Here is a 144,179-nt window from a genome sequence, read left to right on the forward strand (position 1 = left end):
TGGCGCACGCAGGAAGGAGCCACGCCCACCACCTCGGACGTGACGACTCAGAAAAAACGCCATAATTTATGTTCGTCTGTGCTACAGTACACATGCACCTCTGAGCCACGTTGACTTTTCGGTTACGACACACGACCACGTGCACCATAGCAAACTGTTTTACACGCTACATACAGCAATTCGCATCCGCGACAAACATGCGTCTTCTTAGATGGTCCTGCAGGAACACGGAAGATGTTTCCCCGCCCACCAACACTCCTTTTTCCCCGGCCTGCGTCTACCCTCGCTCTCTAGGCATTAACACTGCCTGCTCATGTGCCCAGACGCAAAAACTCACCGACCACCCAGTTAGTCCCTTTCGTCTCTGCTAGGAGTCCACATGCACCTCTGAGCCACGTTGACTTTTCATTATTCTTTTCGGTTATGACACCCGACCACATCCACCATCGAAAACCATGGGAAAGGAACAACGAAGCCCTGCACAGAAACTCTACCCCTCCTCACAGAGTTTTCCAAACTCGGTCCTGGTGAACCCCTGTCGATGCAGGGTTTTGTTCCAACCAGATTCCTAATCGTTAATGCCGGTGAAACTCATGCAGGATAAGTCGGTTTTTCAAACGCAGCCGTGTAGCAAATTATTCTATTCTGTTCTAATGCGCACCCCTACACTGAGTGAAAAGCCAATGTATATTGAGTCTAGAAAACATGATCAGCAAGTCTTTGATAGGCTGCAACAAAATGATGAAAGAACGGGCGCATTTTTTTCACACAAGCTGGATGTGTGGGTGTTAGTTAATTAGTTACTCGAAGGATTTCAAGATTTACATGCACAAGCAGTAACACTGCATAAGCAGCCCAAACCAGAAAAGACGTCTGGCAAAAAGTGGCCGACAAATTAAACACGTGTGCATTGTACTTACTGAAAGCAGTGTTACGGATTTTGCAAATGTTCATTTTTTTCCCTCTGTTTACAATCCATCCATCCATCCATTGTCTCCCGCTTATCCGAGGTCGGGTCGCGGGGGCAGCAGCTTGAGCAGAGATGCCCAGACTTCCCTCTCCCCGGCCACTTCTTCTAGCTCTTCCGGGAGAATCCCAAGCCGTTCCCAGGCCAGTCGAGAGGCATAGTCCCTCCAGCGTGTCCTGGGTCTTCCCCGGGGCCTCCTCCCGGTTGGACGTGCCCGGAACACCTCACCAGGGAGGCGTCCAGGAGGCATCCTGACCAGATGCCCGAGCCACCTCATCTGACTCCTCTCGATGCGGAGGAGCAGCGGCTCTACTCTGAGCCCCTCCCGGATGACTGAGCTTCTCACCCTATCTTTAAGGGAAAGCCCAGACACCCTGCGGAGGAAACTCATTTCATCCGCTTGTATTCGCGATCTCGTTCTTTCGGTCACTACCCATAGCTCATGACCATAGGTGAGGGTAGGAACATAGATCGACTGGTAAATTGAGAGTTTCGCCTTGCGGCTCAGCTCCTTTTTCACCACGACAGACCGATGCAATGCCCGCATTACTGCGGATGCCGCACCGATCCGCCTGTCGATCTCACGCTCCATTCTTCCCTCACTCGTGAACAAGACCCCGAGATACTTGAACTCCTCCACTTGGGGCAGGATCTCGCTACCAACCCTGAGAGGGCACTCCACCCTTTTCCGGCTGAGGACCATGGTCTCGGATTTGGAGGTGCTGATTCTCATCCCAGCCGCTTCACACTCGGCTGCGAACCGATCCAGAGAGAGCTGAAGATCACGGCCTGATGAAGCAAACAGGACAACATCATCTGCAAAAAGCAGTGACCCAATCCTGAGGCCACCAAACCGGACCCCCTCAACACCCTGGCTGCGCCTAGAAATTCTGTCCATAAAAGTTATGAACAGAATCGGTGACAAAGGGCAGCCCTGGCGGAGTCCAACTCTCACTGGAAACGGGTTCGACTTACTGCCGGCAATGCGGACCAAGCTCTGGCACCGATCGTACAGGGACTGAACAGCCCTTATCAGGGGGGCCGGTACCCCATACTCTCGGAGTACCCCCCACAGGATTCCCCGAGGGACACGGTCGAATGCCTTTTCTAAGTCCACAAAACACATGTAGACTGGTTGGGCAAACTCCCATGCACCCTCCAGGACCCTGCTAAGGGTATAGAACTGGTCCACTGTTCCGCGACCAGGACGAAAACCACACTGTTCCTCCTGAATCCGAGGCTCGACTATCCGACGGACCCTCCTCTCCAGGACCCCTGAATAGACTTTTCCAGGGAGGCTGAGGAGTGTGATCCCTCTGTAGTTGGAACACACCCTCCGATCCCCCTTCTTAAAGAGGGGGACCACCACCCCGGTCTGCCAATCCAGAGGCACTGTCCCTGATGTCCATGCGATGTTGCAGAGGCGTGTCAGCCAAGACAGTCCTACAACATCCAGAGCCTTGAGGAACTCCGGGCGTATCTCATCCACCCCCGGGGCCCTGCCACCAAGGAGTTTTTTGACCACCTCGGTGACCTCAGTCCCAGAGATGGGGGAGCCCACCTCTGAGTCCCCAGGCTCTGCTTCCTCATTGGAAGGCATGTTAATGGGATTGAGGAGGTCTTCGAAATATTCCCCCCACCGACCCACACCGTCCCGAGTCGAGGTCAGCAGCGCACCATCCCCACCATATACAGTGTTGACACTGCACTGCTTCCCCTTCCTGAGACGCCGGATGGTGGACCAGAATCTCCTCGAAGCCGTCTGAAAGTCATTCTCCATGGCCACCCCAAACTCCTCCCACGCCCAAGTTTTTGCCTCAGCAACCACCAAAGCCGCATTCCGCTTGGCCTGCCGGCACCTATCAGCTGCCTCCGGGGTCCCACAGGACAAAAGGGTCCTGTAGGACTCCTTCTTTAGCTTGACGGCATCCTTCACCGCCGGTGTCCACCAGCGGGTTCGGGGATTGCCGCCACGACAGGCACCGACCACCATACGGCCACAGCTCCGGTCAGCTGCCTCAACAATAGAGGCACGGAACATGGCCCATTCGGACTCAATGTCCCCCACCTCCCTCGGGATGTGGTCGAAGTTCTGCCGGAGGTGGGAGTTGAAGCTACTTCTGACAGGGGGCTCTGCCAGACGTTCCCAGCAGACCCTCACAACACGCTTGGGCCTACCACGCCTGACCGGCATCCTCCCCCACCATCGAAGCCAACTCACCACCAGGTGGTGATCAGTTGACAGCTCCGCCCCTCTCTTCACCCGAGTGTCCAAGACATGTGGCCGCAAGTCCGACGACACGACCACAAAGTCGATCATTGAACTGAGGCCTAGGGTGTCCTGGTGCCAAGTGCACATATGAACACCCCTATGCTTGAACATGGTGTTCGTTATGGACAATCCGTGACGAGCACAGAAGTCCAATAACAAAACACCGCTCGGGTTCAGATCAGGGGGGCCATTCCTCCCAATCACGCCCTTCCAGGTCTCACTGTCATTGCCCACGTGAGCATTGAAGTCTCCCAGCAGAACGAGGGAGTCCCCAGAAGGTATGCCCTCTAGCACCCCCTCCAGGGACTCCAAAAAGGGTGAGTACTTCGAACTGCTGTTCGGTGCATACGCACAAACAACAGTTAGGACCCGTCCCCCCACCCGAAGGCGAAGGGAGGCTACCCTCTCGTCCACCGGGGTAAACCCCAATGTACAGGCTCCAAGTTGGGGGGCAATAAGTATACCCACACCTGCTCGGCGCCTCTCACCGGGGGCAACTCCAGAGTGGTAGAGAGTCCAGCCCCTCTCAAGGAGATTGGTTCCAGAGTCCAAGCTGTGCGTCGAGGTGAGTCCGACTATATCTAGCCGGAACCTCTCAACTTCGCACACTAGCTCAGGCTCCTTCCCCTTCAGAGAGGTGACATTCCACGTCCCAAGAGCCAGTTTCTGTAGCCGAGGATCGGACCGCCAAGGTCCCCGCCTTCGGCCACCACCCAACTCACACTGCACCCGACCTCCTTGGCCCCTCCCATAGGTGGTGAGCCCATGGGAAGGGGGACCCACGTTGCCTCTTCGGGCTGTGCCCGGCTGAGCCCCATAGGTGCAGGCCCGGCCACCAGGCGCTCGCCATCGAGCCCCACCTCCAGGCCTGGCTCCAGAGTGGGGCCCCGGTGACCCGCGTCCGGGCAAGGGAAAACGCCGTCCAAAATTGTTTTTCTTCATAGGAGGTTTGTTTAACCGCTCTTTGTCTCATCCCTCACCTAGGACCAGTTTGCCTTGGGTGGCCCTACAGTTTGTTTGTCGTGGATAATTTGCCTTTTACTTTAACACGAAGATAATTTCCTGCTAGATTTGCCTTTGCAATGACAATTAATAAGGCACAGGGCCAAACTTTCAAAAAGATATACATGTATCTGCCAAAACCAGTGTTCAGTCGCAGACAGTTGTATGTTGCTATCTCCAGAGTTCCAGCTTTTCATTCACTTACTGGTATGCCTGCAGGAACACGTGCAGAGAGCTCACGACACACACACACATACAGGCACGCGTGACAGAGAGAGCGCTGGACACATAAGAATAATAATACTTCATTACATTGATATACCGGTGTTTTCAGTATTCAAAGCGCTATCCACACAGGGAGGAACCGGGAAATGAACCCAAAATCTTGCACAGTCTCCTTACTGCAAAGCAGTAGCACTACCACTGCGCTACTAGGCAGTTAAAGAATGCACCGGGCTTGATTTTGTTTTCACTTCTATTTGGACAACTGTGTCGTTCAGGAAGTGTTCACCCATCAATACATAATTATGCGGCGTATGCTACACCGCGGGTTGGCTAGTAGGTCATAGGCTCACACTGATTACGTCCGTGCCCTTTGTACACACAACCACCAAACCCCCCCCAACTTGCTAATACCGTGGTCGGGTGATTTGGTGGATTATATATAGAAAAGCAGCCAAAACCGCAAAGAACAATGAAAAGTCTACGTGACTCACAGGTGCATGTGGACTGTGCATAGAGGAAAACGACTCAGGTGACGAGTTGGGGGTGGGCACATGAGCAGGCAGTGCATACTAAACGAGAAATCAGCAGACTAGCATGATGGAGGGGGCGGAATGGGCGTCCTTCCCCTCTCCTCCCGTTCCGCCCTCCGCGCCCGAGCACCTGCCGATTTTTCAAATGTTAATTTTCTCCCTGTGCTTATAAATCATTAAAAAAGCGGCCTGATTATGCGGCGTATGGTATGCCGCAGGTTCGCTAGTATTTTTATAATTGTTTTATAAGTTTCACTTATTGTTTAAAGCACCCTTGACTGATTTTGAAACATTTTTATAATCCTCCGTGCTCTTCCATCTAATAGGGTTGCTGCAGTGAAATATTTTGTACAAACTGAACACACAATACACATGTAGACATTTTTTCTGTATTTCATGAACACAGTACAAGTTGTCTCTTTAGCAGTGAATTCCTTGTAAAAATACTCCACACTTTCAGAGTGATGTCCGCTCAAATGACAAGTGCCTGTGTTTACATATCATCAGCCAGGGCAGGAAGAAGTGGGTTCAGGTTGCTGAGAACTTGACGTGACATTATTCAGGATGCAATGGTCAATCACTGCTTCTGCAGAGGGAGGAAGACAAAAAGCATTAGGCAGCAGCACCAACCCCTGGTTGGGAGTGCAACTACATTTATATGAGCCTTGAAGTTGTCTCCTAAGCACATGTGTGTGAGATGGTCAGGTAGCCAGAACCGTGAGGCCATATCTCAGAGAAAGCACATCAGCATTGACATGGAGGGAACCGTGGTGATCTAGAACTTTGAATGTAAATGACCGAAGGTCCAAGAAACATCGAGTGACATGTTGGTTTGACTATTTGTGCAGCGCCATCCACTATAAAGTTGCATGGTCGATGACTAGAGTGAATTCATGGCCATGCAAGTAGTACCTCAGCTGAAGAATAGCTCACTTAATCACCAATACTTCCCTTTCCATAGCCGTATACCTGGTTTCCAGGTCGAATAGTTTCTGGCTCAGCAACACAATGGAGTGTTCTACACAAACAACACTCTTGCTCAACATGGCACTGACCTGCGACCAAACTGTCAGCTTGGGCAATAAAAGGCAGAGAAAAATCCAACAATACAGGTGCAGGTGTAAGGGCCTGTTTCCATTTTCTCGTCTAAAACCACTATGTTAGGAGCCCTCTTGTTTGTCAGGTCAGGCAAGGGCATAGCCCTCATGGAAAAATGAGGCAGACACCTGTGGTATTACCCCACAAATGCCAGGAATGCTTGTACTTGCTGCCCGGTTTGTGGACAGGGCCAGTTCAGTACAGCATTACGGTACACTGTGGTTGAATTCTACTACCTCCCACCATATAGTGCTATTATTTGGCCTCAATAGATCCAAAATAATCTTAATGCCACTGTTATATAGTGTGAGGAGCTCCCCTCGAACCTGCTGCATGTGTTCAATGTCATTCTGGTAGGCAGCACTATAAGAGTTGTGGGTCATAGCACTCTGTTTACCAGACATTGGAAGGTGGCTGGTGTCCTGTGTAACCAAAATGGGAGGACTCAATACTGCCAGTGACCACTAAGGGTGCTAAATATTTTTTTTTCCTTGACGGATTCCTTTAAGGGAATTTGCCAATACCCTTTTGTCATGTCAAGGGTGGTCAAATATCATGCTTTTTTCAGTTGCTTGAGGAGTCTGTGCACTTGCAACATCAGATATGCAGGAAACCTGCTGACGTAAGTCATTGAAAAACTGCTATCTGCCATCTGCCTTTGGGACAAATACAATAGGACTGGACCAGAGACTAAAACTTTACTCGGTCTCTCCTAGATCATGCATTTGTTTGACCTTAAGTTCCACTTCTGCTCATTTTTCTTTTGGGAGTGTTTATGTGTGTTCTTCAACAACTATTCCTGGATCAGTTATGATGTCATGTTCAAGCAGAGAGGTCCGACCAGGTCTTTGATTAATCACTTCTCGGATGGACAGAATATCTGCTTTGAACTCTCGTCATTGTTTGGGTTGTTTACCCAAATAGTCAACCAACCCCATTCCTTTCCTCAATTTCATAGCACCCTTGCCAATGAACCAATAATTTGGAATAGGAAGTGGAAGAAGCTTCACCTGATCTCCGAGAGCAAACACTAGGAGCATCTTACCATGGTTATAGATTTGGGCTGATTGCACATGTTCCATATAAGCTCTTAGTATTGGTGTGATTTTACCAAATATATTGCATAATTGTGTGATATATTTGAAGATATTTGTGGAATGGGGCACCACACTTTTCCATCCATCTTTTAATATATCCAATAATCCCTTGGGTTGTTGCCCATATAAAATTTCATAAGGTGAAAAAACTATAGAGGTTTGTGGCACTTCCTGGTATGCAGATAGCAAGAGGGGTAGTAACTGATCCTAGTTAGGAGCCCTCTTCTTTGTCAGGTCAGTCAAGGGCACAGCCCTCTCAGAAAAATGAGGTACAAACCCAACGTGAGAAGCATTTGCTTGTATCTTATTAAGCCGTTCGACTAGACCATCAGGCTGAGAATGGTACACTGAAGTCTTAAGGTGCTTGATTTGGAGCAATTTGGCAACCTCCCTGAACGTCTCTGAGGTAAACGGCATCCCTTGGTCCGTTAGGACCTCCTTTGGGATATGCGCGATGACCACTACCAGTGCCCAGGATAGCTGCTGGATACCCTGTAGCATAATCCAATTTATATCCTCGGGCCGAGGGTTCAAAAGGATCTACTATGTTCACCCTAATATGTTCACAAGTTCGTATATCCATCAGAGGAATGGAACAAGAGGAGCATGGCCTTTTCTAGGAATCTGTCGCAGCTGACATGCCAGACACAAAATACAAAAGCGACAGATCTCCTCATTAATTACCTGACAGTAAAATCAAAGTTTTATCCTTTCAAGTGCTTTGTCAGTGACGAGATGAACACCCAAGTGGTGGGTCTGTGGCAACTCATAAACCTGCTGCCGGTAAGATTTTGGTACCAGCAACAATGACCTTGACTCGCCATCATCTTCTGACAAATGACATAATAAATAATTTTAAAATACAAAGTAGTGTTCTGGTGGCATGGATTGAGTGGTACACCTTCAGATAACTAGAACTATTGCATTTTGGCAAATTTCAGTAAATCGCCATTCCACTGTTCTCTTTGAAAAGATGCAGATGTTTGTCGAAATTGACATTGAAGTTCAAAGAGCAAATCAGGCATAACTTCACTGGGTGGAGTTATTGCCAATGTTGGTTTGCTCATGGCCTTGATATCAAGTACATGATATGAAACATAATAAAGTCACATTACAAGGTGTCATGTTTGATGTTTTTTATTTTATACTCTCCTTGTGTGTTGCATCAATAATTCAAAAAAAAAATTACTTATCCGCATTAGTGCATCTTGGCAATAAATAGAATTCTGGGAAGGGAGACACTTTTAACAACTTCATCAGTGTAATGGATTGTGTAACCTGCAGCTCGTCAACCTGTGGTTAGGGGAAAGGAAGAGACGTCAAGGGAATAAATAAAATAAAACTCAGTGCAAAAAGGAGAAACCTGAGACGAGAACTGACACCAGAGAGCAAAGTCAAGGAATTTAACACAAAATGACTTCAGTTGTGTGTATTTATATAATGGCATTTCACCTGAACAGACATCACAATCAGGAAATACGATGAGCTGAATCAAATTTAGGATCTGAGTGGACAGTCACAGCATTGTCTGGGATTTGTGACACGACTTGACACAAAGAACTTTCATGTGTTTGAAATCAACATGCTGAGGTTTATCTAAACACACGGATAGCAAGTGTCAGGTCTTTATTAATGATCACTGAAAAACACTTGTGTTGAAATTCTTACTAATGCATTCATTACAAAGATACACATATCAATACACATGAATGTGCACACAACTCTGTATCGTGTTGTTAGATTTTTAAATGTCTTACCAAGATAACCGAACACTTTCTGAGCCATTGTGCTCTACAACAACCAGCAGCCATTCGACAAATGAAAGAGAGAGAAAGCCTGAACAATTTGTGATGTGACTATCAAAAGGAATAAATGTGGTGACAGGCAGACAATTACTGACATACAAATGCAATTCCTTTATTAAAGGTTTAAGATTCTCTGTTTTTCTAGAATTGAGCACAATGCTGTTCTCTGAAGTATTAATTGTGTTCTGTATGAGGTGAGCAGCTGCAGCTAATGAGACTTCACAAATATTAACAAACGTCAGTCTAAAGGAGCAAATCCTACGTTTAATTGTGGACATCAAACCTCATTTGACCTTCTCAGTCGTCCATTTCAGTCACCTCAGTGTCATTTAGTGAGCCAGCAGTGTGAGGAGTGAAGGCCGACTGCTCCGTCTGCACTCGTCTGTCATCTGCTGCCTTAGTGAGGAGTGTAAGAGCCATTTTCCAAGTTACATAAGATACAGTTTTACAAGAAAAGATAAGTTTAGAGAAGATACATTTTTTCTTTTTTTTTTGCCTTTTATTCTACTTGTGTAACATCTTTTTTCTTTATTCTTTTGTGGATTGTTTGCTTTGAATTTTAACTATATAATATAATACTATAATATATAATATTTTAAAACGAACTGTTGGACTGAGAGATTTCTTTCGTCACGCATTTAACCCGTGCTAGAACTCGCCTTACACTGCGGCTACAAGGAGTGCAGATTAACATTAACTTCAAGATTATAATGAAATGTTTACTATGATACAAAACAAAAACAATAAAGAAAATTTAATAGAATTTGACTCTTAAACAAATCTCCACAGTCTGACCAAAGCTGAACAGAATGTCAGCCGTCGTCTGAGCTGTGCTGTGGAGTTTTTAGTTGTGAAATCTGAAAGTCTGTAAATTGTAACTGCAGATGTTAAAAGATTTTTATATTTCCAGATATTGGGTAAAATTCAGCACATTACTTAATTCATATTGAAGTAAATAATTCTCGCCTAAAATAATGGAAATAGCAATAATCATTATACAATGTTAAAAAAAATAAAAAAGTCACCAAGAAACCCTTTAGTGTTTCTATGAATTGCCAGGAGTCTCTAAAGTTTTCAGTGCTGTTTATTACACATTCAAATAAGGAGAAGATTTGATATGAAAATAACTGTGGTGAAATAAGCAATACTCATAAACAGTGTACACACCACATGAATAAAGTACAATTTTAACATAAAAAGCCTTCACAACAATACAGTGAATATGAAATGATTGTATTGTTAAGAAATACGTCTAGGAATTGCACTGCTAATATGAAAAATGAGTAGAGGCATAATTTACAAATTATTTAAAACATCTAAATTCAGAAAATTACATTTTTATTTTCTTTACCATTTACAGTAAATTGAGCACAGAAGAAGCTGGACTAAATATTTTAAATGTCAGTATTATTTTAAGTGCTTTCCTGAACCAGGAATAAAGAAAAGCGTAAAGAATTGGATTAACACCAAAGTTCACTTCACTGACCAACACAAAGACATTCCTGATGATAGCTGCGATTAGGTTATTAATATTAACAAAAAGATTGCAAAAGTAAACAGGCAGCCAGCAGATAATAAAAGCCCCCACGACTACTCCTAATGTTTTTGCGGCTTTTCTTTCAGACGGTTTTGATATTTTACTGTCACTCACCTCCTCAGTTTGCCTCTTTTCTATCATACAGTTGATGGCTCTTGAATGGCTTCTTGCAACTACAAATATTCTGATATAAAAACCAATCATTAGGAAATAAGGAATAAAAAAAGTTACAAGTAAAATAAAAATGCTCACTTCATAATAAGTGAGTAAAAAACAAGCTCCTTCACATCGCTCTATTACAATATTACTAAGACGTAAAAGTATGAGTGTAATTAAAAGTGCAAACAGCCACACTACAGCAATGCTGATATTTGCGACAGTTAAAGTTATTTTTGAGCTGTAAAAGAAAGGATGGCAGACAGCAATGTAGCGATCAATGGATATTAAAACCACATTATATACAACTACTGTACTAAGAATATTTGCAAGTGCCTGATATAAATAACAATAAAGAACTCCAAAGTACCAGCAAGTTTCAATCAGGGTGCTCAACGAAAAGGGCAACACAAAGAAACCTGTTATGAAATCGGCCGCTGCAAGTGAAAGGATCAGAAGATTAGTCGGCGTGTGCAGCTGAACAAAATGAGAAATAGAAATGATGACAAGAAGATTTCCAAAGACTGTCGATAAAAACAAAACACACGAGAAAATATAATAAACTCCATAAACTTCACTTTCATAAATCAGTTTACGACAAGATGCATTACTGTGAGGATAACAACGGCCAATTTTCAGTTGTTTAAACTCCATGTGTGTCCCCTGACTGAGCCGTCCTGCCTGCACACTGAGATGTTTATACACTGAGGCCCTGCGACTGCCATATTCTCTCTGCTGACGTAATTCACATGAGGCGTCTCTCTGCTGTGTGTGCTTCACAAATTCTCTCAGGATGTTTGTTTGTTCATTTCAGTTCTTACTCACTAATGAGTTCATCAAATCTCAGATGTCTTCATTATATTTGTTTGTCAGGAGCCGCTCAGGGCTGTGGTGGTCTCTCCTCACAGCTCCACAGTGGTCCAGCTGCTGGCTCTCTGCAGTTTCCTTCTTCTCCCTCTGTCTGCTGTTTTTGTTTTTTTGTTCTCAGTCACTTTGACTTTCTTTCCTCATCATAGCCAGCAGCACATTAAATCAGCAGGTTCAGATGAGCTGAGGTTGTGCCCAGTGGTGGTCTGACACTCCGTCCTGTCCTGTGCTGCTCAGAGCCCCTCTGACACCTGTGAGCTGAGCCTGCATGGAGTGTGCAGGACCACCCTGTGCTCATGAGAGGCCCTCACACACACACACAGACACACACACACACACACACACGCACACACACACACACACACACACACACACACACACACACACACACACACACACACACACACACATACAGTGTACAGTAACAGCTGTGTGTTTTTGTCTTTTCCAGACCCTCACATTAAATTCCAAACAGTATTCCCCCCGTTGCTCTCTGTCAGTCTGACGTTGTGCTGATTGTCTTTGTCTAATTTTCTGGACGTCTTTCTTTTCTTAAATCATCAAACACACAACATGCATTTCTCTGTGGCAGTGGCAGGTAAACTCTCAGAATTCAAATACAGCAGCGCTAACTGATGTGCTTTTTTATTTAATGACATTTGCTGTTTAACTGATTTGTAACTTTGTATCAAACTAAACAAAATGACTGCGTCTGTCGGTTTTGAAGCACCGAGGAGCACCGCACTGAATGAGTCTGTTAGCCGTCATCAGTATAAGGACAATTAAAGTTCTTAATAAAGATAGTAATGATGCCACGATCTCTCCAAAACAATATCCTGTGATATTTTAATGCTTAGATTCACTATTTTATATTAATACTAGCAAAATACCCGCGCTTCGCAGCGAAGAAGTAGTGTGTTAAAGAGGTTATGTAAACATATATATATACATAAACATATATACATATATATACATATCTACATATACACATATCTACATATACATATACAGTAATCCCTCGCTATATCGCGCTTCGCCTTTCGCGGCTTCACTCCATCGTGGATTTTATATGTAAGCATATTTAAATATATATCGCAGATTTTTTGCTGGTTCGCGGATTTCTGCGGACAATGGGTCTTTTAATTTCTGGTACATGCTTCCTCAGTTGGTTTGCCCAGTTGATTTCATACAAGGGACGCTATTGGCAGATGGCTGAGAAGCTACCCAACTTACTTTTCTCTCTCTCTTGCGCTGACTTTCTCTGATCCTGACGTAGGGGGATTGAGCAGGGGGGCTGTTCGCACACCTAGACGATACGGACGCTCGTCTAAAAATGCTGAAAGATTATCTTCACGTTGCTACCTTCTGTGCAGCTGCTTCCTGAACCGACATGCTGCACGGTGCTTCGCATACTTAAAAGCTCGAAGGGCACGTATTGATTTTTGATTGAAAAACAAACTCTGTCTCTCTCTCTCTCTCTTTCTCTGTTCCTGACGGAGGGGGTGTGAGCTGCCGCCTTCAACAGCTTTGTGCCGCGGTGCTTCGCATACTTAAAAGCCAAACAGCCCTATTGATTTGTTTGCTTTCCTATCTCTTTCTGACAGGCTTTGCTCCTGACGCGCACTCCTTTGAAGAGGAAGATATGTTTGCATTCTTTTAATTGTGAGACGGAACTGTCATCTCTGTCTTGTCATGGAGCACAGTTTAAACTTTTGAAAAAGAGACAAATGTTTGTGTGCGGTGTTTGAATAACGTTCCTGTCTCTCTACAACCTCCTGTGTTTCTGCGCAAATCTGTGACCCAAGCATGACAATATAAAAATAACCATATAAACATATGGTTTCTACTTCGCGGATTTTCTTATTTCGCGGGTGGCTCTGGAACGCAACCCCCGCGATGGAGGAGGGATTACTGTATATACATATACACATCCACATATACATATATATATATATATATACATATACAAATTTACATATCTACATATATATACATACATATAAATATAGACATACATATATACATACATACATACATTCACATATATATATATATATATATATATATATATATATATATATATATATATATATATATATATATATATCTATATATATATATATATATATATATATATATATATATATATATATATATATATATATATACTGTATATATACATATCTACTTATTGGCTCCTGTATTTAGGATATAGCGGGTTGGATAATGGACGGATGGACATCTGTATGCATAGCCCTATTTGCCCGTTTTCGTTTTTTTTCTTTCTTCAGTAATATTTCAGTAAACCCGGAGCTTGTCAGTTCAAATCCTGGTACTGACACCACTGTGTGACCCTGAGGAAGTCACTTCACCTGCCTGTGCTGCAAAAAACAAAAGTAATGTAACAAATTGTACCTGAGATGTTGCAAGTTGCTGGAATAAAGGCATAAGTCAAATAGATAAATATGTATTATACACATAGGAACTATTCATTTATTTTCAGTCAAGTCATCTGCAGCAAACTTTTATAAATGAGGGTTTCTCCTTTTTAGTTTCTTCTTCATTGAGGTTTTCTCTTGGAGAGCTTTTTTCATTTCATTGAAAATTAAAGCAGCAGCTGCCAAAATATGTAGCTGTCTTATTAATTTTTCAACATTGTGTAAAATAACTTTATAAAGTAACATAAAAGGTTTAAATACTGGTTATCCTTTTACACTAAAATATTCCTAAAGAGATACAAAAAAAGTAAAATACATATGTTCTTTTTCTTTAAGGAGATTTAATATTACTGAAGAAAGAAAAAAAAAACTAAAACAGCCAATTGGGGCTATGCATACAAACTTAAAAGGTTTAAATAAAACAGAAATATACACTTTTATTTTTACTTGCTTAACTTGTGGAGGGTGTATCCTGTAGCAAAGCCCTAACTTTTTTTGTGAAAGCCCGTTTCAGTCAATAAGTCTTAAAAACAGGTGTAAAGATATTGACAATAAGCTACGCAAACCCACCAAGACATGGAATTGTTTAAATCAAGTATCATTGCATCTTCCTTTCTTAAAGAGAAGTAAGGCAGTACTTATAAGCTTACACATATATATATATATAGACATACATACATATAGATATGTATGTATGTCTATATATATATATCTATATATGTATATCTATAGATATCTATATCTCTATATACATCTATATATATATATATATATATATATATATATATATATATATATATTATATATATATATATATATATATATATATATATATATATATATATATATATATATATATATATATATATATATATATATATATATATATATATATAAATCCCCGCGAAGTACTGCTTTTACATTTTTATTAAGAAGAAAAGCTTTTTAAATTGAGGGAAAATATCCCAATAGCAATTTGTTAAGGATCTGTTTTTTGTGAAGCAGCCTTAACACAGCTTTTCCGCTGTTTTATAAACGAACGCCATATAAGGTCTTCCTTTTTCCTTACTTCGCCAAGGAAGGAGCCTTTTTATTAAATCCAAGGGTTCTTCGCTTTTTTTTTTTTGTTTGTTTATTACAATTGTTATAGGTCTGTTTGTATACGATGTTGTCAGTTCAGCACTCAGGTTGTAATATGACCAAGTTGTGCAACCTTACTGTTAAGAATGCAACGTATAGTTGTACAGGAGAAAAGCAATCTTGCCTCAAATCAATGGCAACCTTTTGTAGGTCTATGAACTTAATTTAAAGTTTAGGTTTACACGGTGCTTTCTTTCTGAAGTACCTGCACTCATGAATATGTCTGTATGCGTCAGTCGTTCAAATCCCCGCGCTTCGCACCGGCAAAGTACTGCTTTGAAATTTTTATTAAGAAGAAAAGAAAACCTTTTAACATTGAGGGAAAATATACCAATAACAGTTTGTTAAGGATCTGTTTTTTTGTGAAGCTGCCTTCACTCGAGTGATCACTTCGAGCTGAGTTGCTGGCTAACCATAAGCGTTACCTGGTAGGTAACCACCCATACAATCAGATTGTGAATCAGACTACGAATGCCGTGAATGTAATTACCCCGATCTACATGCTGTCAAATAAACGAACCACACGCCGTGGCGCAATTTTAGGGGCTTCGCCTCTAGCGCTGACGTCCGAGGTTCGATTCCCGTAAGGGAGTGAAGTGAGTGGGTGGTTACCTACCAGGTAACGCTTATGGTTGGCCAGCAAGTCAGGTAACATCAGCCACGGTGCTTTCAGTTGTGAGAAGCAGATCATAGAATGGATGAAAATAGTTTACTGTCAAATAATGCAAAGAGTACGCGACACGTCTTTCACCCTTATTCTTGGCTCATCAGGCGTACACACTCACTGCACTCGCTTACGGTAATCGAACCTCGGACGTCAGCGCTAGAGGGGCTTCGCAGCGGTGAAGTATTGCTTTTAAATTTTAATTAAGAAGAAAAGAAAACCTTTTTAAATTAAGTCTTAAAAAGAGGTGTAAAGATATTGACAATAAGCTACGCAAACCCACCAAGACATGCAATCGTTTAAATCAAGGCGCGAGTCGAAAAATACCATCCCATAATATTAGTTAACGATTAACACATTTCTATATGTATTGTAAGCATACAATACAACTGATGATATGTTGCGCTTATTTATCTGGTGTACTGACATTTTTGCGCGTTTAACGGCTGAAATCTAACGTGGTTTGTGCCCTTCAGAATGAAAAGAGTTTGCAATTACCTTTTTAATAAAAGGCGAGCTTTTAAGCCTGAGAAATCACCCCGTAAATGCACACGTTTAATTGCACATGTGTTAATATGTATGCTTACACAGTATTAAAAGACACTCAACAATTAACGTCATTTACCTTCGTTCCCGCGTTTGACTTGTGCTGTAAATCTCTTCCTCGTTTTCAGTTCACGTGATTACGTAGGAGGCGTAATACGTGATGACGCATTACGTGACTCCGCCTCCTCCATTAGAGTATATGGACAAAAAACAGGTTCCAGTTATGACCATTACGCGTAGAATTTCGAAATGAAACCTGCCTAACTTTTGTAAGTAAGCTGTAAGGAATGAGCCTGCCAAATTTCAGCCTTCTACCTACACGGGAAGTTGGAGAATTAGTGATGAGTCAGTCAGTCAGTCAGTCAGTCAGTCAGTGAGTCAGTGAGGGCTTTGCCTTTTATTAGTATAGATTACACTTTTAGTAAATTCATACTGTATTAGAGTAACAGCAATTGATGTTTTTCAACAGAAGCTATGAACAGTTTAATAGAAAATAGAAAAGGACCACCATCTCCATCATACGAGTTCAGTTTTGATTGAACAATTAGCAGCAGCTGCTCAGTGATGGCAGACGTACGACTTTACAGGAGTTTCTTATGTTACGTGTTGTTGTCATTCCCCTCCTCATCGACACAGACAGTGAAGTGGTCCTCACCACACAAGAGTTCATACGTGACACACTGGTGGTCTGCTAATACAAACTTCATGTGAGGCCCCCTCATCTCTCCTTGTGTCACTGAAGCACCTTGTAGTGTCACATGTCACATATTTATGTCATTTGTCTGCATAGTGCAATGTATTATGGGGGACAGCAGGTCAGCAGGCTTTAGGTCATAAAGTAGCTCTGCACAATGAGCCCACCCAGTGTCGGACACTCACATGTCTTCACAAGAACTAAAAATGTCAGGATTTAATACACAATGAGAAGTCTTAAACTTGAATGCACTGCTTAGGAGAAAGACTTAAATGTTATAATGGACTCATTCAGCAGCCATTAAGACGGTTAAGAGAATGTCAGGTTTATAGCGCCCTGATGTGTACAGCAGATTTCCCAACTGTCAGTCCACAGATCAGCACCGGTCCATACTAAATTTTTTCATGTCCTCAAAACAGCAGGCCAGCCCATTATATCCACCTTAATTAAACTTTCTGTGTGTTCTGTTCTTCCAGTTGCTTTTTCTCTGCCTTTCCAACAGATGGCATTTTTGTGTTAAAATGCTTTGTATTTGTCATTCCAATAGATGGCATATAACAAACATTAACACTGCTTGTACAAATCCTGTACTAAATGACATATCACAGAGACATAGTAATGAGGCAGACACACCTCACTGCAAACATTAACACTGAATACAACCAACAGAGAGTAACTGCCAGACAGACAAAAATCAGCTGTCCGGTTGCTATGTCTCTGTCATTCCAACATATGGTGCTTCACAAGCATTTGTAGTAATACAATTCATCACATTTGTCATTCCAACAGATGGTTGTAGTAAATGACTTATAACAGAGATATATGAAGTGTCCGTCTGTGTTTCTGTGTATCTCTGTGTCTGTCAGGTGTCTCTATCTCTGTTATAAGACAATTGGGATGGGATTCATAAAAGTAGTGCTAATGTTTATGAGGCGCCATTTGTTGAAATGACAAATGCAGTGCACATTCTTGCTAACTGAAATACAAAAGCACATTCCAGTAGATGGTGCACTGCAAATGTTATGGAAAGGGATCAAATGCATAAATGTATGATGAGACAATGTAAAAAAACAAAAGTTAAGGAAGTCTGGGGCAAAAGAAATCAAGATGTGATGCACCAGATCAGGGATGATGAATTTCATGAGGATGTGAATGTGTAAATTATTAAGGACGTCTGTGAACACTCAGCACTCTGGCAGTAGAAACCCCAGAGGAACATGGACAGTGAAGTCATAAGAATACAACAGCCATTGCAGCAGTGTGGGACCAGGAGACACCAAAACTAACCAGAGCCAAACTGCAGAGTGATGTTCAGCATCAGATGGTGTGAAGGCATTGGGACAGGGGAGCCCCAAATCTTACTACAACTCACAAGATTGAATTAAATTATGACGTAGGGATTGTAGGGGACCACTATAGTGTAGTCTGGGCAGTCAGTGCAAAAATTGTGGATAAAGATTTATTGAGGAGGAGCAGAAGAGAGACTTGTCTTACCCCGCTTCTGGTTCCAGACAGGTCAAAGTGCAGATGCTGTGAATTTCATTTAAAAACATCAGGTATCCTAATTGTTCTTTCTGTGAATATTATCCTTCCTCCTCATAGAGGACCCTATTGTTTCCAGATAACTGATGACTGTTACCATAAGGCAGGTGTGTTACAACCAAAAAATGATGAGTAGAGTCCATACGCTCAACTGTATATCCTCAACCCAGACAAGATCACCAACAGGACAATTCAAGGTGCTGTCCTGCACTGATGAATCAGTTAAGGTGACGAATGAGTGAAATTAATCCTTTCACTCCAGCGTGTAGAATGATGTTTGAAATTGAAGAGGAATGCACAGAGCAGCAGGTGCTCGACCAAACACTGTTACAGTGGCAAAGAGTTAAGAGAAGTGGAAGGACAGTGATGAAAGAGTGGCTAGTAAATTTCAACCTGTACCTGAGTCATGTGAAGTACATCTTCAAATATGTATATCCGGGACATGATTGTGTCAGCATTGTCATTAGAATACTCTTGAACGTGATGAAATTAGGAAATTCGTGAACTCTCTGTACATCAGCGCCCTCAAGGCAGTGTGGCGGCTGTTTTGATTTGTTGTCTGTTAGCATTCTCATACAATTCTGCAGTTGTACTTAGAGAGGAAAATGAAGTATGCACATTGGATAGGGGTAGGGGTAGAGATACCACCCTGACAGCTTGGTTTAAGATGAATAAGAACATACTTGGAATGAGGGATTATTTTCATTGGCAATTGCCGGAGCATTACCAGTGTGAAGATACGACATAGGGATGGATAGTGAAAAGACAGATAAAAAAGATACAGATATTGTCTAAGACAACTTTTACTACATATTAAAGGGGCTTGAGGACCTTAGAACAATTGAAGGGGTGGTCTGTGGATCATTCATGAAGGCTGTAAGAGTGAGGGGCCTTATCAATAATAATTACTTATAGAACAGGTCCTTGGATGGGTCTGTACTCTTTGGGATGAGCCGCAGCTATAAAAAAAAATAACAATAAAAATACATAACATTAAAATAAAAAAAAAAGCTAACCTTTACAAGTACCATAAATTTACACCGGCTGGTACAGACTCAAATCAAATTTATATTTCTACTCTATAATAGTAATAATAATAACAGCTCACTACCCTAACCCAATTTCATTTCCTTCAGTAACATTCTTGGATTAAAGCGCAATTGTTTTGTTATACTTGTACCTTTTGTGAAAGTGTTTATTTGATATTTGGACTACGAGTCAGCAGTTCTTACCGCTGCACCACCAAAGTGGTCGTATCAGAGGGGTGTCAATGTCGCACCCTAACGCGAGTTCTTTTTCTGAAGTTATATTCTTCCATAAAAGTGCCCTTGTTTGTTATAATTGTTGTACCTTTTGTGAAAGTCTTTATTTGATATTTGGACTTCAGGCTTCACACATTATACACTTTATATCTACATTTTGCCAATTATTACTAAAACATGTCAAACGTTTCTGTTTTAACGATGTGTTTACAAAGATTGTTGCAGACATGGAACACACATGAAATGCATGTATTCTAAATGATGATGTATTATTTACCCTCTCAGCTATGCAAGCCGGGGTTCAAGGCTAGAGCACCTACATCGGCACAGGCGAGCATCTGGACCCAGAACCGGTTCGTCCCTGTCCGCGTCCCCAGTTTGCCTTCAACCCTGGGTGATGTAATCATGGTAGGTGATTCAATTGTAAGAAATCTCAATATCGCATGCCCTAATCAGATATCTTTTGTTTCTTGTTTTCCCGGTGCTCATGTCCGAGATGTGATGAGACGTGCGGTGACAGTCTACGAGAAGCACAAGAATAGGGCAGTGGGATCCATTGTATTACACGCCGGCATAAACGACGTGAGGCACCGACAGTCAGAGATTTTCAAGGCTGACTTTGCAGCACTAATTAAAGACACAAAAGAGAGGACCCTGTCGGCAAGGATCTTCATCTCAGGTCCACTACCTCTCGTTAGACGATCAAACAAATACTGCAGTCGTGCAGATCGCCAAGGAAAGAGAGGTGGAGGACTAGCAAACATTTACTCGAGCCGGTTAAAGTGTAAAGATGTCAGTTTTGGTAAATTCAAGTCCTTTGAGTATCTCACCGTTGTTATTCATGGAGATTCTCACGTTCTAGTATTATCCGTGTATAGACCTCCTAAATTTAATGCGTCTTTCTTTGAGGAATTCTCTGACTTAATGTCAATTTTAATTACGAACTATGACACACTCTTAATAGTCTGTGACTTTAACTTTCATGTAGATAATCAGTGTGACCAAAAAGTAAAAGAATTCATGAACCTCCTGGACTCTTTTGATTTGAGACAGCTCATTAGTCAGCCTACACATAAAGCAGGTCATACGTTAGACTTAGTGATTACTAAAGGACTAAAAGTTGATATAAAGCAGGTCATTGATACTGGTCTATCAGACCATTTTCTTCTTTGACTCATCAGCAGCTTTAAAACTTACAAACATTCTAAGCAATCAGTCGGTTTATAGTGCCAACTATAATAGCGAGGATAATGTAAATAGTAAGGTGGGAAAATTTAATATTAAGGTGAGAGCTGCTGTTGACTTAGTTGCACTTGAAAAGACAGTTAAAAAATCTTCTAGCATTGTTATACCATGGAAGACCCAAAGAGTGTCTGATTTAAAGAGAACATGCCGTAGAGCTGAGCGTAAATGGAGGAAGACTAAACTAACTATCCACTATGAAATATTAAAAGTTAAAATAACAGAATACAATAACACAGTCCGTCTTGAGAGGCGCTGCTATTTCTCTAAGATTATAAATAACAATGCTAGTAATCCCAGAGTCTTATTCTCGACGATTGATCGTCTGCTAAACCAGGTAACTCAAAGGAATGCCTCCTAAGTACTTCCAGTAAAACCTGTGAGGCTTTTGCTGTATTTTTCAGTCAAAAAATTAATGATATTAGAAATAACATAGTATATCTCCCCAACACTAAGGATCCTCCTAAGCTCCAGTACTCCCTTATAAAAAATTAAATTCTTTCACTAGGATAAATTTACCTAATTACATAAAATAATTTCTCAACTGAAACCCTCCACCTGTGTCCTTGACTCAATCCCAACAAGCTTTTTCAAAGAAGTATCAGGCGTGCTAATTGATAATATTCTTGACATAGTAAACTCATCATTAGATACGGGGGTCTTCCCAGACTGTCTTAAGACTGCTGTAGTTAAACCCCTACTCAAGAAAAATAATCTCGACCCCTCTGCTCTTGAAAATTATAGACCCATCTCTAACCTGCCTTTCTTAAGTAAAATTCTAGAGAAGGCCGTCATTATGCAGTTAAATGAGCACCTCAATAAACCTGCTATTCTTGATAAATTTCAGTCAGGTTTTAGAACAAATCACAGCACAGAAACTGCACTCGTTAAAGTAGTAAATGACTTGCGGGTAAATGCAGACAGAGGCCATTTATCTGTTCTCATCCTCTTAGATCTGAGTGCCGCATTTGACACCATTGATCATAATATTCTTAGAAGTCGCCTTAGTCAATGGGTGGGCCTCTCTGGCAGGGTCTTAAATTGGTTTGAATCCTACCTGGCAGGGAGAAAATTCTTTGTTAGTTGTGGTAATTACAACTCAAAGACACATGATATCCTATATGGTGTTCCACAAGGCTCTATCCTGGGTCCGCTGCTCTTCTCAATCTACATGCTTCTGTTAGGTCAGATTATCTCAGGGCACAACGTGAGCTACCACAGCTATGCTGATGACACACAGCTGTATTTATCAATTGTACCTGATGACCCAGACACTGTTATTTCACTAATACAATGTCTTACATGTGTTTGTAATTGGACGAATTGTAATTTTCTCAAACTAAATAAAGAGAAAACAGGAATTTTAGTGATTGGCAATAATGGATATAATGAGGCTATTAGAAATAAACTGGATACATTAGGATTAAAAGTCAAGACAGAGGTAAAGAACTTAGGGGTAACTGTTGACTGTAATCTGAATTTTAAATCACATATTAATCAGATCACTAGGACAGCATTTTTTCACTTAAGAAACATAGCAAAAGTTAGACCTCTTATATCATCGAAAGATGCTGAGAAATTAGTTCACGCGTTTGTTTTCAGTTGACTAGATTACTGTAACGCACTCCTCTCAGGACTACCCAAAAAGACATCAATCGTTTGCAACTAGTGCAGAATGCAGCTGCTAGAATCCTTACCAGGAAAAGAAAATCCGAGCACATTTCTCCAGTTTTGATGTCACTACACTGGTTACCTGTGTCATTCAGGATTGACTTTAAAATACTGCTTATGGTTTACAAAGCCTTAAATAATCTCGCCCCATCTTATATATCGGAATGTCTGACGTCTTATATTCCAAATCGTAACCTCAGATCCTCAACTGAGTGTCTCCTTAGAATTCCAAGAGCAAAACTTAAAAGAAGTGGTGAGGCGGCCTTCTGCTGTTATGCACCTAAAATCTGGAATAGACTGACAATAGGAATTTGCCAGGCTGATACAGTGGAGCACTTTAAAACACTGCTGAAAACACATTACCTTAACATGGCTTTCTCATAGCTTCATCTTAGTTAAATCCTGATGCTCTGTACATTCAATTAATTATTGTTTCTGTTCCCGGTTTTCTGTGGTGGCAACCTGCGCCACCACCACCTAATCAAAGCACCATGATGTTCCTACATTGATGAGTTAAAAGCCAGACGTCCACATGACCATCATCATCAAGTCCTTCCATGAGAATCCTAAATACATAGAGGACTATTTCATTTATGTTAAGTAGAATGCCCAGAGGGGGCTGGGTGGTCTCGTGGCCTGGAACCCCTGCAGATTTTATTTTTTCTCTCCAGCCGTCTGGAGTTTTTTTGTTTTTTTCTGTGCTCTCTGGCCATCGGACCTTACTCTTATTCTATGTTAATTAGTGTTGTCTTGTTCTAATTCTTACTTTGTCTTTTATTTCTCTTTTCTTCATCATGTAAAGCACTTTGAGCTACATTATTTGTATGAAAATGTGCTATATAAATAAATGTTGTTGTTGTTGTAGTTTCAATAACAGACACCTCACACCCAGAAAAACAGACTTGAGCTGCAACAGCTGGGAGGGATAGGATAGCAGGCTTTGATTCTGATTGCGCTGACTGACACATTTACAAAACAAAGGCGCTGGTGAGGAGGTGAGAGGGAATTTATGGTGGCCTGGCATTACAACTTTTTTCGTAGGTTTCAGGGATTCTACAGTTAAACTCTTTGCCTTCATTCGTGTCTTTGATACACCAATTAACTCAGAAGAATTGTTTGTGAAATACAGGAGAAGGATGTGTGAGATGTTTGCTCGGCACTTTCAAAGGCATGCAGGTTGCTGTGTTTTGTGTGTAAACTGAGTGTTGCTTGAAGCAAAAACTCTAATGCACCATGGAAAACAATGCAGGGATTGCAACCTCCTTATAATACGAGCTGTCACGGGATATACAAATCTTGAGGACTATTTTGATGCAGTTCATGAACTTGACCTAGCGATGGTATTGGTTATGACTGTGAATGCTCTTCAGTGGGATACAGATCACCTTTCCTTTTCTCTCTGATGTCAGGTTCTGCTCTTGGGTTTCTGCAGCTCTCGTTGAACTTCCTCACTTTTCAGTCCTGCTGTTTCTCTCAGCCTTTTATTCTTATTATTTATGCACAGATAAATATTGTATAAGTACACATTTATTCCTTTTGATAGGCAAAACACAAATTGTTCAGTGCTTTCTTTCTCTTTCATTTGTCAAATGGCTCTAGGGTTGCTGTAGAGCACAATGGCTCCTGCTATTTCGTACACAGAAAGTGTTCAGTTATCTTGGTAAGATATTTAAAAATATAACAACATAATTCAGAGGTGTGCACTCATTCATGTGTATTGCTATGTATATCTTTGAAATGAATGTTTTACTAAGAATTTAAACACAACTGTCTTTAAGTGATCAAGACCTGGGGGGTATTTTTCGTACGTGGATTACTCGTTTAGCCAGATGCAATTGTTGACGATTTGGCATGATGATTGCTTTGAGGTTTTTTGCAAGCGGCACTTTTTTATATACTGTAGGCAATGCAGAAAATCTAAAAGTGCAGTTTGCCAGGCAACTCGTAAAGTCTGATTGGCTTAGAAATATTTCCTTCGTGTTTTCATAGTGTTTCCTGGACACCTGCATGTGCAGACAATAAAAGAGGTCTTTCATGCCATTGCAGGTAGGTAATACACAGGCAAAAACACCCACAGTTCCATAAAGAATCTCACAATCAGCCTAATATTCTCATTACCCAGGATTTCCAAATGTGATTGGGGCACATGGGACTGATCACAGTGGAGTTTGATCAAACATTATTTGAAAAATGTACATCTCCTCCTGATGGATAATCAGGCACAGTGTCTTCATCAAATATTTGACCTTCGTCAATATCTCGTTGGTCAGACACAAGTTCTAGGGATATGACATTCCCTGCAACTGACCCAACAAAAAAAAGAGGGCTATATGGAACATACCTACCTATGGTACACATTGAGGACAAATATATGCAATGACCATCCTTTACCTGAAATGAAGTGACCACTGCATCCTGCCACTGGTTCTAGGGAGGAGCTGCCATCTGGAATGCCCTCAGAAACAGGGCGATGGGCATTTTGCTGGAGAGCCAACTCTGCAGGGGTTAGGTCTGGACCGCATGGACCTCCACCTGTGTTTTGCATGTCTGCCTTCTTATTAGCTTTAAAATTAATGTTTTTTTATATTATATATGATTATTTATGTCAACAATTCTTTAAATAGTTATATACCAATATTTACCAGGTTGAAATATATTCATCACACCTGTTCCCATGTTCTCCTTGTGCTCATGTTTGATCTGAATTATGACATATTAAATAATAATTAATCTGACACATAGGGAATGAAACGCTGCATTCAGTAAGTACAATGCACACTACTTACCGTTTAATTTGTCGGCCACTTTTTGCCAGCCGTCTTTTCTGGTTTGGGCTGCTTTTGCAGTGTTACCCGTTGTGCATATTAAATATTGAAGTTCTTCATGTCCTTCGAATAAAAGGTCCTGCTCCGCTTGTGTGGGGAAATATAATGCGCCCGTTCTTTTGTCATTTTGTTACAGCCTATCAAAGACTTGCTGATCATGTTTTCTAGACTAAATATATATGGGCCTTTCACTCAGCGCGGGGGCGCTCATTCATCTCGAATGATTAAATTCTTTGAGCACACGACCAGGTATGTCGTCAGCTTGCATCCTTGCATGTATTGACTCTGGATAGAATCCTCTTCACGTCAGTTATGGAGAGACAAAGTACCTGGTCAGTGGAGGGAGGTGTTGCTTTTCTCGCAGCCTGCAAGAACATCAGAGTGTGGAAGGTTGTTGCTGTTTCAGCTTTCCAAGACTGCTTCAAATTGACAGACTGGGACATTTTCAGGGAGGCTGCTATGGATGTTGATTCCATCAATCTGGAGGAGTACACAGACTCTGTGACTGGCTACATCTCCAAATGCATAGAGGATGTTACTGTTACCAAGGATGTTACCACAAGAGCCAACCAAAAGCCCTGGATGATGAGAGAAGTGCAAAAGCTGCTCAAGATCAGAAATGCAGCCTTCAGATCTGGAGACATGAGCCAAGGTGAGATCAGGGTGACCAGAGCCAACCTGTCTCACGCTATAAGGAGAGCTAAGTGGCCATACGTGCAGAGAATTAACAAACACTTCAGCAGCACCAGAGACACACGTCATATGTGGCAGGGCGTACAGACAAATTACAAACTACAAGGCCAACCGACACAGCAGCTGATGTCTGTTCAAGTGAAATGCCATTATATAAACACACACAGCTGAAGTCATTTTGCTGTTTAATTCCTTGACTTTGCTCTCTGGTGTCAGTTCTCGTCTCAGGTTTCTCCAGTTTGCACTGAGCTTTATTTTATTTATTCCCTTGACGGCTCTCCCTTTCCTCTAACCACAGGCTGACAAGTTGTTGAAGTGTCTCCCTTCCCAGAATTCTCTTTATTGGCCGGGTGCACTAATGTAAACTAGGAATGTGTCTTTGTAGTGTTGTTGCAAAAATCAAGGAGAGAACAAAACATAAAAAGATCAAATATGACAGAGTGTAAAGATGATCTTATTATGTTTTATATCATATTATTTAAATTCATCAGAGTATTATACACAATTTTATTTTTAATGTTATTATTGCTGTATTATTTAACTGTGAGTGTGCTTTTAGGTGTGTCTGAGTTGCATCATCTGTGACAGCTCCACAGATAGCCAGTTTGTATCTCTGATTTGCACATCCAATTACCTTTGTATTTGTTTTCACTTTTTTGGGCACATTTAAGAATGTTAAACTCTATAATGACTGAATAAAGGTTTATTGTCTGCTCCACTTGCTTGCATTACTATTTGCTCAGTCTTGCCATCTGGGGTTACAGAGAACAGAGGAGACGTCTTCTGTTACTTGAAGTGTAGCACAGTAGCAGTCAGTCCAGAGTGAAGTCAGAATCCATAGTCCACGGTCAAGTGAGTGTCTGCCGGCTGTGTCTCCTTCCAGGCCAGGTGAGTGCAAGAATAAGGAAACTAGAGGTGGGGGACATGTGTGAGGGTCTACGTAACAAAGAATCAGGGTGTGGGAATAAGAATATCTCATGCTGTTGGAAAGGGTCACCCCAAACCCTTCTATGATAAAACACACAACATACAAGGGCAAAACACAATATAACCAGTTAGACAATGCATGAGATGTTTCAGCATGGAGTATGTCACATCCTAAATGTGCTGACACCAATAAATTGGATTCTTTGGGAAGCCTGTGTTTCATTTTTTAGAGGAAACATAAAAGCCACACATGATCTTTAAGAAACACAAACTGAACACACAGTATATTGCATGTCTTACACACAGTATATTTACAGATATGTTTGTTACTCTTGTGAAAGACCAGCCTGACTACAGACAGACAGCAGGACACACAGAAGTCCAAACACACTCTTTTATTTTGATTCTTCACTACACAGTCTTTTGCACCTCACACACAGTGCACAACCCACCAGCACTATTGCTCACAGTCTTTTCTTTTCTTCTTCTCTGGTGCCTTCACTCCTTCACTCGCAAGCTCCGTCTTCTGCCTCCTGTCTTCGCCTTCCCAAATGGAGCGAATTGACCTCTTTTATAATCACCCAGATGTGCTCCAGGTGCTCCCTGATGACCTTCCTGCAGCACTTCCTGGTGTGGTGGAAATGCTGCAGTCCAGGTCTTAGCCAATGTCCATGCACCCCCCGGTGGTGGCCACAGGCCCCCACAGGTTTGAGCTTCCAAGCTCTGTTCCCACAGCCCCAGCTCCCACAAGGGCGGATTGCCTTCTCGTATTCCAGAGGAGGTACTGCTCCTATCCCGGTCCTTCCATCCTCCAGGCATCCCGACTGGGCATGAGCCCCAGCCATCCGCCAAACTATGTATTAAGGAAAATGTATGTTCAATCAAATTTCAGACATAATCTTAAAATCATTCTCTACATATGAATCCCATATATTAATCCCAAGGGGAAATTTAAATACATACAGATGCAAAAATATAAAAAAGAAATGATGATACAAACTCACAGAACAGCTAATCAATCATATGATAGATAAATAAATAAATAAATAGTGAGGCTTCTGAACTTTTTTGAGCTGGTTTTTCCTGAAGCCCTGAGACTCAGACTCATCTTTCAGGTGGAAGGCAGTGACTCACGCATCACATGGTACCAGTAGTGGGGTCCTTACACCAATGGGTTCCCAAGAGGCACATCATATCTCACTACCACCGGGGTATTCTTAACTAAAAGGTGTGATGTTTTAAAGTTTTGCTCCTCCCTCTCCATGTAGTAAGAGTCATCAATGACATGGGCTTGTTTGAATGCAAAGGCTAAACTGCTATTGGCTTGCTGCAGGCAGGCAAACTCTGTCTGAGTGGCAGTCTCTGCTTCCCTGGCACCTGATGAGGATTGTGCTCTCCTCCTGGTACTGCTTCATTGGGGTCCGAAGCAGTTATCAAGTTTGGGAAGGTTGACGATACAAGTGACTGGGTGGTAAAGTCAGCCAGCTGTCTTCACTTGAGGATTCGTCTTCCATCTCACTGGACAACTTAGGTTCAAATTCAAACCTGATTCCTTCATTGATAGTGTCAGCGGCGAGCTTCTCTCTATTCATCACAGAAAGAGTCGCTCTGCAGGTGGCCAAGACCTGAGTGAAATCCAGACATTTTGATGGAATTTGTTCTGCAGACTGAGGCAAGTGCTTTCAGATTGGTGTCGGGGCTTTCTCAATGTTTCAATCGGGAGGAACATCCCATCAAGTTTCTCAGAAGGAAACTGCTTCCCAGGGAACGTATTCACTCAATTATTGAGAAGGAATGTCTGCTGATTAAATGGGCAGTCGAGGCCCTCCAGTAGTACTTGTGTGGTTTACCCATGTGACAGACTACGCCCCACTTCAGTGGCTCTACAGACAGAAGGATGTCAATGCCCGGCTCACTCGGTGGTTTATTAGCTTACAGCTGTTTGCTTTTGATGTTTGTCACTGTCCCAAGGCTGCTGATGTCAGCACTGACATTCTTTTGCGCCTGGCTGAGCCTGGCTTGGGTGGTCGCTTTGTCTACACCAGTGTGGGCAAAGTTAAGGGGTATTTGACACTTCTCAGCTCTTTTGAGACCCTTCCCAAAAGGGCTGCACACCAGAACACCATTGACACTTCTGGCGAGAGCTGCATGTCCGTCGCTGAGGCAATTGCTAGGTCACAACCTCCCTGCGTAACACATCTGTCACCCGATGGGTGATGCAAGGAACATTCTAACTTGGCCCCATGCCTGCTCGTTTTCTGTATCTGTGTGTGGGAAGTGGTAGCTCCCAGTTGAATAAAAAACCGTGCTGTTCTTCTTTGTATTGGAATAAAGCTGGTTTTCCTGAAGCCCTGAGGCTCAGACTCATCTTTAGGGTGTAAGAGAGTGAATCACACATCACATGGTACTAGGAATGGGGTCCTTGCACAAATGGATCCCCAAGAAGCACATCATACCCTGTTACCACCGGGGCAAGATGAGTCTATGGCGGCCGCTCCTGCCCTTGCCTGTTTCAGGGATGTACTGGTGTGATTGACTCCTTGGACGACCCCGAGTGCTTACTATTCTGCTTCGAACGCACAGCAACACTGATGACAACACTGATGAGGTCCTAACATTTTGATTTTGATTCATTCTTTGCAGCCCCATTTCTGCTACCATTTGTCAAAGTTTGTATGTAGAGTTGTACAGAAAGTCCTTTCAAATTTCCTTTATTCTTGAACTTGAAAGAGCAATATTAGAGTCTTTTATTAACACTGCAAATGTGTTAAACTTCACTCATTTGAGTGTTGTCATCTCATCTTGGAAATCAAAAGAATACACTGACCTCACCATTTGCACAATTGAGCTCTGTACACAATCCACAAGACAGAATCAGGTTGTCTCACTGGTTGTCTGGTGCGGTGGTTGTGATAGCCCTTGTAGTTGGAGAGTGGCCCCCAACCTACAGTCTGGACATCTATTAGATCACGAGCTGAGCAGGATCAGAGGAGAGAAGAGACACAGACCAAACATGACGGGTGAAAGATGCAAGTTTATTACACAAGTGCTATACAATAAAAACAAGCAGTCAGGTGGGCCTTCAGCACTGACAAGTCAAGTCAAGTCAAGTTGGGGAGCATGCACTGGTACAGTGCGTTGCCGCACCCACTACATGATGAAACAACTCGATATCCTGGTGTGCAACCCCCCATGCAGACACGCGGTCCAGTCCCACCCTCCAGAAATGACCCTCTAACTGCCGCAGCCAGGTGTTACGTAGGCGACCCCTTGGCCTGGTCCAGCCACTCGGGACCCCAACAATGAGGATCTTATGAGCCGGATCACCATCGGGGAAACACACCACATGGCCGTAGTGCCATAACTGACCCTCCCTCACAATGCAGGTAATGTGCCTCATTCAGGACTCCATGAGCAAAACAAAGTCAAACCAATGGTACCCAAGGATTTTCCAGAGAGACACAGTACCAAAGGAGTCCGGTCAGGTCACTGGATAGTGTCCTTGTCTCGCAACCATATAGCAAGACAGAAACACCAGGGGCCTCATGCATAACGCTGTTTGTAGAATTCACACTAAAACATAGCATAAGGAGAAAAGCGGAAATGTGCGTACGCATAAAAAAATCCAGCTGCATAAATCTGTGTGTTCACCAACTTCCACGTTCTTCCGTTCCATAAATCCCGGTCAGCGTGAAAAGTAATGGACGTGTACGCGCCTGCTGCCGCACTCAAACTCCTCCCAGAATTACACCTCTTTGAATATGCAAATCAATATAAATAGCCTTTATGCTCAGCGTTCTGTGAAAAGGCAATGGCAAAAGCATGGGGGTAAATAGAAGAATTTCAGCGAATACCAAGTAGAGGCAAAGAAAAACGTACTATTTGTTGGTTTAAACAGTGATATAAATATCAAAAGGAAGTTGATCAAGTGACATGGAATGTCAGAGAAACTTGAAAGCTCAAATTCACAAAGTCGCACAGTGCCCAAAATAAAAAAGAAGTTGTCAGATATCAAAGTCGCCGTGAAAAGGTGAGTTGTAACCCACCATCTGAGTGTCATATGCTTATTAGCGTAACAGAGAAGTATCCAGTTCTGTAACTTTAAACATTTTGGATAAATTATAAACATTGATTTCTAGGGGTGAAATTAGGGTTAGGGGTAGGTTTTTTTGTTAAACAACTCACTTTCCTGAGAGCAGGGCTGGAAAGATGATTACAATTTTTAGGACTGGTGAGGGAAGAATTGTTAGGTTTAGGGATGGAAAAGAAAGGATATTAGGTTTAGGGTTGGGGAAGGGGAAATCCCCTGAGCGCCATCTACATCGATGCAATTTAAGCTGTTTGCTTAGGTTCTCATGGGTGCCAGAGATGGACAGACCATCACCTCTAGTTTTTTTTTTTTAAGATTTTTATGTCGAGGTCCCGTCAAATTTAAACCTTTTGTCAAATATTAAAAAAAAAACATGTTGTACCCTGGTTTTCTCTGCCTAACTCCTGTCCTGTCCTCACTTTGCTGGGTTCCTATTGTAGGTCTGATTGGTCTATGGGATCCCAAATAATTTTAGAGTTTTATAGTAGTATATTTTAAGAATAGGGTTTGGGAGGGTTTTAGGGTTCTGGAGGTCTGTTATTTGGGGTGTGTTATGGTTTAGGTTACGAGGTTAAGAGTTGTATCTGTTGTTCTAGGGTTTGGGATAACCTTATGGTGAGTTTATCTAGTTTAATGTTAGGACTTGTTTTTTGTGGGGTTGTATTCAAGTTTTGGGGCCTGAATTCTTATTGCTCTTGGTGTGTCCTGGTTAAGTTTAGGGTTTGGGTCAGGGTCATAGTTAGGTTAGGTTAGGGTTTAAAAACTATGAAGAAAGAATTCTCTCTTTTCTCCTCCTAGTCCCTACTCGTACATGCTGAGTGATTGCTCTCTCCACCCCGAGCACAGCTTCACTTAACGATTTACCTTATAAAGGAAAGATACTTTTATGTCCTATAAATCTACTCCTATAGTACTGAAAATAGCTTTCTTTAACATTTTAGTCTCTAGTTAGAATCTTCCTTCCTGCAATGTAAAGCCACAACCCATATGCCACTCTCTCCATAACTGATATATGCCTGGATCCAGCACAATCCATGAAGGTTCAGCTCACAGGTGTCAGAGGGGCTCTGAGCACCACTGGGTGCAGGACAGGATGGAGTGTCAGACCACCACTGGGCACAACCTCAGCTCATTTGAAACCACTGATTTAATGTGCTACTCACTGTTATGATGAGAGAAAGTCAAAGTGACTGAGAACAAAAAAAAAAACCAAAAACACCAGTTACAGGAAGAACAAGTAAACTGCAGAGAGCCAGCAGCTGGACCAGGGTTCAAATCCAAGTGTCTTAAGATGTGAGGAGAAACCATTGAAGGCCCTGAGTGGCTCCTGACAAACAAATATAATGAAGACATCTGTGATTTGATGAACTCATTAGAGAATTAGGAACTGAAATGAACAAATAAATGTAATACTTCAAAGAACAGCATTGTGCACAATTCTATAGAAACAGCAGAACTTAAACCTTTAAAAAGGAATTACATTTGGATGAGAACACTCTTCCTGTCACTACTGTAAGAGCCAATTTTGGAAAGTGAAAGTTTTGAGTTAAACTCATATTAATGTTTGCTTAATTTGAATAGAATATACATTTCTTCCATAGTCATAGACAATGGTATAGTCTTTTTCCCCTATAAGTTAGTAAGAGATAGAACCTTCTTATTATAACGGAGAAACAGTGTGATAATAGGTTCAGTTGTGTTTAGAACAGGTCCTAGTAAAGAGGGACTTGAAAGACCCATACAGCATACAGTTTTCTGACCGTTTTGAAATAGTTCAGAAATGATAAGTAAATAGTAACGATTTGAGATGTAACAAGATTAAGCTTAGAACTGAACTTTTCTTAACATTATTTTTTTCCTTTTTTTGCTATTTTAATTTTTTTTTTTTTGTGTGAAATGTTTTACTTTAAAACTTAACTAAACTTTTAAAAACGAAGATATTTTGTCTGTGGAATCATTTCTGCGCATCAGGCTTTTGTTGAATCCCATTTTTTGAGTTAGAGCTGCTGAACTTTGGTATCTTTGGAAAAACGCAGCTACAACTACCGTTTAAAATATTTTTCATAATTGTTAAAAAGTTTTACTTATTTTTAAAGCACATTTGACTGATTTTGAATCATCTTTATAATCCTCGTGCTATTCCATCTAATAGGGTTGCTGCAGTGAAATATTTTGTACAAACTGAGCACACAATACACATGAAGACATTTTTTCTGTATTTCATTAACACAGTACAAGTTGTCTCTTTAGCAGATTTTAAAAGAATTAAAGTGAATTCCTTGTAAAAATACACACTTTTAGAGGATGTCCCCTCAAATGACAAGTGCCTGTGTTTACATATCATCGGCCAGGGCTGGAAGAAGTGGGTTCAGATTACTGGGAAGTTGACGCGACATTATTCAGGATGCAATGGTCAATCACTGCTTCTGCATAAAGAGGACAAGAAAAAGCATTAGGCAACAGCACCAACCCCTGATTGGGAGTGTAATTACATTTATATGAGCCTTGAAGTTGTCTCCCCCACCCCAGCCCAGACCAATTGGGTCAGTTAGCCTGAACTGTGAGGCCATATCTCCGAGATAGCGCATCAGCATTGACATGGAGGGAACTGTGGCAACCTAGGACTTTGAATTTAAAAGACTGAAGGTGTAAGAAACATCAAGTGACATGTTGGTTTGACTATTTGTGCAGCACCATCCACTATAAAGTTGCATAGTTGATAACTAGAGTGAATTCATGGCCATGCAGGTAGAAGAATAGCTCACTTAATCACCAATACTTCCCTTTCCATAGCCGCATACCTGGTTTCAAGGTCCAATAGTTTCTGGCTCAGCAACAAGATGTGGCGTTCTACACAAACAACAATCTTGCTGAACACTGCACATAGACTTGTGTCCAAAATGTCAGCCTGGGCAATAAAAGACAGAGAAAAATCCAACAATACAGGTGCAGATGTAAGGGGTTGTTTCCATTTTTTAGCCCCCAACACACTATGTTAAGAGCCCTCTTGTTTGTCAGGTCAGTCAAGGGCATAGCCCTCTTGAAAATATGAGGTACACACCTGCAGCAGTACCCCTCAAATGCCAGGAATGCTTATACTTGCTGCCTGGTTTGTGGACAGGGCCAGTTGAGTACAGCATTAACTATGGTGCACAGTGGTTGAATTTTACTACCTCCCACCTCATAGTGCAATTATTTGGCCTCAATTGATTCAAAATAATCTTAATGCCACTGTGATATAGTGTAAGGAGCACACCTCGAACCTGCTGCATTTGTTCTTAACAAGTGCTGGAACAGATGACCATGTCATTCTGGTAGGCAGCACTATAAGAGTTGTGGGCCAAAGCACTCTTGAAGGGAATTTGCCAATACCCTTTTGTCATGTCAAGAGTGGTCAAATATTATGCTTTTTTTTGAGTTGCTTGAGGAGTTTGTGCAGTCAAAACATCAAATATGCATCAAAACAAGAAACTTGCTGACATAAGTCATTGCAAAAGTGCTAACTGCCATCAGTGTTTGGGTCCAATACAATAGGACTGGACCAGGGACTAAAACTTTCCCCAATCACTCCTATATCCAGCATTTGTTTGACCTTAAGTTCCACTTCTGCTCATTCTGCTTCCGGGAGTGCTTACGGGCATTCTTGGACAACTACTCCTGGGTCAGTTATGATGTTGTTCAATCAGAGAGGTCGGACCAGGGGCCTCATGTATATCGCCGTGCGTAGAACTCACACTATAACATGGCGTAAGCACAAAAGTGGGATTGTGCGTACGCAAAGAAAAATCCAGATGCTGGAATCTGTGCGCACGCAAACTTTCACGTTCTTCCACTACATAAATCCCGATCAGCGTGAAAAGTAACGCACGTGCACGCGCCTTCTGTCCCGCCCCAACTCCTCCCAGAATTACGCCTCTTTGAATATGCAAATCAATATAAATAGCCTTCTGTGAAAAGACAATGGGAAAAGCACGGGGGGAAATATAAGAATTTCAGCGAATACCAAGTGGAGGCAAAGGAAAAACGTACTATTTTTTGGTCTAAACAGTGGTATAATCAACAAAAGGAAGTTGATCGAGTGACAGAGTGTTGGAGAAACTCGAAGGCTCAAGTTCACAAAGTCACACAGTGCCCGAAATAAAAAAGAAATCACATATCAAAGTCGCCGTAAAAAGGCGACTCATAGCCCACCGTCTGAGTGTCATATGAAAGCTTATTAGGATACAGACAAGAAAATAGGCACACAGTAGGACAAAAGCACGAAATGTCAACTTTAATCTCGAAATTTCCACTTTAATCACGTAGTTTATTTTGCCATTAAAGTAGAACATCATAAACTTCATCTTAAAATCTTTTACTTTACTAGTTTCTCAAATCCCATTGTAACTAAAGAGGCACATTAAATGCTTTGTTCTGTATTTGATCTTCTATGTGCTCTATGTGTGTGAAGCACTACCTGCTTCTTAAACGGGCTTTCTCTTTCTCTGACAGGACACATAATCCATTACATTTGTGATATTACAGCTCTCTGAATAATTAAAATACTGAGATGTATACGTGATATCTTTTTCATGATGATAGGAATGAAAGCATGTTATTAAACATGGAAACACGGTGGCGCAGTGCTTGTTCATGTCTCACGCAAGAGGCTTGCGGCGCCATATGCGACCTTCGATGAAATAATTTATTACAGAAGTACTGTCTCTTTCAAACGTACTAACCTCCAATTCCTGTCCTTACTTTTCTTTCTCCAAAAACCCAATCGCCACACAATCAGCTATATAGACGTGAAGCAATCTGTAAGCTTAAAACGCCGATTCTTCAAGGAACATTGAAATATCTTTGTAGTACATGTTTAATTATTCTAACCGTCTATCCTTCCAGTGTCGCATCATCACCAGCAAGAATACAACGCAATGCAGGAACAATCCCTGAACTAGCTAGCGCTGCGGCACCGTGTCCTCACAGGTTTAATTATTAACAATAAAGATTATTTAAATGAAGTTAAATTTTTATCTGTATAATATAATCAACATATTTTGCTGCATTTCATCTTAAAAATGATATTATCATATGTAAATATACGCTTCATAAAGTGGCGCAGGTTGTGCAATATTATAACTGTAGTGCAAGTTTACAGTGAGGTAATTGTACTTATAAGTAAACAGTTCTACAAGGAGCACTTGATGGACTGATTGAGTGCGTTTATAGTTCTTGGGATGAAACTTTTTCTAAACCGCGAAGTCCGTACAGGGAAGTCTCTGAAGCGTTTTGCCTTGGCTCAGGCAGCGTCTGCTTCATGCTGTGTACCGATAATTCTCTTTCCGATCAGCTGCTGCTGTGATTCCCCACTCAGATACAGTGATATAAATACTCCGAGTGGTGCAGTGAGAGTAATATGGAAAAAGATGATCTGCTGTGGCAACACCTAATGGGAGCAGCTGAAAGAGGAAGAAGATGCAGTGAGAGTTACAACGCTAAAGCAGTTATGGTATTTGGAATACTATGGCTATTCCCTGGACCATTATATTGCTGCAGGTTAATTACAATCAGATGCATTACACTAATAAACAATATGCAGTTAGTTTCAGTGTATTTATAAAGCCGCGTCAGGAATGTGGATCTAAGAAAGAAAGGGTGACCACACAGGAACAGTAGCACTGCTTTGACGCTGGGTGCCGCCAGTCTGCAAAACCGAGCAGAGAAATTGCGTCCACCAAGGTATGAGTTACCGTGGAAATGTGCGTGGCTTTACGCCAAGTTTAGGTTTTATACATCGCGATTTGAGCGTGGAAAGGTTCGTACGCAACATTTCTGTGCGTACGCACCATTTATACATGAGGCCCCAGGTCTTTTATTTATCACTTCTCAGTTGGACAGGATATCTGCTTTGAACTCTCATCACTGTTTGGGTTGTTTAATCAAATAGTCAACCAGCCCCTTCCTTTCCTTAATTTCATAGCACCCTTCCCAATGAACCAATAATTTGGAATAGGAAGTGGAAGAAGCTTAACCCAGTCTCTGGGAGCAAACTCTAGGAGCATCTTACAATGGGTATAGATTTAGGCTGATTGCGCATGTTCAATATAAGCTCTTAGTATTGGTCTGATTTTACCAAACATATTGCATAACTGTGTGATATATTTGAAGACTAGGGGGCTTCGCCCCCTGCTCGCTTCGCTCGCCAACCCCCGTGTTTGGTTTTCCGGATACACACTTTTAAGATTGTTTTTTCTTTGAATTGTTGCTATTTCATTAGTTTCACTTTTATTTCAGAACTTTTGTAAAAACAATATTTGTAATCTTGCGAGTCCCAATATGCTGAATCTTTTTAATGAGGCCAGGATAGGTTTCTCTGTTTGGAATTTCAACACAGACAAAACGATCTACATCATCAGCAGTTAATATTTTTTTTTTTAACAAAGTAAAAAAGTAAATAGAGTTCTGCATTAGACTCCTGTCTGTAAAGTTGTGCTATTTTCCTCTCACAGTTCCAAAAGTACATGGGTTCACCGAGGTGATACCCCAGCTTTTGTCTAGGGTTTTGTACAAGGGCTAGACAGAACGTTTTTTGACTCCTGGGGTAAATGTAGCTTTTTAAATAAGCAGACAGATAAATATATATACATGAACAAAGTAACCAATAAATGCATGTGCGGTAAACTCCGTTTTTGAAATTCTCAAGATTCTTTATTTGCCACATGCATAGTTATACAGGACAACACGCAGTGAAATGCATCCTGATCCGCTTATCAAAAACTGTGCAAAGTTAGAAGAATATCAGTTAAATTAACAAAAAGTCATAGATCGAAAGATAACAGTATAGTAGAACATAATAAATAAGTAAAATTATGTGAATAAAGTAGAATTAAGTGTTAAGGTGCAATAGTGTAGTAATTATTGTGCAAAACCAAAGTTAGACTGGTGCATTGTTAAATGAGGCAGTTTGTTTGTTTGCGCTACTGCGATCTTTACTTTCTTTTTTTATATTTTCTAATTTTCCTACTTTCATATCCTTTAACTTTCTCCACGTGTATAGCGGCGGGTTTTTTTTTGTTTGTTTTTTTTGAGCCTTTCTAATTTCACTGGTTTCATAGTCTCTAACCTGCTCTGTATGTGTTTAGCGCTAACGTTTGTAAACGTCTTTATGAAGTTCTACTTTGTCATTTTACTTATTGTCTTTTAATTCTGAGCCGTACAGTACAATACATAGAACAGAATAAATCCTCAATACAGTATAAAAATAAAAATTCTAGAAGTACGGAGTAGAATTTCACATTAGGTGATATCACATAATATGATTTGAATTTGTTTTAAGTCCTGGAGACCTCATTCATCAAGCTGCCTCCCCCATTTTGCCATTCCACATCTGAAATAGCGCTAATCCGATGAAAGGACCCCTCATTCCCACGTCCCCATTCATCAGGGATGACTTTACCTTAGGCAGGCAATCTACAATTTAAAGAGATTGTTATTTTCTTGTGAATTTTTACATATGCATTATTTTCACTTTTACTTTAAAACCTTTTGTAAAAACAATACTTGTTTCTTTATTTCCTGCCTCGCGCAAGGTTACATCTCTTTCTTACCAGACGTATAATACTGCTCGTGTTGTGAAGGGTGTTGCAGCTGAACATACACTAAGGATGTGCCTTTGGATCATTTGCTGTCATTTTGCTGCTTGCTAGCTGCCTCTTCTGCCTGTCGCATGTCGTTGTTTTAAGAGCTCTGAGCACACGATGCTTGCCTGTCAAAAGCAATCCAACAACTGCTAGCTTAGAGGTCTGTTGACTTGTTTTAAATGATGGCTCACTGCCTGGTCTCGCATGACGTTGTAAAAGCATACCTGTCTTTTATTTCTGGCCACGGGCGTGGTTGAATTCTTTCTTGCAGGATGTATAACGCTGCTCACGTTCGGTTGGGGTAGCTGCTGTCGCAGCTTTCTCCACATGTGTATAGTGCCGGGTTTTTTTTTTGTTTTTTTTTTTCGAGCCTTTCTACTTTCACTGGTTTCATAGTCTCTAACCTGCTCTGCATGTGTTTAGTGTCAACGTTTGTAAACGTCTTTATGAAGTTGTACTTTCTTTTATTCATTGTCTTTTAATTCTGAGCTGGATTGGACATGCTTTTTTCAATTCCACTTGTTCCGGGCTGATAATTACTTTCCTTATTTTCTGAATTTGCACCTCGATTATTCTTTTTTGCTCTTTTTTCTGTCCAACACATTTGAGTCTCTTTTCTCCGCGCCCGATGGGACGTGCTTTTTTTCCATTCCACTTGTTCCAGGATGATCATTACGTTCCTTATTTTCTAAATTTGCACCTAGATTATTGTTTTTATATTTAGCATTTTTTTCGCTCCATTGCTTTTCGCTCTCTTTTCTTCGCGCTTTCCTTTCTTCTTCATTTAATTGTCGATGTTTCATTTCTACCCTATTCATTTCATTTCTACCCTATTCATTTCCACCGTATTGACCTTATACACTTTATATGCACTGAGAGCCCTGAACTGTGTGTGCTGCATGACTGCCTTTACATTACTGGTTTGTTTTTTTTATTTTGATATTGCTTGTAAGTAGGGTGTGTCTTGCGAGACTCTCGCTTCTATGTTCCAGTGAGACGCACCGTGGCGGGTCTCTTTTGTCTCGCGGGTCTTTAAATTACCTTCCGAGAAGATCACGTATCGTAGACTATCAGGACAGGGGACAGGATTTCTTTTTATAATAGAGAGATATGTTTGGAATATGGCACCTCAATTTTTTATTGATCTTTTAATATATCCAGCAATCCCTGGGATTGTTACCCATATAAAAATTCATAAGGTGAAAAAACTAGAAGCTTGTGGGACTTCTTGGTATGCAGATAGCAAGAGGGGTAGTAACTGACCCTTGTTAGGAGCCTTCTTCTTTGTCAGGTCAGTCAAGGGCACAACCCTCAGAAAAATGAGATACAAACCCACCATGAGAAACATTTGCTTGTGCATCTTATTAAGCCATTTGACTTGACCATCAGGCTGAGAATGGTACACTGAAGTCTTAAGGTGCTTGATTTGGAGCAATTTGGCAACCTCCCTGAACATCTCTGCATCCCTTGGTCCCCCTATGGGATATGCACAATGACCCCTACCAGTTCCCATGTAATGTTTCTGTATTTGGCTTGTTTTAAGGGGATAGCATCTGTATACCATGTAGCATAATCCAATGTCCTCGGGCTGAAGGTTCGAGAGGAGCTACTATGTCCACCCTGATACGTTCAGAAGTTCATATATCTATGAGAGGAATGGAAAAAGAGCAGCATGGTCTTTTCTAGAAATCTGTTGCAGCTGACATGCCAGACACGAAACACAAAAGCGACGGATCTCCTCATTAATTTCCTGACAGTAAAATCAAAGTTTTCTCCTTTTGAGTGTTTTGTCAGTTCCAAGATGGCCACCCAGAGGTGGGTGTTTGCTAACTCGCCCTCATGTTCTGACAAATGACAGAATAGTACAAAGTACAAAGTAGGGTTCTGGTGGCATGGGGCAGTTAACTTAAGTAAATCGTCATTCCACTGTTCTCTTTTAAAATATGTTGATGTTTGCTGAAATTAACAAGTTGTAAGAGCAAATCAGGTATAACCTCCCTGGGTGGAGTTATTGCCAACGGTTCACTCGTGGCCTCGATAGCAAGTACATGATATTAAACATAATAAAATCACATTACAATGTGTCATGTTTGATGTTTTTTATTTTGTGCTCTCCTTGTATGTCACATCAATACAAAAAAATCTGAAAGTTTGTGGAAATTATAACTGCAGATGTTAAAAGATTTTTATATTTCCAGATAATGGGTAAAATTCAGCACACTTAATTCATATTGAAATAAATAATTCTCGCCCAAAATAATGGAAATAGCAATAATCATTATACAATGTTAAAAAAATAAAAAAGTCACCAAGAAATTCTGAAGTGTTTAGATGAATTGCCAGGAGTCTCCAAAATTTTAAATGCTGTTTATTACACATTCAGATAAGGAGCAGGTTTATGAAAATAACTGTGGTGAAATAAGCAATAATCATAAACAGTGTACACTCCACATGAATAAAGTACAATTTTAACAAAAACAGCCTTCACAACAATACAGTGAATGTGAAATGATTGTATTGTTAAGAAATATGTGCAAATATATCACTGCTAATATGAAAAATAAGCAAAGGCATAATGTACAAATAATTTAAAACATCTAAGTTCAGAAAATTACATTTTTATTTTCTTTACCATTTACAGTAAATTGATCACAGAAGAAGCTGGACTAAATATTTTACACGTCAGGATTATTTTCAGTGCTTTTCTGAACCAGGAATAAAGAAAAGCGTAAAGAATTGGATTAACACCAAAGTTCACTTCACTTACCAACACAAGGGCATTCCTGATGATATGTGCAATTAGGTTATTAATATCAATAAAAAGATTGCAAAAGTAAAGAGGCAGCCAGCAGATAATAAAAGCCCCCACGACTACTCCTAATGTTTTTGCGGCTTTTCTTTCAGACGGTTTTGATATTTTTCTGTCACTCACCTCCACAGTTTGCCTCTTTTCTATCATACAGTTGATGGCTCTTGAATGGCTTCTTGCAACTACAAATATTCTTATATAAAAACCAATCATTAGTGAATAAGGAATAAAAAAAGTTACAAGTAAAATAAAAATGGACATTTCATAATAAGTGAATACTACACAAGCTCCTTCACATCGCTCTGTTACAATATCACTCAAACATAAACCTATGACTGTAATTAAAAGAGCAAACAGCCACACTACAGCAATGCTGATATTTGCGACAGTCAAAGTTATTTTTGAGCTGTAAAGGAAAGGATGGCAGACAGCAATGTAGCGATCAATGGATATTAAAACCACATTATATACAACTACAGTATTAAGAATATTGGCAAGTGCCTGATACAAATAACAACAAATAACTCCAAAGTACCAGCAACCATCAATCAGGCCAGCCAAAGTAAAGGGCAACACAAAGAAACCTGCAAAGAAATCGGCCGCTGCAAGTGAAAGGATCAGAAGATTAGTCGGCGTGTGCAGCTGAACAAAATGAGAAATAGAAATGATGACAAGAAGATTTCCACAGACTGTCGAGAAAAGCAAAAGACACGAGAAAGTGTAATAAAGTCCATAAACTTCAGTTTCATAAATCAGTTTACGACAAGATGTATTACTGTTAGGAAAACAACGGCCAAATCTCAGTTGTTTAAACTCCATGTCTGTCCCCTGACTGAGCCGTCCTGCCTGCACACTGAGATGTTTATACACTGAGGCCCTGCGACTGCCATATTCTCTCTGCTGACGTAATTCACATGAGGCAACTCTCTGCTGTGTGTGCTTCACAAATTCTCTCAGGATGTTTGTTTGTTCATTTCAGTTCTTACTCACTAATGAGTTCATCAAATCTCAGATGTCTTCATTATATTTGTTTGTCAGGAGCCGCTCAGGGCTGCGGTGGTCTCTCCTCACAGCTCCACAGTGGTCCAGCTGCTGGCTCTCTGCAGTTTCCTTCTTCTCCTCTGTCTGCTGTTTTTGTTTTTTTGTTCTCAGTCACTTTGACTTTCTTTCCTCATCACAGCGAGCAGCACATTAAATCAGCAGGTTCAGATGAGCTGAGGTTGTGCCCAGTGGTGGTCTGACACTCCATGCTGTCCTGTGCTGCTCAGAGCCCCTCTGACTCCTCCATGGAGTGTGCTGGACCACCCTGTGCTCATGAGAGGCCCTCACACACACACACACACACACACACACACACACACACACACATACAGTGTACAGTAACAGCTGTGTGTTTTTGTCTTTTCCAGACCCTCACATTAAATTCCAAACAGTATTCCCCCCGTTGCTCTCTGTCAGTCTGACGTTGTGCTGATTGTCTTTGTCTGATTTACTGGACGTCTTTCTTTTCTTAAATCCTCAAACACACAACATGCATTTCTCTGTGGCACTGGCAGGTAAACTCTCAGAATTCCAATACAGCAGCGCTAACTGATGTGCTTTTTTATTTTAGAAGACTTTTGCTGTTTGACTGATTTGTAACTTTATATCAAACAAAACTAAACGACTGCGTCTGTCGGTTTTGAAGCACAGAGGAGCACCGCACTGCATAAGTCTGTTAGCTGTCATCACTATAAGGACAATGAAAGTTCTTAATAAAGATAGAAATGATGTCAAGGGGCGGCACGGTGGCGCAGTGGGTAGCACTGCTGCCTCGCAGTTAGGAGACCAGGGTTCGCTTCCCGGGTCCTCCCTGCGTGGCGTTTGCATGTTCTCCCCGTGTCTCTGTGGGTTTCCTCCGGGCGCTCCGGTTTCCTCCCACAGTCCAAAGACATGCAGGTTAGGTGGATTGGTGATTCTAAATTGGCCCTAGTGTGTGCTTGGTGTGTGGGTGTGTGTGTGTGTGTCCCGCGGTGGGTTGGCACCCTGCCTGGGATTGGATCCTGCCTTCCTGTGTTAGCTGGGATTGGCTCCAGCAGACCCCCGTGACCCTGTGTTCAGATTCAGCGGGTTGGATAATGGATGGATGGATGATGTCAAGATCTCTCCAATACAATCTTCTGTGTATATTTTAATCCTTAGATTCACTATTTTATATTTATATTACACTTGTATTAAATTAATACTGTATTAGAGTAACAGCAAGTGATGTTTTTTACAGAAACTCTGAACCATACAATAAAAATACGAGAGGACTGCCATCTCCATCATACGAGTTCAGTTTTGATTGAACAATTAGCAGAAGCTGCTCAGTGATGGCAGACATACGACTTTACAGGAATTTGTGTGCGTCATGTCGTTGTCATTCACCTCCTCATCGACACAGACAGTGAAGTGGTCCTCACCACACAAGAATTCATACGTGACACACTGGTGGTCTGCTAATACAAACTTCATGTGAGGCCCCCTCGTCTCTACTTGAGTCATTGAAGCACCTTGTAGTGTCACTTATCACATATTTACAGTATGTCATTAGTCCACATAGTGCAATACATTTTAGAGGACAAAAGGTCAGCAGGCTTTAGGTCATAAAGTAGCTCTACACAGGGAGCCCACCCATCGTCGGACACTCGCACGTCTTCACAAGAAGTAAAAATGTTAGGTCTGAATAGACAATGGCAAGTCTGAAACTTGAAAGTACTGATTATGAGAAAGTCTTGGGTGTTATAATGGACTCATTCAGAAGCCATTAACAGTTAAGAGAATGTCAGGTTATATTGCGCCCTGATGTATACTGCAGATTTCCCAACTGTCAGTCCACAGATAAGCAGCAGATTATTGGACATTTTTCCTGTCCACAAAAAAGCAGGTCAGCCCATTAAATTAACTTTAATTAAACTTTTTTTATGTTCTGTTCTTCCACTTGCTTTGTCTCTGTCATTCCAACATATGGTGCTTCACAAACATTTTTAGTGTTAAAATGCATTGTATTTGTCATTCCAATAGATGGCGTATAACAAACATTAACACTTCTTGTACAAATCCTGCACTAAATGGTGTATCACAGAGACATAGCAATGGGGCAGACACACAGCACTGCAACATTAACACTGAATACATCCAACAGAGAGTAACTGCCAGACGGACAGAAATCAGCTTATCCACCTTAATAAAATGACAATAGTCTGTGTGTCTGCATATCTGTGTGTCCATCTGGTAGCCATGTCTCTGTCATTCCAACATACGGTGCTTCATGTTTGTCATTCCAACAGATGGTTGTACCTAATGGCATATAACAGAGACATATGAAGTGTCTGTTTCTGTTTGTGAGTATATCTGTGTCTGTCATGTTTCTGTATCTCTGTTATAAGACATTTGGTATGGGATTAGTAAAAGTAGTGTTAATGTTTTGTGATGTACCATCTGTTGAAATGAAAAATGCTGTGCACTTTATTGTTACCTGAATTACAAAAACACATTCCAATAGATGGTGTACTGCAAATATGTCAAACAGAGAGTAAATACCAGATTGACAAAAACAGGCAGCTGTATGCCAAAAGCAATAAGCTTCCATTAGGGAAAGGGATCAAATGCATAAACGTATGATGAGATAGCATGAAAATCCCAAAGCTAAGGAAGTCTGGGGCAAAAGAAATCAAGATGTGATGTACCAGACCAGGGATGATGAATTTCATGAGGATGTGAATGTGTAAATTATTAAGGACGTCTGTGAACACTCAGTACTCAGGCAGTAGAAACCCCAGAGGAACATTGAGAGTGAAATCATAAGAATACCACGGCCAGTGCAGCAGTGCGGGCCCAGGAGACACCAAAAACAACCAGAGCCAAACTACAAAGTGATGTTCAGCGTCAGGGGGTGTGAAGGTATAGGGACAGGGGAGCCCCAAATCTTACTACAACTCACGAGATTGAATTAAATTATGCAGTAGGGATTGTAGAAGACCACTATAGTGTAGCCTGGGCGGTCAGTGCAGATATTGTAGATAAAGATTTATTGAGGAGGAGCAGAAGAGAGACTTGTCTTACCCCGCTTCCGGTTCCAGACAGGTCAAAGTGCAGATTCTGAGAATTTCGTTTAATAACATCAGGTACTCTCATTGTTCTTTCTGTGAATATTATCCCTCCTCCTCATAGAGGACCCTATTGCTTCCACATAAATGATGACTGTTACCATAAGGCAGGCGTGTTACAACCAAAAAATGATGAGTAGAGTCCATAGGCTCAACTGTATATCCTCAACCCAGACAAGGTCACCAACAGGACAATTCAAGGTGCCGTCCTGCACTGATGGATCAGTTAAGGTGACGAATGAGTGAAATTAATCCTTTCACTTCAGCGTGTAGAATGATGTTTGAAATTGAAGAGGAATGCACAGAGCAGCAGGTGCTCGACCAAACACTGTTACAGTGGCAAATGCACTGGATAGGAATCCACAGAGACACAATCCTCTAAGGACAAATGAGGTAGCCATCGTGTTTAAGCACCCAGAAGGAGAACCACCTCTGGAGTGGGACCTCCTGATCTGTTCTAGAGCAGATTCATGGCATGTAAATAGGGACTGCCAGAAGATTAATTTACTTGATCCAAACTTGGATGCAAAATTATATTCACTACTATTTCCTTACAGGTTTTAAAAAAATAGACAGTGTCAAAGAGTTAAGATAAATGGAAGGAGAGTGACAAATGAGTGGCTGAGTCATGTGAAGTACATCTTCAAATACGTATATCAGGGACATGATTGTGTCAGCATTGTCATTAGAATACTCTTGAACGTAATGAAATTAGGCAATTAGTGAACTAATTATTACTAATTATAATTATGCAGTTGTACTTAGAGAGGAAAATGAAGTATGCACATCGGATAGGGGTAGGGGTAGAGATACCACCCTGACAGCTTGGTTTAAGCTGAATAAGGACATACTTGGAGTGAGGGATTATTTTTATTGACAATTAGCATTACCAGTGTGAAGATACGACATAGAGATGGATAGTGAAAAGACAGATAAAAAAGATACCGACTTGAGATGACTTTTACTACATATTAAAGGGGCTTGAGGACCTTAGGACAATCGAAGGGGTGGTCTATAGATCATGAAGGCTGTAATATCGAGGGGCCTTGTCAACAATAATTACTTACAGAACAGGTCCTTGGAAGAGTCTGTACTCTTTGGGATGAGCTGCAGCTGCTTAACACTTACACTAACAATAAAAATACATAAAATTCAAATTTAAAAAAATGCTAACCTTTACAAGTGCCATAAATTTACACCGGCTTGTATAGTCTCAAATCCAATTTATGTTTTTACTCTATAATAGTAATAATAATAGCAGCTCACTACTCAAAAATGTAAATACTGCAAGGACCCAGAATCGAACCCACAGCCTCTTGATTATGACACAGCGTTGTACCCTAACCCAATTTCTTTGTCTTCAGTAACATTTTTGAATAGAAGTGCACTTGTTTTGTTATACTTGTACCTTTTGTGAAAGAGTTTATTTGATATTTGGACTACAAGTCACCAGTTCTTACTGCTACACCACCAAAGCAGTCGTATCAAAGGGGTGTCAATGTCGCACCTTAACGCAAGTTCTTTTTCCCTTGTTTGCTATACTTGTTATACTTGTTGTACCTTTTGTGAAAGTCTTTATTTGATATTTGGACTTCACGCATTGTACACTTCATGTCTACATTTTGCCAATTATTACTAAAACATGACAAAGTTTTCTGTTTTAACGATGTGTTTACATAGATTGTTGTAGACACAGAACACACATGAAATGAATGTATTCCAAATGACGATGTATTATTTACCCTCTACAATAACAAACGCCTCACACCCAGAAAAACAGACTTGAGATGCAACAGGTTGTGTGATGGGATAGCAGGCTGATTGTGCTGATCGACACATTTGCAAAAGAAAAGGCGCTGGTGAGGAGGTGAGAGGGAATTTAAGGTGGCCTGCCATTAGAACTTTTTTCATAGGCTTCAGCGATTCTAGAGTTAAACTGTTTGCCTTCATTTGTGTCTTTGATACACCAATTAACTCAGAAGAATTATTTGTGAAATACAGGAGAAGGTTTTGTGAGATGTTTGCTCAGCACTTTCAAGGGCATACAGACGGCTGTGCTTTGTGTGTACACTGAGTGTTGCTTGAAGCAAAAGCTCTAATGCACCATGGAAAACAATGCAGGGATTGCAACCTTCCTGTAATACGGGCTGTCACAGGATATACAAATCCTGAGGACTATTCTGATGCAATTGATGAGCTTGACTGAGCGATGGTATTGGTGATGATTATGAATACAAATCAGTGGGATGCACATCACCTTTCCTTTTCTCTCTGATGTCAAGTTCTGCTCTTGGTTTTCTGCAGCTGTTGTTGAACTTCCTCACTTTTCAGTCCTGCTGTTTCGCTCAGCCTTTCATTCTTATTATTTATGTGCAGATAAATATTGTATAAGTACAAATTTATTCCTTTTGATAGGCAAAACACAAATTGTTCAGGCTTTCTTTCTCTTTCATTTGTCAAATGGCTGCTGGGTTTGTTGTAGAGCACAATGGATCCTGCAACTGCATACACAGCAAGTGTTCAGTTATCCTGGTAAGACTTTTAAAAATATAACAACATAATTCAGAGGTGTGCGCTCATTCATGTGTATTCATATATATATCTTTGTAATGAATACTTTAGTGAGGATTTGAACACAAGTGTTTTTAAGTGATCATTAACAAAGACCTGATGCTTTATATCTATGTGTTTAGATAACCCTCAGCTTGTTGATTTCAAACACGTGAATGTTCTTTGTGTCAAGTCGTGTCACTAATCCCAGACAATGCTGTGACTGTCCACTCAGATCCTAAATTTGATTCAGCTCATCGTATTTCCTGATTGTGATGTCTGTTCAGATGAAATGCCATTATATAAACACACACAGTCAGTTCTCATCTTAGGTTTCTCCAGTTTGCACTGAGCTTTATTTTATTTATTCCCTTGACGTCTCTTTCTTTTCCCCTAACCAGAGGCTGACGAGTTGCAGGATACACAATCCGTTCCACTGATAAAGTTCCCAGAATTCTCTTTATTGCCGGGTGCACTAATGTGGACTAGGAATTTGTCTTTGTAGTGTTGTTGCAACAATCCAGGAGAGAACAAAACATAAAAAGATCAAATATGACAGAGTGTACAGTGATCTTATTAGGTTTTATATCATATTATTTCAATTGTTCAGAGTTGCATACACAATTTATTTTAGTGTTTATTGCTGTATAATTTAACTGTAAGCACACTTTCCATAGAGCAGCCCGTGTACACATAGAAGGAGGACATCCTGCTACAGACACAGGGCCATTTCACACTGAGGGGATTATTTCTGCAGTCAGAAGATCAGACAGCCACCTACTGCAGACCATTAGGATTTAGAAAGTAAAAATTTAGAAGGTCGTCACAATTCTATTTTTCAAAAGGGTCAAGTGCAAATCGCAATTTTTTGGACTTTCTACTGAGAACCATTGGTTATCTTTGTTCATGCTCACCTCATTGACGTGTACTTGATATGGTCTCTGAAAATGACATTAGACAGAGGGGGGCTAGCGGTGTTCAACTTGGTCCTCACAATTTTTAAAAAGTCATCACATTAATGTGAAAATATTCATTCTATCATCTGCTGAACTGAAGAGAAGGACCAGGAAAGAAGAGAAGCAGAACAAACACAGCCACACAGCCATGAAGAGACTGAAAAGCCTCACATATTCAGATGTGTCGGCCTGCATCATCTGTGTCAGCTCCACAAATAGCCAGCTTGAAAATCTGATTTGCACACAAAATTAACTTTTTATTTACTTTCGATTTTTTGGGCACATTAAGAACATTTAAGAATGTTAAAATTTATAATGACTGAATAAAAGTTCATTGTCTGCTCCCGTTACTTGCATTACTATTTGGTCTCTCTTGCCATCTGGGGTTGCAGAGAACAGAGGAGACATCTTCTAGTAGATGAAGTGTAGCACAGTAGCAGTCAATCCTGGGTGAAGTCAGAATCCGTAGTCCCCAGTCAAGCGTATTGTGTCAGCGGGCTGCGTCTCCTTCCAGGCCAGGTGAGTACAAGAATACAAGAACTAGAGCAGAGGTGGGGGACATTTGTGAGGGTCTATGTAACAAAGAATTTGGGCATGGAAATTAAAATAGCTCATGTTGTTGGAACTGGTCACCCCAAAAACACTCCATGATAAAATACATAGCATACAAGAGTAAAACAAAATATAACCACTTAGAGAATGCATGACATGTTTTAGCATCACATCCTACATGTGATTAGATTAGATTAGACATATTTTATTAATTCTAAGGGGATATTCAGATGCATACAGCTGCAGAAACTTAAAAAAATAAAGGATACAAACTAACAGGACAGATAATAGAGCCAATCAATTAATCATATGATTGATAAATAAATAAATACATTTAAATTGAAAGAGTTCTTCAGGAGGAAACATTTTACTGTATATTGCAAGATATGTCTTCATATTTCTTGGGAATATTGCAATAAATTTAATTTTCATTAAGGACTTATAAGAACAACATCAGAGTCTTTATAGTGAGAAGTTAAGCAAAATGACACCTGCGATTAGAAGTAAATAAAAAGCTCTCAAGATGATCGGTAGGGCACATTTTCTGCTGCATACTTCTAGGACAAATGGGGATAGGGGTCATTTCTTCAACATTTTGCTTTTGATTCATTCTTTGCAGCCCCAGTTCTGCTACCACTTGTTGATTTTTGCATCAGGTTGCACAGAAAGTCCTTTTATATTCCCTTTATTCTTGAACTTGAAAGAACATATTAGAATCTTTTTAAAACACTGCAAATGTGATGAACTTCACTCATTTTCATGTCGTCATCTCTCCCTGGAAGTGAACAGAACATACAGGCCTCTTCATCAGCGCAGTTGAGCTCCGTGCACAATCTACGGGACAGAATTTCGGCTGTCAGTGAGCCCAGTATACAGTAAGCTGCAGAGCTTCATAGGTTTCTGCTGGCGTGAGACACAACATGAGACACGTAGATTTGTGTGCCACCCTGCAGCTACCTTGGAATCTTTGACTTTTTATATGATGGTTTGGAAGAGCCAGTTGGCTATGAGGGCCACATCTGCAAGAGATGCCAGCTGATCCAGCACCTCAAGCTCAGGGTCGCTGAACTGGAGGAGCAGTTGACTGACCTGTGTTGTAATAGAGAATTGGTGGACTTGGCCCAGGTGTCCTTTAGAGAGATAGTATGCACCCTCATGGTGGCGCGGGAGTAGATTCCAGACCAGACAGGTAGAAATAGGTGGGTCACGGTCACAAGACATAAGGTAAAGGGTTCACACTGTCCAGGGGCATCAACCCCAGAATTAGAAGTGTCAAACTGTTATCATGTCTTTGCAGAGCTGGATGGTGTCTCTAATAATTCTGAGGTGGTAGGCAGAGATGAGGAGCCCCAACAGGCTACCTCAAAACCAGTTCCCAAAAAAGAGAGAGGTAGTGATAGTTTGTTGAAGCGCAGGTGTGCTCCAGAGAGAGAGAGTCTCGCACGGTGTGTTGCCTTCTGGGAGCACAGGTTGGGGACCTCCCTGGAAGGGTGGATAGGCTCTTGGCGAGAACGGGGGTGGATCCAGTTGTCATTGTCCATGTTGGAACAAAAGACATACATAAGGGTAGTCTGTCAGTTCTGCAATCCAAATTCAAGGAGTTAGGTGCCAAGCTAAGGAGCAGAACTGACAAGGTAGTCCTCTCACAAGTTCTGCCTGTGCCACGCGCCAGTCCATGTAAGATTGAGGAGTTTAGAAGACTTAACGCGTGGCTCAAATCTTGGTGCAGGGTAGACGGGTATAGGTTTATGGGGCATTGGAACTCCTTTTGGAACAGATGGGACCTGTTGGGGAGGCATATGTTTAGGCTAGTCGAGGATTGTTTAACACTAGAATCACCAAAGCCTACGAAAAAACTCGTATATCCGGCCCACCTTAAATCGCTTCTTAAAACCTTTCTCACCTCTCCGCCAGCGTCTTTTGTCATCTAAATGTACTGATAAAGACAAGCTGCCAGCAGCCGGCTATTCCATCCCCCCAACGACTTAGAACGTAAACAGGCTTTTCCCAGCTCTTGCCTTGATTGATTACCTGGGAGTGAAGTGGAGTTTTAGAGTCGAAATAATAAGATTGTTATTTGAAACACACGCATTTCATATGTGTTGCATTTCTACAGTAATCTGTGTAAACACATTGTTAAAACAGAAACGTGTTATATATTCTAGTAGCAATTGACAAAATGTAGGCATAAACTATATAATGTATGAAGCCTGAAGTCCAAATATCAAAGAAACACTTTCACAAAAGGTACAAAAAAAAGCCACCACCAAAAAAACCCGCCTTAGTGTGAGACATTGATATGATTTAACTATCACTGCTTCCGTGGCGCAACAGTATCAGTCGCTGACTGGGAATCAGAAGGTCATGAGTTCGATCCTGCACAACTCCCATTTGAGAAGTGTTCTTATTTTCACTATTTTAGAATAAAAAGATACATTTGATTTCAGTCTGTAACAGCTGGTGTAATTTATGATATTTGTAAAGGTTAGCTTTATTTTTTTAAAATTCACTTTTCATTGTCTCAGTCGCGTTCAGGATCCATCCCTACCGCCCCCCACCTGACACTGCTGTTTTCACATAAAGACGCTCTTTTTTACTTAGAGTCAGAACAGGAGCTTGTTCAGCTTATTCAGCTTCTGATCTGACTCAAACAGCTCCAGTATAACTTCACACCCAACCTGACACTGTTCGTTTTCAAATAATATTGCATTACTTCGACGATGTTTTCTGATTGGTACTATTCGCGTCATAAAACGATTTCTTCAAAATGTCACATATATTTGTCTCTTTCTTTTTTTAAAATGTGCGTTGTAGCACGCAGCAACTGGCCACCTGCATGTTCTTGCGCTCACTAAACAAGACAGCGCTATATGCAATCATCAGATTCAAATGTTAAGTTATATAGCACAGAATGGAAATCAGCAGTTCTTAGCATTCCACCATGCAAGCTGTCATATCAACCGCCTACTGTAACTTGCTTTCTTTTTTCTTCGGTTATAGTCTTGAATAAAAGTGCACTTGTTTTGTTATACTTTTACATCAACATATGTTCCTGTGTTTGAGCGACATGGGCATGCTCAAAAAATACACGTGTAATGCCACGAAAAGTGCATGCAGACACTTCAGTTCGCAAGCATTGGTACGACAATGCAGTCACAAGTACACTGCAGAGCTTTAGCGCGTCTTTATGTGAAAACAGTAGTATCAGATGGGGAGTGTCTGATGATTGCATATAGCGCTGAAGTTACTGCTCTTTACTGTGCTTTCCTCTGCATGTCCTGGAGTACAAAAGAAACAGCATACAGCAACACGTGGGGACTGGCAATACTGGGGGAAAAAAACACGCGGTCGTATGTATCGTGATACACTGCAGAACTATAGCGCGTCTTTATGTAAAAACAGCAGTGTCAGGTGGGGGGCGGTAGGGATGGATCCTGAACACGACTGAGACAATGAAAAGTGAATTTTAAAAAACTAAAGCTAACCTTTACAAATATCATAAATTACACCAGCTGTTACAGACTGAAATCAAATGTATCTTTTTATTCTAAAATAGTGAAAATAAGAACACTTTTCAAAAGAGAGTTGTGTAGGATCGAACTCATGACCTTCTGATTCCCAGTCAGCGACTGATACTGTTACGCCATGGAAGCAGTGATAGTTAAGTCATGTCAATGTCTCACACTAAGGCGGGTTTTTTTGGCGGTGGCTTTTTTTTTGTACCTTTTGTGAAAGTGTTTCTTTGATATTTGGACTTCAGGCTTCATACATTATATAGTTTATGCCTACATTTTGTCAATTGCTACTAGAATATATAACATGTTTCTGTTTTAACAATGTGTTTACACAGATTACTGTAGAAATGCAACACATATGAAATGCGTGTGTTTCAAATAACAATCTTATTATTTCTACTCTAAACCTCCACTTCACTCCCAGGTAATCAATCAAGGCAAGAGCTGGGAAAAGCCTGTTTACGTTCTAAGTCGTTGGGAGGGATGGAATAGCCGGCTGCTGGCAGCTTGTCTTTATCAGTACATTTAGATGACAAAAGACGCTGGCGGAGAGGTGAGAAAGGTTTTAAGAAGCGATTTAAGGTGGGCCGGATATACGAGTTTTTTCGTAGGCTCTGTTAATTCTAGTGTTAAACTAGAGAATGTGGGGGATCAGGGAGTTTAGGACAGGCCAGGTTTAGATCTATACATGGAAGAACAAACAATGGTGTAGAAATAAAAATGCATAGTAATGTAAATTCTAAGCAAATATTTAAATGTAGAAGGAGTAACACATTAAAAATAGCTTGCCTTAATGCTAGAAGTATCAAAAATAAGGTACAGAAACCTGGCTAAATAACAAAGATGGGGATGAGTGTAACATAGAGCAGGCATGTCAAACTCACTATCATTGGTGGGCCGCTTCGACTGCCATACGTGCGTCAGCGGGCCGCACTATAACAAATACTATTATACTATTATACAAAGCTACTGTAGCTTTCTTTCCAATACTGAAAACTTTAAAACATGTAACACTTAAAATTTAAAGTTTAAAGAAAAGCAATTTCCGTACAGTCTCCATACAACAGTCTAGAATTAGTGTCTTAGTCTCTTAGCTAGGTCCTTATTATATTATATTCATTATATTATATTCATTGCTTATATAAGAGCCTTCCAGTGTGAGATTTATTTCTTTTGTCCCGACACTTGGCATCTCTTGCTTGTAACCAGTTCGTCAATATCAGGCTTGAAATCTCGTGCAGCTGCAACTTTTATGAGGGGTGAAAGGTGCTTGACGGTAAGTCTTGAGCGATGTGGGGTTTTGGTAGCTTTCATTAACAAAAACAATTGCTCACAAAGGTAAGTGCTTCCGAACATTGACAGTACTCTCGATGCCAACTTACGGATCTGCACATATGAGGGTGGCAGGTAAGCATACAAGCCTGGCACACCAACTTCGTTGTATTTTGCCTTCAGAATAGAATCTGACTGCAGTTCGATCAACTATATTTGGATATTCTCAGGGTTGTAAGAGAACAGCGCAATGCCCTGTTTGTGTGAACTGAAATCACGAAAATGCTCACTGAATTCATTGCTCAGTAATTCAAGTTGGAAAAGAAATCCTCCAAAAATCTAATTTTACTTTACTAAGTTTACTTCAAAGTTTATATTGTAAAATAAGCCGATACGCAAAAAGCCGCCTGACCTACAATAATTTTACAAACTCAGAATCACAAAAATATGTTAATAAACAACCCATCAACTTCTCGCGTCCACTTCAGATTTTCAGTTGTAATCTACACTAACTGTTCGTTACAATACTATCACAAAATTACATGAAACTAGAGCAAAAAAACGTGAAAATATGCGAGCTATTACTACTCGTGATGGTCAGTTCTGCCCAGTGGCCAGTCTCAGCAGCCCAGTCAGTAGTGTAGCCTTAGCAGGGGCGGCTCTAGGCTCGTGGCAGCCCTGGGCAGCGAAAGAATCGGTGGCCCCTTCGTCTGGCGGCCCATGATATTCTCATTACAGAAGAACGTTATAATACTACATATAGCTTACTGCTCCACTCTAGCGACATTTGTAAATACAGCATACTAATTAACAAGAAACACAATGTTTTTCGGTCACATTGCCGTCAGCTGTGTCGTTATTTTCTTTTTCTGTTTTATATTCAATATATATTGGCGTGGCGGCCCTGTGCAGGTGCACAGTTTGCACATGCCTAAGGCCGCCCCTGCTGCCCGCTGCTGCAGCCTAGCACTTCAGTTGTGACTCTGCGGCTCATTAACATTGGACAAGGCTCGTGGCTATACTAACAGATGATGTTTCCGGTACCATAATGACATGGGAAAACGCACTTTTGTCAGAAGCCAGAAGTAAAAAAAGTCAACAAGTAACACCGAAGATGCAGAATGATTCAGTCACAAACGATAGTAATCATTTTGTACAAGTTCAGTGCTAACTAGGATCTGTCATGTGGGCCGCACAGATTTCTGTTGCGGGCCGCATGCAGCCCGGGGGCCGCTTGTTTGACATGCCTGACATAGAAGGATACACATTTTTAGGAAGGATAGACAGAACAGAAAAGGAGGTGGGGTTGGTGTTTATACCAAACAGAATTTAAATGTAAGTCCTCTTCAGTTGGATGATGAGCCCCATCTTAGTGAGGACATGTGGCTTTGCCTGGAAAATATTAGGGAGAGAGGTCTTATTTTAGGAGTGTGTTATAGACCACCCAATTCAGACAGTAATATCAACACACTTCTTTTTAGCAATATCAAAAAGGAAAGTTTACAGAGAGATATTATAGTCATGGGGGACTTTAATTATCCAAATATTAACTGGGATAACCTTACAGATGGCGGAGTACAAGAGCAGGAGTTTTTAGAAGTAATCAATGACTGTTTTTAACATAGCATGTTAAAGCACCAACACGGGTGAAGCCTGTCTGGATTTAGTATTTTGTAATAATCAGGATAGAATTGAGGGTGTAGAGGTGATTGGACCACTAGGGTCACGTGACCATAACGTAATACAATTCTCAGTATTTTGTAAGAGTGCAGATGAAAAGACTAAAATTGTTAAGTTGAACTTTGGTAGGATAATTTTGAGCAGATGCGACAAAGTCTAAGTAGGATACACTGGGATAAGCTTTTAAATGTGGAGACATTCGAGGAGCAGTGGAACAGGTTTAAAAATGTTTTTGGTGTAATGCAGGACAGATACATACCTAAATTTGGAATTAATAGGAAACTAAAAAAAAAACCCAAGGTGGATTAATAAAGATTTAAAAAAGAAGTTGCAAAGGAAAAAACTGCTTTATAAGGCATATAAGACTAATGACTGCAAAGTGAATTGTAGAGCGTATGAGAACATGAAGGCAACAATTAAGAAGGATATCAGGGAGGCTAAAAGACAGTTGGAGAAGAATATAGCAGATAAGGTGAAAGACGACCTTAAGAGATTCTTTCAGTATTTTAGTAGTAAAAGAACAGTCAAGGAGGAGGTGAAGTGTATCAGAAATAGTAAAGGGGAATTAAAAGATACAAACAGTGAAATAACGGATGCCCTAAACTTACATTTTTCTGAGGTGTTTACAAGTGAGCAAGTGGATAACCTCCCAGAGGTAACAGGGACTACTAAGGAGGTACTGAGGGATTTGGAAATTGTAGAGGGAGAAGTGCTGCTCATATTAAATAGGCTGAAATCAAACAAATCACCAGGACCAGATCATATTGACCCTCGAGTTCTTAAGGATGCTAGCAAGTACAGATATAAACCCTTGACACATATTTTTAGGAAGTCACTGCACACTGGAGAGATTCTGAAGGACTGGAAAATGGCAAATATCATCCCATTATATAAAAAGGGTGACAGGGCAGATCCAAGCAACTATAGGCCAGTAAGCTTAACATGAATCACAGGAAAATTAATGGAAGGAATTATAAAGGATAAGATTGAGCAACACATGGCAAGGACATGAGTTGTTCTAAGCAGTCAGCGTGGGCTCAGAAGAGGGCGGTCGTGTTTTACTAACATGCTGGAATGAGGAGGCAACAAAAGGATACGATCAAAGTGGAGCAGATGATATTATTTATCTGGACTTTCAGAAAGCATTTGATAAGGTGCCACATGAGAGGTTGGGCATCAAACAAGAAGAAGTGGGAGTTCAGGGTGATGTTTGTAGATGGGTGCAGAATTGGCTCAGACACAGGAAGCAGAGGGTGATGGTGTGAGGAACCTCATCAGAACTGGCCAATGTTAAGAGTGGTGTTCCACAGGGGTCAGTGCTAGGGCCGCTGCTATTTTTAATATATATATAAATGATTTAGATAAGAATATAAGTAACAAGCTGGTTAAGTTTGCAGATGATACCAAGATAGGTGGATTAGCAGATAATTTGGAATCCATTATATCGTTACAGAAGGACTTGGATAGCAAACAGGCTTGGGCAGATTTGTGGCAGATGAAAGTTAATGTCAGCAAATGTAAAGAATTACACAAAGGAAGTAAAAATGTGAGGTTTGAATACACAATGGATGGTCAGAAAATCAAGAGTACACCTTATGAGAAAGATTTAGGAGTCATAGTGGACTCTAAGATATTGACATCCCAACAGTGTTCAGAAGCCATGAAGAAGGCTAACAGAATGTTAGGTTATATAGCGCCTTGATGTGTGGAGTACAAGTCCAAGGAGGTTCTGCTCAACCTTTATAATGCACTGGTGAGGTCTCATCTGGAGTCCTGTGTGCAGTTTTGGGTCTCCAGGCTACAAAAAGGACATAGTAGCACTAGAAAAGGTCCAGAGAAGAGCGACTAGGCAGATTCCAGGGCTACAGGGGTTGAACTATGAGGAAAGATTAAAAGAGCTGAGCCTTTACAGTTTAATCAAAAGAAGATTAAGAGGAGACATGATTGAAGTGTTTAAAATTATGAAGAGAATTAGTTCAGTGGATCGAGACTGTTATTTTAAAATGAGTTGATCAAGAACACGGGGACACAGTTGGAAACTTGTTAAGGGTAAATTTCGCACAAACATTAGGAAGTTTTTCTTTGCACAAAGAATGATAGAAACTTGGAATAAGCTACCAAGTAGTGTGGTAGACAGTAAGACGTTAGGGTCTTTCAAAACTCGACTTGATGTTTTCTTGGAAGAAATAAGTGGATAGTACTGGCGTGCTTTGTTGGCCTGAATGGCCTGTTCTCGTCTAGAGTGTTCTATTGGCGCATTGTCATAAAGTGCTTTACCTACAGTTGATCTAACATGGCTAATTGCTAGTTGTCTTGAAGTGTGGCTTCTCTGTGTTTGAACCTGCCTTAGAGAATGACTCATCACAATATGATGAGAGTGGTGCAAATGATGTAATTTATGTTGATTTTCAGAAAGCATATGATAAGGTGCCACATGTGAGGTTCGTCATCAAATTAAATGAAGTGAACGTTCAGGGTATAATGTGTAGGTGAGTGCAGGATTGGATACGAGAAATTCAGAATTGTTTAGCAGGGGTCAATGTTGGGGCCACTGCTATTTTTAATACATGTAAGTATCTGAATAAAAATATAAATAACAAGCTGGTTAAGTCTGTTATGATACCAATCTAGGTGGACTGGCAGATGAAATTTAATATAAGGAAATGTAAAGTAGTATAATGTATATCTAGTATATAGTGCCTTTTATATCTCTATTTTAATAATACAGCGTCTTTCATATCTATTAATTATGTAATGGCCATCATATCTATTAATTGCTATAGTTTATTGTATCTATTAAGTATATATTACCTTTCATGTATATCTTTTTTCTATGTATTACTACAATATATAGTGCCATCTCTCTATCTTTTGATCGATTATTTAATTATATATATGATACCTTTCATATTTATTTTATAGTGCCTTTGTATCTATGTATCAATCACTATATGGTGCCTAATCTATCTAGGTGTCTCTGTAGTATAGTGCCTTGTCTATCCATCTTTACAGTGCCTTTCATATCTATCAATTATATAATGCCCTTCATAGCTATCAGTCAGTATGTAGTGCCACCTATCTAACTTCCCATCAATTAATTATATGTATAGTACCTTTCATATCTATATATCAATCACTATATAATGTCTCCATCTACCCAGCTGTCAATTTACTGTATAGTGCATTCTCTATCTATCTACTAGTCATATAGTACCTTTCATATCTATCAATTATATAATGCCCTTCTATCAATCAATCACTTTATAATACCTTTTATGCATTCCTTAGTGCATTTTATGTGTGTATCTATTATATAGCGCCTTTCATATATATTTTAATATAATGTCTTTCATATCCATCAATCACTATATAGTGCAGTGGTTCTCAAACTGTGGGGCGGGCACCCCTATGGGGGCGCGAAGTAACAAAAAGGGGGGCACGAAGATGTGAAAAAAAGAAAACAAGAAAATATATGAAAAAATATGAAAAATCCATCTATTGAAACCAAAACAAATTAACTTAAACTACATTCTGATACTAGAAAAATAAATATAGAGTTAGATAAATGTCGATAAAAGTTAAGTAGGTATAATAAAATATGCATCTATGAAATATCATTAATTAAAAAAGAACAAATTGGTATTAGTGGGCTCCTTTCAAAAAAACCTTAGGGGGGTGTAATTAAAACTATTATGAAAACAGGCGACCTGGAGGTGAGCATCACCCAGTCACATCTCCCTGATCCTTGGCTGGTAAAGATTGAAAGGCTTTTGGTTAATCAGATCTCACCATTAAGTTTGAATCTGGAGGTCCCACATGTGAGAACTGGACTGCTCAATTAATGATTCATTTAATGGTTCCTAGTTGCACTGGTATCCCTTAAGACTAAAATCATAGGCAGCTGTGCCAGAAAGCGGCAGTGTGCAGCTTCAGTGATAAGGGCTAAGGTGTGGACAGCCTTGTACAAACAAGCAAAATGCCTGAAAGAAAGAAAAAATACAAGCCTTTAACAATTAATTCTTACATAGCCTAAAGCTAGCTAGTGTAATACATTCTGTTGTAACTTGACTTATTATTATAATGATTCATAAAGAAGCAGACATATAAACTTAAATGCTATCTAAAATATATGTATGCGTGCTAATGTGAAAGCCTGTGATACAAAACTTAAAGTACTTGATAACCACAAAATAAGGTGTATAATTAGACCAAGAGATAAAACCAGACCCTCCACCAGGGGCATCTGTAATAGAAATTTACTTCAAATTAAAACAAAAAATATATCAGCAGTTCAGAAAGAAGCATACAGTTTTAAATGCTGCTTATTGAACATTCGCTCTCTCGGCAGTAAAGCTGTTTTGGTAAATGATATTATATTAAGTACAAAATCTGATCTCTGTCTTCTCACTGAAACCTGGCTTAGTAAATGTGACACTGTACCCCTAGCTGAGGCGTCACCAGATGGCTACTCATCCCTTCATAAACTAGGGATTTTGGTCGAGGAGGAGGCCTTGGAATAATTCAATGTGACAAAATGCAAATCACTAATAGAAATTTAGGTGACTTCACATCCTTTGAGGCACTCATTTTAAATATTAAAACAGATTCCAACACAATTATAGTGCTAGTCTACAGACCACCAGGGCCGTATTCATTGTTCATGACTGAATTTAGCAACCTTCTCTCTGACTTGGCTATAAATTATGATCACGTAGTACTGATGGGAGATTTTAATGTACACATTAATGTGGAAACTGACACTTTTAGCAAATGTTTTACTTATTTGTTAAATTTAGTAGGATTCTGTCAGATTGTCAAAGGTCCAACTCATAATCATAACCATACATTAGACTTAATTATAACTTACAAATTTGAAATTCAAAATTTAATTATTACTCCATTAAATAAAGTTATTTCCGATCACTACTGAATTACATTTGATTTAGTCCTGTCCTTACCAATGCACTCACAGATTAAAACAAAGACAGTGCAACATCTAGATTGTAATTCTGCTTCAAAATTTATAGATACTTTGAGTAAGTCGAGTGTAATTGTGGAAAACCATTTAGATCAGTTAACATCAAATGTAAATGTGGAAAACAATTGAGATCAGCTAACATCACATTATAATTTGACTTTGAGAGAGGCTCTGGACACAGTGGCTCCCCTTAAAACAAAAGTGATCAAAGCACATAGAAACTGTCCCTAGTTTAATGAAAACCTCACGCTCTTAAATTAGAGTGTCAAAAACTGGAATGCAGATGGAGAACAACAAAGCTACATGTCTTTCAAATTGCATGAACAGAGAGTGTTAAAAAATATAAAAAAGCCCTCTTTAAAGCTCGCTCAGAATACTATTCTACATTAATAGATAACAATAATAAAAATCCTTGGGTACTGTTTAGAACAGTGGCTAAACTAACAAATGTGAATTCAGATCAACAGTGTATAATACTAACAGATATTAGCAGCACATACTTTATAAATTTAATTCATAAGAAAATTAAATATATAAGATCCCAGATCTCAGCATCACAGTACAAACCACATACTAGCTTAGCAGACCCTGCCTCATATTGCATTCAGCACTTTAGTAATTTTAATCCTGTAATTGAGCAGGAAGTCTTAACTTTAATTTCTAAAATGATGCCCACTACTTGTTCCCTAGATCCAGTGCCAACAAAACTAGTAAAAAGTGCAATGGATGTTCTTGCAGCGCCTATCCTAAACATTATCAATAGTTCATTATTGCATGGCACAGTACCTGATACACTAAAAGTGTCAGTCATTAAACCATTACTTAAAAAGTCAGACCTTGACCCACACATACTTAATAATTATAGACACATTTCAAATTGACCCTTTTTCTCCAAAACACTATAAAAAAAGTAGTCGCCAGTCAGCTTCAGTCACACCTTATGCATTACAATTTATTTGACAAATTCCAGTCTGTTTTCCGCACTGGTCATAGTACAGAAACGGCACTAGTGTAGGTTGTAAACAACATTCTGATATCCTCTGATGAAGGAAACTCCACTGTAATTATGTTGTTAGACTTAATTGCAGCATTTAACACCATTGACCATTCTATTTTACTGCACAGGCTAGAAAATGATGTTGGGTTCATAGACACTGTGCTCACCTGGTTTAGTTCTTATTTATCAAATCGATTCCAATATGTACAGAAATGTGCTGAAAGGTCTACATCATTATACACAGAAGTTCAATATGGTGTCCTGCAGGGCTCAGTACTGGGACCTTTACTTTTTTTCACTTTACATGCTTCCAATGGGATCTATCATTAGGAAACATTAATGTTAATTTTATGCAGATGACACCCAGCTAGATCAAATGAAGTTTCTCCAGTGTTGTCTTTAATTAGTTCTGTTAGTGAATTAAAGGAGTGGATGGATGAGAACTACTTGTCTTTAAACACCAATAAAACAGAGATGTTAATTTTTGGAAGCAATGACGCTGATCACAACATAAGTTTATCATCATTTAACTCATCTGGAATCCCCATTAATTCTACTGAATCAGCCCACAACCTAGGCGTTATCGTTGACTCTAGCATGTCTTTCAAAGCACATATTACAAAGTTGTCTAAATCATATTTCTTCCATCTTAAAAATGTTAGAAATTAAGGCTCATTCTAAAAAAAGAAAACTCTGAGAAATTAATTTATGCATTTATTTCTATTGGAATTGAAAACTGCAATGTGTTGTTCAGTGGATGACATGTTTGGTTTTAGTTTGATGCGATTCATGCCTCCTTTAAATCGAACCAAAAGATAGGTTTGTGGCTGTTTCGGTTCACCAGCAGGATGAGACTATTTTGGGCTATTTTGTTTTGCACACCCATCACATGCCGTCCTGTTTTAAGCATTAATGTCCGCATTTACTCTAAAGAGTTAGACCCCAGAGCTAAACTACACCATTTCTGCTGTTGAGCAGCACGCCTCCTCTCAATTAAAGGCTTAATTCTAACCGTGAAGTCGATTACAGAAGCCGAGCCTTCCTAGAAGTGTTTAAGGGATAAGTGCTGTGTGACTTGAAACGCGAGTGTCTATTGCTCTTTCGTGGAGTCTAGAATGGCCCACAAAACACTGGGGATGACGTGTTTGGTTTTACTTTGAAGTGAGTCAGGCCTGCTGTAAATGGCCTAGGTCTCCAGGACTCTAAACAAATCATATTATGTGATATCATGCACTGTTAAATTTTGCTCCGTACTTGTAATATTTTTATTTTTATACTGTATTGAGGATTACTTGTGTTCTGTTCTGTGTATTGTGTTGTATTGACCCCCTTCTTTTTGACACCCACTGCATGCCCAACCTACATGGACAGGGGTCTCCCTTTGAACTGCCTTTCCCAAGGTTTCTTGGAACTGGGAATGGGTTTTGAGACAATGGAACTGGAAATTCTCTGATCTGGAGGGATAAAAGCTGACACACAAATGCTGGTGAATCTGCCTTCTTCGTATTTCACCGCCACTTGATTTTTTTTTTATTCAGTTTTATTGAGTGTTCCTGCTCACACTGAATTAGTATGCACCTTATAATCCATGATGTCAAAGGTGCACTGAGAAAAAAACAGAGACATAGGTATATATGATAGTTGGAATTATTCATTTTATGACCTGTTAATTACATTTTGGATAACATTGTGGCACAGATATAACATTATTCATATTACTCATATTCATTCGCATAACATCTTGCGGTTGTAATCAGTGACTGCATGTTTTTTTTCTTCTGATCTTGCCCAGTCTCCACATTTTGGTGCATGGTGGTGCTTCTTTTGTACTCCAGTACACGCAGAGGAAAGAATAGTACAGAGAGGTCACTTCCACACTATATACAATCATCAAATTCAAATGTGAACAGTTCCCACACACCCAAGAACTGTCCTTCCAACCTGTTGCAATGTGCACACATCTCTCTAATCTGTGGTTCCTATTACATTGAAAGGGCACCTGACACAGACTCAGTTTAGTTTCCTGGGGAAAGCAGCTGTCTTAGAACAGAAGCTTGTTGATGTTGCATCATCCTTTTCTTTTTCCATCGCCTTTTCTTGTAAGAAGCGATGGCAAAGTTCCTCTGTAAGGTGAGCCAAGAACACTCTTCTTTTCTCAGTGGACCCGTGCATGCCTTGCACAGTACATGTGGTTGTCTTGATCGGCACATTTACAAGACAAAAGACGCTGACGGAGAGGTGTGAAGGGATTTAAGGTGGGCCGGATAGTGTTAAGCGGACTGATTAATGAAAGACCTGGTCGGACCTCTCTGATTGAGCTTGACATCATAGCTGACCTAGGAGTAGTTGTCTGAGAATGTCCTTATACATCCCTGGAAGTAAAATGAGCAGAAGTTGAACTTGAGGTCAAATGAATTCTGGATCTAGAAGTGATTGAGGTAAGTTTTAGGCCCCAGTCGAGTACTATTGTATTGGTCCCAAAGCCCAACAGCAGTTAATGCTTTTAATATGACTTCTACCAGTTTAATCAAGTTTCCCGTTTCAATGCATATCTGATGCCAAGAGTGGATAAACTCCTTGAGTGACTTGGAAAAGCTTAAAATATGACCACCCTTGAGATAACAAAAGGGCATTGGCAAATTCTCTTAATGAAATCTGCCAAGTAAAAAATTGTGTTTAGCACCCCTTGTGGCCACTGGCAGTATTGTGTCCTTCCATTTGGATAACACTGGGAACTGGCCTCCTTGAAACATCTGGTGGACAGGGTGCTATGGCCCCACAACTCATACTTGTTTGGTTCTACCTTGGGTTTGTATCTCATTTTTTTGAGAAGGCTTCACCCTTGACTGACCTGACAATAAAGGGGGCGTCTAACATGGTGGTTTGGGACAAAAAATGGAAACTTCATCTTGTGACTTGAAACAGGCCCTTACATCTGCACCAGTCTTGTTGGCTCCTGTTTCTCTACCTTTTATTGTCCAGACCAACGCTTTGGACACAGGTCTTGGTGCCGTTTTGAGGCAGAGCATTGATGGTGTGGAACACCCACTCATTTTCCTAAACCAGTAACTCTTGGACGGGGAAACCAGGTATGTGACTGTGGAAAGGGAAGCATTGGTGGTTAAGTGGGCTACCCATCAGCTGAAGTACTACCTGCTTGGTCATGAATGCAATTCAGTCACCGATATGCACCTTTACAGTGGATGGTACTGCACAAAGAGTCAAGCCCATGTGTCACTCAATGGTTCTTGGACCTTTGGCCATTTAATTTGAAAGTCCTACATTGCTGTGGTTCCCTCCGTGCCAACACCGACGCGCTTTCTTGGAGACATGACCTCATGGTTAAGGTTGCCAACTCATTAACTTCAAGGCTACTATAAATGTAATTACACTTCCAGCCAGGGACTGGCACTGTTACATAATCATTTTTGTCTTCCTTACTCTGCAGAAGCAGTGATTGACAGTCGCATCCTGAGTGAACATCACTTTGAGTTCCTGGCCACCTGAACCCGCCTCTTCCTGTCCTCCGAATTGAAAAATGGGTCCCCCTCTACCTTGGAGTCGGTCAAATGGAGACTCGCGTCTGAAAAGACACCAATTGCTATTTCACTGTGGTTTTTTTTTGAACTGACAATTATATGGGATTCATCATGATACCCCAAATCTTTATCTGCTTTTCTTGTATTTATTACAACAGAATACAATGAAATACTAAGTTGCTCCTGCCAATCAATATGCTGCTCCTCTCCATTATCTTAATGTCTTCTTTATGAGAATAATTTAAGAATATTTTTGTCTTAAATGCACACAAATAAATTACAAGTCAATGATGAGGGCTAGAAGGGCTGTTATTGACGCCGTTTGAGATGTTTGACTGACATTAAGTTTCTTGTGAGTTTTGTATCCTGAAGACACAGTTGGAGAAATGAATATCTAATATCACGTCTTTGGTGCTTTAAATGTAGGGGGGCAGTGAGAGGGTCTGCTTCTGAGACCACTTAGTCCATGTCTCACCCTTCAGTGACAAAGATATTTTAGTGAATTCTGCTGAGAAAAGCTGTTTGTCCTGGATGGTGACCTGTGAACACGGTGGGTTTGAAATCTCAGCTGAGGGGACATCAATGAAAATATGGAGACCAAAACTGGGCTCTGAAAGTGGGAGTCACGCCTGCTATAAGACACATCTGATCAGGTCAGTTCAGGGGTCTATGTGTGTGTGTGTGTGTGTGTGTGTTCATGTGATGGAGTGACTGTTCCTGCGTTGTGCCCAATGGTTGCTAGGATTGGCTTCAGCTACAGCGAGACTTGCTTTGAATAAGCAGGTGTGGAAGATGAATGAATGAATGTTATGTGGTGAATCTCAGTATAAAGAACAAAAAACTGTGTGACTAAGAACATTGAAATGAGCAGTGAAAGTGGGGGTCCGCAGCAGCCATCTCTCTCTGACCGCCATCACAAACAAGTGGTGAAGAAGGCCAATTCAATTCTATCACTAAAGTGTCACTTGTGGCCATCAAGCTGCTGATTTAGAGTCCCAAGGGTGAAGACCCCCAGACTGAAGTCCTTTTTTATCTCAGAGCTATCAGACTTCTGAATTCTAGTAGCTACAGGAGTCCTGTGGAGTTCTGAATTATTATTGTGTGCTCTTCATTATTATTGTTCAAATTGTTATTCTGACTTGTAGAAGTCTTATGGTGTGTGTGTTGATTACCACAATGGCTGTCATGTGTGGTCTCTTTTATTATTTCCTTGTCCCTATTTAACAATGTCACACATTCCTGCTGCCATCAAATTTCCCTCTGGGATAATAAAAGTCTTCTGCTGTCCTGAAGAGTAAAAGCCACACTTTCAAAGAGAGAACATGGAGATTCCACACCGGCAGTGACCGGGCGAAGGACTGGAACAAGAACACTAAATCAAAAGGACAGAAGTGCGGACCACCACATCATAATACCTCCTGAATAAACACACAAGGGGGTCTGAAATGAGGGGGCAACTCTTAAAGTGGAACAAGTAAAGCATCAGCTGAGCAGAGCAGAAATAAAGGAGCTGAGAGTCCAACAGGAATTGTCTTATACAGTGCAGACCATAATACCTTCAAACACAATTTATGTGTCAATGTTTAGTGGTGTACTCATACCTCATATGACAATTGAAAGAAACAAAGTCATGTTTTCATAAAATGATTGTTTGATTTTGCATAACATACTGTGTTATTTCAGAAACATTTCAGCTGCTTGCTGCTCACATCACCACAGAGGACCATTTTGTCTCCTCAGGTGCAGCATGATGGGATGAAGCAGACATGGAGTGGACAATCCAGAGCCCCAAACCTCCACCAAAGCACTAGGTGCTCGTTCATCACAGGCCACAGGGAGAACACGAGAACAGCAGACATTAATCAGGCTGCTTTGGAATGGAGAGGCCGCCGTGAAGGCTTTGCATGGACACATTGAATGGGCAGTCGCTCAGCGGCCTTTTGATTCTCAGTGCTGGCTTTATGTCTTCATGGATTATTGATGTGTTTTATTGTGTGGTGTTGATTGTTATATTGTCACAATTGAACTTGAACTTTGGTTTGATGGGCTCCTAGTATGTGATGGAGGTTCACTGTTTAAAGAAACTCAGCTTCATGATTTGCTGGGTCTGTGCTGAGTCTCATATTCTGCCCAGCATATTATGATAAAGGTTTGAATTATTAAGAAAAGGCATTTTAAGTGATAAATAGCAAGAAAAGAAAAAGGCAACACTTGGTATAAGAAGTGAAAGTCATCTTTAAAGTGCCCTGCTTACTCTGTTGTTCTGCTCAGGCTAAGTTTCCTGTTGACAAACCGAAGGAAACATAAAGTCACCCAAAGGACTGAGAACGACATGGATGTGCCTGTCATGTGCGGAGTGAACTTCTAAAAACACCTAAACAGTCACAGACTCCTGAGTTAACAGGACAGTCAATCAGCCGAGTGGGCCGCGTGACCATCTAAGGTCTCGATGTTTGGTGACGTCCTGTTAGCAACTGGAATAACCAATCAGGTTAACATTTATATTTATTTATGTGGCTGATGCTTTTATCCAAAGTGACTTACAACATTTCAGATACGATTGGCTGCTTTTCTTTTCTTTGTCCAGTTGGTGCCCAGGATGGTGAAGTGACTTACTGAGGGGCACACAGCGTCAGTGGGGGGATTTGAACCCACAGCCTCAGGGTGTGAAGTCCAAAGCCTTAAAGGTTTTCTGAATATGTGATGAACTCCTTGGCATTGTGATCTAATGAATGAAGTGTGTGAACAGAGTGAGACAGGCGGCCCTCCTTGGTCACACTTGGAATAAGGTGCTTGTGCTCCTCTGGTCAGACTTCATGATAAAGAAGACTGACTGACGCCTTTCTACTGCTGGTGTTTTAGTACCCAGTATGGGCTGCCAGTCAATTTCTTCCACAATATATCACAATAGTTTTAATTATTTACTGATAATGACAGAGAAATAACAGCAAATCTCACATCCACCATCGTAGAATCACTAAAAACTGCTAAAGAGACAACTTCAACCACGATAATGAAATAAAGAAGAAAATGTCTGCATGAATATTTTATACAAAAATACTTTAGTGCAGCAAACTACTAGATGGGATAGCAGTGAGGATAATAAAGATGAAAAAATCTAAATCATGTAAAGGTGGCTTGAAAAAGAACTTTATAACAATTATTTAAAATATTATTAAACAGTGTGCACAGGCAGCAAGTTATTTCGATCCATATGGAAATTAATAAAGGTTTTGTTGAAGTTTAAGCTAATGGTTTCTTTATCAAACGTTTAAGCTTCTCTGTTTTTATAGAATTGAGCACAATGCTGTTCTCTGAAGTATTAATTGTGTTCTGTATGAGATGAGCAGCTGCGGCTAATGAGACTTTTAAAAGATGCTGATGTTTGCCGAAATTAACATTGAAGTTCTAAGAGCAAATCAGGCCTGACCTTCCTGGGTGGAGTTATTGCCAACGTCGGTTCACTCGTGGCCTTGATACCAAGTACATGATATAAAAGATAATAAAATCACATTAAAATGTGTTATGTTTGATGTTTTTTATTTTGTTCTCTCCTTGTGTGTTGCATCAATACATCCAAAAAAAATTACTTGTCCACATTAGTGCATCTGGACAATAAATAGAATTCTGGGAAGGGAGACACTTCAACAACTTCATCAGTGTAATGGATTGTGTAACCTGCAACTCGTCAGCATGTGGTTAGGGAAAAGAAGAGACGTCAGGGGAATAAATAAAATAAAACTCAGTGCAAAAAGGAGAAACCTGAGACGAGAACTGACACCAGAGAGCAAAGTCAAGGAATTTAACACAAAATGACTTCAGCTGTGTGTGTTTATATAATGGCATTTCACCTGAACAGACATCACAATCAGGAAATACGATGAGCTGAATCAAATTTAGGATCTGAGTGACAGTCACAGCATTGTCTGGGATTAGTGACACGACTTGACACAAAGAACTTTCATGTGTTTGAAATCAACACGCTGAGGTTTATCTAAACACACGGATATCAAGTGTCAGGTCTTTATTAATGATCACTGTTTTAAAGGTTTAAGTTTCTCTGTTTTAATAGAATTGAGCACACAAATATTAACAAATGTCAGTCTAAAGGAACATATCCTACATTTAATTTTGGACATCAAACCTCATTTGACCTTCTCAGTCGTCCATTTCAGTTCCTCACAGTCACATCAGTGTCATTTAGTGAGCCAGCAGTGTGAGGAGTGAAGGCCGACTGCTCCGTCTGCACTCGTCTGTTATCTGCTGTCTTAGTGAGGAGGAGTGCGGATTAAAGTGCAGGAATAGGAAACATTAACTTCACAATAAAATGAAGTGTTTAATTTGATACAAAAGTAAAACAATAAAGGAACATTTCACAGAATTGGACTCTAAAACAAATCTCCACCGTCTGATCAAAGCTGAACAGAATGTCGGCTGTCGTCTGAGCTCTGCTGTGGAGTTTTTAGTTGTGAAATCTGAAAGTCTATGTAAATTGTAACTGCAGATGTTTAAAGATTTTTATGTTTCCAGATATTGGGTAAAATTTAGCACTTTACTTAATTCATATTGAAATAAATAATTCTTGCCTAAAATAATGGAAATAGCAATAATGATTATACAATGTTAAAAAAAATAAAAAAGTCAACAAGAAACCCTGAAGTGTTTCTATGAATTGCCAGGAGTCTCTAAAGTTTTCAGTGCTGTTTATTACACATTCAAATAAGGAGAAGATTTGATATGAAAATAACTGTGGTGAAATAAGTAATAATCATAAACAGTGTACACTCTACATGAATAAAGTACAATTTTAACAGAAACAGCCTTCACAACAATACAGTGAATATGAAATGATTGTATTGTTAAGAAATACGTCCAGGTATTGCACTGCTTATATGAAAAATGAGCAAAGGCATAATTTACAAATAATTTAAAACATCTAAGTTCAGAAAATTACATTTTTATTTTCTTTACCATTTACAGTAAATTGAGCACTGAAGAAGCTGGACTAAATATTTTACACGTCAGGATTATTTTAAGTGCTTTTCTGAACCAGGAATAAAGAAAAGCGTAAAGAATTGGATTAACACCAAAGTTCACTTCACTTACCAACACAAAGACATTCCTGATGATACGTGTGACTAGGGTATTAATATCAGCAAAAAGATTGTACATATAAACAGGCAGCCAGCAGATAATAAAAGCCCCCACGATTACTCCTAATGTTTTTGCGGCTTTTCTTTCAGACGGTTTTGATATTTTTCTGTCACTCAACTCCTCAGTTTGTCTCTTTTCTATCATACAGTTGATGGCTCTTGAATGGCTTCTTGCAACTACAAATATTCTTATATAAAAACCAATCATTAGGAAATAAGGAATAAAAAAAGTTGCAACTAAAATAAAAATGCTCACTTCAGTATACGTGAATACAAAACAAGCTCCATCACATCGCTCTGTTACAATATCACTAAGACATAAAAGTATGAGTGTAATTAAAAGTGCAGACAGCCACACTACAGCAATGCTGATCTTTGCAACAATCAAAGTTATTTTTGAGCTGTAAAAGAAAGGATGGCAGACAGCAATGTAGCGATCAATGGATATTAAAGCAACATTATATACAACTACAGTATTAAGAATATTTGCAAGTACCTGATATAAATAACAACAAATAACTCCAAAGTACCAGCAACCATCAATCAGACCAATCAAAAAAAAGGGCATCACAAAGAAACCTGTAAAGAAATCAGCCGCTGCGAGAGAAAGGATCAGAAGATTAGTTGGCGTGTGCAGCTGAACAAAATGAGAAATAGAAATGATGACAAGAAGATTTCCACAGACTGTCGATAAAAACAAAACACACGAGAAAATATAATAAACTCCATAAACTTCAGTTTCATAAATCAGTTTACGACAAGATGTATTACTGTGAGGAAAGCAACGTCCAACTTTCAGTCCATTCCACTCCATGTGTGTCCCTGACTGAGTCGTCCTGCCTGCTCACTGAGATGTTTATACACTGAGGCCCTGCGACTGCCATATTCTCTCAGCTGACGTAATTCACATGAGGCGTCTCTCTGCTGTGTTTGCTTCACAAATTCTCTCAGGATGTTTGTTTGTTCATTTCAGTTCTTACTCACTAATGAGTTCATCAAATCTCAGATGTCTTCATTATATTTGTTTGTCAGGAGCCGCTCAGGGCTGCGGTGGTCTCTCCTCACAGCTCCACAGTGGTCCAGCTGCTGGCTCTCTGCAGTTTCCTTCTTCTCCTCTGTCTGCTGTTTTTGTTTTTTTGTTCTCAGTCACTTTGACTTTCTTTCCTCATCACAGCGAGCAGCACATTAAATCAGCAGGTTCAGATGAGCTGAGGTTGTGCCCAGTGGTGGTCTGACACTCCATCCTGTGCTGTGCTGCTCAGAGCCCCTCTGACTCCCCCATGGAGTGTGCTGGACCACCCTGTGCTCCTGAGAGGCCCCCCCCCCCCCCACACACACACACACACTCACACACTCACACATACAGTGTACAGTAACAGCTGTGTGTTTTTGTCTTTTCCGGACCCTCACATTAAATTCCAAACAGTATTCCCCCCGTTGTTCTCTGTCAGTCTGACGTTGTGCTGATTGTCTTTGTCTGATTTACTGCACGTCTTTCTTTTCTTAAATCATCAAACACACAACATGCATTTCTCTGTGGCAGTGGCAGGTAAACTCTCAGAATTCAAATGCAGCAGCGCTCACTGATGTGCTTTGTATTTTGAAGACATTTGCTGTTTAACTGATTTGTAACTTTATATCAAACAAAACTAAATGACTGCGTCTGTCGGTTTTGAAGCACCGAGAAGCACCGCGCACTGCATGAGTCTGTTAGCCGATATCACTATAAGAACAATTAAAGTTCTTAATAAAGATAGAAATGATGTCAAGATCTCTCCAGAACAATATCCTGTGATATTTTCACACTTATATTCACTATTTTATGTTAATATTACACTTTTATTAAATTCATAATGTATTAGAGTAACATCAAGTGATGTTTTTCAACAGAAGGTATGAACAGTTCAATAGAAAATACAAAAGGACCGCCATCTCCATCATACAAGTTCAGTTTTGATTGAACAATTGGCAGCAGCTGCTCAGTGATGGCAGACGTACAACTTTACAGGAGTTTGTGCGTTGTATTGTTGTCATTCCCTTCTCATCGACACAAACAGTGAAGTGGTCCTCACCACACAAGAGTTCATACGTGACACACTAGTAGTCTGTTAATACAAACTTCATGTCTGGTCCCCTCATCTCTCCTTCTGTTACTGAAGCACCTTGTAGTGTCACTTGTCATATATTTATGTCATTAGTCCACATAGTGCAGTGCATTTTGGGGGACAGCAGGTCAGCGGGCTTTAGGTCATAAAGCAACTCTGCAAAGGGAACCCACCCATCATCGGACACTTGCAAGTCTTCACAAGAACTAAAAATGTTAGGCTTTAGTACCCAATCCAACCATCCATCCATCCATCCATCCATCCATCCATCCATCCATCCATCCATCCATCCATCCTCTTTCGCTTATCTGAGATTGGGTCGCGGGGGCAGCAGCTTGAGCAGAGATGCACAGACTTCTTTCTCCCTGGCCACTTCTTCTAGCTCTAACGGAGGAATCCCGAGGCGTTCCCAGGCCAGCTGAGAGACATAGTCCCTCCAGCGTGTCCTGAGTCTTCCCCAGGGCCTCCTCCCAGTTAGATTTGCCCAGAACACCTCACCAGGGTGGCGTCCAGGAGGCATCCTGATCAGATACCCAAGCCACCTCATCTGACTCCTCTCGATGCGGAGGAGCTGCGGCTCTACTCTGAGCCCCTTCCGGATGACTGAGCTTGTCACCCTGTCTTTAAGGGAGAACCCAGACACCCTGCGGAGGAAACTCATTTCAGCCGCTTGTATTCGCGATCTCGTTCTTTCGGTCACTACCCATAGCTCATGACCATAGGTGAGGGTAGGAACATAGATCGACGGGTAAATTGAGAGCTTTGCCTTACGGCTCAGCTCCTTTTTCACCATGACAGACCGATACAGAGCCCGCATTACTGCTGATGCCGCACCTGTCGATCTCACGCTCCATTCTTCCCTCACTCGTGAACAAGATCCCGAGATACTTGAACTCCTCCACTTGGGGCAGGATCTCGCTACCAACCCTGAGAGGGCACTCCACCCTTTTCCGGCTGAGGACCATGGTCTCAGATTTGGAGGTGTTGATTCCCATCCCAGCCTTCACACTCGGCTGCGAACCGATCCAGAGAGAGCTGAAGAATCACGGCCTGATGAAGCAAACAGGACAACATCATCTGCAAAAAGCAGTGACCCAATCCTGAGTCCACCAAACCGGACCCCCTCAACGCCCTGGCTGCGCCTAGAAATTCGGTCCATAAAAGTTATGTACAGAATTGGTGACAAAGGGCAGCCCTGGCGGAGTCCAACTCTCACTGGAAACGGGTTTGACTTACTGCTGGCAATGCGGACCAAGCTCTGGCACCGATCGTACAGGGACCGAACAGCCCTTATCAGGGGGTCCGGTACCCCATACTGTCGGAGTACCCCCAACAGGATTCCCAGAGGGACACGGTCGAATGCCTTTTCCAAGTCCACAAAACACATGTAGACTGGTTGGGCAAACTCCCATGCACCCTCCAGGACCCTGCTAAGGGTGTAGATCTGGTCCACTGTTCCGTGACCAGGACGAAAACCACACTGTTCCTCCTGAATCCGAGGCTCGACTCTCCAACGGGACCTCCTCTTCAGAACCCCCGAATAGACTTTTCCAGGGAGGCTGAGGAGTGTGATCCCTCTGTAGTTGGAACACACCCTCCGGTCTTAATACACAATGAGAAGTCTTAAACTTGAATGTACTGCTTAGGAGAAAGACTTAATTATTATAATGGACTCATTCAGAAGCCATTAAGATGTTTAAGAGAATGTCAGGTTATATAGCGCCCTGATGTGTACAGCAGATTTCCCAACTGTCAGTCCAAAGATCATCACCGTTCCGTACAAAAATTTTCCTGTCCACAAAACAGCAGGACAGCCCATTATATCCACCTTAATTACACTTTCTGTGTGTCCTGTTCATCCACTTGCTTTGTCTCTGTCATTCCAAAAGATGGCACTTCGTAAACATTTTTAGTTATAAAATGCATTGTATTTGCCATTCCAATAGATGGCGTATAACAAACATTAACACTGATTGTACAAATCCTGTACTAAATGGCATATCACAGAGACATAGCAATGGGGCAGACACACAGCACTGCACAACCTTAACGCTGAATACATCCAACAGAGAGTAACTGCCAGACGGACAGAAATCAGCTTATCTACCTTAATAAATGGAAAGATTCTGTGTGTCTGCATATCTGTGTGTCTGTCTGATTACCATGTCCCTGTCATTCCAACATATGGTGCATCACAAGCATTTGTCGTAATACAACTCATCACATTTGTTATTCCAACAGATGGTTGTAATAAATGGCATATAACAAGACATTTGAAGTATCTGTCTGTTTTTCTGTGTATCTCTGTGTCGGTCAGGTTGTTCTATCTCTGTTATAAGATATTTGGAATGGAATTAGTAAAAGAACTGTTAATGTTTGTGATGCACCATCTGTTGAAATGACAAATGCAATGCACTTTTTTTGCTACCTAAATTACAAAAACGCATTCCAACAGCTGCGGCAGGCTGGCAGCCTGCCTGGGATTTGTTCCTGCCTTGCACCCTGTGCTGGCTGGGATTGACTCCAGCAGACTCCCGTGACTCTGTGTTAGGATATAGTATGTTGGACAATGACTGACTGACTGAGACAGCACAAAAAACTCAAACCTAAGGAAGTCTGGGGCAAAAGAAATCAAGATGTGTTGCACCAAACCAGGGATGATGAGTTGTCTGAGGAATATGCGTGTGTAAATTATTAAGGACGTCTGTGAACACACAATACTCGGGCAGTACAAACCCCAGAGGAACATGGAGAGTGAAATCATAAGAATACCACGGCCAGTGCAGCAGTGCAGGCCCAGGAGACACCAGAAACAACCAGAGCCAGACTAGAGTGTGATGTTCAGTGTTAGAGGGTGTGAAGACATTGGGACAGGGGAGCCCAAAATCTTACTACAACTCACAAGATTGAATTAAATTATGACGTAGGGATTGTAGGGGTCCACTGTAGTGTAGTCTGGGTGGTCAGTGTAAATATTGTGGTTAAAGATTTATTGAGTGTGTGGAAAAATCATTTTAGGGTAGCATAGCATTCATCTTAAAGAAATAGCATAAAGGGTTAATAAATGTCAGAAACCTCTGCAGGCTCATCAGGAAACCAGATAAAGGACAAGTGAACAACAAAATGTCCTGAAAGATGACTAAGAGATGACTAAGAAATCAGCAGATGTCCTATAAAACAACCAGAATGGACATTTGTTATATGCATCAAGTTAGTTATCAAGTTAGCTCCCCTTTTATTAACATCTTTCACATATGCCAGAGACAATAAAATTCCACCTCAAACTTTTAAAAACAGCATTAATCACTGGTTTTCCTAAAAGAATAAGGACTTATTACAATGTTCATCATACAGGCTAATCTCACTTCTGAATAATGATGTTAAGATACTCTTCTAAGTCCTAGCTAGAAGGATTGAGAAAGTGCTCCCTTCAGTAATATCACAAGATCAAACCGGAATTATTAAAGGTAGATACTTAGCTCCCAATTTCCAACACCCGTTTAATTAAATATATTCACCCATAAAGTCCAACACTACAGAGATCTTATTATCTTTGGACGCAAAAAGAGCATTTGATATGACTGAATGGAACTACCATTTCACTACATTGGAGAAATTTGGGTTCGGCCCAAACATATGTGCATGGATCAAACAATTGTACTGTATAACAGTCCAGAAGCTTCAGTTCGTGTTAACAACATTAATTCAGACTAATTCAAACTAGAACGCGGTACTAGACAAGGATGCCCCTTGTCACCACTGCTTTTTGCAATCGCCATTGAGCCACTGGCAGTTCACTGTCGATATGCTTATGAGATAAAGGGGATTATCAGAGAAGAACAGAAAGTTTCTCTATATGCAGATTATATGATACTGTATATATCAGACCCACAAAATACTGTGCCTACAGTCCTAACACCGTTTACAGACTTTCAAAAGATATGTAGACTCCAAATTAATTTGAACAAAAGTTTACTTTTTCCATTGAATTCTCTAGCAAACAGCATTAGATTGCACACCTTCCCTTTTATCATTGCAGATCAGTTGAAATATCTAGGGATAAACATCACAAGTAAATATAAAGCTGTTTTTCAACAAATTTTTGCTGTTTGCATGGATAAAATTAAACAAAACGTGCATAGATGGTCTGCCCTCCATCTTACTTTAGCAGGGAAAATTAACACTATCAAGATGAATATCCCTCCTAAGGTTCTGTTTCTGTTTCAAAATATCCCCATCTACATTAACTAGTACTTTTTTTAAGAAATTAGATTCAATCATAATCTCATTTATTTGGAATTCAAAATATCCACACATCTGAAGGGTGACCCCACAATGAGCTAAAGCAGAAGGTGGCATGGCTCTACCCAATTTTCAGTTTTATTACTGGGCGACAAACATTCAAGCTATAAAAACCTGGACATTGACACAAATAGATGAACACAAACTAGCTTGGGCTGCAATAGAAGTGAAATCCTGCAGAACTTCTTTATATTCCTTGCTTTGTACCCCAGTAAGTACAAGTCATCGCCAATATACTAACAACCCAATTGTCCTTCACTCACTCAGAATATGGAACCAATGTAGGAAACACTTCAAGTTAGAGAATATTTTATCTGTGGCACCTCTACATGATGACCATCTTTTTCCACCCTCTCAAACTTACACAGTTTTTAATGTTTGGAAAACATATAGGATCCAATCATTTAGAGATTTATATATAAAGAATGTTTTTGCATGCTATTAACAATTACACTCTAAATTTAGTTTCCCATCAACACAATTTTTCCACTATCTTCAAATTCTAAACAAAATTTGGCTAATTTTCCTCACCTCCCAGCTATTTCTATTCTAGAAGAGATATTGATCAGTCTTGAGGACTCAGCATTTCTATAATATATAAAAACATTTTAAAGTCCCTTTCTTTTAAAGATCCCAGAGTATAGTGGGAAAAGGATCTCTCACTCAACATTTCAGAAAAGGAGTGGAAGGCAGCCATGCAGAGAATTCATTCTCACTTCATATGTGCAAAGCAGTCAATTATTCAACTTTATTTTTTTTTTTTATTGAGCATATCTATCATTTTTAAAATTGTCCAAAATGTTTCCAGGGCAAGATCCAACCTGCGAACACTGCAATCGAGCTCAAGCCTCACTGGTCCATATGTTTTGGGTGAGCAAGAAATTAACATCATTCTGGACCAAAATCTTGAAATGTCTATGAGACAGCCTTGATGTCACAATCCCTCCTAATCCACTAACAGCTGTGTGTGGTGGGCTCACAGAGGGGCTTCAAGTGGAGAAGGACACACAAACTGTGATCGCCTTTACTTCACTACTAGCATGAATGTAGACATATCTTACTCAACTGAACGAATCCCAGGCCACCTCTGTTAAGTCAGGTGGGTAACTGATGTTATATAATATTTGAAATTGGAAAAAGTCAAAGTCTCACTTAGAGGATCTGTTTTTTTAAAACCTGGCAGGATTTGACCCATAACATTTTAGAATAAGCATTTAAATTGTCATAAAGGATTCTTTTCCCTCTTTTCTACTCTTAAAGTTTCATTCTGGCTGTTGGCCTTCCTCTCTTTCTCAAGGGTGGGGGATGAATTGAATTTAGTTTTATTAAGTTTGACTTGATTGTATGGAGTGTTACATGCTTTAAATAAATTCAATAAAAGTACAAATAAATAAATAAATAAAGGAGCTTGAGGACCTTAGATCAATTAAAGAGGTGGTCTATAGATCATTCATGGAGGCTGCCAGAGCGAGGGGCCTTATCAACGATGATTACTTATGGAAAAGATCCTTAGAAGAGTCTGTGCTCTTTGGGATGAGCTGCAGCTGCTTAAACTCATTTGTGTGTTTGATACACCAATTAACTCAGAAGGATTGTTTGTGAAATACAGAAGAAGGTTGTGCGAGATTGTCCATAACACAGGCTGTCATGGGATATGCAAATCCTGAGGACTATTTTAATGCCGTTCATGAACTCAACCGCGCGATGGTATTAGTGATGACTTTGAATACTCTTCAGTGGGATGAACATCACCTTTCTTTTTCTCCCTGATGTCAAGTTCTGCTCTTGGGTTTCTGAAGCTGTCATTAAACTTCCTCACTTTTCAGCCCTGTAGTTTCTCTCAGCCTTTTATTCTTATTATTTATGCTCAGATACAGTGCATCCAGAAAGTATTCACAGCGCTTCATCACTTTTTCCACATTTCGTTATGTTACAGCCTTATTCCAAAATGGATTACATTCATTTTTTTCCTCAGAATTATACACACAACACCCCATAATGACAACGTGAAAAAAGTTTACATGAGGTTTTTGCAAATTTATTAAAAATAAAAAAACAGAAATCCCATGTACATAAGTATTCACAGCCTTTGCTGAATACTTTGTCGATGCCCCTTTGCCAGCAATTCCAGCCTCAAGTTTTTTTGAATATGACGCCACAAGCTTGGCACACCTATCCTTGGCCAGTTTGGCCCATTCCTCTTTGCAGCACCTCTCAAGCTCCATCACGTTGGATGGAAAGCGTCGGTGCACAGCCATTTTAAGATCTCTCCAGAGATGTTCAATCGGATTCAAGTCTGGGCTCTGGCTGGGCCACTCAAGGACATTCACAGAATTGTCCTGAAGCCACTCCTTTGATATCTTTGCTGTGTGCTTAGGGTCGTTGTCCTGCTGAAAGATGAACCGTCGCCCCAGTCTGAGGTCAAGAGCGCTCTGGAGCAGGTTTTCATCCAGGATGTCTCTGTACATTGCTGCAGTCATCTTTCCCTTTATCCTGACTAGTCTCCCAGTCCCTGCCGCTGAAAAACATCCCCACAGCATGATGCTGCCACCACCACGCTTCACTGTAGGGATGGTGCCAGGTTTCCTCCAAACGTGACGCCTGACATTCACACCAAAGAGTTCAATCTTTGTCTCATCATACCAGAGAATTTTCTTTCTCATGGTCAGAGAGTCCTTCAGGTGCAATTTGGCAAACTCCAGGTGGGCTGCCATGTGCCTTTTACTAAGGATTGGGTTCCATCTGGCCACTCTACCATACAGGCCTGATTGGTTGATTGCTGCAGAGATGGTTGTCCTTCTGGAAGGTTCTTCTGTCTCCACAGAGGACCTCTGGAGCTCTGACAGAGTGACCATCTGGTTCTTGGTCACCTCCCTGACTAAGGCCCTTCTCCCCCGATCGCTCAGTTTAGATGGCCGGCCAGCTCTAGGAAGAGTCCTGGTGGTTTCGAACTTCTTCCACTTACGGATGATGGAGGCCACTGTGCTCATTGGGACCTTCAAAGCAGCAGAAATCTTTCTGTAACCTTCCCCAGATTTGTGCCTCGAGACAATCCTGTCTCGGAGGTCTACAGACAATTCCTTTGACTTCATGCTTGGCTTGTGCTCTGACATGAACTGTCAACTGTGGGACCTTATATAGACAGGTGTGTGCCTTTCCAAATCATGTCCAACCAACTGAATTTACCACAGGTGGACTCCAATGAAGCTGCAGAAACATCTCAAGGATGATCAGGGGAAACAGGATGCACCTGAGCTCAATTTCGAGCTTCACGGCAAAGGCTGTGAATACTTATGTACATGTGCTTTCTTAATTTTTTTATTTTTAATAAATTTGCAAAAACCTCAAGTAAACTTTTTTCACGTTGTCATTATGGGGTGTTGTGTGTAGAATTCTGAGGAAAACAATGAATTTAATCCATTTTGGAATAAGGCTGTAACATAACAAAATGTGGAAAAAGTGATGCGCTGGGAATACTTTCCGGATGCACTTTAAATACTTCATTAGCACATATTGATTCCTTATGATAGACAAAACACAAATTGTTCAGGCTTTCTGTTTCATTTGTCAAATGGCTGCAGGGTTCTTCTAAAGTACAATGCCTCCTGCAGCTTCATACACAGAAAGTGTTCAGTTATCTTGGTAAGACATTTAAAATTCTAACGACACAATACAGAGGTGTGCGCTGATTTCTGTGTACTCGTATTTATATCTTTAAAAGGAATGCTTTAGTGAGGATTTGAACACAAGTTAAGTGATCATTAACAAATACCGGACGCTTCATATTCGTGTGTTTAGATAAACCTCAGCATGTTGATTTCAAACACATGAAAGATCTTTATGTCAAGTAATGTCACTAATCCCAGACAATGCTGTCCACTCAGATCCTAAATTTGATTCAGCTCATCGTATTTCCTGATTGTGATGTCTGTGTCAGGTGAAATGCCATTATATAAACACACACAGCTGAAGTCATTTTGTGTTAAATTCCTTGACTTTGCTCTCTGGTGTCAGTTCTCGTCTCAGGTTTCTCCAGTTTGCACTCAGCTTTACTTTATTTATTCCCTTGACGGCTCTTCATTTCCCCTAACCACAGGTTGACGGTTTGCAGGTTACACAATCCGCTCCTCTGATGAAGTTGTTGAAGTGTCTCCCTTCCCAGAATTCTCTTTATTGGTCGGTTGCACTAATGTGGTGAGGAATTTGTCTTTGTAGCGTTGTTGCAACAATCAAGGACAGAACAAAACATCCATCCATCCATCCATTTTCCAACCCGCTGAATCCGAACACAGGGTCAAGGGGGTCTGCTGGAGCCAATCCTAGCCAACACAGGGCACAAGGCAGGAACCAATCCCGGGCAGGGTGCCAATCTACCACAGGACACACACAAACACACCCACACACCAAGCACACACTAGGGCCAATTTAGAATCGCCAATCCACCTAACCTGCATGTCTTTGGACTGTGGGAGGAAACCCACGCAGACACGGGGAGAACATGCAAACTCCACGCAGGGAGGACCCGGGAAGTGAACCCGGGTCCCCAGGTCTCCCAACTTCGAGGCAGCAGCGCTACCCACTGCGCCACCGTGCCGCCCAGAACAAAGCATAAAAAGATCAAATATGACAGAGTGTAAAGTGATTTAATATGTTTTATATCACATTCTTTAAATTGTTCACAGGAATATAGACATTTTATTTTTTATTTTAATTATTACTGTATGCTTTAACTGTAAGTGTGCTTTCCAAGGAGGACCTGCTGCTACAGACAGAGGGCCATTTTTCTGCAGTCAGAAAATCAGACAAGTAGGATTTAGAAGGTGTTTTAGATACAAGTTGATAAATATTTTGTGTGTCTTTATTTGTAATTTAGGCAAAGCAATGTGATATTGGTGTTACATTAGTGAGAAGCATTCATGTTTGCCCCTGCCTTTTGGGAATGAGTCTCTTTGAATTTTATGACAGGATTTGGAGGAAGTGCCTGAAACCAGTTTGGCCAGTGTTTCTCTGCAAAAGTCTTTCAACCCCCGTAAGAAAGCCAGGCTGCCTAACTGCCAAGCTTTACCTTAACATATGGTTTTGGGGGATGGCAGGTGTTAAGATGTTTTCTGTTCCCCCACTGGTCTGAAGTATGGCTGTTTGGAATTGGCTTGTATCAGAGGCCTTTAAGTACCATAACGTCCTATTGGCTCTAGGGGTTGGACAGAACATCTATAAATCTGCTTGCTTAACCTCACTCTCTCTCTGTTACTAACATCTGATGAAGGAGCATCTCACACTATGAACTGAAAGGACAACACAACGGAGAGCAAAGCTCGGCAGCCATATTGAAACAGGTTTGCGGCCTGTTCTAAAGAAAGCTGACCACAAAATGATGCCTTAACTAGCAACATTTTAACTAAGTAACAAATCTGTGTGCCGCCTGATACTACACATCACCATTTTATCAGGTTGTATGGTTGCCAATATTCAAATGTACTTTGCATATTCTAATTATTTATTAATATTATCAATAATACATTGTTTAAATTGCAACTTAAGTCCTGCTTGTCTTTTACTACACCTAATTGCCTGAGGTTATAGATGTAGGAGGGAAGGTGGGAGAAGTTATATGGTACAATACCTGATAAACAGTGGTAAGTCTGGGAGATTTGAGGCATTCTGACAAAGGCTACTTATTATTAATACAAAAGGGGAAAGTAGAGCAATATAATACTCTACCAAGACAATACAGAAGGTCAAAAATTTAAACAGCACAATTCAGTTTTTAAGAAGGGTCAAGTTGAAATCGCCATTTTTTGGACTTTCTACATGTGTAAAAGCAAAGCTCTTGAACCATTGGTTATCTTTGTGCATAGATGTGTAGTGATACAGTCTGTGAAAATGATATTAGACAGAGAAGGGCTTGAGGTGTTCAACTTGGTCCTGACAAGCTTTACAGAGTCATCAGATGCTGAATTGAAGAGAAGACCCAGGAAAGAAGAAAAGCAAAACAAACACAGCCACACAGCCATTAAGAGACAGAAAATCCTCGCACATTCAGTTGTGTTAGCTCCTTAGATGGACAGCTTGTATCTCAGATTTGCAGACCCAATTTCTTTTTTATTTGCTTTCACTTTTTAAGGCACATTAGGAACATTTAAGGATGTTAAAATCTATAATGACTGAATAAAAGTTTACTATTTGCTCAACCTCCCCATTTGGAGTTACCTCTGCTCTGGTTCTCTTATTCTTGTGCTCACCTGGGGCCTCATGCATAACGGCGTACGTATAATTCACACTAAAACACGCGTATGGACAAAAGCGGAAATGTGCATACGCACAAAAAAATCTAGATGCATAAATCTGTGTGTTCGCCAGCTTCCACATTCTTCTGCTACATAAATCCCAGTTAGTGTGAAAAGTAACGCACGTGCACGGGCCTGCTGCCACTCCCAGACTCCTACCAGAATTTTGCAAATTAATATCAATAGCCCTTAAGCTCAGTGTTCTGTGAAAAGGCAATGGCAAAAGCATGGTGGGAAATAGAAGAATTTCCGCAAATACCAAGTGGAGGCAAAGAAAAACTTACTATTTGCTGATTTAAACAGTGGTATAAACAACAAAAGAAAGTTGATCGAGTGACATAGAGTGTCGGAGAAACTCGAAAGCTCAAGTTCACAAAGTTGCACAGTGCCCGAAATAAAAAAGAAGTTGTCTGATATCAAGGTCGCCCTGAAAAGACGAGTTGTAGCCCACTGTCTGAGTGTCATATGAAAGCTTATTAAGGAATAGAGAAAAGAAAAAAAAATAGGGACACAGTGAGAGAAAAGCTCGAAATGTCAACTTTAATCTCTAAACATCCACTTTAATCACATAGTTTATTTTGTCATTAAAGTAGAGCATCATAAACTTCATCTTAAAATCGTTTAATTTATGAGTTTCTCAAATCCCACCGTAACTAAAGTAAATGCTTTGTTTTCTTTGTGGTCTTTTATGTGCTCTATATGTGTGAATCACTACGTGCTTCTTAAACGGGCTTTCTCTTCCTCTGACAGGACACAGAATCCATTACATTCATGATATTACAGCTCTCTGAATAATTAAATACTGAGATGTATACTTGATATCATTTTCATGATGATAGGAATTAAAGCCTGTTATTAAACATGGGAACACGGTGGCACAGTGATAGTGATGAACTGGTGCCCCACCCAGAGATTGTTCCTGCCTCACTCAAGATTCTTGCTGTGCCGTGCGCGGCCTTCGATTTAATAATTTATTGCAGCAGTACTGTCTCTTTCTGAACCCCCAATTCCTGTCCTTCCTTTTCTTTCTCCAAATACCCAATTGCCACACAATCCGCCTCAGTAATAGATGTTAAGCCATTTGTAAGCTTAGAACGTTGATTATTCAAAACTTTTAAGGAACATTGAAATATCTTCGTAGTACATGTTTAATTATTCTATCCATCTATCCTTCCAGTGTCTCGCCAGCCCCAGCAAGAATACAGCACGAGGCAGGAACAATCCCTGAACTTGCTAGCGCTGTGACACCATGTCCTCACATGTTTAATAATTAACAATATAGATTATTTAAATGATGTTAACATTTTATCTGTATAATATAATAAACATGTTTTGCTGCATTTCATCTTAAAATGATATCATTATCATATGTAAACATGCGCTTAAGTGGCTCAGGTTGTGCAGTATTATTACTGTAGTGCAAGTTTACAGTGAGGTATTTGTACTTATAAGTACAAACAGTTCTACAAGGAGCACTTAATGGACTGATTGAGTGCTTTTATAGATCTTGGGATCTTTGTCATATGAGAGAAGTTCAATAGACTGTGCGCATGGCGGAGGCAGAGTGTGCTTGATGCTGTATACTGATAATTCTCTTTCTGATCAGCTGGTGTAGAGCTGTAATTCCACAATCAGATACAGTGGGATAAATACTCCGAGTGGTGCAGTTACAGTAATATGGAAAAAGATGATCCGCTGTGGTAACCCCTAACGGGAGCAGCTGAAAGAAGAAGAAGGTGCAGTGAGAGTAACAACACTAAAGCAGCTATGGTATTTAGAATAGTTTGACCATTCTGTGGACCATTATATTGTTACAGGTTAATTACAATCAGATGCCTTAATCTAATAAACAAATGCGGTTAATTTCTGTGTATTTATAAAGCCATGTCAGGGATGTGGAACTAAAAAAGAAAGGGAAACCACACAGGAACAAAAGCACTGCTTTGACGCTGGGTGACGCCAGATTGCAAAACCAAGCGGAAGATTTGCATACGGCAGGGTTTGAGCTACCGTGAAAATGTGCGTGGCTTTATGCCAAGTTTAGGTTTTATACATCGTGATTTGAGAGTGGAAACGGGAGTACGCAACATTTTTATGCATATGCACCATTTATACAGTGGGGCAAAAAAGTATTTAGTCAGCCACCAATTGTGCAAGTTCTCCCACTTAAAAAGATGAGAGAGGCCTGTAATTTTCATCATAGGTATACCTCAACTATGAGAGACAAAATGAGAAAAAAAAATCCAGAAAATCACATTGTCTGATTTTAAAGAATTTATTTGCAAATTATGGTGGAAAATAAGTATTTGGTCACCTACAAACAAGCAAGATTTCTGGCTCTCACAGACCTGTAACTTCTTCTGTAAGAGGCTCCTCTGTCCTCCACTCATTACCTGTATTAATGGCACCTGTTTGAACTCGTTATCAATATAAAAGACATCTGTCCACAACTTCAAACAGTCACACTCCAAACTCCACTATGGCCAAGACCAAAGAGCTGTCAAAGGACACCAGAAACAAAATTGTAGACCTGCACCAGGCTGGGAAGACTGAATCTGCAATAGGTAAGCAGCTTGGTGTGAAGAAATCAACTGTGGGAGCAATTATTAGAAAATGGAAGACATACAAGCCCACTGATAATGTCCCTCAATCTGGGGCTCCACGCAAGATCTCACCCCGTGGGTTCAAAATGATCGCAAGAACGGTGAGTAAAAATCCCAGAACCACACGGGGGGACCTAGTGAGTGACCTGCAGAGAGCTGGGACCAAAGTAACAAAGGCTACCATCAGTAACACACTACGCCGCCTGGGACTCAAATCCTGCAGTGCCAGACGTGTCCCTCTGCTTAAACCAGTACATGTGCAGGCCCGTCTGAAGTTTGCCTGAGAGCATTTGGATGATCCAGAAGAGGATTGAAACCAAAATAGAACTTTTTGGTAAAAACTCTACTCGTCGTGTTTGGAGGAGAAAGAATGCCGAGTTGCATCCAAAGAACACCATACCTACTATAAAGCATGGGGGTGGAAACATCATGCTTTGGGGCTGTTTTTATGCAAAGGGACCAGGACGACTGATCCGTGTAAAGGAAACAATGAATGGGGCCATGTATCGTCAGATTTTGAGTGAAAACCTCCTTCCATCAGCAAAGGCATTGAAGATGAAACGTGGCTGGGTCTTTCAGCATGACAATGATCCCAAACACACCACCCGGGTAACGAAGGAGTGGCTTCGTAAGAAGCATTTCAAGGTCCTGGAGTGGCCTAGCCAGTCTCCAGATCTCAACCCCATAGAAAATCTTTGGAGGGAATTGAAAGTCCGTGTTGCCCAGCGACAGCCCACAAAACATCACTGCTCTAGAGGAGATCTGCATGGAGGAATGGGCCAAAATACCAGCAACAGTGTGTGAAAACCTTGTGAAGACTTACAGAAAACGTTTGACCTCTGTCATTGCCAACAAAGGGTATATAACAAAGTATTGAGATGAACTTTTGTTATTGACCAAATACTTTCCCACCATAATTTGCAAATAAATTCTTCAAAAATCAGACAATGTGATTTTCTGGATTTTTTTTTCTCATTGTTGAGGTATACCTATGATGAAAATTACAGGCCTCTCTCATCATTTTAAGTGGGATAACTTGCACAATTGGTGGCTGACTAAATACATTTTTGCCCCACTGTACATGAGGCCCCTGGTCTTTCTGGATCAGGAGATTTATTTGAATTTGTCAGCTACTGCCCGTAAACCCAGTGAGGTGTTAATATTAATATATAAGGACTCAGTGTCCATAGCAAACAAAAATGCATCCAGAGGAATCTGATGTATTTTAATGACTTGTCAAAAATGAAAAGTATCTTTAATGTGGCTGTTATGCAGTTGTGGGTTTAAGAAATTATCGATGTATTCAGATGTGAGATGTGATAAGATTCCAAGGAGCAAGCAGAAACGATTAGTCTCCCAGACGGTATCTTGTAAGGTGCAGTCCATGAGTCTGGTGCCTTCTGAATCTTTGAAAACAGATAAAATTTCTGCCTAGATGGTATATTGGGACCTGAAAAATATTTCTTTTGTTGGTAAGAAATATACCCATCTTCCACCAGTTTGGATAAAATAGTTACTCTTTTTTGTTTGGTTTAAAACTGCATAGATTTAGCTAAAGGTTTGTAATGTAATATAATGTTTAATTGATGTTGAGCCTCATACAAATATTGTGTTTAATCAATAATGACTGTCATCACTTCCTTATCTGACAGTTTTATAGTTATATTCTTATTATTTCGTAGATATTTAATGGCGGCGCGCTAAGGCGCAGCGGCTACTCCGGATTCAAAAAAAAGGTGCATTTTAGCTGTTTTTAACTATTTAACTATTTATTTTGTTCGCACAGTCAATAAGTCATGTGTGTGAAAGACACACAAAGACTCTCATACAACCGCGTCACACTTCTGGAAATCAATTCAAGATTTAACACCAACAACTTACCTGAAGACGCTCTAACAAAGAAGCTCCGTGAGCTAGGCCTGCTCCGTGAACCCGCCCCCGAATCACCTACAGGTATCATCCCAGCAAGGAGACGCCGCAAGCGGTGTGAGCGTACCCGGAAGCGCGGTAAACGAGGAGGTGTCCGAGCTAAGCTAAAGGCTAATCCAACCAGACCGGCTGTTCCGTCCATCATTCTGGCAAATGTTCGTTCATTGGACAACAAACTGGACCATATCCGACTTCTAAGAGCAAAACGTCGCGAAGTAAGAGACTGCTATGTTTTTATCTTCACGGAAACCTGGCTGAATGATAATATCTCCGACGCTGCTATACAGCTAACAGGGCTACATGCTATCCGTGCGGATAGAGACGCCAACAGATCCGGAAAAACACACGGCGGCGGCCTGTGTGTGTACATCAACACAGAATGGTGTGGAAACACAGGTATGATCACGAAGCACTGCTCATCGCTGGTGGAATTTGTGGCAGTTAAGTGCAGACCTTATTATTTGCCGCGAGAATTCAGTATTATTGTCATTGTGGCAGTGTATATTCCTCCCGATGCAAATGCTAAGGAGGCACTATGCGAGCTGTATGAGACCATCGGTGACCTGCAATCTCGCCACCCTGAGGGATTTTTTATTATCGCTGGGGACTTCAATCAAGCGAATTTAAAGACTCTTCTGCCAAAACTCCACCAGCATGTTAAATTTCCGACAAGACGAGACAACATATTGGACTTGGTATACACTAACATCAAGTCTGCATATAGAGCAACTCCCCACCCTCACATTGGACAGTCTGATCACATTACAGTAATGCTTACTCCAGCATATATGCCATTGCTGAAGAGAACAAAGCCGGTAATAAAGCAGATCAGAACATGGCTGAGATGGAGCTACTGAAGCCCTGCAGGACTGTTTTGAGAGCACAGAATGGAGTGTCTTTAGAGAAGCAGCGACCATTGATCATCACATTGACATAAATGAGTATGCCGAAGCAGTGACAGGATACATTGACAAATGCATTGGAGATGTCACCATCATCAAATCTGTCTCAACACGCGCTAACCAGAAGCCATGGTTCACAGCAGAAGTTCACGAGCTGCTGAAAACAAGGGATGCTGCCTACAAAGCCAACAACGAAGTGGCACTCAGAGCAGCTAGAACCAACCTGTCCCGAGGCATTAAGTTAGCAATGTGGGAGTACTCAAAGAAAATTAGTGATCACTTCGCCTGCTCAAGAGATTCTCGTCGAATGTGGCAGGGCATCCAAACCATCACAGATTATAAGGCCCCACCGCATATGTGTGTTAACGACACCTCTCTTCCAGACGCTCTTAACACCTTCTATGCCAGGTTTGAGACACAGAACAATAAACCAGCATGGAAGACCATCCCCTCGTCAGACAATCAAGTTTTGTCCCTGTCTGTAGCTAGTGTGAGAAGGACTCTCACCAGGGTCAACCCACACAAAGCTGCTGGACCAGATAACATACCTGGACGTGTGCTCAGAGCTTGTGCTGACCAGCTGACTGATGTCCTAGTGGACATCTTCAACATCTCCCTGAGCCAAGCTGTTGTGCCACAATGTTTTAAAAACACCACCATCAGACCTGTCCCAAAGACAGCTACAGCCTCAGAACTCAATGACTACCGCCCAGTGGCACTCACTCCAATCATTATGAAGTGCTTTGAGCGGTTAGTTTTGAGTCACATAAAGAATCAGCTGCCTCCCAAACTGGACCCTCTACAGTTTGCATATCAATCAAATCGATCAACTGACGATGCAATTTCAATGGTATTCCACCTGATCCTGTCACATCTGGATCACCGCAATGCACATGTAAGAATGCTGTTCATTGATTTCAGCTCAGCATTCAATGCTATCATCACCAGGCAGCTGATCAGTAAGCTGGATCTGCTCGGACTCAAAACCTCCACCTGCAACTGGATTCTGGACTTTCTCACTGAAAGACCTCAAACAGTACAGATTGGGAATAAAAGATCTAACACCATCACACTGAGCACAGGTGCCCCCCAGGGTTGTGTGCTGAGCCCGCTACTCTTCACGCTGTTGACTCATGATTGCACCTCCAACTCTGACACAAACCACATTATCAAGTTCGCCGATGACACTACAGTAGTGGGACTCATTGAGAATGACGATGATGCAGCGTACAGAGAAGAGGTGGAACGGTTGGCACTTTGGTGTAAAGACAATAATCTGTCTCTTAATGTTGAAAAGACAAAAGAGTTGATTGTTGACTTCAGGAAGACAAAGGCTGTCCATCTCCCACTCAACATTGACGGCGTCACAGTAGAGAGAGTGAAGAGCACCAAGTTCCTAGGTGTTCATATCACAGAGGACCTGTCCTGGACCAAAAACACCAACTATCTTACAAAAAGAGCCCAGCAGCGTCTTTACTTCCTGCGACGACTGAAGAAGGTGCACCTCCCTAAACCCATACTTACCACCTTCTACAGAGGCACCATAGAGAGCGTCCTGACCAGCTGTATTACAGTCTGGTATGGAAACTGCCATGCCTCCGACCGCAAAGCCCTTCAGAGGATTGTGCGGACTGCTGAGTGCATCATTGGCAGCTCTCTACACAGTCTGCAGGAGATCTACACCTCATGCTGCCTTCATAAAGCCACTAGCATCATGGCTGACCCCCACCACCCCTCCCACCAACTGTTTACTCCTCTTCCATCTGGAAGACGACTCTGCAGCATCAGGAGCAGGTCTGCGAGATTGTGCAATAGTTTCTTTCCTCAAGCAGTCCGGCTCCTGAACACCATGCTGCCCTCCTCCACACTGGACTCTTTACTCCACACACTTTCTGGATTACATAATACTACTTAATACTGTATATGTTTTTCAGTTATATATATATCTTGTGTACTGCACCTTTTGATTCTGGAGGACGATATTTCATCCCACTGTGTACTGTAAGTATATTGTTAGGATGACAATAAAGCTCTACTACTACTACTACTACTACGACATGCATTCAGGCTGAGTAAGATTTTCCTGGGTCAAGTTAATATGACATATTATCTAATATTTTCCAGTCTTGTTGAATTAAGTCCAAAATAGGTTTACAAATTTTGGACAATTTTGGAAACCATGTGGATAGTTCCGCAAATTAGCGTGTTGAATCATTTTCCACATAAACAAAAAATCTAACAATTTTAATTTTCTATGATATCTATTAACATCATATCTATCCATATTCCATATTTATCTTGGGTGGAGTAGGAATGAAGGACATTCCCTTTTGTAACAGAGAACTATCCAGTTCTGTAACTTTAAACATTTTGGATAAATTATAAACATTGATTTCTAGGGTTGAAATTAGGGTTAGGGGTAGGTTTTCTGTTAAAGAACTCACTTTCCTGAGAGCAATAGATTACCCCTTTGTCCTTAGGAAAGGAAGAGGTACAGTCCTGCTATAGCGCAAGCTCCTCACTGTGCGTATTTATCCCTCAAGCTGTTTTTTTTAAAGTCAAGACAGCTGAAGTCTACATTTCTCAGGGCTGGAAAAATGATTACAATTTTTAGGACTGAGGAAAGAAGAATTATTAGAATTAGGGCTGGAAAAGAAAGGATATTAGGTTATATGTAAATTAATAAAGGTTTAGTTTAAGTTTAAGTTTAGGGTTTCTTTATCAAAGGTTTAAGTTTCTCTGTGTTTCTAGAATTGAGCACAATGCTGTTCTCTGAAGTATTAATTGTGTTCTGTATGAGGTGTGCAGCTGCGGCTAATGAGACTTTTAAAAGATGTTGATGTTTGCTGAAATTAACATTGAAGTTCTAAGAACAAATCAGGCCTGACCTCCCTGGGTGGAGTTATTACCAATATTGGTTTGCTTGTGGCCTCGATAGCAAGTACATGATATAAAACATAATAAAATCACATTACAGTGTGTCATGTTTGTCTTTTTTATTTTGTGCTCTCCTTGTGTGTTGCATCAATACCTCAAAAAAACATTACTCGTCCACATTAGTGCATCTGGACAATAAATAGAATTCTGGGAAGGGAGACACTTCAACAACCTCATCAGTATAATGGATTGTGTAACCTGCAACTCGTCAGCCTGTGGTTAGGGGAAAGGAAGAGACGTCAAGGGAATAAATTAAATAAAACTCAGTGCAAAAAGGAGAAACCTGAGACGAGAACTGACACCAGAGAGCAAAGTCAAGGAATTTAACACAAAATGACTTCAGCTGTGTGTGTTTATATAATGGCATTTCACCTGAACAGACATCACAATCAGGAAATACGATGAGCTGAATCAAATTTAGGATCTGAGTGGACAGTCACAGCATTGTCTGGGATTAGTGACACGACTTGACACAAAGAACTTTCACGTGTTTGAAATCAACATGCTGAGGTTTATCTAAACACACGGATATCAAGCGTCAGGTCTTTGTTAATGATCACTTAAAGACACTTGTGTTCAAATCCTCACTAATGCATTTGTTATAAAGAAATAAAATATGAAAACACACGAATGAGCACACACGTCTGTATTGTGTTATTAGATTTGTAAAAGTCGTACCGAGATAACTGAACACTTTCTGAGCCATTGTGCTCTACAACAACTCAGGCATTTGACAAATGAAAGAGAGAGAAAACCTGAACAATTTGTGATGTGCGTATCAAAAGGAATAAATGTGGTGGTAGGCAGACAATTATTGACATATAAATATAATTCCTGTATTAAAGGTTTAAGTTTCTCTGTTTTTCTAGAATTGAGCACAATGCTGTTCTCTGAAGTATTAATTGTGTTCTGTCTGAGGTGAGCAGCTGCGGCTAATGAGACTTCACAAATATTAACAAACGTCAGTCTAAAGCAGCAAATACTACATTTAATTGTGGACATCAAACCTCATTTGACCTTCTCAGTCTTCCATTTCAGTTCCTCACAGTCACCTCAGTGTCATTTAGTGAGCCAGCAGTGTGAGGAGTGAAGGCCGACTGCTCCGTCTGCACTCGTCTGTCATCTGCTGCCTTAGTGAGGAGGAGTGCGGATTAAAGTTCAGGAATAAGAAACATTGACTTCACAATAAAATAAAGAGTTTAGTTTGATAAAAAAAGTAAAACAATAAAGGAACATTTCACAGAATTTGACTCTTAAACAAATCTCCACCGCCTGACCAAAGCTGAAGAGAATGTCGGCCGTCGTCTCAGCTCTGCTGTGGAGTTTTTAGTTGTGAAATCTGAAAGTTTGTAAATTGTAACTCCAGATGTTTAAAGATTTTTATGTTTCCAGATACTGGGTAAAATTTAGCACATTACTTAATTCATATTGAAATAAATAATTCTTGCCTAAAATAATGGAAATAGCAATAATGATTATACAATGTTAAAAAAAATTAAAAAGTCACCAAGAAACCCTGAAGTGTTTCTATGAATTGCCAGGAGTCTCTAAATTTTTCAGTGCTGTTTATAACTCATTCAAATAAGGAGAAGATTTATGAAAATAACTGTGGTGAAATAAGCAATAATCATAAACAGTGTACACTCTACATGAATAAAGTACAATTTTAACAAAAACAGCCTTCACAACAATACAGTGAATATAAAATGATTGTATTGTTAAGAAATACGTCCAGGTATTGCACTGTTAATATGAAAAATGAGCAAAGGCATAATTTACAAATAATTTAAAACATCTAAGTTCAGAAAATTACATTTTTATTTTCTTTACCATTTATAGTAAATTGAGCACAGAAGAAGCTGGACTAAATATTTTACAAGTCAGGATTATTTTAAGTGCTTTCCTGAACCAGGAATAAAGAAAAGCGTAAAGAATTGGATTAACACCAAAGTTCACTTCACTGACCAACACTAAGACATTTTTGATGGTATTTCTGATTTGGTCATTAATATTACCATAAAAATTGAATATATTAGCAGGCAGCCAGCAGATAATAAAAGCCCCCATGACTACTCCTAATGTTTTTGCGGCTTTTCTTTCAGACGGTTTTGATATTTTTCTGTCACTCAACTCCACAGTTTGTCTCTTTTCTATCATACAGTTGATGGCTCTTGAATGGCTTCTTGCAACTACAAATATTCTGATATAAAAACCAATCATCAGTGAATAAGGAATAAAAAAAGTTGCAAGTAAATAAAAAATGACCATATTATAATAACCGATCAATCCACAAGCTCCTTCACATACCTCTGTTATAATTTGACTAAAACATAAAAGTATGAGTGAAATGAAAAGTGCAAACAGCCACACTACAGCAATGCTGATCTTTACAACAGTTAAACTTATTTTTGAGCTGTAAAAGAAAGGATGGCAGACAGCAATGTAGCGATCAATGGATATTAAAGCAACATTATATACAACTACAGTATTAAGAATATTTGCAAGTGCCTGATACAAATAACAATAAATAGCTCCAAAGTACCAGCAAGTTTCAATCAGGATAACCAAAGTAAAGGGCAACACAAAGAAACCTGATAAGAAATCGGCCGCTGCGAGTGAAAAGATCACAAGATTAGTCGGCGTGTGCAGCTGAACAAAATGAGAAATAGAAATGATGACAAGAAGATTTCCACAGACTGTCGAGAAAAGCAAAAGACAAGAGAAAGTGTAATAAAGTCCATACACTTCAGTTTCATGAATCAGTTTATGACAAGATGTATTACTGTGAGGATAACAACGGCCGAGTTTCATTCCTTTCCACTCCATGTCTGTCCCTGACTGAGCCGTCCTGCCTGCACACTGAGATGTTTATACACTGAGGCCCTGCGACTGCCATATTCTCTCTGCTGACGTAATTCACATGAGGCAACTCTCTGCTGTGTTTGCTTCACAAATTCTCTCAGGATGTTTGTTTGTTCATTTCAGTTCTTACTCACTAATGAGTTCATCAAATCTCAGATGTCTTCATTATATTTGTTTGTCAGGAGCCGCTCAGGGCTGCGGTGGTCTCTCCTCACAGCTCCACAGTGGTCCAGCTGCTGTCTCTCTGCAGTTTCCTTCTTCTCCATCTGTCTGCTGTTTTTGTTTTTTTGTTCTCAGTCACTTTGACTTTCTTTCCTCTGCCCAGTGGTGGTCTGACACTCCATGCTGTCCTGTGCTGCTCAGAGCCCCTCAAACACCTGTGAGCTGAACCTGCATGGAGTGTGCTGGACCACCCTGTGCTCATGAGAGGCCCACACACACACACACACACACACACACACACACACACATACAGTGTACAGTAACAGCTGTGTGTTTTTGTCTTTTCTGGACACCCACATTAAATTCCAGACAGTATTCCCCCTGTTGCTCTCTGTCAGTCTGACGTTGTGCTGATTGTCTTTGTCTGATTTACTGGATGTCTTTCTTTTCTTAAATCATCAGACACACAACATGCATTTCTCTGTGGCAGTTGCAGGTAAACTCTCAGAATTCCAATGCAGCAGCGCTCACTGATGTGCTTTTTTATTTTGAAGACATTTGTGTGTCACTGATTTGTAACTTTGTATCAAACAAAACTAAATGACTGCGTCTGTCGGTTTTGAAGCACCGAGGAGCACCGCACTGCATGAGTCTGTTAGCCAATATCACTATAAGAACAATTAAAGTTCTTAATAAAGATAGAAATGATGTCAAGATCTCTCCAGAACAATATCCTGTGATATTTTCACACTTATATTCACTATTTTATATTAATATTACACTTTTATTAAATTCATACTGTATTAGAGTAACAGCAAGTGATGTTTTTCAACAGAAGGTATGAACAGTTCAATAGAAAATACAGAAGGACCGCCATCTCCATCATACAAGTTCAGTTTTGATTGAACAATTGGCAGCAGCTGCTCAGTGATGGCAGACATACGACTTTACAGGAGTTTTTGTGTCGTGTTGTTGTCATTCCCTTCTCATCGACACAAACAGTGAAGTGGTCCTCACCACACAAGAGTTCATATGTGACACACTGGGGGTCTGTTAATACAAACTTCATGTCTGGTCCCCTCATCTCTCCTTGTGTTACTGAAGCACCTTGTAGTGTCACTTGTCATATATTTATGTCATTAGTCCACATAGTGCAATGCATTTTGGGGGACAGTAGGTCAGCAGGATTTAGTTCATAAAGCAACTCTGCAAAGGGAGCCCACCCATCGTCGGACACTCGCACGTCTTCACAAGAACTAAAAATGTTAGGCTTTCATACACAATGAGAAGTCTTAAACTTGAATGTACTGTTTAGGAGAAAGACTTAATGATTATAATGGACTCATTCAGAAGCCATTAAGACGGTTAAGAGATTGTCAGGTTATATAGCGCCCTGATGTGTACAGCAGATTTCCCAACTGTCAGTCCAAAAATCAGCACCGGTCCGTACAAAAATTTTCCTGTCCACAAAACAGCAGGACATCCCATTATATCCACCTTAATTACACTTTCTGTGTGTCCTGTTCATCCACTTGCTTTGTCTCTGTTATTCCAACAGATGGCACTTAGTAAACATTTTTAGTTATAAAATGCATTGTATTTGCCATTCTAATAGATGGCGTATAACAAACATTAACACTGATTGTACAAATCCTGTACTAAATGGCGTATCACAGAGACATAGCAATGGGGCAGACACACAGTACTGCAAACCTTAACGTTGAATACATCCAACAGAGAGTAACTGCCAGATGGACAGAAATCAGGTTTTCTACCTTAATAAATGGAAAGATTCTGTGTGTCTGCATATCTGTGTGTCTGTCATTCCAACATATGGTGCGTCACAAGCATTTGTCATAATACAACTCATCACATTTGTTATTCCAACAGATGGTTGTAATAAATGGCATATAACAAGGACATTTGAAGTGTCTGTCTGTGTTTCTGTGTATCTCTGTGTCTGTCAGGTTGTTCTATCTCTGTTATAAGACATTTGGGATGGGATTAGTAAAAGAATTGTTAATGTTTGTGATTCACCATCTGTTGAAATGACAAATGCAATGCACTTTTTTGCTACCTAAATTACAAAAACGCATTCCAACAGCTGCGGTGGGCTGGCACCCTGCCCAGGATTTGTTCCTGCCTTGCTCCCTGTGCTGGCTGGGATTGGCTCCAGCAGACTCCCGTGACTCTGTGTTAGTATATAGCGTGTTGGACTATGACTGACTGACTAAGACAGCACAAAAAACTCAAAGCTAAGGAAGTCTGGGGCAAAAGAAATCAAGATATGTTGCACCAGACCAGGGATGATGAATTGTCTGAGGATATGCGTGTGTAAATTATTAAGGACGTCTGGGAACACACAATACTCGGGCAGTACAAACCCCAGAGGAACACGGAGAGTGAAATCATAAGAATACCACGGCCAGTGCAGCAGTGCGGGCCCAGGAGACACCAGAAACAACCAGAGCCAGACTAGAGTGTGATGTTCAGTGTTAGAGGGTGTGAAGACATTGGGACAGGGGAGCCCAAAATCTTACTACAACTCACAAGATTGAATTAAATTATGATGCAGGGATTGTAGGGGTCCACTGTAGTGTAGTCTGGGTGGTCAGTGTAAATATTGTGGTTAAAGATTTATTGAGTGTGTGGAAAAATCAGTTTAGGGAAGCATAGCATTCATCTTAAAGAAATAGCATAAAGGGTTAATAAATGTCAGAAACCTCTCATCCAGCTCATCCGGAAACCAGATAAAGGACAAGTGAACAACAAAATGTCCTGAAAGATGACTAAGAGATGACTAAGAAATCAGCAGATGTCCTATAAAACAACCAGAATGGACATTTGTTATATGCATCAAGTTAGTTATCAAGTTAGCTCCCCTTTTATTAACATCTTTCACATATGCCAGAGACAATAAAATTCCACCTCAAAATTTTAAAAACAGCATTAATCACTGGTTTTCCTAAAAGAATAAGGACTTATTACAATGTTCATCATACAGACTAATCTCACTTCTGAATAATGATGTTAAGATACTCTTCAAAGTCCTAGCTAGAAGGATTGAGAAAGTGCTCCCTTCAGTAATATCACAAGACCAAACCAGATTTATTAAAGGTAGATACTTAGCTCCCAATTTGTTTAATGAAATATATTCACCCATAAAGTCCAACACTCCAGAGATTTTATTATCTTTGGACGCAAAAAAAGCATTTGATATGACGGAATGGAACTACCATTTCACTGCATTGGAGAAATTTGGGTTCGGCCCAAACATATGTGCATGGATCAAACAACTGTACTGTATAACAGTCCAGAACCTTCAGTTCGTGTTAACAACATTAATTCAGACTAATTCAAGCTAGAATGCGGTACTAGACAAGGAGGCCCCCTGTCACCACTGCTTTTTGCAATCGCCATTGAGCCACTGTCAGTTCACTGTCGATATGCTTATGAGATAAAGGGGATTATCAGAAAAGGACAGAAAGTTTCTCTATATGCAGATTATATGATACTGTATATATCAGACCCACAAAATACTGTGCCTGCAGTCCTAACAGCACTTACAGAATTTCAAAAGATATGTAGACTCCAAATTAATTTGAATAAAAGTTTACTTTTTCCATTGAATTCCCTAGCAAACAGCATTAGATTGCTCACCTTCCCTTTTATCATTGCAGATCAGTTGAAATATCTAGGGGTAAACATCACAAGTAAATATAAAGCTGTTTTTCAACAAATTTTTGCTGTTTGCATGGACAAAATTAAACAAAACGTGCATAGATGGTCTGCCCTCCATCTTACTTTAGCAGGGAGAATTAACACTATCAAGATGAATATCCCTCCTAAGGTTCTGTTTCTGTTTCAAAACATCCCCATCTACATTAACTAGTACTTTTTTTAAGAAATTAGATTCAATCATAATCTCATTTATTTGGAATTCAAAATATCCACACATCTGAAGGGTGACCCTACAATGAGCTAAAGCAGAAGGTGGCATGGCTCTACCCAATTTTCAATTTTATTACTGGGCGGCAAACATTCAAGCTATAAAAACCTGGACATTGACACAAATAGATGAACACAAACTAGCTTGGTCTGCAATAGAAGTGAAATCCTGCAGAACTTCTTTATATTCCTTGCTTTGTACCCCAGTAAGTACAAGTCATCGCCAATATACTAACAACCCAATTGTCCTTCACTCACTCAGAATATGGAACCAATGTAGGAAGCACTTCAAGTTAGAGAATATTTTGTCTTTGGCACCTCTACATGATGACCACCTTTTCCCACCCTCTCAAACTTATGCAGTTTTTAACCACTTAACCGCCCTCTGCCGGATATATCCGGCATCATAGCTTTAATGCTGATGCCTTACTGCCGGAATTATCCGGCACATTTGCCTGTGGTTATGTGAATGCCTGGCGCGTAGTATAACGGACAGTTTGGCGTGGGTATTATTACTACGTTGTATTTCGACAACTCTGCGCTTGTATTGGCCGATCACGTGATGTGATTCGAAAGTGAAAGCTGTGAATATGGCGAAACGTAAACTGACTTCAAGTGAGGTTTTGCAGGCGATTTTGGACAATAATTCTGATCATGATTGTAGCAGTTCTGAAGAAGATTTTAGCGACAATGATGATCAGCAACGTGCGCTACATGACACTGTGAATGACGGTGCATCGGATGATGGCGATGAGTGGGTGTATCCCCAGCATCTCAACTGGACTGCTGCCCGAGGTGAACTACCTTTTCTGCATCCGTTTGAGGCAACGTGTGGCTTTACTGTTGATGTAAACAATTACACTGCTGAGCAGTTTAATGAGCTGTTTGTGTCACCTGATTTGATTAGACATTTTGCTCATCAGACAAATCTGTATGCAGCACAGTTTATTGAGAAAAATCCCAATTTACCTCCACATTCCTGTGTTCGTGCTTGGGTAGACACTGATGAAAACGAAATGAAAAAATTCATTGGGATTTTGATGTTGATGGGAATAATCAGAAAACCAGATATTGAGATGTACTGGTCTACAGATCCTATGTATGCAACACCTATTTTTGCAGCTATCATGACACGTAACCGATTCTCTTTGCTGCTGAAATTCTTTCATTTAAATGACAACAGAAATGAGCCAGATAAGAAAGATCCAAACCGCGACCGCTTGTTCAAGCTACGTTCTTTGATTGACCATTTATTTGAAGCATTTCACTTGCCCTACATGCCAGGATCGTCAGTTACAGTTGATGAAAGTTTATTGTTGTGGAAGCCTGAGAAAAGGTACATTTTGCGTTTTATTATGTGTTTGCCCATTTCTAGAACTTGCACAACATTTAGTGGTCAATACTGCTTGAATAAATGTAAAAAAAATGTAAAAAAGTAAAAAAACAAAAATTGTTCAGATTTCGCCTGGCGTGGAGAAAATTTAGGGAGTTGGCAGTTAAAGGGTTAATGTTTGGAAAACATATAGGATCAAATCATCTAGAGATTTATATATAAAGAATGTTTTTGCATGCTATTAACAATTACACTCTAAATTTAGTTTCCCATCAACACAATTTTTCCACTATCTTCAAATTCTAAACAAAATCTGGCTAATTTTCCTTACCTCCCAGCTATTTCAATACTAGAAGAGATATTGATCAGTCTTGAGGACTCAGCATTTCTATAATATATAAAAACATTTTAAAGTCCCTTTCTTTTAAAGATCCCAGAGTATAGTGGGAAAAGGATCTCTCACTCAACATTTCAGAAAAGGAGTGGAAGGCAGCCATGCAGAGAATTCATTCTCACTTCATATGTGCAAAGCAGTCAATTATTCCACTTTAATTTTTTTTTTTATCGAGCAGTTCTATCATTTTTAAAATTGTCCAAAATGTTTCCAGGGCAAGATCCAACCTGCGAACGCTGCAATCGAGCTCAAGCCTCACTGGGTCACATGTTTTGGGCGAGCACCAAATTAACATCATTCTGGACCAAAATCTTGAAATGTCTATGAGACAGCCTTGATGTCACAATCCCTCCTAATCCACTAACAGCTGTGTGTGGTGGGCTCACAGAGGGGCTTCAAGTGGAGAAGGACACACAAACTGTGATCGCCTTTACTTCACTACTAGCATGAATGTAGACATATCTTACTCAACTGAACGAATCCCAGGCCACCTCTGTTAAGTCAGGTGGGTAACTGATGTTATATAATATTTGAAATTGGAAAAAGTCAAAGTCTCACTTAGAGGATCTGTTTTTTTAAAACCTGGCAGGATCTGACCAATCACATTTTAGAATAAGCATTTAAGTTGGTGTAAAGGGTTATCTTCCCTCTTTTCTACTCTTACAGTTTCATTCTGGCTGTTGGCCTTCCTCTCTTTCTCAAGGGTGGGGGATGAATTGAATTTAGTTTTATTAAGTTTGACTTGATTGTATGGAGTGTTACATGCTTTAAATAAATTCAATAAAAGTACAAATAAATAAATAAAGGAGCTTGAGGACCTTAGATCAATTAAAGGGGTGGTCTATAGATCATTCATGGAGGCTGCCAGAGCGAGGGGCCTTATCAACGATGATTACTTATGGAAAAGATCCTTAGAAGAGTCTGTGCTCTTTGGGATGAGTTGCAGCTGCTTAAACTCATTTGTGTGTTTGATACACCAATTAACTCAGAAGAATTGTTTGTGAAATACAGGAGAAGGTTGTGCGAGATTGTCCATAACACAGGCTGTCATGGGATATGCAAATCCTGAGGACTATTTTGATGCCGTTCATGAACTCGACCGAGCGATGGTATTAGTGATGACTTTGAATACTCTTCAGTGGGATGAACATCACCTTTCTTTTTCTCCCTGATGTCAAGTTCTGCTCTTGGGTTTCTGAAGCTGTCATTAAACTTCCTCACTTTTCAGCCCTGTAGTTTCTCTCAGCCTTTTATTCTTATTATTTATGCTCAGATAAATACTCCATTAGCACATATTGATTCCTTATGATATTCAAAACACAAATTGTTCAGGCTTTCTGTTTCATTTTTCAAATGGCTGCAGCGTTCTTCTATAGCACAATACCTCCTGCTGCTTCATACACAGAAAGTGTTCAGTTATCTTGGTAAGACATTTAAAAATCTAACGACACAATACAGAGGTGTGCGCTGATTTCTGTGTATTTGTATTTATATCTTTAAAAGGAATGCTTTAGTGAGGATTTGAACACAAGTTAAGTGATTATTAACAAACACCTGATGCTTGATATCCGTGTGTTCAGATAAACCTCAGCATGTTGATTTCAAACACGTGAAAGTTCTTTATGTCAAGTCATGTCACTAATCCCAGACAATGCTGTGACTGTCCACTCAGATCCTAAATTTGATTCAGCTCATCGTATTTCCTGATTGTGATGTCTGTTCAGGTGAAATGCCATTATATAAACACACACAGCTGAAGTCATTGTGTGTTAAATTCCTTGACTTTGCTCTCTGGTGTCAGTTCTCGTCTCAGGTTTCTCCAGTTTGCACTCAGCTTTACTTTATTTATTCCCTTGACGGCTCTTCTTTTCCCCTAACCACAGGTTGACGGTTTGCAGGTTACACAATCCGCTCCACTGATGAAGTTGTTGAAGTGTCTCCCTTCCCAGAATTCTCTTTATTAGTCGGTTGCACTAATGTGGATGAGGAATTTGTCTTTGTAGCGTTGTTGCAACAATCAAGGACAGAGCAAAACATAAAAAGATCAAATATGACAGAGTGTAAAGTGATTTAATATGTTTTATATCACATTCTTTAAATTGTTCACAGGAATATAGACATCTTATTTTTTATTTTAATTATTACTATATGCTTTAACTGTAAGTGTGCTTTCCAAGGAGGACCTGCTGCTACAGACAGAGGGCCATTTTTCTGCAGTCAGAAAATCAGACAGACACCTTGCAGATTTTGCATACAAGTTGATAAATATTTTGTGTGTCTTTATTTGTAATTTAGGCAAAGCAATGTGATATTGGTGTTACATTAATGAGAAGCATTCATGTTTGCCCCTGCCTTTTGGGACTGAGTCTTTTTGAAAATTTACGACAGGATTTGGAGGAAGTGCCTGAAACCAGTTTGGCAAGTGTTTCTCTGCAAAAGTCTTTCAAACCCCGTAAGAAAGCCAGGCTGCCTAACTGCCAAGCTTTACCTTAACATTTGGTTTTGGGGGATGGCAGGTGTTAAGATGTTTTCTGCTCCCCCATTGGTCTGAAGTATGGCTGTTTGGAACTGGCTTGTATCAGAAGCCTTTAAGTACCATGACGTCCTATTGGCTCTAGGTGTTGGACAGAACATCTATAAATCTGCTTGCTTAACCTCACTCTCTCTCTGTTACTAACATCTGATGAAGGAGCATCTCACACCATGAACTGAAAGGACAACACAATGGAGAGCACAGCTCGGCAGCCATATTGAAACAGGTTTGCGGCCTGGTCTGAAGAAAGCTGACCACAAAATGATGCCTTAAGTAGAGACATTTTAACTAAGCAACAAGACTGTGTGCCGCCTGAAACTACACATCACCATTTTATCAGGTTGTATGGTTGCCAATATTCAAATGTACTTTGCATATTCTAATTATTTATTAATATTATCAATAATACATTGTTTAAATTGTAACTTAAGTCCTGCTTGTCTTTTACTACACCTAATTGCCTGAGGTTATAGATGTAGGAGGGAAGGTGGGAGAAGTTATATGGTACAATACCTGATAAACAGTGGTAAGTCTGGGAGATTTGAGGCATTCTGACAAAGGCTACTTATTATTAATACAAAAGGGGAAAGTAGAGCAATATAATACTCTACCAAGACAATACAGAAGGTCAAAAATTTAAACAGCACAATTCAGTTTTTAAGAAGGGTCAAGTTGAAATCACCATTTTTTGGACTTTATACATGTGTAAAAGCAAAGCTCTTGAACCATTGGTTATCTTTGTGTATAGACGTATAGTGATACAGTCTGTGAAAATGATATTAGACAGAGAGGGGCTTGAGGTTTTCAACTTGGTCCTGACAAGCTTTAAAGAGTCATCAGATGCTGAATTGAAGAGAAGACGCAGGAAAGAAGAAAAGCAAAACAAACACAGCCACACAGCCATTAAGAGACAGAAAAGCCTCACACATTCAGTTGTGTTGGGTTGCATCATCTGTGTCAGCTCCTCAGATGGCCAGCTTGTATCTCAGATTTGCAGACCCAATTTCTTTTTTATTTTCTTTCCCTTTTTAAGGCACATTTGGAACATTTAAGGATGTTAAAATCTATAATGACTGAATAAAAGTTTACTATTTGCTCAACCTCCCCATTTGGAGTTACAGAAAAGACGCATGCCTTTGTTATGTAGACCCTCACACATGCCCCCCCCCCCACCTCTGCTCTGGTTCTCTTATTCTTGTGCTCACCTGTTGCCTCATGCATAACGGCGTGCGTATAATTCACACTAAAACACAGTGTATGGACAAAAGCGGAAATGTGCATACGCACAAAAAAATCTAGATACATAAATCCAGCTTCCACATTCTTTTGCTACATAAATCCCAGTTAGTGTGAAAAGTAACGCACGTGCATGGGCCTGCTGCCACTCCCAGACTCCTCCCAGAATTATGCAAATTAATATCAATAGCCCTTAAGCTCAGCGTTCTGTGAAATGGCAATGGCAAAAGCACGGTGGGAAATAGAAGAATTTCAGCAAATACCAAGTGGAGGCAAAGAAAAACTTACTATTTGCTGGTTTAAACAGTGGCATAAACAACAAAAGAAAGTTGATTGAGTGACATAGAATGTCGGAGAAACTCGAAAGCTCAAGTTCACAAAGTCGCACAGTGCCCGAAATAAAAAAGAAGTTGTCTGATATCAAAGTCGCCGTGAAAAGACGAGTCGTAGCCCACCGTCTAAGTGTCATATGAAAGCTTATTAGGATACAGAGAAAAAAAAATAGGCACACAGTGGGAAAAAAGCACAAAATGTCAACTTTAATCTCGAAATTTCCACATTAATCATGTAGTTTAATTTGTCATTAAGGTAGAACATCATAATCTTCATCTTAAAATCGTTTAATTTATGAGTTTCTCAAATCCCATTGTAACTAAAGTAGCAAATTAAATGCTTTGTTTTGTATTTGATCTTCTATGTGCTCTACGTGTGTGAAGCACTATTTGCTTCTTAAATGGGCTTTCTCTTCGGCCGACAGGACACAGAATCCATTACATTCATGATATTGCAGCTCTCTGAACAATTTAAATACTTTATATCATTTTCATGAGGATAAGGATTAAAGTATGTATTAAACATAGGGACACAGTGGTGCAGTGATAGTGACGAGCTGGTGCACTGTCCAGAGATTGTTCCTACCTTATGCAAGAGGCTTGCTGCTCTGTGCGCGACCTTCGATGAAATCATTTATTGCAGCAGTACTGTCTATTTCAAACGTACTAACCTCCAATTTAAGTCTTTCCTTTTCTTTCTCCAAAAACCCAATCTCTACACAATCAGCTCTGTAATAGATGTGAATCCATCTGTAAACTGAGAACGCTTAGGAGGTACCGAGGGATTTGGAAATTGTAGAGGGAGAAGTACTGCTCAGATTAAATAAGCTGAAATCGAAAAAATCACCAGGACCAGATTATATTTATCCTCGTGTTCTTAAGGAGGCTAGTGAGTACTTATATAAACCCTTGACGCATATTTTTAGGAAGTCACTGCGCACTGGAGAGATTCCGAAGGACTGGAAAATGGCAAATATCATCCCATTATATAAAAAGGGTGACAGGGCAGATCCAAGCAACTATAGGCCAGTAAGCTTAACATGCATAACAGGAAAATTAATGGAAGGAATTATTAAGGATAAGATCGAGCAACACCTGGCAAGGACAGGAGTTATTAGGAACAGTCAGCATAGGTTCAGAAAAGGGAGGTTGTGTCTTACTAACATGCTGGAATTCTATGAGGAGGCAACAAAAGGATACGATCAAAGTGGAGCAGATGAGATTATTTATCTGGACTTTCAGAAAGCATTTGATAAGGTGCCACATAAGAGGTTGGGCATCAAATTAAAAGAGGTGGGAGTTCAGGGTGATGTTTGTAGATGGGTGCAGAATTGGCTCAGATACAGGAATCAGAGGGTGATGGTGCAAGGAACCTCATCAGAACTGGCCGATGTTAAGAGTGGTGACCAGCAGGGGTCAGTGCTAGGGCCGCTGCTATTTTTAATATATAAAAATGATTTAGATAGGAATATAAGTAACAAGCTGGTTAAGTTTGCAGATGATACCAAGATAGGTGGATTAGCAGATAATTTGGAATCCGTTATATCATTACAGAAGGACTTGGATAGCAGACAGGCTTGGGCAGATTTGTGGCAGATGAAATTTAATGTCAGTAAATGTAAAGAATTACACATAGGAAGTAAAAATGTTAGGTTTGAATACACAATGGGTGGTTGGAAAATCGAGAGTTCACCTTATGAGAAGGATTTAGGAGTCATAGTGGACTCTAAGCTATCGACTTCCCAACAGTGTTCAGAAGCCATTAAGAAGGCTAACAGAATGTTAGGATATATAGCGCCTTGATGTGTGGAGTACAAGTCCAAGGAGGTTCTGCTCAACCTTTATAATGCAATGGTGAGGCCTCATCTGGAGTACGGTGTGCAGTTTTGGTCTCCAGGCTACAAAAAGGACATATCAGCACTAGAAAAGGTCCAGAGAAGAGCAACTAGGCTGATTCAGGGCTACAGGGGTTGAATTATGAGGAAAGATTAAAAGAGCTGAGCCTTTACAGTTTAAGCAAAAGAAGATTAAGAGGTGACATGATTGAAGTGTTTAAAATTATGAAGGGAATTAGTGCAGTGGATCAAGACTGTTATTTTAAAATGAGTTCATCAAGAACACGGGGACACAGTTGGAAACTTGTTAAGGGTAAATTTCGCACAAACATTAGGAAGTTTTTCTTTACACAAAGAACGATAGAAACTTGGAATAAGCTACCGAGTAGTGTGGTAGACAGTAAGACGTTAGGGACTTTCAAAACCTGACTTGATGTTTTTTTGGAAGAAATAAGTGGATAGTACTGGCGAGCTTTGTTGGGCTGAATGGCCTGTTCTCGTCTAGAGTGTTCTAATGTTCTAATGTTCTAAACGCAGATTCTTCAAAACTTTTAAGGAACATTGAAATATCTTCGTAGTACATATTTAATTATTCTATCCATCTACACTTCCAGTATCACGTCAGCCCCAGCAAGAATACAGCGTGAGGCAGGAAATATCTGTGAACGGAGCACCAGCTCTTCGCTAGCGCTGCGGCACTGTGTCCTCACATGTTTAATTATTAACAATATAGATTATTTAAATGAAGTTAAACTTTTATCTGTATAATATAATAAACATATTTTGCTGCATTTCATCTTAAAAATGATATTGTCATCATATGTAAATACGCGCTTTATAAGTATCGCAAGTTTACAGTGAGGTGATTGTACTTATAAGTCCAAGCAGTTCTACAAGGAGCACTTGATGGACTGATTGTGGGCGTTTAGAGTTCTTGAGATGAAACTGTTTGCGAACTGTGAGGTCCGTACAGGAAAGGCTCTGAAGTGTTTGTCGTATGAGAGCAGTTCAATAGGCAGCATGGCTGAGGCAGTGTGTGCTTGATGCTGTATACCGATAATTCTCCTTCCGATCAGCTGCTGTAGATACACTCAGATACAGTGATATAAATACTCCAAGTGGTGCAGTGAGAGTAATATGGAAAAAGATGATCCACTGTGGCAACCCCTAACAGGAGCAGCTGAAAGAAGAAGAAGAAGGTGCAGTGAGGGTAACAACGCTAAAGCAGCAATGGTATTTGGAATAGTTTGACCATTCTGTGGACCATTTTATTGTTACAGGTTAATTGCAATCAGATGCCTTAAACGACTAAACAATATGCAGTGTAGAAAAGGCGCAATATAGGCGCCTGACCCGGCACAGAACGACACAGAGACATGTAATAAACCAAGGACTTTTATTTTCTTCTTCACCCGTGGGCGCAGGTCTTCCCCGTGACCCACAGGCAATACACAGTCCCACAAGCACACTTTTCCACACACCAACAATTCTTTCTCTTCTCCCACCACTCCTCCGCAAGCGTAGTCCTCCTCCTCCTCCCGACCCTGGCTCCCTGAGTGGTGGTGGCTGTCCCTTTTTATAACCCACCCGGAAGCATTCCAGGTGCTTGACCACCTGGTTCTAACTGCACTTCCGGGTGGGGCTGAAGATTCGACCAGCCGGGCTGCAGACTCCATGCAGCTCCCCCTAGTGGCCATCCGAGCCCCCAACCAAGCTGTGGAGGACTCCATCTCCCATGGAGCCATGCGCTAGGCTGGGGGATCACCGTCCGCCAGGGAGACTGCCACCAAGTGTTCTGGGGGAGGTATTGAGCTGCCCATGGTGGCTCCCCTGGAACAGATGCAGCAGGGGCATCCCTGCCGGGCATGGGACCCGGCTGTCCTTCACAGCGGTTAATGTCAGCGTATATGATAAAGCCGCATCAGGGATGTGGATCTAAAAAAGAAAGGGAAACACACAAGAACAGTAGCACTGCTTTGATGCTGGGTGCCACCAGTTTGCAAAACCGAGTGGTGACCTTGCGTACGCCAGGGTTTGAGCTAGTGTGAAAATGTGCATGGCTTTACGCTAAGTTTAGGTTTTATACATCGCTATTTGAGCATGGAATTTGGCGTACACAACATTTTTGTGCATACGCATCATTTATACATGAGGTCCCAGAACCAGAGGGTAGAGCCCCTCTTGAAAGTATCAGAACTGCAAACCCTTTAGAATTAATATGCAGTCAATGGATGTTTTGGTTGTTACTGATCACTTCACGAAGATCGTCCATGCATTTCTGTGTCATGATCAGTCAGCTAAGCAAGTTGCCCATCAGTTCTGGGATAGGTACTTTTGTGTTTATTGCTTTCCTGAGGGAATCCATTCCTATCAGGGAGCCAATTTTGATAGTCAGTTGATTCAGGAGCTTCTGCTAGTGTCTGGTATAAAAAAAGTCCAGGACCACCCGTGCAGAACATTTTAATAGAACACTGAGAAATATGATTAGAGCTTTGCCTTCAAGGGTGAAGCAGAATTGGCCTCAGATGTTGCAGATGTTGACCTTTGTATACAACTGCACTGCACATGAGACAACAGGCTATGCACCTTTCTATTTAATGTTTGGTAGAGTGTCAAGGCCTCCTGTTGATGTGATGTTTCACAATGTCAGAAGGGATAGCAGTGTCATTGATTATGACAAACATATTGAAAATGAGAGGTGATCTGAAAAAAGCAATGGCTACTGCCCAGGCCAACAGCAACAGTACCAGGCCAAGTTTTAAGACAGAAAAGAGAGGGGTCACAAGATTGATGAAGGAGATCGTACTGGCAAACAAGAGTGAACGACGGTGTAGGAAATTAGCAGATAGATGGGCGTCTATTCCCTATGTAGTGATTGGAAAAAATCCAAGGTGTCATACTTATCGGATTAAAAATATTAGCAGTGAACAAGAGAAGGTTGTGCATCAGAATCTTCTACTACTTGCCAACATTTTGCCATTGGAGACTGAAGACGATAACCATCAATCATCAATTGCTGAGTCAGTGTAATCTAGCTGTGAGTCTGAAGATGAGTTACTGGCAAATACTTTAGAAGGGAGGACTGAAGTGAATTCATTCGACAGAATGGCACATTGAGCACCTCTGACCCCAATAAGCCACCTGATCATTCTGATAATGTTGAAGAGGAGATCAGTATCCAGTCAGATAAGAGGAAGAACAAGATCGTGGACCACGATTGGATAGGTGGTCAGGTGAATGGGTCAGACCAGGAATCAGTGAATGATCTGGACAATGTCAGTGGGAGTTCAGTCATTGAAAGTTCAAGTGGAAACAATTACAGTGTCAAGAATTAAAGCTTGGGTGGGTAGAGTAGTGAAACCAGTTAATTGGTTGATTCAGAATATGTCTGAAGAAATGATGCCATTTAAAAAGTGCTCCATTAATGGTTTTGTCAAATCGTTATTGTTGTAATTATGATGTTTGTGTTGATGGTAACCTTTTTGGGGAAAGGGATTAAAGACTGCTTTTGGTGATAGATGACAATGCTGAGTTGAGAAAGAATATTGTCAAATAGGTGAGGGGTGTAGGGGGCACCCCCAGTGCGAGTGTACTTGAGAAGGGTTGCGTGACCTTCTTTAGTCACTTTCCTCGTGTAGTGGGTAACACATATGTTGCAAACTGTGGGTATATTCAGGTAGTCAGCTGTTAGTGCCTGACTATTTTGGTGAAGTTCAGGGAGGAGCATGGAGCAAAGTGTAATATGTTATTTATAATTTCACTTTGTTTTAGTTTTGAACTTCTCCAAAATTAGTTGATCCCTGTAAATAGTTACTAGCATACTGACAATATAATCTGTTGTAGTTTGGGCACAAATTAGCATTACACCTCATAACCTGCAGGCACCACTTTTCCTGGCTCTGCCGCTAGAAGCACGTTGGATGCTGTGTTGGCATAGGGGAGAAGCCGCTTATGTGTTGCCCTGTTCCTTCTTTTTCCTTTGGTTTTAGAAAGTTTCTTTGGAGAAGAAAATAAAAGCTTCTGGTTTGACCCTTTGTGCCTCTGACTTGGCGATCATTTACTCGACGCTGAGAGAGGCAGATTACAGTTGGTTACATCTGCCTGGGTAGTTGCCAACCTGGTATCCCAAGCTGTTTCGTCGTGTGGTGCGTGTACCACTGCATGCTCCCCAACCTAACCTGACCTGATGTAATGATTCTTGCAGCAGCATTTTGAATTGACTGACAGCTGCATACAGTAAAGAACAATTTGAAGAGCCAGTGAACACTGCATCCTGGTAGTCAATCCTACTAGAAATACTGCAAATGCTTGAATTAATTTCTCAGTATCCTGCACAGCTAATCCGCAGCTCTAGTCAGGGTATGCTGGGCTAAAGTCATGAGTCCGAGGCCTCGATTTAAAAGGTGAGTTTGACGGAGCATCTCTTTAGTAGCAGGCAGATCATTCAACAGTTTTTGGGTCCTGTAACTAAAACCTCAAGTTCCCGCTGTCATTTTATTAATTCTTGGAGTCTTATTTAGGGTAACATGTTAAGATATCAATGTGCACTCTGGTTTGTAGGTAATGATAAGGTCAGAGCAACTGTCCCACACACACACACACACACACACACATAAGCTACCAGTTTGGAATGGACAATCAAATTTAGACTTTGCTTGGATATTGGGGTACCTGAAGAATCTGGTAAACAAAATAAGAAAAAAGCAGATGGGCATTGAATATTTGGGTAAACTCCATACAATCATAAAGCAGGACATGAATCTAGAATTGTGGTGTCCTGCCATCCTCCATTTTAATGAGTACAAATTATTCTCTAATTAGGTGGACTGATGTATGGATGAAGTGAGTCACTGGACATCTCACATTACACGACCGGCTTCATGGCAGCTCGCCACCAACTGCCTCCAACTCACTAAGATAATGTAAATGACGGCTATAACTAACAATCACTAGTAAAGTTGTCTAATGTGACACAGCTTTTTTGCATAGTTGAAAATTGATGTTTTTTGCATAAAAAATAATTTGCACACATTTTTTGTATTTGATACACTTTATTAATCCCTGAGGGCAAATTGTTTTTTATCATGACATTTGGAGGTCAGAGTGTGGAGTCAGTCTTATACTGCACCCATGGAGCAATTCTCAGGTGACGGGCCTTGCTCAAGGGCTCAACAGAGTAGGGTCCTTTCTGGCAGTACACAGGATTTGAACCAGCAACCTTCCAGATACAAGCACAGATCCTTAGCCTCAGAGCCTCCACTCCACCCGACTTTCCTGTTTCTAAGCGTAACCACATTTTATATATGAGGGCCCAGCTTGGGCACTGCCCATTGAGGCTTCTTATGATTCTTCATGATGCCCATGTAGGGTCCAGCATTGCTTCCTGTCCAGCATCCACTACCTTGTAATAATAATAATTAATCAATTAGTAATAAATAATCAATAATCAAAGTAGAACTGGAAACTGAATGATTTAGTTATTAATCTGATATTTTATTATATCTGTATCATTTTTAGACCAGCTTTTCTCATCCTTTTTGGAGTTGTGGCCCACGTTTTCCCATGTACGTTTTTTGCGACTCAACGGGGTATCCTTTGGTGACTCGAGCGTAATCATCAGAACAGAGGAGGGATCTATCTTAGTGATTCAAGTGTGATGATCAGGATTCCACCATGGAGATTCCAGCAGAATCATTAGAGTGGAGGGGAATTCCCCTTAGTGATTCTGAAACCACCGCCAGGTTCCACCATGGAGATTCAAGTGTGACTGTCAGAGCGGAGGGGCTTCCCCTTTGGTGATTCAAGTGTGATCGTCAGGTTCCATCATGGATATTCAAGTGTGATCATCAGAGCAGGAGGGTGCAGTTCTCTAACCATCAGACTTCTCCATGGAGCTTAAATTGTGATTGTTAGAGTGGAAGGGGGGGTCCCTCTTGGTGATTCAAGTGTGATCATTAATTGCAATCACAACCTGCTATCCACTTTGATTTAAAAGAGTTTTGACCCACCGGTGGCAAACGTGATTCAGTTCACTGGTTGAGTAACTAGGATTTAGACAATTTCAAGGTCGGCGATTATGAGTATTTTTTGATCCTGTACTAGGGAACTGGCCCTCTATGGACCTCCATTTCTATTAGAACTGTGAATATTTAAACTTTCATTTAAATTGAAGCACAGATTTGAATATTTCAAATAACTGATGTAGTACTAGGGTGTTTTACCGTTTTAGCCATTATGAATTTTAGAGAAAAGCCAAGTAAAATAACACCTATTATTGGCTAACTAAAAAGATTACAATATGCAAGTTTTCAAGGAAACTTCAGGCCTGAAGAAGGTGCCTGAGTTGCCTCGAAAGCTTGCATATTGTAATCTTTTTAGTTAGCCAATAAAAGGTGTCATTGTGCTTGGCTTTTCTCTAAATAACTGATGTAAATATTCTTATCTTTATATATAATCTTCATTTGGATCTTGATCTTTGTTTGTCCGCAAATTCACTGCCTTGTGTGGTGTTCCTGCTGTGTTCAGTAGAGGGCAGTAGTGATGGAGGAGGAGAGGAAGTGAGGGGGAGGATCGTTGGATGAGGTTGGAGTGTGGTGATTAAAGAGGATTGAACTAAAGGAGACTACGTGCTGTTTGTACTGGATGAATACACAACACCTTGGTTGTTACTTTTGTTTACAAACACTGTCGATACCACTCGTTGTGTTTAGATCTGGGGGGTATTTTTCGTACGTCGCTTAAACCATCCAAGATCAGATGCCTCATCTTGGATGAGTTAATGCCAGTGAAACTCATCCAGATAAGTCGTTTTTTTAAACGCAGCTGTGTAGTAGATTAGTCTAGCTGGATCTAATCATCCGAGATGAATGCGCGCGCCTGCGCTAATTGAAAAGCCCATATATATTGAGTCTAGAAAACATGATCAGCAAGTCTTTGATAGGCTGCAACAAAATGACAAAAGAACGGGCGCATTTTTTTTTCCACACAAGCGGAGCAAGACCTTCCATTCGAAAGACATGAAGAATTTCAAGATTTAATATGCACAAGGGGTAACACTGCAAAAGCAGCCCAAACCAGAAAAGACGGCTGGCAAAAAGTGGCAGACAAATGAAATGTGTGTGCGTTGTACTTACTGAAAGCAGCGTTTCATTTCCTATGTGTAAGATTAATTATTATTTAATATGTCATAATTCCAGATCAAACGTGAGCACAAGGAGAACACGGGAACAGTTTAAAGTGAAGTACAAGAATATACTTCAAACTGGTAAATATTGGTATATAACTATTTAAAGAATTGATGACATAAAGAATCATATATAACGTAAAGAACGTTAATTTTAAAGCTAATAAGAATTCAGACAAGCAAAAAACAGGTGGAGGTCCACGCGGTCCAGACCTAACCCCTGCAGAAGAGTTGTCTCTCCAGCAAAATGCCCATCGCCCTGTTTCTGAGGGCATTCCACGGGGAAGCTCCACCTCAGAACCAGTGGCAGGATGCAGTGGTCACTTCATTTCAGGTAAAGGATGGTCATTGCATATATTTGTCCTCAATGTGTGCCATAGGTATGTTCCATATAGCCCCTTTTTTTGTTGGGTCAGTTGCAGGGAATGTCATATCCCTAGAACCTGTGTCTGACCAACGAGATATTGACGAAGGTCAAATATTTGATGAAGACACTGTGTCTGATTATTCATCAGGAGGAGAGGTACATTTTCCAAATAATGTTTGATCAAACTCCACTCTGATCAGTCCCATGTGCCCCAATCACATTTGGAAATCCTGGTAATGAGAATGTTAGGCTGATTGTGAGATTCTTTATGGAATACCTGCAATGGCATGAAACGCCTCTTTTGTCTGCACACGCAGGTGTCCAGGAAACACAATGAAAACCCGAAGGAAATTTTTCAGAGCCAAACAGACTTTACGAATTGCCTGACAAACTGCACTTTTCGATAGATGTTCCGCATCGCCTACAGTATATAAAAAAGTGCTGCTTGCAAGAAACCTCAAAGCAATGCATACTGTCTGTGTGGTTGTGAGAGCCCGTATTCGGCGAGTTTGACTTCGAATATACGGAGCTAATAAATCTTTGAGGTACAATATTCCCCCTCGGCTAAAGCGGTATCTTTCGAAAAGAATTTCCTCCGGGAGCAATAAAGGATCTTGCCGATCTCGCAAAACCCTCTCTATATGAAATTCTCTTCGTATAATTTGCGCACCAATATCAATTGGTCGCTCATTAATGAACGGTGAAGCCATGACTGGATGACTTCCATGCACCGTCACTGATTACGTGTGTAAACTAATCCTTGTTTACGTAGAACAAACCTGCTCCGAGCAGGTTTGCGGATTTGGATGTGTTGCTATGACAACACTTCCAGCAAGAGTTTCGAAAAACCGACAGATCCAAGATCAGGCCAAATCGTCAACAATTACATCCGGCTAAGAGAGTAATCCACGTACGAAAAATACCCCCCTGGCGTCGACACCACTCTTTGTGTTTAGATCTGGCGTCAACACCTGCTTCGTTGTTGAGACTGTGGTTTTATCATCCAAATCGAATGTTCACCCACTTCTTGGAGTCGGCAATCAGAATATATAAGTCGGACACACTTCTGTAATTTTCCATCAGTCTGCGTTTGGAGTTCAAGAAAGAAGCATTGGTTCTTCCTTACTCTTTGGATTGCCACAAAGCAACCTGCGAGATTGGAGAAAGGTTGAGAAGAGATCATGAGAGGAAACGACAGCGTCATCAAAACGAGACGGACTGTGAACGGAGAGAAGCAGAAATGCTTCTCCACCACCACATAATTACTATTCGGACAGTGATTCCGAGTAGGCCGTTCCTATCGAATCAATGTCCAAGGGTTTTGTTTTATAATTTTGTTTCCCTTATAAAAAATCATAATGCTGTGCGACGAAGGGCCCAGTTCATGACTGGCAGCCGCGTTTAAACAGGGAGCCCTTCACAGACAACTTTAACACGCGCAACGTAGTTGGGCGCACATGGCTAGTCCATTATATACTTCTACCTCATGAAGTAAGTCATTACATGTGAACACCCCGGATTAGGTTGGCTTATACTGATTCAGACATTTTTCCTACTAAATTAAAGTGATAGGACAGTTTAGTTTTAAGATGGACAGTCTGATCATTGTTCATTTCAATCTCCCTTCTCCATATCTCGTATTCCCTAAATGGCTTGTTTTCCTTACCGAGTGTCTCTCTGCATTTTTACACCCAGTAAAAGGAGGACACAGTAGAATGAGGTCTTTACTGAGAGCCATTAGCCACGTTGAGTCTCCTTCATCTCCGGTTCATCACAGCGTTCTGCCAGTGGGCTCAGTAACTGGTTGTTTTTATCTTTTAATCTCCAGAGTGTTACCTTCATAGGACAGAATGATAGTAAAATATTTTTGTCACATGCTGATTTTTGCTCTTTTACTTATCAGTTTATTTCAACTTTTGAACAATAAAGGAAAAGTATGGTGGAATTGACTTTAATTTGAAAACCCATAACATAACTAATGATTATCTAGCCTGGAACACAAAGGTTACTTGACCTGAGGTGGCCGCGTTCATTGAAATTACAGACAAATGTGCTTTGAATATAATCGGATGTCAATGCTAAGAATGGCTTTGGAATTCATTCTTGAATCCCCAGGTTCAGAGTTCCCCCAATTTAGCTATTTATATGAACATAATAAGTTGATTTAGTAATTACAAGAGCTGGGATCAATCTCGGTGTTTACATGATGATGAGACGGCACTCACAGGTCTGCTGGTTTTATCTTCTGCAATAAAAGAGCTGGAAATCCTCAATGATCCCTTTGGAGCAGCTCAGGAATCATCACAAAGAATCTCCATGTGTCTCCCAGAAGGGAACCTTTTTAATGCTTCTGTAGACACAACCTTATGGAGAGTTGGTGCAGCACATTTAGGTAAGAGAACTGGGGAGGACTTGTGAAAAAACAAAAAGAAGAAGAAGAAGGCAAAGACAATTAGGGTCTGTTCAGGAAAAAAGGTCAAGTCAACTGGAAAAAACAGATTTTGAAAGAAGAAAACGCTGCAGTCATGAAAAAGACAAACGGAGAACACGTTTAATGAATGGTTGGAGGTGGATGGCAGGTACAGAGCGGTGATGAGATAAAGAAACTCACTTCGGGGTCTTAAATATGCAAAACACCACAAGCCACCAAAGAGAGGGGCTCTCTGTCTGAGAAGAAAAGAGAAGGAAAAGAGGCAAAGGAATTCTGGAGATCTAGACAGACAGAGAGACAGATTAATAGACTAATAGACTCTATCTAGATAGATAGATAGATAGATAGATAGATAGATAGATAGATAGATAATAGATAGATAGATAGATAGATAGATAGATAGATAGATAGATAGATAGATAGATAGATAGATAGATAGATAGATAGATAGATAGATAGATGGATAGATAGATAGATAGATAGATAGATACTTTATTAATCCCAAGGGGAAATTCACATTCTCCAGCAGCAGCATACTGATACAATAAATAATATTAAATTAAAGATTGATAATAATGCAGGTGAAAAACAGACAATAACTTTGTATAATGTTAAATGTTAACGTTTACCCCCCCGGGTGGAATTAAAGAATCGCATAGTTTGGGGGAGGAACGATCTCCTCAATCTGTCTGTGGAGCAGGACAGTGACAGCAGTCTGTCGCTGAAGCTGCTCCTCTGTCTGGAGATGACACTGTTTAGTGGATGCAGTGGATTCTCCATAATTGATAGGAGCCTGCTGAGCGCCCATCGCTCTGCCACAGATGTCAAACTGTCCAGCTCCATGCCAACAATAGAGCCTTCCTCACCAGTTTGTCTTTCTTCTTAATGATGCCTCCCCAGCACAACACCATGTAGAAGAGGGCACTCGCCACAACCGTCTGATAGAACATCTGCAGCATCTTATTGCAGATGTTGAAGGACGCCAGCCTTCTCAGGAAGTATAACCAGCTCTGTCCTCTCTTGCACAGAGCATCAGTATTGGCAGTCCAGTCTAATTTATCATCCAGCTGCACTCCCAGGTATTTATAGGTCTGCACCATCTGCACACAGTCACCTCTGATGATCACGGGATCCATGAGGGGTCTGCTCCTCCTAAAATCCACCACCAGCTCATTGGTTTTGCTGGTGTTCAGGTGTAGGTGGTTTGATTCACACCATTTAACAAAGTCCTTGATTAGGTTCCTATACTCCTCCTCCTGCCCACTCCTGATGCAGCCCACGATAGCAGTGTCGTCAGCGAACTTTTGCACATGGCAGGACTCCGAGTTGTATTGGAAGTCCGATGTATATAGGCTGAACAGGACCGGAGAAAGTACAGTCCCCTGTGGCGCTCCTGTGTTGCTGACCACAGTGTTAGACGTGCAGTTCCCAAGATGCACATACTGAGGTCTGTCTGTAAGATAGTCCACGATCCATGCCACTAGGTATGAATCTACTCCCATCTCTGTCAGCTTGTCCCTAAGGAGCAGAGGTTGGATTGTGTTGAATGTGCTAGAGAAGTCTAGAAACATAATTCTTACAGCACCACTGCCTCTGTCCAAGTGGGAGAGGGATCTGTGTAGCATATAGATGATGGCATCCTCCACTCCCACCTTCTCCTGATATGCAAACTGCAGAGGGTCGAGGGCGTGTTGAACCTGTGGCCTAAGGTGGTGATGCAGCAGCCTCTCCATGGTCTCCATCACATGTGATGTCAGAGCAACAGGCCGGAAGTCATTCAGCTCACCAGGACGTGATACCTTTGGGACTGGGGTGATACAAGATGTTTTCCAAAGCCTTGGGACTCTCCCCTGTTCCAGGCTCAGGTTGAAGATGCGCTGTAGAGGACCCCCCAGCTCCGATGCACAGACCTTCAGCAGTCGTGGCGATACTCCATCTGGACCCGCTGCTTTGCTGGCACGAAGTCTCCTCAGCTCTCTGCTCACTTGCGCTGTTGTTATTATGGGTGGGGATGTCTTTCCTATGCTGGTATCAGCAGAAGGATGTGTGGATCTATCTATCTATCTATCTATCTATCTATCTATCTATCTATCTATCTATCTATCTATCTATCTATCTATCTATCTATCTATCTATCTATCTATCTATCTATCTATCTATCTATCTATCTATCTATCTATCTATCTATCTGTTGTACCTTTCATTGTCTATTATATAGTGCCTTTCACATGTGTCTATTTCTTCATCTGACTATCTATCTGCATGTTACGTAACGTGTGTCATTCCCATCCATCTGCCTCAGCAAGTCACTTCACCCATCTGTCCTCCAATTGGAAGAAACAAAAGAAATGTAACCAGTTGAATCTGAAATGTTGTAAGTTGCTTTGGATAAAAAAAGTGTCAGCCAGATAAATAAAAGTAAATGTAGTGCCTTTCACATCTGTGTATTTCTGTGTCTGTGTTATGTCATGACTTTCAATTTCATCCAACTACCTGGTTAACTTTATAAGTCTCTATTAAAAAGTGCTTGCTACAATCTATCTTATTATACAGTTCCTTTCACAATCTTGTTATGTATTGCTTTTCATTTTCTATTATTTAGTGCCTTTCACAACCATCCACCTGACTATCTTTATATTTCCCTATTAAGTACGGTAGTATCTATCTATCTATCTATCTATCTATCTATCTATCTATCTATCTATCTATCTATCTATCTATCTATCTATCTATCTATCTATCTATCTATCTATCTATCTATCTATCTATCTATCTCATTTGTATGTCAGCCCCTCTTTTCAGACCCTCTCTTGTGACTCAGGGCTGCAGTTAAATAAATGCTCCATAAAGTCAGGAGGTGAAAGCGCCCCCCTCCACAGTAACTAGCGCACTGTCTCGGCCGCACCAGCAGGTCATGATGCAGGTACAGACATCTGTAAGTGTAATTTAACAAGCAGCAGCCTCCGGACCCCCGCGGTAATACACACCACAGACCCCGTGCGTCACGTCGCATTTCTCCGATTCGATTCCCGGCTTGTGATTGGTGCCTGCGAGGCATTTAGCTAAACGTGTAAACCCGCCCTTGCTAACGGGCCGCCCCTCCGATATAAGACCCTTCTCTTGGAAAGTGAGAGCCAGTCGAGGAGTTCGAAGAGGCGGCGGCGCGCAGGGTCGCTCAGTGCTGAGGGAGAGACTCCTTTATGATGGGACTGATGGCGTGACAGGTGAGGAAGGAGGAGGAGACGGCGGCGGCAGCGGCTTCTTTCATGGCGCTTTGCAGGGGCTGCTGAACATGGAGAGCCGTCCGAAATGGATTACTGAAAGGAGTTCTGTGCAGAAACAATGAAGGAGAAGACTTCGTCTTTTTTGTTTTTTCTTTGTCAGCATGTAAATGTGCCGGGATAAATATTTGTTCTTGAATTTAGTTTAGTTCAGAATTTATTTTTTTTCAGTATTAAAATGAAATCGATAAATTAGAAAGCTTTGCTCACTGGCATTTTTACTTCACCGTATATGTAGGATTATTATTATTATTATTAGTAGTAGTAGTAGTAGTAGTAGCATTAGCATTATTAATTATTTTATTATTATTATTACTATTATTATTATTAAACTGCAATTTACATATTCAAAAACGGAGGAAAATTACCATATAATTTAATTACTTATTATGAACTTCTTAATTTGCAGAATTTAAAGTATTAAAATTATTTATGCAGATGATTGTATACAAATAAAAAAAAAAATCGGATTAATTTGAGGCATATCATTCAGTAAAACTGATTTATGGGACTTTTTTTCCCTGAGAAGAGCTCCATAGTTTTATGAAACTTTTAAAAATTCAGTTCTCATTATTCAAAAATTGGCCACACTTTTCTCTAAAAAGGCCATCTTGTCATCAAGTATTTCATTTTAATTTCAGGCGATGCCGTTTGTGAATACCCGACTTGCCAGGCACACAACTGCTATGAAACTGGCACTGAATTTCAGTTAACTTCTTTTTTTAAGGCACAGACGGATGAGAAGGACTTGGTTAAACTGCTTCAGCAATCAGGAAAGCGGGCAGTTCGTAATTATGGATTTAGAAATATTCATTTCATCAGCATGCATCTAATTGGAATCTCCGAGGTATAAAGAAAAAAAAAATGTATTCATTTATTTGAGGAGTATCTATATATTTTTATATAATGTTTCCTTACAAAGATTGAACCGACGACAGTCTGTTACTTTTCCCGGGAGCTGTCCCTCTTAAAACAAAAGAAAATGTCAGCCGGCTCTTTTCTTCTATTGGTGAAATCTACGTGGGATACTCCTGGGACTCCAGTGGTCGTTTCCATGCACACACACACACACACACACACACACACACACACACACACACACACACACACACACACACACACACACGCGCCTTTATTGCCTGAGATTTCGGATTACTGCCAGTGTAAGGGCGACTGAAGCGCTGAAAGAGAAACAAACGGGAGTTTATTGGGCTTGTTGAGAATCTCAAAAAATTAAAATAACCCGAGGATGTTATAACCAATTTTGTTGGATTTCCTCCTGTATTTCACTTGAAACTGGACAAGGACGGATCTTCTATATAAACACAATGTATTATTAGTATTATGATTACCGTATACAGCGCAAGTGGTTTGCCTCATTCATTTTCATCCATCTGCATCTTTTAAAGAAGGACAAACCTGCGAGCTTCCAGGTGGGCTGATGCGCTGGTGAAGCGGCGCCTTTCTTTACTATTTGTGTGGCGCTGTCCATCGTCCGGGCTTGGGCTCTCTTGACTTGTTGTTGCTTACTGGTGGAGCTATAAAGGAAACGCAGGCGAATGGTCTGGATTTCTTCATCATCATCATCTTCTTCATCTTCGTCTTCTCCCCTCTTCTCGTCCAGCACCCCAGTCGCTCTCTGATGAGCATCGCTGTGTAATGAAGCTGCACTTTCTACGCTAGAGCCTGCCTGCGCATCTTCTTCCCGGACTGGTACTCCAGGGGTCGTTTCCATGTACACACACACACACACACGCGGGCGCGCTTTGAGCGCCGGAGATTTTGGATTACTGCCAGTGTAAGGGCGACTGAAGCGCTGAAGGAGAAACAAACGGGAGTTTATTGGGCTTGTAGAAAATCTCAAAAAGTTTAAATAACCCGAGGATGCCATAACCAATTTTGTTGGATTTACTCCTGGATTTCATTTGAAACTGGACAAGTACGGATCTTCTATATAAACACAATATATTATTATTATTATTATTATTATTATTATTATTATTATTATTATTATTATTATTATTATTATTATTATTATTATTATTATGATATACAGCGCGAGTGGTTTGCCTCATTCATTTTCATCCATCTGCATCTTTTAAAAAAGGACAAACCTGCGAGCTTCCAGGTGGGCTGATGCGCTCGTTAAGCGGCGCCTTTCTTTATTGTTTGTGCGCCGCTGTCCATCATCCGTGTTTGGACTCTCATGGCTTGTTGTTGCTTAGTGGTGGAGCTATAAAGGGAACATGAGCGAATGATTTGGATTGCTTCATCATCATCACCACCTTCTTCCTCTTCTTCTCCCCTCTTCTCGTCCAGCAACCCAATCCCTCTCTGAAGAGCACCGCTGTGCATGTAAGCCGCCCTGCCTGCGCATCTTCTTCCCGGACTGCGGCTGCTGCAGCACAAAAACAGGACCCGCGCCGCTGAAACAAACAGCAACACGTCTCATACACTTGGGATTGGTGGGTTTAAGGGGGCTGAGAGAGGAGTAAAAGGGTGACAGTGGGAGATGAGCTGCTCCCCTCCATAGATCTGGTAATAAACGCCACTAAATTGGCCCCATTTTGTACACCACGTCGAGGTAAAGTTTATTTCTTTTCACCTTGACGTTCATCCTGCTGTTTGTAGAAAGGTAATCCACACCTGTGTCGATACAGACAGCAGAAAGTGACCGCCATCAAAACCATCATGTAGTGCGAGCACAGAACGTCATCCCAGTGTGAACCGAAGCCTCCAGTGTGGAGATGGAGATGTGGAGTGTGGAGCATTCATCGAACTCCATAAGGATGTTTATCGTTTTTTATTATTTTATTTCAGCGTGTTTGCTTGATGTGCATGAAGCCATTTGTATAAACACAGCCTGTCTGTCTGTCAGGGGAGTTGAGCTTTTAATGGCGTACATTCTGAGAAAAGCAGACACACACTGGGAGACGTTAAGCTCGGCTCTGACACGGAAAGCCGCGGCGGTGGGTTGCTTGTCGCCTGCTCAGATTAAAACCCCCTCTGCTGATCGGCCCTTTCTTCTCGTCGTGAACGAGGTGACCTCAGATAAGCGCGGCTCGCTGCATTACCTCAGCATGTGAAACTCGTCATGATCAGCAGAGCCCAACTGTGATAATAAGCGGACTTTGTAATCTTCACAAGGTGAGAGCGCCGCGCTGCTCGGAAGGCTTCACCCGCAGGCGCGCGCACGTGAAGGAGGACAGCAGGGTGGGCGAGCGCGTGTGTGCGCGGGTGCCCGCGTGTGTCCCCTTACTGTGAGATCGCAGTGATATTCACTTTGTTTTTTCCGTGATTTCTAATCAGATATTCCTAAGGTGCTACTTACAGTTTATTATATCTATTCGGCTTGCTAGGTCATTTATTACTGACATTTACATAAGTTTGGAAACATTTTTGCACAACATTAACATTAGAATTAACAAAGCCTATGAAAAAACTTGTAAACTTGGCCCACCTTAAATCCCTTCCCAGCTCATTTATCGTCTTTTGTCCTGTAAATGTGTCAATAAGCAGCAAGCAGCCAGCTATCACATCCATCCACCACGGCACAGTTTTCTCAGCTCAAGTCTGTTTACCTGCGTGTCTGTTGCTTGGAGTTGTATAGAGTGAGAAGTCAAGCAAAATGACACCTTTTATAAATACTAGATCGTTATTTGGAAGACATGCATTTCGTGTGTGTTCCGTGTCTACAACAATCTATGTAAACACATCGTTAACACAAAAACGTTTTTCATGTTTTAGCAATAATTGACAAAATGTAGACATGAAGTGTATAATGTGTGAAGGCTGAAGTCCAAATATCAAAGAAACACTTTCACAACAGGTACAAATATAACAGAACAAGAACAGATTCAAGAATATAACTGCAGAAAAAGAACCCGCATTAGGGTGCGACATTGACACGTCTTTAATCTGACTGCTTTGGTGGCGCAAAGGTAACAACTATTAATCAAAACTTCACGGGTTTGAGTCTGTCTTGAGAAGTGAGCTGCTCTTATTCTTATTATTTTAGAATAAAAACATACATTTGATTTGAGTCTGTAACAGCCGCTGTAAATTTATGATACTTGTAAAGGTTAGCTTTGTTTTTTTTATTCAGTTTTATTCTCTCAGTCGCGTTCACGCTCCCCACTCATCTGACACTGCTGGTTTCAAATAAAGTCGACCTATAACAGAGGTGAACTCAGATGATGACGAGGGTCAGAGAAAGAATGCACGTCTCACGTTTTCCGTTGCTGTACTTTGTATACGTACACAGGAAGCTTTGCAGTCTCCTTGTGACTTTACACTGTAGGAAGATAAGTAAATAATCCATCCATCCCGCTATATCCTAACTACAGGGTCACGGGGGTCTGCTGGAGCCAATCCCAGCCAACATAGGGTGCAAGGCAGGAAACACACACCTAGCACAATTTAGGATCGCCAATGCACCTAACCTGCATGTCTTTGGACTGTAGGATGAAACTGGAGTACCCGGAGGAAACCCACACATACATGGGGAGAACATGCAAACTCCACACAGGGAGGACCAGGGAAGTGAACCCGGGTCTCCTGACTACCCACTGCACCACCATGCCACCCTAAGTAAATAACTCAAGGTAAATAACAGTCGATCTGGCTTTTATATAAGTAACATATAAATGTTAATGTTTTGGGCACATGCTAGACTAGCATAAAGACTAGCGTGGAGAGTCGCTCGCGTACTGAGGAGTCTATAGCTGAAGGTGGAAGCTGCCGTCGCTGTACTTTGTATATAAAAGTCAGATCGAATGTTATTTACCTTGATTTATTTACTTATCTTCCTACAGCGTAAAGTCACAAGTAGACTGCAGAGCTTCCCATGTACATATACAAAGTACAGTGACGACAAAAGTGTGACGTGCATTCTTTCTCCGACCCTGGTCATCATCTGAGTTCACCTCCGTTATAGTGCATCTTTATGTGAAAACAGCAGTGTCAGATTTGGGGAGCATGAACACGACTGAGAGAATAAAATTGAATAAAAAAAACAAAGCTAACCTTTACAAGTATCATAAATTTACACCGGCTGTTACAGACTGAAATCAAATGTATGTTTTTATTGTAAAATAGTAAGAATAAGAGCAGCTCACTTCTCAAAACGGACTCGTGACCTTTTGATTACCAGTCAGCAGCTCTTACCATTATGCCACCAAAGCAGTCAGATTAAAGACGTGTCAATGTCGCATCCTAACGTGGGTTCTTTTTCTGCAGTTATATTCTTGAATAGAAGCGCACTTGTTCTGTTATATTTGTACTTTTTGTGAAAGTGTTTCTTTGATATTTGGACTTCAGGCTTCATACATTATACACTTCATGTCTACATTTTGTCAATTATTACTAAAACATGAAAAACCTTTTTGATTACAAGTCAGTAAATCTTACTGCTACACCACGGAAGCTGTTGTATCGGCCTTGAATCTTTTGTGAAAGTGTTTATTTGATCTTTAGACTTTAGGCTTCACACATTATATAGTTTATGTCTACATTTTGTTATTTATTACTAAAATATGAAAAACGTTTCTGTTTTAACAATGTATTTACGCAGCCTATTGTAGAAGCGGAACACACATGAAATGCATGTGTTCCAAATAACGATCTATTATTTCCAGTCTAAAACTCCAGGACTTCACTCCCAGATAATCAATCACGGCACGAGCTGGGAGAAGTTTGTGCATGGTCTGCGGCAGTGGGGGTTGGAATAGCAGACTGCTTGCTGCTTGTCTTAATTGGCACATTTACAAGACAAAAGACGCTGAGGGAGAGATGCGAATGGATTTAAGGTGGGCCGGATCTACAAGTTTTTTCGTAGGCTCTGGTAATTCTAGTGTTAATGACCTCTTGGGTACAGCTGTCAGCAGTGTGTCTGTCTGCGGAGAGAGTGTCAACCTTGTTGAGAGGTTTGTTTACCATGGCAGTGACATTCATGTCTCTGGTTACTCTTCCTGTGAAGTCAGCAGACAGATTGGGAGAGCATGGGGGGTCATGAGGTCACTGGAAAGGGGTGTGTGGTGCTCCCGATATCTATACAAAAGGACGAAGGTCTAAGTCTTTAGAGTCCTGGTGCTTCCTGTCTTGCTATATGGTTGTGAGACATGGATGCTATCCAGTGACCTTAGACGAAGACTGGACTCCTTTGGTACTGTGTCTCTCCAGAAACTTCTTGGGTTCCATTGGTTTGACTTTGAGTCAAATGAGTGGTTGCTCATGGAGTCCCAAATGAGGCACATTACCTGCATTGTGAGAGAGCGTCAGTTATGGCACTACGGCCATGTGGTGCGTTTCCCCGAGAGTGATCTGGCGCATAAGATCCTCATTGTTGGGGACCCAAGTGTCTGGACCAGGCCAAGGGGTCGCCCACATAACACCTGGCTGCAGCAGATAGAGGGTCATTTCTGGAGGGTAGGACTGCCTGGGGTGTTGCCAGCCAGAATCCCGAGCTATTTCGACGTGTAGTGGGTGCGGCAATGCACTGTACCAGTGCATGATCCCCAATTTGACTTGACTTGACTTGATTATAAGAATTTAACGCATCTTAAAAAACCTCAAACTTTAAATGCTCAACAGGAGTGGTGACCCTTATTTTTTAGTAGATTTAATTTTTTGATTACTTACTGACCCAGAATAAAGAACGAGAAAGCTGATCCTTTATCCCAAAGACAGGATCCAGATTCACCACCTAATTGTGGGTGGGAATTCTATCTCCTGAGTGATTTTTAGACCTATTGTTAATTCAGACCCATGCAATTAATCCAAAGAAAAGAAAAATATTTGTAACCGATGGCAAGAAGTAGTATTTTGTAGTTAGTAGTTGTTAGTAGTTTGCCCATTTGGTCAGAGCTGACTGAACAACTTGGTTCAGAAATTGTGGAAAGTTCTGTCTCACATGAAGAAGGGCTTCGGGCATATATTTATACATCCATAGAATGAGTTAAGGAGTATTTGGATGTCCAGATCGCTCTCCTGGGACGTGAGATAGTACAGTGCTTTTAGAAACAAGATTGTCGGTGGCAGGAAGAGGTTATGCAGGTAGTAAGAAGAAGTTTGCAAGGGTTTAAGCAATTTCTCGGGCATTTGACACCCCGTGGAGGGAGTTGCTCTCATCATTCTTATCTTCCACCCTCCACCCCAGTTGTTTGTGTGAATTTTCCGAAATTAGGGACTCAGTACACCTCCAAGAACATCCATAATTTTGTGGACCAAGGAGAAGCATTCCTTTCAGTCACTCCGGTGGGGGATGAGGAGCTCATGGGAGTTATTAATGCCTCCCTGGAAGGGTCTACAAAGAGCTGGTGGCAGGCTTGTAGGTGTTCTATTAAGAACTGGGCCACCTTTCGAAGAGCTTTTCTGGAAGCCTTTTCACATGTTGACTATGAGACTGAAGTCGAGGAAAAACTACTCTCAATGGTGCATGCCTCATCCCAGTCAATAAGAGATTGTGCCTATGATTATAGGGCTCTATGTTTAAAATGGTGACCTGGGATGAAAGAGGAAGACATTGTCTGTTACTTTTTAAATGCCTTTAACCCTAGATTGGCAGGGGGCCTTACGGGTGTAGTGAATACAGTGAAAGGCTTGGTTAAGGCTGGTTCCCAAATAGAATGGGACTGGGTGACATCCAAAGAGTACTGGAACAAGGTCAATTCCAGCAACAAGGACAGTCAAGATCAGAAGACCTCTACGAAGAGCAACTGAGCCAAAGATGATCTCTCAGTGATAAAGATGAAAACTGCACTATTGGTTGTACCAGTTCAAGTGAGAAAGTGGGAAGTGGATGCAGTAGTGGACATTATATGCTGATGAAGAAGAGTTGTGGCAAAGGATGGTCCATACAGGAGAAGATTTGATTTCTTCATCTGTCAAGTTTGTCTTGGCAGATGGGATCGAGCATCTCGCTTTAGGCATGGTCCCTATTACATATCAGCTGAAATTCACAACCTGGAAGACGGACACCTACATCTTAGGCGACCAACACCTGATCATGCCTCTGCTCCTTGGGCTGGATTTGGTTACCACCATTAAATTCAATATACATCTGCACTCACACAAGTATTCTCTGACTGGAGGTATAATGCACAGCTTTCAATCAAAAGCCCAGGAAGACCTCCATTGGGCCCACCTAGGCTTCTGCTCCACAGAAGTTTTAACATCTGATGTCTCTGTTATGACCAGCATTTGGAAGCAGCCTCCTGAGGTGAAATCTCTGTTGAGACGGTGGCCAGAAGTGTGAACGGAAAGGTTAGGTCTAACCAACCTAGTCACTCATGACATTTATACCGTTGATGAGGTCTGTATCCGCTGTCGTGCTTACAAGGAACACGTAGGCAAGATGCTAGCCGAGGGGATTATAGAACCTTCAACATCCCCATGGACTGCTCAAGTCAGACGGTACACACTGTTTTTGTGTGGATTTTCAGGGGCTGAATTCTAAAACTATAGAAGGAAAAAATTTTTACATTAGGCATAAATAGCATATTAGCATAAATAGCCATAAAAGTAATTAAAAGCTTCTGAAACATTAGATTAAGCAAAAATTAGAATGTTAAGCAAATAAGATAGGTGAAGCAAATGGTTAACTAAAAAATCAGTCATATTGCATTTTCAAGTAAAAACGGAAAATCACCAGTATTAAGAGAGGAAGAAGAGAACAGGACAAAAATGACGCACAGAAACTACCCAAGGACAGAAGAAGGGGGGACCAGCACACCTGTGTTCAAAAGTCAGAAAGCTGAGAAACGATATCAGTAAAAAAATAGGCCCTGGTAGGCACGTAAGAAACCAGCTGGAACAGTGAGTCAGCAGAAACAGCAAACGGAAGATAATGTAATGTATGGAAAGTAAAATTAGTGTATTCATGTATTAGAATAAATAAATATAGACAAATATATAAGCATTAACTTTAGTGTAGATACTAATGCAAGTCAGGACTGCCAAGTAGATGATTAAATAAAAGCACATGCCATATTTCTTTTTAGATTAAAGCTTAGCTTCAGGCCACCATTATAACACAGTTTGAAAGGCTTAGAAAAGGAAATGACGAGAGGAAACCCATATATGGGAGAAAGGCCTTGGCCAGTGAAAGAAATAAGCAAAAACAGAAACTAGAAATGAACAATAGACAAGTAAAAAATACCAGAGGGGCCAGCTGCAGGAAAGTGAGGAGATAGTAACGATTCCCATGGGAAGTCAAGGTATCGGCTGGAGAGGAGCAGGGGGGAGTCAGAAAAAAGAGCAGATGAGCTAATTTGAACTAGGTTGGGGTGATAAGAAATGGCTATATAAGTTTTGTGTCCAGAACTGTTCGGGGCTTAGCTCAATTTGGCTGTATTGGGTTGAGTCCGTGTTCTTTTTATTGTTATTTTATTGCAATAAAATTATAAACTCTGTTTGCCTATCCTAATAGCCTTCATTTCAGGTAAAAAGCCTCTGGTGACAATTTTTTGCCACGACAAAACCCACTTAGATGCGTATCCCATTCCCCTTGTGCATGAGATACTGGAGTCCTTACATGGTGCTGCTGTTTTCAGCACATTGGACATTCACAGTGGATATTAGCAGGTGCCTATGGGAGAGGGGAGTGAAATAAAATGGCTGTCATAACTCCAGAAGGGCTGTATCACTTTAAGGTCATGCCATTTGGCTTAAAGAAGGCAGGTGCCAGCTTTCAGTGTCTTATGGAATAGGTACTGAAGGGGTTACTAGGGAAGATCTGTTTTGTCTAGATAGATGATATCACCGTGTTCTCCCCATCGATTGAATAACATCTCAAGGACCTGAACGATGTCTTTAGAAGGATTCAGAATGCTCATCTAACCCTAAATGTAAAAAAGTACCACTTCAGCCAGTCCCATATTTCCTTCCTTGGGCATGTGGTTTTGGTTAAAGGAGTGATAGTCAATCCAGAGAAAGGTAGGGCTTTAATAGACTATCTTACACCCACTAACCTTAAAAGTCTTCAGAGGTTCTTGGGAATTGTACCATGGTACTATAAATTCATCCCCTGACTGGCTGACATAGCTACACCATTGAACCAGCTGAGGAAGAAGGACACTCCATGGAAATGGTCACCTGATTGTCAAGATGCAGTCGAGTAGCTCAAGGCCATCTTACTATCTACTCCTATCTTGGCCCAATCAGATCATCAACTCACTTTTCAAGTGCAGACCAATGGCAGCAATGTAGGTCTTGGTGCGGTACTTACCCAAAGGAAAGGTGGGGAAGAACATGTAATTGCATATGTCTCTCGGGCCTGGCATGGTGCTGAAAGCAACTATTCTATATCTGAGAAGGAATGTCTGGTGGTGGTATGGGCAGCCAAAAAGTCACAGACCATAATGCATTTACCTGGGTGTTTAATCACCTGAAAACATCTTTCTGCCTGACCCAATGGGTGTTGCAACTCCGGGGATTTTCATTCAAGGTCCTCTGTTGGAAGGGCTGTGATAATATCATTCCTGACACCTTATCTCGGGGCACTACACTTTCAGGAATGGTTTACTGTATATGGCTTTGGTTGAGAGCTTATGGTCAAACCTCCCCCTGAGCATGCAGGAAGTTGCAGAAGTGCAAACCATCAGTCCGGTGTGCCAGGGGTTTAAAGAGAAACTAGGCGATCCCTGGTCCAGCCGCATCCATCTCGAGGAACTACAGGGCGTTTTGTATAGATCCATTCCATCTAAACTTGGAGGAAACAAATTTCAACTAGGGGTTCTTGAAGAGTTCTCCCCAGAATCCATCCAGTACTATCACAACAGTCCCTTTGGAGGCCACCTTGGGAGGATGAAAACACTGTTGAAGACATTGGAGGTGGCTTGGTGACCCTCCATCCATAAAGATGCATGAAATTACATTAAGCAATTCCAAACTTGTCAGAAATACAAGAACCCATCTGATCAACTTTCAGGATATCTAAAATCTGTTATTTAAAAGAACCAGGGAGTTGTTGGGGATAGACCTAATGGGCCCATTGCCCATCCCTCACTCCCAATGGGAAGACCATCCTGATGGTGATAATTGACTACTTTTCAAAATGGGTGGAATTATTCCCCTAGAACAATTCTAAAACCTCCAGAATATATTCCATTTTAAAGAACAACATTTTTACTTGCTGGGGTGTTCCTAAGTTCATTGTCTCTGGAGAGGGACCCCAGTTCACCAGTTTGGTGTTAGAAGGATTATACCTTGTGTGGGAAGTCAAGAGAAAATTGACTACTGCTTACCACCTCTGGTTCGCTTTAAACAAGGCGGTGCACGAGGCTACTGGGGAGACACCTGCTCTGATTGAGCTAGGTAGACAACTTAAGGGGCCGCTAGATAGAATGATAGACTCGGCTCCCTCCCCAGATTCTAGATCATATAACATGATACACACACTGGAAGAGTTGAAACAGAGGGTTCAGAAAAGGTTGGTGGCATCTACATCTCGACATGCCAGATATTATAACGTCTGTCACAAGGATGTGCACTTTGTGGTGGGAGACCTGGGGCCTCATGTATAAACGGTGCGTACGCACAGAAATGTTGCGTACTCCCGTATCCACGCTCAAATCGCGATGTATAAAACCTAAACTTGGTGTAAAGCCACGCACATTTCCACGGTAACTCATACCTTGGCGTACGCAATTTCTCCGCTCGGTTTTGCAGACTGGTGGCAGCCAGTGTCAAAGCAGTGCTACTGTTCCTGTGTGGTCACCCTTTCTTTCTTAGCTCCACATTCCTGACGCGGCTTTATAAATACACTGAAACTAACTGCATATTGTTTATTAGTGTAATGCATCTGATTGTAATTAACCTGCAGCAATATAATGGTCCAGGGAATAGCCATAGTATTCCAAATACCATAACTGCTTTAGCGTTGTAATTCTCACTGCACTTCTTCTTCTTTCAGCTGCTCCCGTTAAGGGTTGCCACAGCAGATCATCTTTTTCCATATTACTCTCACTGCACCACTCGGAGTATTTATATCACTGTATCTGAGTGGGAAATCACAGCAGCAGCTGATCGGAAAGAGAATTATCGGTACACAGCATGAAGCAGACGCTCCCTGAGCCATGGCAAAACGCTTTAGAGACTTCCCAGTACGGACTTCGAGGTTTAGAAAAAGTTTCATCCCAAGAACTCTAAACGCACTCAATCAGTCCATCAGGTGCTCCTTGTAGAACTGTTTAGTTATAAGTACAATCACCTCACTGTAAACTTGCACTACAGTTATAATATTGCACAACCTGCACCACTTTATAAAGCGCATATTTACATATGATGACAGTATTCATTTTTAAGATGAAATGCAGCAAAATATGTTGATTATATTATACAGATAAAACTTTAACTTCATTTAAATAATCTGTATTGTTAATAATTAAACATGTGAGGACACGGTGCCGCAGAACTAGCTAGTTCAGGGATTGTTCCTGCATTGTGTTGTATTCTTGCGCTGACGCGACACTGGAAAGATAGAAGGATAGAAACATGTAAAACATGTACTACGAAGATATTTCAATGTTCCTTAAAAGTTTTGAAGAATCGGCGTTCTAAGCTTACAAATGGCTTCACGTCTATTACAGAGCTGATTGTGTGACGATTGGGTATTTGGAGAAAGAAAACTAAGGACAGGAATTGGAGGTTAGTACGTTTGAAAGAGACAGTACTTCTGTAATAAATTATTTCATCGAAGGTCGCGTATGACGCCGCAAGCCTCTTGCGTGAGACATGAACAAGCACTGCGCCACCGTGTTCCCATGTTTAATAACATGCTTTCATTCCTATCATCATGAAAAAGATATCATGTATACATCTCAGTATTTTAATTATTCAGAGAGCTGTAATATCACAAATGTAATGGATTATGTATCCTGTTGGAGAAAGAGAAAGCACGTTTGAGAAGCAGGTAGTGATTCACACACAGAGCACATAAAAGATCAAATACAGAACAAAGCATTTAATGTCCTACTTTAGTTACAATGGGATTTGAGAAACTAGTAAATTAAACGATTTTAAGATGAAGTTTATGATGTTCTACTTTAATGGCAAAATAAACTACGTGATTAAAGTGGAAATTTCGAGATTAAAGTTGACATTTCGTGCTTTTTTCCCACTGTGTGCCTATTTTTTTTGTCTGTACCCTAATAAGCTTTCATATGACACTCAGACGGTGGGCTGCGACTTGCCTTTTCACGGCGACTTTGATATGTGATTTCTTTTTTATTTCAGGCACTGTAGACTTTGTGTACTTGAGCTTTCGAGTTTCTCCGACACTCTGTCACTCGATCAACTTCCTTTTGTTGATTATACCACTGTTTAAACCAACAAATAGTACGTTTTTCCTTTGCCTCCACTTGGTATTCGCTGAAATTCTTATATTTCCCCCCGTGCTTTTCCCAATGTCTTTTCACAGAAGGCTGTTTATATTGATTTGCATATTCAAAGAGGCGTAATTCTGGGAGGAGTTGAGGCGGGACAGAAGGCGCGTGCACATGCATTACTTTTCATGCTGATCGGGATTTATGTAGTAGAAGAACGTGAAAGTTTGCGTGCGCACAGATTCCTGCATTTGGATTTTTCTGTGCATACGCACATTCCCACTTTTGTGCTTACGCCATGTTATAGTGTGAGTTCTATGCACGGCGTTATACATGAGGCCCCTGGTCTGAGTGAGAGCCCACCATCTCTCTGATGCAACATCCAAATTCTCTGCTAAACTTGCGCCAAAGTGGATAGGACCAATGAAAATTGTAAAGAAACTAGGGCCAGTGAACTACCAGATAGTCAAAGTGTTAGGCACAGACTCTAAATCATAGTCATAGTGGACTCTAAGCTATCGACTTCCAGACAGTGTTCAGAAGCCCTTAAGAAGGCTAACAGAATGTTAGGTTATATAGTGCCTTGATGTGTGGAGTACAAGTCCCAGGAGGTTCTGCTCAAGTCTTTATAAACACACTGGTGAGGCCTCATCTGGAGTCCTGTGTGCAGTTTTGGTCTCCAGGCTACAAAAAGGACATAGCAGCACTAGAGAAGGTCCAGACTTCAAGAGCGACTGGGCTGATTCCAGGGGTTGAATTATGAGGAAAGTTTGAAAGAGCTGAGCCTTTACAGTTTAAACAAAAGAAGATTAAGAGATGACATGACTGATGTGTTTAAAATTATGAAGGGAATTAGTCCAGTGGATCGAGACTGTTATTTTAAAATGAATTAATCAAGAACACAGGGACACAGTTGGAAACTTGTTAAGGGTAAATGTCATACAAACATTAGGAAGTTTTTTCTTTACACAAAGAATGATATGCACTTGGAATAAGCGACCAAGTAGTGTGGTAGACAGTAAGACGTTAGGGACTTTCAAAACTCGACTTGATGGTTTTTTTTGGAAGAAATAAGAGGATAGGACAGGCGAGCTTTGTTGGGCTGAAAGGCCTGTTCTCGTCTGGAGTGTTCTAATGTTCTAAATGAGATACAATACATGTGGATAACATTAAACCCTATTTTGGGCCCAACATGGCTATGAATTGGGGGGGGGGGATTATGTAGCACTGCCACCTAAGGAGTGCATTGAAATGTTTACCTGTGAGTTGTATTGTATCCTGTCTGTCTTTTGTGTGCTTTTCATCACTGCCTGGGGCTTCCACTCTGATTCAGGTGGTGGATCCTCTCGCACTTCAGGATTGGGAGTTGCAAGGCAGTGATTGACGGCATTGCCTTCATGGGTGGGATCTGGAGGGTCTGACAAAAACGCTGTTCTGGTTGGACAGTCAGTGAATGGTCGGAGTGGTGAAATTAAAATCGGCGAGTAGGAATAATCGCTTTGCATTGCAAGGGAGATAGGATGGACACTATCAACGCAGAGGGAAAAAAATAGAAACTCCTCGCCTTAAATGCTGGGACAAGGTTAGTGAGTTGGCCACCTGCACGCCTTTTGTCTTTCTTCTTTCAGACTGTCCCTAGACTTTGTATAGATGATTTTGGAGGGTGAGATCTGTGACCTTTTTTTATTTACTTTCGGGATAGTGCCATGATCCATCTTTCCTCGATCCTTCCCAATCTGATTGCCCTTGTTGCTCGGTTCTCCTTCCTTCATGGACAAAAAATCTTTGGACCGAATTTGTGTAAAAATATATCTACTATATGTCTGTAGTGTTTTGTTTGTATTTGTGTATATATACTGTATGTGCCTGTCCTGAACAGGGGCGTTTGTTTCTTCAAGTCACCTTGAGAGTTTTCTGTATATTTATGTATATAATATGTGGGGTTTGTTGGGACTGGCCATCGTTTCTAACGAAAAGTGGGAATTTGGTGTGTTTATGGGATGGGCGTTTCCTTGAGAGACAGTTAAAGGGGACTTTATTTTTTTATTTTTTTTGCTGTTGTAGTGAGTAAAAGTGTGTAATTGTCAACAAATTTATTCTCATTGTAGCATTGCCCACTTTGGGCCTAGGGTAATCGTTACAAGCTTACATGACAGAAGACTCCCTTGAGGGTCTTTATCATTTTTGGACATTTGTAAGGCATTTTTAAATTTTCGAATCCCCCCTGCCCAGCCAAACACAGGGCCTAGGGGTTTCTAGTAGTGGTGAAGTTTGGACTTCCCCCAGTATCGGGCTAGTGTTATGATTAGGAGAAGGGAAAGTTTAACACCCATATGAGCGGTGGGTTGGGTTCAAGTTGGGTTGTTGATCAGGGTTCAAGAGTCTGTTCAGATTCAGATGCAGTTCGGGGAAACAGTGAGGGGTGCGTCAGGTTGAGGGCGCCCAGCCATGTCATCTGACACCTCACTTGCACCCCCTTCCACTCCAGTTTTGGGGTCAAAACCCCCATGAATGGACGGAATAGGGTTAGAGAAACCATGAGGGTTAGTCCCTATTCTGGTGGGTGGGTTTTCTTGAAGATGTGACAATCTGGTGAGTGGTATGGCAACCCAGGGCTGGACATGTACTCTAATAAAATATGGCATCAAAAAAAGGACGCAAAAATATTTAAACAAATTTAAATAAATTATTGCAGAAACCCGTTAAGAAAATCAAAATCTACACATTCCAAAACACAATAGAGGAGAGCAGAATAAAAATGACATTCTACGCACATCATAACATGCAGACATCCATCATTTTCTGGAAATCTGAACTCTGAGAGAAGAATAGTGCAGGTGAGCCATGGCTGTGGATGGAAGGTCTGCAGGTTACACTGCAGGCTGAGAAGTGTAAATATTAAAGACAGCATTTCAGATAAACTTGTACTGAAATGTGACACAGTGATATATAAAGGATGAGTACAACTGAGTCTGGGTGGGCCACAATGATGGGGTAACAACAGGAAAAGTGCAGCAAAGTGAAAAGGAAGGAAGAAGTAACAACATATCGTGTGCCCCCTTGATCTTTAGCAGCACTGGCAGGGGTCTCATTCATGACCGACTGTCACTGTGACCTCAGGATTGCAGATCGAAAGTCACCAACATGTGGATACCACAGCAGTGCTGCATGATGGGGTTTACTGTGAACTCCACCAGCATGGAGGACTCTGAAGTTTGGTGCACTTTCTCTATGTAGAGCGACACTGTTGTAGACCCCCTTTATCACTCTTTTCAGTTGGTAAGAGAGACAAGAAGATCATTAGTGATCCCTAATGGAGGATCAAACCCATTGTTGTCCTGGTAGAACCTCAAACGCTCCACACTCCATTTCAAACGTTCACTGCTGGTTTATGAGATTGTGACGTCTGCTGCAGCCCACACACCACAAAATGACGCAGCACTCTGTGTGCCTTTTCAAATGGCCGGACCTGCAGAATCACAAACTTCTACAGGCTGCAGATTTGAATTGTACATTAAATGAGACTTCAAATCTTCAACTGATGTCATAGTATCTGAAAGAGCCTCAAGAATTTGTTCTTTTTATAAAGTAAAAAACTATCACATGCACAGTGGCCTCTACAACATTTTCAGGATAATTTGTTCTTCCTTTTTAAATCTAAAGTTACTCACAAAAGGATTACTTCTTTTTTGCTGTTAATTTCTTACAAGCTGTTAAAACTTGCAGATAGAGTTTATAAAACTATAAAAATAACTCATAGTATAATATCAGAATCATTTAAAATTATAAAAACTGAATACATGCAGCCTATCACAGTTACAGCAGGTTTGGTCACAAGGTCAGAAACTACCGTGACAGCCTGTCAGTGTACGCTGTCACACGTGTCGGTCTGGGGGACAACCTCAGGGCCCCTTTAATGGCTGTTACACTCTGAACCAGGGGGTGGCGCTGTTGTCTAACGCCTTCTCTCTTCCTCCTTCTGCAGAAAAGGTGACTGACGGCTCTTCCATCCTTGATATCACTTCAGGTTTCTGGCCTCCTGAAACCCGACCCTTCCAGTTGGCAGCCATGATAACTGGCATTGTCACCACCCTGGGCAGTCTGAAGAAGGCTTGTGTGTGAATAGGTTGTTGTTTTCTCTTTATCTATTTTTTTTTTATTCTGTTTATGGCCATCACAATATTTGGGGTTCACTTAACTTCCACAGCTCTTCCTGACACGTCCCTCTGTCTTATTACAATGCTTAGTCCAGTTAGGTCTCTCCTGGCAGCATTTGGCACGAGGCATGAAACCAGTCTGGATGGACTGCACCTTCATCAACACCCACAGTGGGCCAATAGAGAGCTGACAATTAACGTGACACACACATCTGAAGGACACGGAGGAGACCCCTTAGATGTTCTCTTGGTCAACTTCTCACATGACAAGCACCACAGATACTTAGGAGAATCATCCATAAGGGGCTAACCTTCAATTAGAATGACAAAAATTCAGTGAGAAGGAAAAAAGCGGATATTTCTTGTAAGGAAACTGAATTGTTTAAAAAAGAAAAAAAACTCTAAAGTTACTTTTAATAAGTCTGTTATTAAGTCAGCAGTGTCATTTACAGGGTGCTCCGGTTTTCTGTCACAGTCCAAAGACATGTAGGTTAGGTGGATTGTGGATGCTGAAGTGTGTGTGTGTTCACCCTGTGATGGAGTGACGTCCTGTCCAGAGACTGTTCCTGCTTTGTGCCCAGTGCTTGCTGTGATTGGCTTTAGCTGCCCTGTGACCTGCTCTGTATTAATGTGTTAAGAAGATGGATGGATGAATGTTGTTTAGTAAATCTTAGTACAAAGAACAAAAACTGTGTGACTGACATTTAAAGGAACAGTGAAAGTGGGGGTCTGCAGCAGCCATCCTCGGTCTCCAGAATGTCACTTGTGGTCATCAAGATACTGATTTAGGGTCTCAAGGGTGAAGACCCCCAGACTGAAATCCTTTTTTATCTCAGAGCTAACAGCCTTCTGAATTCTAGTAGGCTGCAGGAGTCCGGTGGAGTTCTGAATTATTATTGTGTGCTCTTCGTTATTATTGTTCAAGAATCGTTATTCTGATTTGTAGAAGTCTTATGGTGTGAGTGCTGATTACCACAATGGCTGTCATGTGTGGTCTCTTTTATTATTTTCTTGTCCCTATTTAACAATGTCCTACGTGTCACACATTCCTGCTGCAGACAAATGTCATCTTCCACCCCAAGCATATAAGGCCCTCCATTATTATCAGCCAAGCAATGCGATACAACTGTATCTGCTCAGACCCGACACACCGGGATAAACAACTGCAGGAGCTCAGACAACATTTCATCAGACAAGGTTATACCTCCAAAACAACAGACAATCAAATAAGAAGAGCTACTGCCATACCCAGAGACCACCTTCTGGAATATAAAAGCAAAGACATTAAGAACCACATCCCCTTTGTTGTCACCTACAACCCACATCTTAAAACACTTTGAAAAATTATAAAAGAACTTCAGCCAATGCTACACAATGACCAAACACTGAAAAATGGATTTCCAGAACCTCCCCTCCTGGCATACAGACCACCACCAAACCTGCAGCCACTAATTGTCCGAAGCACCCTAAGTGAACCAACAGAAAATGGCACATCTCCCTGCCTACAGAAAAGATGTGAAACGTGTGCCCACATTTATAACACAGACCATGTAGTTATACAACCTGCTGACTAGAGCATCGCATAAAGGGATCATTGTCCTGCAGATCATCTAATGTGGTCTCCCTCATTCTCTGTATGAAATGTCCTGACACTGCACTCTGTGTGGGAGAAACTGGACAAACACTCCGCCAGAGAATGAATTTACACAGGTGACACATCAAGCCTGGCAACACAGATGTTCCTGTAGCAGCCATGGACACTGTGAGAGGGACTTTAAAGTCACAGGGCTTATGGACAACTTCAGAACACAGCAAGAGAAAAAAGAACAGGAAGTTAAATTCATGCTAAAATTTAATACATTACAACATGGTTTGAATAGAGACGAGAGTTTTATGGCCTGATATGAGGATTGTTGGCATCTCTCAGACTGACACAGACAGCTTGACTACAGGCCCACATTGTATGGAAAAACTCATCAGAAACTTCCAAAGACTTTGTTAGACAATCATCTTATCCAAGGATCTTGACCATACATTGCTCTTCTCTCTCTTGTTAAATGAACCCTAGCCTGGAGGAATGTATTCATTTTTTACATTTAAGATTTCTCACTTAAAGATTTCCCAATGTTGTTTCTTGTCCTAGAGTGTGTATATAAACACAGGGAAGTCCAGTTTCTGTATTACATCTCACCTGAAGAAGGGGCCTGAGTTGCCTCAAAAGCTTGCATATTGTAATCTTTTTAGTTAGCAAATAAAAGGGGTCATTGTGCTTGACTTCTCACTACATTCACCCTAGTAACTCTGGGATAATAAAAGAATTCTGCCACTGGGGGTCAGAACCGGCCCCTTCATTCCTCCGGGGGACAGGCCCGAAGAGGAGAAGGTCAGACTCGGCCCCGCATCTTTCCGGCCCTCTTGGTTGTACCCCAGGCACGGTGCATCTGGCTGCAATCCCTTCAGACTTCTGGACGTACACCCACCTGCAGCAGAACTAGGAATACTCAGAAACATATCTGCTAGGACCAGACTTTCGGGAGAGGGACCAGGGCATTGTCAAATTTGGCCAACCATCCTCAAACGGTCAGTCACCAGGGCCTGTGACAACTGGTTGAGAGATTTAGACAGAAGGTCATCCATCTATTTTACATGACCCCCTGCCTGGTTTCTACATGACCCCCTGCCCACTTTGATTTTACATCAACCCCTGCCTGGTAGGCCAAAACCCCTTTCGTGGACTCCTTAAGTTCCCCAGAGACATGATTTCTCTGGTACCCAGAGAGACGAGAGAGAGAGAGAGTGTGTGTCCCCCCCAACACACACACACACTTCTCTGCCTTTCCGTGATGGCCCCTGAACCTGTTCCCTACCTTGCCATGGGTCTGGTCCTGGGACCTCCAGGATGAGCAGTCCAATGACGGCAGCCTCTCTGGAAACTTGGTCAGGGCAGAGACGGGGTTTGGGGTGGATCCTTTGTTGGTTGGTCGTGTGGTGGGTGCGGCAATGCACTGTATCGGTGCGTGCTCCTAACCTCTCTCTCAACTGATCTAATGCACCTATGACAAAAGTCCTGTTGAAGTCTTCCAGCATTTTGTGTGACCTTCTGTTTCGCCCCAGTACTGCTTTATAACTCTGGTTTAGTGAGGCAATGAGCCTCAGGATATGAAGTTCTGAGATGATTTCTACTTTCTGCTCAAGGGCCTTAACAAAAGTCTATTGAAAGGCAAAGGCTGGAGCTTCGGCATTTTGCAATGTGGGACATCTTCTGAGTTAACATGTGAAGAGAAGGTGAAGGCATCACTTGCAACCCAGAATTCCTCCGGCCAGTTGTGAACACAGCAGCTGTGTGTAGCCTGACATTGTCCTGCTGCAGTGTCATTAATTCATAGTGTCATTACTGCTGCATGCCAATGGCCCCCTCTCTTTGGCTTCTGGTTACATTCGAGGTGTTATGTCAAAGTGACTAAGTGAGGCCTTTGTCTTGCTGTGACCTAAGCTCTGAGTTCAGACCTTTGTAAAGGTGATCTGCTCCAGCAGTGCGCTGTGTGAACTAATGTGAAGTACACCGGCTATACTTTCTAATTACAGAACATACCGAGTGTCTTCCCTCCATCATTATGTGGTGGGAGCAGACGACATTTAGTTTGAGGGGCTGATGGGCAACCTGATGACTTGTGCATGAGAACTCTTTGTGAATCATTGGGTGTGACTGCTGTTTGTCAAATGAACAACTAAACGATATATTGGTCACCCAAATTCAATTTTTTATACTTAAATAGCAGCATTTCAGCTATGGAGTCGATCCTTCACCTCCATAATTTATCTTTATTTAAATAAAGAGAAAATGGTAAGAAGATCCATCCATCCATCCATCCATCCTCTTCCGCTTATCCAAGGTCGGGTCGAGGGGGTAGCAGCTTGAGCAGAGATACCCAGACTTCCCTCTCCCCGGCCACTTCTTCTAGCTCTTCTGGGAGAATCCCGAGGCGTTCCCAGGCCAGCCGGGAGACATAGTCCCTCAAGCGTGTCCTGGGTCTTCCCCAGGGCCTCCTCCCGGTTGGACGTGCCCGGAACACCTCACCAGGGAGGCGTCCAGGAGGCATCCTGATCAGATGCCCGAGCCACCTCATCTGACTCCTCTCGATGCGGAGGAGCAGCGGCTCTACTACTTCTCACCCTATCTTTAAGGGAGAGCCCAGACACCCTGTGGAGGAAACTCATTTCAGCCGCTTGTATTCGCGATCTCATTCTTTAGGTCGCTACCCATAGCTCATGACCACAGGTGAGGGTAGGAACATAGATCAACTGGTAAATTGAGAGCTTTGCCTTGCGGCTCAGCTCCTTTTTCACCAAGACAGACCGATGCAGAGCCTGCATCACTGCGGACGCCGCAGCGATCTGCCTGTCTATCTCACGCTCCATTCTTCCCTCACTTGTGAACAAGACCCCGAGATACTTGAACTCCTCCACTTGGGGCAGGATCTCGCTCCACCCTTTTCCGGCTGAGGACCATGGTCTCGGATTTGGAGGTGCTGATTCCCACCCCAGCCGCTTCACACTCAGCTGCGAACCGATCCAGAGAGAGGTGAAGATCACGGCCTGATGAAACAAACAGGACAACATCATCTGCAAAAAGCAGTGACCCAACCCTGAGTCCACCAAACTGGACCCCCTCAACACCCTGGCTGCGCCTAGAAATTCTGTCCGTAAAAGTTATGAACAGAATCGGTGACAAAGGGCAGCCCTGGCGGAGTCCAACTCTCACTGAAAACGGGTTCGACTTACTGCCGGCAATGAGGACCAAGCTCTGACACCGGTTGTACAGGGACCGAACAGCCCTTATCAGGGGGTCCGGTACCCCATACTCCCGGAGCACCCCCCACAGGATTCTCCGAGGGACACGGTTGAACGCCTTTTCCAAGTCCACAAAACACATGTAGACTGGTTGGGCGAACTCCCATGCACCCTCCAGGACTCTGCTAAGGGTGTAGAGCTGGTGCACTGTTCCGCGACCAGGATGAAAACCATACTGTTCCTCCTGAATCCGAGGTTCGACTATCCGACGGACCCTCCTCTCCAGAACCCCCGAATAGACTTTTCCAGGGAGGCTGAGGAGTGTGATCCCTCTGTAGTTGGAATACACCCTCCGGTCCCCCTTCTTAAAGAGGGGGACCACCACCCCGGTCTGCCAATCCAGAGGCACTGTCCCTGATGTCCATACGATGTTGCAGAAACGTGTCAACCAAGACAGCCCTACAACATCCAGAGCCTTGAGGAACTCCGGGCGTATCTCATCCACTCCTGGGGCCCTGCCCTGCGACCTCAGTCCCAGAGATGGGGGAGCCCACCACCGAGTCCCCAGGCTCTGCTTTCTCATTGGAAGGCATGTTAGTGGGATTGAGGAGGTCCTCGAAGTACTCCCCCCACCGACCCACAACGTCCCGAGTTGAGGTCAGCAGCTCACCATCCCCACCATATACAGTGTTGACACTGCACTGCTTCCCCCTCCTGAGACACCGGACGGTGGACCAGAATATCCTCGAAGCCGTCCGAAGTCGTTCTCCATGGACTCCCCAAACTCCTCCCACTAACCTCAGCAACCACCAAAGCCGCATTCCGCTTGGCCTGCCGGTACCTATTAGCTGCCTCCAGAGTCCCACAGGATAAAAGGGACCGGTTGGACTCCTTCTTCAGCTTGACAGCATTCCTCACCGCTGGTGTCCACCAACGGGTTTGCCGCCACGACAGGCACCGACCACCTTACGGCCACAGCTCCGGTCAGCTGCCTCAACAACAGAGGCATGGAACATGGCCCATTCGGACTCAATGTCCCCCACCTCCCTCGGGACATGGTTCTGCCGGAGGTGGGAGCTGAAGCTACTTCTGACAGGAGGCTCTGCCAGACGTTCCCAGCAGACCCTCACAACGCGTTTGGGCCTACCAGGCCTGACCGGCATCCTCCCCCACCATCGAAGCCAACTCACCACCAGGTGGTGATCAGTAGATAGGCCTAATGTGTCCTGGTGCCAAGTGCACATATGAACACCCCTATGCTTGAACATGGTGTTCGTTATGGACAATCCGTGACGAGCACAGAAGTCCAATAACAAAACACCACTCGGATTCAGATCGGAGGGGCCATTCCTCCCAATCACACTCTTCCAGGTCTCACTGTCATTGCCCACGTTATCATTGAAGTCTCCCAGCAGAACAAGGGAGTCCCCAGAAGGTATGCCCTCTAGCACCCCATCCAGGGACTCCAAAAAGGATGGGTAATCCGAACTGCTGTTCGGTGCATACGCACAAACAACAGTTAGGACCCGTCCCCCCACCCGAAGGCGGAGGGAGGCTACCCTCTCGTCCACCGGGGTAAACCCCAATGTATAGGCTCCAAGTCAGGGGGCAATAAGTATGCCCACATCCGCTCAGCGCCTCTCAACAGGGGCAACTCCACAGTGGTACAGAGTCCAGCCCCTCTCAAGGAGATTGGTTCCAGAGTCCATGCTGTGCGTCAAGGTGAGCCCGACTACATCTAGCCGGAACCTCTGAACCTCGCGCACTAGCTCAGGCTCCTTCCCCTTCAGAGAGGTGACATTCTATGTCCCAAGAGCCAGCTTCTGTAGTCGAGGATTGGACCGCCAAGGTCCCCGCCTTCGGTCACCATCCAACTCACATTGCACCCGACCTCCTTGGCCCCT

At 41.2% G+C, this 144,179-nt stretch overlaps 1 protein-coding gene across 3 annotated transcripts; it reads right to left on the reverse strand.

Moving 5' to 3' along the window:
• Nucleotides 1-10,322: 10,322 nt before the first annotated feature.
• Nucleotides 10,323-95,194, reverse strand: LOC127527248 (trace amine-associated receptor 13c-like). 3 transcript variants are annotated; one of them, XM_051925351.1, is made up of 3 exons: nucleotides 94,700-95,194; nucleotides 71,540-71,622; nucleotides 10,323-11,025 (listed from the first exon to the last, which is right to left on the reverse strand). In XM_051925351.1, the coding sequence occupies exons 1-3, from the start codon at nucleotides 94,932-94,934 to the stop codon at nucleotides 10,351-10,353; spliced, it is 993 nt and encodes a 330-aa protein (XP_051781311.1). In that variant the 5' UTR covers nucleotides 94,935-95,194; the 3' UTR covers nucleotides 10,323-10,350. The 3 variants fall into 3 exon arrangements, with proteins under 3 accessions (XP_051781311.1, XP_051781310.1, XP_051781312.1); XM_051925350.1 differs by lacking the exon at nucleotides 71,540-71,622 and having other exon boundaries at nucleotides 10,323-11,108; XM_051925352.1 differs by lacking the exons at nucleotides 10,323-11,025; nucleotides 71,540-71,622 and adding an exon at nucleotides 41,529-42,305.
• Nucleotides 95,195-144,179: the final 48,985 nt, after the last annotated feature.

Source organism: Erpetoichthys calabaricus, chromosome 3 (assembly GCF_900747795.2).
Source record: "Erpetoichthys calabaricus chromosome 3, fErpCal1.3, whole genome shotgun sequence".
Taxonomy (NCBI): Eukaryota; Metazoa; Chordata; class Cladistia; order Polypteriformes; family Polypteridae; genus Erpetoichthys; species Erpetoichthys calabaricus.

Coding starts and splice junctions, on each gene's coding strand:
- LOC127527248 (XM_051925350.1), bottom strand. CDS start 94,934: ATGGAGTGGAAAGGAATGAAACTCGGCCGTTGTTATCCTCACAGTAAT. Junction 11,109..94,699: donor AGCGGCCGATTTCTTATCAG/GTTTCTTTGTGT, acceptor ATTTCATAACAG/GTTTCTTTGTGTTGCCCTTT.